Source organism: Capra hircus, chromosome 5 (assembly GCF_001704415.2).
Source record: "Capra hircus breed San Clemente chromosome 5, ASM170441v1, whole genome shotgun sequence".
Lineage (NCBI taxonomy): Eukaryota > Metazoa > Chordata > Mammalia > Artiodactyla > Bovidae > Capra > Capra hircus.
In genome coordinates, this window is record NC_030812.1 from 32,919,011 (window position 1) to 33,063,189 (window position 144,179).

General features: G+C 38.8%; 1 protein-coding gene, 1 long non-coding RNA gene and 1 pseudogene across 3 annotated transcripts; 1 reads left to right on the forward strand and 2 right to left on the reverse strand.

Moving 5' to 3' along the window:
* On the reverse strand, positions 11,522-29,305 carry LOC106502097. The gene is made up of 4 exons (XR_001295678.2): positions 29,202-29,305; positions 14,543-14,600; positions 12,846-12,929; positions 11,522-12,217 (listed from the first exon to the last, which is right to left on the reverse strand). It is a non-coding gene; the product is annotated as an uncharacterized LOC106502097 (long non-coding RNA).
* On the forward strand, positions 29,451-108,302 carry SLC38A4 (solute carrier family 38 member 4). Of its 2 annotated transcripts, none has more exons than XM_005680049.3 (16): positions 29,451-29,520; positions 74,411-74,640; positions 79,747-79,837; positions 80,339-80,454; positions 83,295-83,368; positions 84,030-84,122; positions 90,596-90,677; positions 90,764-90,846; positions 90,938-90,996; positions 91,839-92,114; positions 92,246-92,325; positions 93,416-93,516; positions 95,679-95,803; positions 102,018-102,162; positions 103,295-103,392; positions 106,035-106,754. In XM_005680049.3, exons 2-16 carry the CDS (start codon positions 74,522-74,524, stop codon positions 106,134-106,136), a joined length of 1,644 nt encoding a protein of 547 aa, XP_005680106.1. In that variant the 5' UTR covers positions 29,451-29,520; positions 74,411-74,521; the 3' UTR covers positions 106,137-106,754. The 2 variants fall into 2 exon arrangements, with proteins under 2 accessions (XP_005680106.1, XP_013819300.1); XM_013963846.2 differs by lacking the exon at positions 29,451-29,520 and adding an exon at positions 62,751-62,898 and having other exon boundaries at positions 106,035-108,302.
* LOC102178428 lies at positions 131,752-134,501 on the reverse strand (annotated as a pseudogene).

The following is a 144,179-nucleotide window of genomic DNA, read 5'->3' on the forward strand; positions in this document are numbered from 1 at the left end:
CTCTAGCTGTAATATTGTGTGGAAGGCATCTGACGGTCTGTGTCTTCCCATTCCGGAGTAGCTAATAGAATTAGCCTGCTTGAGCAGCACTCCTGAAACAAAACCTGCTCCGGGTGATTGTTGGCACTGCTCTCCACTTGTGTTCAACCTTCTCTTCCTACATCAGCTCAATCTTCCTTTCTATCCCAGGAAAACATTCTTGTCCATCATTTATCATATTTTTTCGATGACAATTTACTGAGGACTTTGATTTGTCAGGAATTCCAGAGGGTGCTTACTTTTGTTTATTTACTCATTCATTTATTTCGTTGGTCAGCAAATATTTACCGACTCTTACTATGGTGCAGGCACTGTGAATATATAATTTCTAGTTACTACAACTAACTAAGGAGACAGCATGTTGAAATTTTACAGATGATAAATCTGAGGCTGGGAACTGTTCATCTCAAAGCTCAAATAGGCAAACCAGACATCTGAATTCACAGCCCTTTTCATGTCATGAAAATATCTTTAAAAAACCTCTATCTTTCATTGCATATCTTATGCCAGGAGCTTTTCCCTCCTTTATTTTATTATACCAGTGGGACCACTAGCCTATGGTTTGATGTTATTTTTGAAACACGGGAGGGAGAAATTCATAGCCATGAAAATACAGAAATACAAGAATTTTGTTATCAACACCATTACACGTATTTCCACATGGTCCAGACGAGGCTACCTATAAATTATGCAGCTCTAGATTCACTTATTTATTCATTTTCTCATAGAGCTTACAATATACTAGCAGAGAATAGGGAGTTGGGGAGACAGAGTTTAATTGATTAAATGAATAAGAGAATATATTATTGTACCTGAAAAAAGTTCCTGGAAGGGAAAGGGTGCAGTTAAATATAAGCTAATAAAGAAAATTGATCCATAAGGTAGGTCAGAAAAACTTCCCTAAAGAAGTGGTATGTGAGTTGAGATTTGAGTGATGAATAGAAGTTAAGCCTGTAAATGGGTAAGTAGAACACTCCAGGATGAAGAAACAGCATTTGCAAAGTCTTGGGGAGAGGAGGAAGTATAAGGCTTTCAAAACCTAGAAAGCTGGGATGTATAGTGAGAGTCATGGGAAGAGGCCAAGAGGGGTAGCCTGGTTAGATTAGGCTGAAAATGCTTCATTCTTTTTAATCTTAAGGATAATAATGATGGGATCTTATCATCAAATCTGTGTTCAAATCTGTATTCTAGAAGTTCACTCTGGCTACAGTGTAGAGAATCTTGCTATAAGGGTCTGGTCTGGGGAGGATGCATAGAGAATAGCCAGGAAGCTACTGCTGTCATGTGAGTATGAGATGATGGCTATGGACTAGTGTTGTGGTCATGAAGGAAGAAATAAATAGTCAATTTGATACATATTTGAAGAGGTAGAATTGGTAGGACTTGCTGACAGAGTAAGTAAGAAGTGGAAAATGTGTCAAGGTTAGGTTTTAGGCATCTGAGATGCCCAATTGCATGAATGATGGTGGCATTTGCTGAGACAGAGAAAGGCAGAAGTCCATATTTGGAAGAAATCGTGGGTTTGGTGGGTTATGTGAAGATTGGAGAGTTTGTGGCACACTAAGATTGCTGCTGAATGTACAGATCTGGGACTCAAAGGAGACACCTATGCTCAAGATATAAACTTAGGAGACATCAGAGGAGTAGTTATCAAGCCATGGGCATGAATGAGACCAAGTAGGGAAGAAGTATAGAGTGAAGAGAAAAGAGGCCTAGGATTGAACCATACACAAAACTTTCATGTAAGGAACTCAATTCCCAGTCATTTAAAAGAAAAACATTTTCTGAAGAAATGTATGAACTTCTTAAAATAAATTTCTCTTAAATATATTTTAAAATATTAGTATTGATAAGAATTTGGAAAACACCTTGCACCTCTGTGGCCCCAAATAAATCTGTAATTTTTACTTATTAAAAAAATTTCAAATCATGTAAGATATTGGCATTTGTCTAAGTCTAAAGGTATATACATGGTATTTGTTATGTGTCTCTGTACTTTTTGAACAAGTGGAATATTTAATAATAAAATAACAAAAACTAACAACAATAAATTCCAGGAAATAAAGCCTAAGACAATAAAAATTAGGCCAAAAATTAAACAACAGAAGCAGTTAAGGGAAAAAATAAAGGATGATAGATATTGTCAAGGAATTTCTTAGCCTCAGATGGAAAGATTTTAGTCTCAAACTAATAAGACTGGACTGCAAGGAGATCAAACCAATCAATCCTAAAGGAAATCAGTCCCAAGTATTCATTGGAAGGACTGATGCTGAAGCTGAAACTTCAATACTTTGGCCACCTGATGTGAAGAACTGACTTATTGGAAAAGACTCTGATGCTGGGAAAGATTGAAGGCAGGAGAAGAACGGGATGACAGGGGATGAGATGGTTGGATGGCATCACTGACTCAATGGATATGAGTTTGAGCAAGCTCCGGGAGTTGGTGAATAGGTGGATAGGGAAGCCTGGAATGCTGCAGTCCATGGGGTCGCAAAGAGTCAGACATGACTGAGTGACTGAACTTAACTGAATAAGATATACCGTGGAAGATTTTGGTGATATTTTTGTAGGAATTTCCAACATGATAGAAACCATAGCAAATAAGATCTTGCCTCTGTTTATATTTCTGGATAATGGGAAATAAGAAATCGGCCAACATTATTTGCTTTGGCTGCACATAAAAGTCATTAGCCTGGCTTAATGAATGGATACTACTCTTGTGAGACTATATAAGCAGGGATATTATATAAAATTTGGAAACAAAGTATGTCTGAAAGAAGAGTAGTGATCCACAAGTGGTCTCTAATCAGAAGTGGCTTTGGTAGTATAACGGAATAATGAAGTATGGAATAATTCAACTTACTCCCTCCTCAGTACCACTAATTACTGCAACCACCAACACCCCTTCCTACCTACTATCCCAAAGAGAGGGTAAGGGATGATTTTATAAAGGTGCTTTCTCTAAAAAATTACCTGCCTCTATACTAAGGAATATATGGCTCAGTAATTGATCTGCTGAAACAATCTTGAGAAAAGAGAACAAAGCTGTGGTATCATACTCCATGATTTCACACTATATACAAAGCTATAGTAACCAAACAGTATTGTAGTGGCACAAAAATAGGCACATAGGTTAATGGACCCCATATTCTGTGCCAAATAAGGGGAGAACATACAGTGAAAAATGGACAGTCTTTTCAATGAAATAGGTTGGGGAAACTGGACAGTCATATGCAAAAGAATGAAACAAGGCCATTATCTTGCAAAAAATCAATTTTCACAAAAATTAATTCAAAATGGATTAAAGATGAGAATGTTAAGACTTGAAACCATAAAATTCCTAGAAGAAAATAGGCCATTACCTCATGGACATTAGTCTTAGTGATGTCTTCATGGCTCTACTCCAAAAATAAGAGAAACAAAAGCAAAAATAAACAAATGGGACTACATCAAACTATAAAACTTCTGAATAGAAAAGGAAACTATCATCAAACTGAAAAGGCAACCTATTGATTGGGAGAAGATAATTGCATATTATATATTCCATAAGGGCTTAATATCCAAAATGTATAAAGAACTCGTAACTCAACAATAAAAAATGAACAAGTTGATTTAAAAGTGGGCAGAAGACCTGAATAGACACTTTTCCAAAGAAGACATGCATGGCCAAGAGGCACAGGAAAAGATGTTCACCACTAATTATTATGGAAATGCAAATCAAAACTGCAAAGAGATATCATCTCATACCTGGAAGAATGGCTGTTTTCAAAAAGACAAGAAACACCAAGTGTTTCTGAAGAAAATGGGGAAAGATTTGTACACTGTTGGTGGGAATGGAAATTGGTGCAACCACTATGGAAAACAGTATGGAGATTCTTCAAAAAGTTAAGACTAGAACTACTGTGTGACCCAGCTGTTTCACTTCTTGTTATGTATCTGAAGAACATGAAAACACTAGCTTGAAAAGATATATGCACTCATATTCATTGCAGTATTATTTACAATAACCAAGCTATAGAAACAACCTAAGTGTTCATGGATGGAGAAGATGTGGTATACATACAATGAAATATTACTTATCCGTAAAAGAATGGAATCCTCCCACAGATGGATGGACCTTAAAGGTATCATGCTAAGTGAAACAAATCAGACACAAAAGGACAAACACCATATGATTTCACGCATATGTGGAATCTACAAAACAAAAAACAGTAACAAAACCCCCCAAACAATAAACAAACAGAAGAAATTCATAACAGATTACTGGTTACCAGAGGGGAAGGAGGTTGTGGGGTAGACAACCTTTCTGAAAGATGTCAAGTATATGGTGATGGACAGTAAGTAGACTTGTAGTGGTGAACACTCTGTAGTGCATAGAGATACTGAAATATAATGCTATACATCTGAAATTTATATGATAAAAAGTTTACAGTTAAATGGTTTTTTTAGTATATTCACACAATTGTGCATTAGTAATGACAATTAATTTTTTCTCAACTATTTATTAAAAAATAGCTGATGTTCTTCACTGTGTAAGGCATACAGCATGGTTTGATTTACATATATTGTGAAATGATTACTATAATAAATTCAGCTAACAACAGTTACTCATACAAATATAATAAAAAGAAAAAAAAGAAGAAAAAATTTTGCTTATAATGAGAACTCAGGATTTACTCTCTTAACCTTTATTCTAACTAAAATAACTTTCCTATATATTATATTATATACATAATCTATTACATACAGTCATTGCTATCCATTGAATTGGAGTACGTCAAGGCTGTATACTGTCACCCTGCTTATTTAACTTATATTCAGAGTATATCATGAGAAATGCTGGGCTGGATGAAGCACAAGCTGGAATCAAGATTGCTGGGAGAAATATCAATAACCTCAGATATGCAGATGACACCACCCTTATGGCAGAACGCAAAAAAGAACTAAAGAGCCTCCTGATGAAAGTGAAAGAGGAGAGTGAAAAGTTGCCTTAAAGTTCAACACTCAGAAAACTAAGATCATGGCATCTGGTCCCATCACTTCACAGCAAATAGATGGAGAAACAGTGGAAACTGCCTGACTTTATTTTTTGGCGCCCCAAAATCACTGCAGATGGTGACTGCAGCCATGAAATTAAAAGGTGCTTACTACTTGGAAGGAAAGTTATGACTGACCTAGACAGCATATCCAAAGGCAGAGACATTAGCTTGTCAAAAGAGGTCTGTCTAGTCAAGGCTATGATTTTTCCAGTGGCCATGTATGGATGTGAGAGTTGGATTATAAAGAGAACTGAGAGCCGAAGAATTGATGCTTTTGAACTGTGATGTTGGAGAAGACTCTTGAGAGTCCCTTGGACTGCAAGGAGATCCAACCAGTCCATCCTAAAGGAGATCAGTCCTGATTGTTCATTGGAAGGACTGATGCTAAAGCATGTTGATGTATGGCAAAACCAATACAATATTGCAAAGTAATTAGCCTCCAATTAAATAAATTTATTAAAAAAAAAAAGAATGGACTGGTTGGATCTCCTTGCAGTCCAAGGGACTCTCAAGAGTCTTCTCCAACACCACAGTTCAAAAGCATCAATTCTTCGGTGCTCAGCTTTCTTCACTCAGTCGGTAAAGAATCTGCCTGCAGTGCAGGAGACCCAGGTTCAGTTCCTGGGTTGGGAAGATCCCCTGGAGAAGGAAATGGCAACCTGCTCCAGTATTCTTGCCTAGAGAATTCCCAAGACAGAGGAACCTGGCAGGCTATATCCCACGTATACCTCACAACTTCTTTATCCATTCATCCACTGATGGATACTTAATGTGTTTCCATATCTGACTACTGTAAATAATGCTGCTATAAACTTAGGGCAAGGAGATCAAACCAGTCAATCCTAAAGGAAATCGGTCCTGCATATTCATTGGAAGAACTGATGCTGAAACAAACTCCAATACTTTGGCCGCCTGATGCAAAGAACTGACTTATTGGAAAAGATCCTGATGCTGGAAAAGATTGAAGGCAGGAGGAGAAGGGGACAATAGAGAATGAGATGGATGGATGGCATCACTGACTCGATGGATATGACTTTGAGTAAGCTCTGGGAGTTGATGATGGACAGAGAAGCCTGGTGTGTTGCAGTCTATGGGGTCAAAAAGAGTTGGACACGAGTGAGCAACTGAACTGAACTGAACTAAAACATAGGGGACATATATTCTTTTTGATTTAGTGTTGTTTATTTTGGATACATTCCTAGAAATGGAATTGCTGAATTATATGTTAGTTCTATTTTTAAATTTATGAGTATTCTAAACACTGTTTTCTATATATAGTATCTGTACCAATTTACAATCTCACTGATGGTGCACATTTCCCATTTTGTCCAAATCCATGCCAAGATTTGTTGTCTTTTTTCTTTTTGGTAATGGCTATATTAACAGTTGTGAGGTGATATCTCATTGTGTTTTTTATTTGTGTTCAATCAAATTTAGAACACTTTCATCACATCCCAAAAGAAATTCCATACTCATAAACAGTCACTCATTATTTCCCCTCACACCTAAGCATCCATCCCCACATAGACCTGGGAAACGACCGATCTATTTTCTCTCCACACATTTGTCTGTTTTGAATATTTCATATAAATAGAGTCATATAGTATATGTGTTTTTTATGGCAAACTTCTTTTTTTAATAACTTTTTATTTTGTATTGGGTTATAGCCAATTAACTACATTGTGATAGTTTCAGGCAAACAGGGAAGGGACTCAACCATACACATACATGTATCCATTCTCCCCCAAACTCCCTTCCCACCCAGGCTGTGTGATTAGCTTCTTCTTATTTTATTTATTTTTTGGCTAACTTCTTTTATTTGACATAATGTTTTCAATGTTCATCATGTTGTAGTATATATCAATAGTTTATTTTTTAACAAATAATATTCCATTGTATGGACAGACCACATTTTATTTATTCATGTATCAATCGATGAACATTTGGGTTGTTTCCACTTTTGCACTATTATGAATAATGATACTGTGAACTTCAGTGTAAAAGTTTTAGGTGGATGCATGTTTTTGCAGGAATGGAATCACTAGGTCATAAGGTAATACTTTGTTTAGCTTTTTTAGGAATTGCTGGACTGTTTTCCAAAATTGAAAAGTATTTATTTCTCTTGAGAAGTCTTTATTTCACCTTAAGTTTTGAAAAATGGTTTTGCTGAATATAAAATTCTTATTTAGCATTTTTATTCTTTGAGGACTTTGACTATGTCATCCCACTAACTTCTGGGCTCCAACTTTCCTGAACAATGAAGTTGGCTATTAATCTTACAGTTTTCTCATATATAATTAATAGCTTTTTTCTTGATCTTTTAAAAGTTTCTCAGTGTCCTTGGCTTTCAGGAATTTTACCATGATATGTCTAAGTGTGGATCTCTTGGTGTTTATCTTCCTAGGAGTTTGTTGAGCCTCTTAGATGTGTAGATCATGGTTAACGGATTTTCTTTCTTTTTAAAAATTAAACTGGTAAATGTTCAGCCATTATTTCTTTAAGCTTTTTCTTTTTTCTGCTTTTTTTTCTCTCTCCTCTCCCTCTGGTTCTTCCACTATATATACGTTGGTGCACTTTGGCAGGATCCCATGTTTCTCTACAGCTCTGTTTATTTTCTTTATTCTTTTTTTCTCTTTGTTCTTCATATTTCATAATCTTTATTGATCTATCTTCAAGTTCTCTGATTTCTTCTGCCAATGGAAATAAACTGATGAGCCTGTGTATTACATTCTTCATTTCAATTCCTTCACCTTTTGTTGCCAAAGTTTCCATTTTGTTCTTTTGGATAATTTATATCAATTTATTAATATTCTCTATGAGACATAGTGATCATACTTTTTTTCTTTAAACATAATTTTCTATATTTTTTGAATACATTTATAATAGCTGCAGTAGAGTCTTTGTTAAATCCAATAACTAGACCCAGTCACAGGTAACTTCTGTTGTCTGCTTTCTTTTCCTGTGTATGTTTTATATCTCATATTTTTTTGTGTTAAAAACTGGACACTTTAGGTGAAATTTATAGTAATTTTGGATACTGTTCTCCCCTTTTCCCTAGAGTTTATTTCCCTTATTGTTTGCTTTTTCATTTGTTTAGTGACCTCACTGAAATATTTTAAATGAAATCTATTTCCCATAAATGTAAAGTCTCTGATGTTATTCCTCAAAGGATGCAATCTTGGGTAAGTATACATTTACCCTGGGAATATAGTACTTTCATGCATTGGAGAAGGAAATGGCCACCCACTCCAGTGTTCTTGCCTGGAAAATCCCAGGGATGGGGAAGCCTGGTAGGCTGCCGTCTATGGGGTCGCACAGAGTCGGACACGACTGAAGCGACTGAGCATCAGCAGCAGCATAGTACTTTTAACAGAGTTCTCTTTGACTGACTTTCCCTGATTCCACTGTTAAGCTGTGTGCCTCTGCTGGTATCACATCCAGATGTTAGGCTTCACTAGACACTGTACGGTCGCTCTACAGTGTTGATGATCCCCTAGGGCATCCATTGTCCCACAGTATGATCCAGTTAAATTCAGGCTCCTTTGCAAGAGTAGTCTTTGAAGCCAGTCTTTGAGGTTTTTCTTGACTCTAAAGAGATCTCAGTTTTTCTTTCCCTGGTTCTCTCAGTAAACAGACTGGCCTACAATTTAACTTGTTACGTTCATAAAGCTATTAGCCTCCACTTAACTGCTTTCCACCAAAACCACCATTATTTTTTTAGAGTGCTTGAGCTTAAACTTCTCCCAAATCTGTTTCAAATAAAATCAGTTCCTCTAGGAAGAGCTTTGAGCTATTCTTACTGACTGCCTCTCTCTCTAGGCAAAACCTCTGAGCCCCTGCTCAGGAGCTGCAGATGGGGATAGCTGTCTACTCCCCTCTGATTGTCACCCCTCCTTTATAAGCCAAGTTCTGGGTGAAGGTGATAACCTCTGGTGTCAGCTTGCCTCTGTTGGTGTGGAACGTCTGCTCTCTGAGTGAGCTGGTATAATCAATTCCCAGTATTCTTGGTGTAATTCTCTCTCAGAAATGCAGGCTAGATGAAGGAAGGAACCCCTAATCTCTTGATTGTGCTCACCAGGAATTTAGACTCTGCAAGCAGGAGTGGTGAGAAATGCTGGCATTCTGCTCTACCAGTGAGAAATCGTATCCCTTCACTGAGATCTGAGGAAAGCTCCAATTTCTTAGGCACATCCCCCAATGTGGAGCTCCCATTACACCGAGCTGGGGAGTGAGAGAGAGGATCATGGTACAAGAGCCACAAGCTCTTGCTATTCTTACTGAGATTTAGTAGATTTTCTTGAATAAGTAAAATTTTCTTCACTTGCTATATGCTTTTTGGAACATTTTCCAGAGACTTTAAATTGTTGTTTCTTTCAGTGTGTGATTGACATAAAAACAGACACATAGATCAATGGCAGAGAATAAAGAGCCCAGAAATAAACTGACCCACGCACCTATGGTCACTTAATCTTTACCAAGGGAGTCAAGAATATACAATTGAGAAAAAGGCCATCTCTTCTACAAAGGGTGTTAGGAAAACTGGACAGTTAACATGTAAAAGAATGAAGTTAGAACATTTCCTCACACCTACACAAAAATAAACTCAAGATGGTTTAAAAACCTAAATGAAGACACAACACCATAAAACTCTTAGAAGAGAATGTAGGTGAAACATTCTTTTATAAATTTTAATTCATGTATCAGTTCAGTTCAGTTCACTCAGTCGTGTCCGACTCTTTGCGACCCCATGAATCGCAGCAGACCAGGCCTCCCTGTTCATCACCATCTCCCGGAGTTCACTCAGACTCACGTCCATTGAGTCCGTGATGCCATCCAGCCATCTCATTCTCGGTCGTCCCCTTCTCCTCCTGCCCCCAGTCCCTCCCAGCATCAGAGTCTTTTCCAATGAGTCAACTCTTCGCATGAGGTGGCCAAAGTATTGGAGTTTCAGCTTCAGCATCATTCCTTCCAAAGAAATCCCAGGGCTGATCTCCTTCAGAACGGACTGGTTGGATCTCCTTGCAGTCCAAGGGACTCTCAAGAGTCTTCTCCAACACCACAGTTCAAAAGCATCAATTCTTCGGCGCTCAGCCTTCTTCACAGTCCAACTCTCACATCCATACATGACCACAGGAAAAACCATAGCCTAACTAGACGGACCTTAGCCGGCAAAGTAATGTCTCTGCTTTTGAATATGCTATCTAGGTTGGTCATAACTTTTCTTCTAAGGAGTAAGCGTCTTTTAATTTCATGGCTGCAGTCACCATCTGCAGTGATTCTGGAGTCCCCCAAAATAAAGTCTGACACTGTTTCCACTGTTTCCCCATCTATTTCCCATGAAGTGATGGTACAGGATGCCATGATCTTTGTTTTCTGAATGTTGATAGTTGACCTATAATGTTGTGTTGAAACATTCTTTGACATGAATGATAGCAATTTTTTCTTAGGTCAGTCGGTCTCCCAAGGCAAAAGAAGTAAAACCAAAAATAAACAAATGATATCTAATTAAACTTAAAACCTTTTGCATAGCAAAAGAAACCATCAGCAAAATGACAAAATGAAAAGACAACCTGCAGAATGGGTAAAATATCTGCAAACGATGCAACTGACAAGGGGTTAAACTTCCAAAAGATACAAACAGTTCATACAACTCAATATAAACAAACAAACAAAAATGAGTAGAAGACTTGAATAGATATTTTTCCAGAGAAGACATGCAGATGGATAACAGGCACATGAAAAGATGTTCATAACTAATTATTAGGGAAACATAAATCAAAAGAACAAAGAGATATCACCTCACACCTGTTAGAATGGCTATCATCAAAAATGTTAGAGAGAATATGGAGGAAAGGGAACCCTTTGCACTGTTGGTGAGAATGTAAACTGGTTCAGTCACTATGGAAAACAGTATAGAAATTCCTTTAAAACTGAAAATAGTACTACCATATGATTCAGCGATTCCATTCCTAGGTATATATCTAGAAAAAACAAAAACACTAATGTGTGAAAGATACATGCACCCAGTGTTCATAGCAACACTATTTACAGTATCCAAAACATGAAAGCTGAGTGCCTATCAACAGATGAATAAATAAAGATGTAGTATATACATACAGTGGAATATCAGCCATAAAATAAAGAATGAAATACTGTCATTTGCAGTAATGTGGATGTACTTAGGTAATATTATGCTTAGTGAAATGACAGACAAATACTGTATAATGCCATTTACAAGTGGAATCGGAAAAATAATGCAAAAGAATCTATATACAAAACAGACTCACAGATTTAGAACACAAACTTACGATTACCAACAGAAGAGAGATTGGGGGAGCGGTAAATTTGCAGTATGAGAGTAACAGACACAAACTACTATATATGAAATAGATAAGCAACAGGGTTTACTGAAATATCCCAGGGAATTACACCCAATATCTTATAATAACCTTTAATGAAATATATTCTGCAGAAAATTAAATCACTATGCTGTAGATCTGAAATTAATGCAATATTGTAATTGATCATATTTCTTAATTGTTTTGACTCAATCCATTCTCATTGTGATAGATTAAACAAGGTCTCAAAGTTTTAACATTTTTTCATTGAGAGGATGAGGACGAGGTCAGGTTCTGTGACTGCTTGACGAATGGTATATGGTAGAGGTGCTACATTCCCTTTTCTAGGCCCTGACTTAAGCAGACAGCATTTCCAGTTTCCACACTTTGGAATATTCACTCCTGGAAATCAGTCACCATGGCAATGAGAGCACTCAAGCAGTTCCATGTGCAAGGCCCACGTGGAGAATAACTGAAGCTCTCAGATCATAGCTCCAGTTGAAACTAGATGACAGTCATCACCAACTTGTGAGCCATGTGAACGAGCTGTCTTGGAAGTGAATTCTCACAGCTGATGCTCTATAGAGCAGAGATTAGTCATTCTTACTGAGCAAATTCATATGCAAATTCAAGTGCCACCAGCCCCCAGTTCTCAGTGTTATAACCAAGGTCCTTCTGCTCATGATCTGCTTCTTTAATTTCCTAACTCAAGGCTTCTCTCCACCCTCCCTGTCCCACCCTCTAGAATTACCTGCTCAGCATCTCCACTTGCCTGGCCCTCTCACTTCTCCATGGAAGAAGCTGCAGCAGAGATAATACGGTGAGTTGTCACCAGACCCTGTAAGTACTGTATTTAGACTGCTGGACCTACCACCCTCCCAGCACATCCTCAAATTTGTCTCATCAGTGGGTACATCTTGTCTAGATAGTCTCTGTCTTGGTGGGAGTGAGAACCACTTGAGGAATGTGTTAAAAATATAGTTTTCCTCATATTCTAGAGATGCTGGTTCAGCATGCTGGGGGTGGAATGAGGGAATTTTTCACAAGTATTCTGGGGAATTCCCATTCAGGTGGCTATTTAGGGACTCTGCCTCACACAAAACTTTCATCTGGTTCCAGGCCCAGGAAAATGAGCCCCATCCAGGTAAAGTTTATGGACCTGGATTTCCAAAGCCAGTATGATCCATATAACAGATATGGACACTGAAATAGTAAGACTCCAATCTGTTTGCGACCTAAGTTATTCTCAGACATTAAGTTAGGACCCTGGGGAAGGGTGGGAGTTAACCTTACAAAAAGACAAGATCTGACCCAGTATAATTTCAAGTTTTCAAGAGAGAGCATTGTAGTTTTCAAACCTGGCCACACATTAGGATGATCCAAGGTATATCATTAAAAGGTAGATTCAAGGGACACAAATTGATGTTACCAAATCAACTTCTTCAGAATGGAGTTTGGGAGTTTCCACATACCCCATGCTTCAGACAGATCTGGTACAAATCTGTGTGTGGACCTGTCAGCAATTAGAAACAACAAGGATATAGCACATTTCTTCTGGTTCCCGAAATTCCACACTGAGAGATTCATTCCTTTGGCTTAAAGGTTGTTTGGTTATTCTATCAGTAGCAAACATTCCAAGGAAAGAGGGTCCCTTTAAGTGTTGGAGAATAGGAATAATTAACATTCAGCACTATCACATTGCTTTGGGTGAGGGTATCGGGATGTTTTCCAACCATGACCCAGCTGGAACCTTGAGGTTGCTTAGTTTCACATTCCTTCACATGTTCTTCTCAACACTGTCCTCCAGCCACCCTCAAAATTACTTTAGAATAATTATTTTTACCTGTGCACCCCTCTCCCTTAGACTGCTAATTCTTAAGAACAGGGTGGGTGGGCTAGGTGACTTCAGTTGTGTTCAACTCTTTGCAACCCTATGGACCAAAGCCCGCCAGGCTCCTCTGTCCACGCGATTCTCCAGGCAAGAATACTAGAGTGGATTGTCATGCCCTCCTCCAGGGGATCTTTTCAATCCAGGGATAGAACCTGCCTCTCTTGCGTCTTCTGCATTGGCAGGCGTGTTCCTTACCACTAGCACCACCTGGGAAGGCTTCTTAAGAACAGTGAATATCTAACTAGTATCTGCATCTTAGACATTATCCAGCATGTGAATAAATGTTGCTAAATAGACAGAAGATAAGACCTCAAATCCTCACACCTCAATGCCGATGATGACAGCTTAAGAGGTCCTAATATGGGGGAAGTATCACTTATTTGGGTTTCCCCAGTGGCTCAGTGGTAAAGAATCTGTCTGCAATGCAGCAGACACAGGAGACACGGGTTCAATCCCTGGGTTGAGAAGATCACCTGGAGGAGGGCATGGCCACCCACTCCAGTATTCTTGCCTGGAGAATCTCATGGACAGAGAAGCCTGGCAAGCTACAGTAATAGGGTCACAAAGAGTCAGACACAGCTGTAACTGAACACACATGCACATCATCTATTTAGGACTGACCTCAGCACAGAAGTTGACAACTTATGTCTGTCAACTGAGCAGATTTTGACATGGAGAAGGATAAGAATGTGAGGGTGTGGGGACTCCCCCCGCAACACATCCTATGGGGCAAGAGAAAGCTGAAGATGCATTAGATGTATGTCAAACTGTCAACTTTTGTGCTGAGGTCAGTCCTAAATGGGTGATGTGGGTGTGTATTCAGTTACAGCTGTCTCCGACTCTTTCTGACCCTATGGACTGTAACCTGTCAGGCTTCTCTATCCACGGGATTCTCCAGGCAAGAATACTAGATGGTTGCCATGCCCTCCTCCAGGGGATCTTCTCAACCCAGGGATCAAACCCGTGTCTCCTGTGTCTCCTGCATTGCAGGCAGATTCTTTACCACTGAGCCACTGGGGAAACCCAAATAGGTGATACCTCCCCCATATTAGAACATCTCTTAGGCTGTCATCAAACAGTTCTTTTCAAGGCCTGTTCACAGAGTGGGTGATTCTGAGGATTTTGGTGTATTGGATGCTTAAATGTCTGCTTGCCCTAAAGAAGAACAAGCTTCTGAATAAAATGAGAGAAAGAGCATTACATTTTTATGGGGTATCCAGAGATTAGGACATTACCTCAGGGAGCAAAGTAGGGAGTTTGCCTTCCTAAATGGGCAGAAGGCTCTTTCTTGTCCTGCAAAAGATAGAAAATAGGACATGTTCAGGCAGGGACCAGAGGATACTCAAAGGGGAAGGTAAAAGAGTATGTCAGTCACATTCCATCGCATTTACTCCTCTGGCTAAGGCCAGCCTAAAGAGTGGGGACCCTGTGTGGTGAGATGATTTTAAAGCAAGAGCAAGGGTAACAAAATACTAGGTCCATGAACAGAAGACTCAATTTGATGAGGATACTTGAAATTTACATTTGGAAACCAATTGTCATGATTACCTTGACACTTTTGTGTACTAGCTCATACCTTTGAACAAGGATGGACAAGTTTATCTGGAGGCATTTTCCCTGTAAGTTATAAGTGGAACTGCTAACATAAAAATGGGTTTTGTTAAAAAACAAAGAGCCCAGAAGCTGGGCTTGAGGTGTGACTTTGTCCTTTACACATTAAATATTGCAACAGGTCTTTCCTAACATACTACATGCTGCAATGTGTCAACATAGATTTAAGAAAAATTTATGCACTGACTGTAAATCTCAGTTTTAAATGGACTTTTCTTTTTTTCTTTTTTTTAAGTTTTAAAGGAAACTCTGTTTCATGCACCAGACCTTCCTCAAAACAATGGTGTTCAGTGTTCCTGAGTTTGAGGCTCATTCATTACTATCCCACTCAGATGCTCTCACCAGTTTACAGTCTGGCTTTATTATAAAAGCCAGAACCCTTTTTTTACCTTGAACTCGCTATGACAGATTAAACTAACAGCTTCCATCCTCTCCCATCTAGAGCATCAACAGAGGGTTCTTATCAAAAATATCCCATCAAGCTGGATCATTGCTTCCAGAAAGCAAAGGGATAACTGATAACTAGTGTTTCATGATGTTTAGTGTGATGTGCTTGGCTTAAGGAAGAACATAAAAAGAGCTGAAAGGATTTTGTTAGGGGTAGGATAGGATTCTCTCAGATTCCTAAGTATGAATATGTATGAAAGTCGCTCAGTCATGTCTAACTCTTTGCAACCCCATGGACAATACAGTCCCTGGAATGCTCTAGGCCAGAATACTGGAGTGGGTAGCCTCTCCCTTCTCCAGGGTATCTTCTCAATCCAGGGATCGGACCCAGGTCTTCCACATTGCAGATGGGTTCTTTACCAGCTGAGCCACAGGGAAGCCCAAGAAGACTGGAGTGGGTAGCCTATTCCCTTCTTCCAGCAGATCTTCCCCACTCAGAAATAGAACTGGGGTCTCCTGCATTGCAGGTGGACTCTTTACCACCTGAGCTATTGGGTTACTAAAGGATCAGACAAAAAGAGGAGTAACTCTGGTTGTCTCTAGATAAGTAAATCACATGTCTGTGAAATGTGTGGATTTGCAGAGGATCTAGGAACACAAACCAGCCAGCCCACAGCTCTCACTGATAGGGAGACAGAACTAGAATCAGGTTCTTGCATTTATCCCATTGTGGGGACAGGAGTTTGTCCACCTCCGGAGAGAATGAGTAAAGAAAACTGAGAGGGGGAATGTATCCCTCTTGCTACCAAAGGTGATCCCTCTACCTGAGGTGGATCCACATGTCCCACGATCTCAGGAGAACCAGGCTGCCTTGCCTCCCCAACAGGCACGGGCTTCCTATATGCATGGGAATACATTAAAGTTGTTCACTTTCATCTTCGTAACTCATTTCCTCAGGTAAGTCTGTCCCTATGGTCAGTGTATCCATCTTTCACTGCAGTCTTTGTCATTTTCTGTGTATTAGTGTCACATTTTGTTTTATCCTACCAGATCATAAACCCCACGAGAACAAAGATTGTGTCTGCTTTGACTCACTCTCGGGCTTCCCTGGTGGCTCAGATGGTAAAGAATCTGCAATGCAGGAGATCAGGGTTCAATCCCGGGGTTGGGAAGACCCCCTGGAGAAGGGAATGGCTACCCACTCCAGTATTCTTGGCCTGGAGAATTCCATGGACAGAGGAGCCTGGAGGGCTACAGTCCATGAGGTCCCAAAGAGTCGTCACAATTGAGTGACTGACACTTAACACTTTGATTAAAATGCTTTCTCCTACCAAATTATAAACTCCATGAGAATAAAGATTGTGTCTGTTTTGACTCACCATTTTGTCACTCATAGCTAGAACTTAGGAAATACCCAGCAACTGTTTTTTAAATCAGAGGATGAGCAAATGAAGACAGGACTGGATTTTCTGAGGAAGGACATGGGGTCATGAGCTTTAAACAGGGGACTACCTGTGGGCAGGCAAAGTTCAGAGAGGAGAGATGTCTCAAGTGAAAGCAACATACATGAGGCTTTGTGTCAGAGCCTTCCTTTGCGCAGTCAAATTAGTCAGAATTTCAACCCTGAATCATCCACCTTAGGATACCCTTCAGAGATGCGCTTCACTCCTCAGAACTTATCATATTTACAAAGTCCGGCACTTGTGAGCTATTGAAGCCTGTCCAAGCAGGATGACATGAAAGAGAAGGGTCTGGATATTCTGCTTTGCTGATAGCCTCATCAGAGAAGGATCTGGAAAAGCATTGAACCCCTATGTGACATAGAAGGAGGAATCCCCCTTGGTCAGCGACAGCTATATGGAGTGGCACAGAAAATCTCAAGAAGACTCAGTTCTTCCAATGTCCCACACAGGTTAGGAAGAATCTCCATCCAGGCTGGAGTAAAATAAGACCCCCAGTAAAGCCATTTGATGAAAAAATTAATAAATGAATCAATCAATTGATGCTTCTCTGTTTTACAAAAAGTTGAAGAGCTAACTGATAATTTTCTTCAAATAAGGATGGAATTTAATCAAACAAAACCATTTCAAATTCAAATACCACTATGAAGACACTTTTGGAACTCACTGGTTTAAAATTATAACCTGGAGGTGGTCCTAAGATGGCAGAGGAATAGGAAGGGGAGACTACTTTCTACCCAACAAATTCATCAAAAGAACATTTAAACGCTGAGTAAATTCCACAAAACAACTTCTGAATGCTGGCAGAGGACATCAGGCACCAAGAAAAGCAGCCCATTGTCTTCAAAAGGAGATGTTTTATCAATGGTGCTGTATAGATGGAGAAGTCTTGAGACTACTGTGAAAATAAGACTGAAAACCAGAAGTAAGAGGCTTAAGTCCAAATCCTGAGAACACCAGAGAACTCCTGACTCCAGGGAACATTAATCGACAGGAACTCATCAAATGCCTCCATACTTACACTGAAACCAAGCACCACACAAGGGCCAACAAGTTCCAGAGCAAGACATACCATGTAAGTTCTCTAGCAACACAGGAACACAGCCCTGAGCCTCAATATACAGGCTACTCAAAGTTACTCCAAACCCATTGTCATCTCATAACTCATTACTGTACACTTCATTGCACTCCAGAGAGAAGAAATCCAGATCCACCCACCAGAACACTGACACAAGCTTCTCTAACCAGGAAACATTGACAAGCCACCTGTACAACCCCACCCACAAAGAGGAAACTCCACAATAAAGAGAATGCCACAAACTGCCAGAATACAGAAAAGCCACCCCAAACACAGCAATATAAACAGACTTACATGAGGAAATGAGTCATGAAGAGATAGAGGAATACACAGCAGGTAAAGGAACAGGATAAATGCCCACCAAACAAAACAAAAGAGGAAGGGATTAGGGAATCTACCTGATAAGGAATTCCAAATAATGATAGTGAAAATGATCCAAAGTCTTAAAATCAAAATGGAATTACAGATAAATAGCTTGGAGACAAGGATTGAGAAGGTGCAAGAAAGGTTAAACAAGGACCTAGAAGAAATAAAAAAGAGTCAATATATAATGAACAATGCAATAAATGAGATAAAAAACACTCTGGAGGCAACAAATAGTAGAATAATGGAGGCAGAAGATAGGATTAGTGAAGTAGAAGAATGGTAGAAATAAATGAATCAGAGAGGAAAAAAGAAAAATGAATTAAGAGAAAGAGGACAATCTCAGAGACCTCTGGGACAATGTTAAATGCCCAGCATTCGAATCGTAGGAGTCCCAGAAGAAGAAGACAAAAAGAAAGACCATGAGAAAATACTTGAGGAGATAATAGTTGAAAAGTTCCCTAAAATGGGGAAGGAAATAATCACCCAAGTCCAAGAAACCCAGAGAGTCCCAAACAGGATAAACCCAAGGTGAAACACCCCAAGACACATATTAATCAAATTAACAAAGATCAAACACAAAGAATAAATATTAAAAGCAGCAAGGGAAAAACAACAAATAACACACAAGGGGATTCCCATAAGGGTATCAGCTGATCTTTCAATAGAAACTCTTCAGGCCAGGAGGGAATGGCAAGACATACTTAAAGTGATGAAAGAAAATAACCTACAGCCCAGATTACTGTACCCAGCAAGAATCTCAATCAAATATTAAGGAGAAATCAAAAGCTTTGCAGACAAGCAAAAGCTGAGAGAATTCAGCACCACCAAACCAGCTCTCCAACAAATGCTAAAGGATTTTCTCTAGACAGGAAACACAGAAAGGGTGTATAAACTCGAACTCAAAACAATAAAGTAAATGGCAATGGGATCATACTTATCAATAATTACCTTAAATGTAAATGGATTGAATACCCCAACCAAAAGACAAAGACTGGCTGAATGGATACAAAAACAAGACCCTTATATATGTTGTCTACAAGAGACCCACCTCAAAACAAGGGACACATACAGAATGAAAGTGAAGGGCTGGGAAAAGATATTCTATGCAAATAGAGACCAAAATAAAGCAGGAGCAGCAATACTCATATCAGATAAAATAGACTTTAAAACAAAGGCTGTGAAAAGAGACAAAGAAGGACAGTACCTAATGATCAAAGGATCAATCCAAGAAGAAGATATAACAATTATATATGCACCCAGCATAGGAGCACTGCAATATGTAAGACAAATGCTAACAAGTATGAAAGGGGAAATTAACAATAACACAATAATAGTGGGAGACTTTAATACCCCACTCACACCTATGGATAGATCAACTAAACAGAAAATTAACAAGGAAACACACACTTTAAATGATACACTAGACCAGTTAGACCTAATTGATATCTACAGGACATTTCACCCAAAAACAATGAATTTCACCTTTTTCTCAAGTGCACACGGAACCTTCTCCAGGATAGATCACATCCTGTGCCATAAATCTACCATTGGGAAATTCAAAAAAATTGAAATCATTCCAAGCATCTTTTCTGACCACATGCAGTAAGATTAGATCTCAATTACAGGAGAAAAACTATTAAAAATTCCAGCATATGGATGCTGAAAAACATGCTGCTGAATAACCAACAAATCACAGAATAAATCAAAAAAGAAATCAAAATATGCATAGAAAGGAATGAAAATGAAAACACAACAACCCAAAACCTGTGGGACACTATAAAAGCAGTGCTAAGGGGAAAGTTCATAGCAATACAGGCATACCTCAAGGAACAAGAAAAAAGTCAAATAAATAACCTAACTCTACACCTAAAGCAACTAGAAAAGGAAGAAATGAAGAACCCCAGGGTTAGTAGAAGGAAAGAAATCTGAGGTACCACTTCACACCAGTCAGAATGGCTGTGATCCAAAAGTCTGCAAGCAATAAATGCTGGAGAGGGTGTGGAGAAAAGGGAACCCTCCTACACTGTTGGTGGGAATGCAAACTAGTACAGCCACTATGGAGAACAGTATGGAGATTTCTTAAAAAATTGCAAATAGAACTGCCTTATGACCCAGCAATCCCACTGCTGGGCATACACACCGAGGAAATCAGAACTGAAAGAGACGTGTACCCCAATGTTCATCGTGCACTGTTTATAATACCCAAGACATGGAAACAACCTAGATGTCCATCAGCAGAGGAATGGATAAGAAAGCTGTGGTACATATACACAATGGAGTATTACTCAGCCATTAAAAAGAATACATTTGAATCAGTTCTAATGAGATGGATGAAACTGGAGCAGATTATACAGAGGGAAGTAAGCCAGAAAGAAAAACACCAATACAGTATACTAACACATATATATGGAATTTAGAAAGATGGCAATGATGATCCCGTATGCGAGACAGCGGACTTTCGGACTCTGAGGGAGAGGGAGAGGGTGGGATGATTTGGGAGAGTGGCATTGAAACATGTATACTATCATGTAAGAAACGAATCGCCAGTCTGTGTTCAATGCAGGATACAGGATGCTTGGGGCTGGTGCATGGGGATGATCCAGAGAGATGATATGGGGTGGGAGGTGGGAGGGGGGTTCATGTTTGGGAACTCATGTACACCTGTGGTAGATTCATGTCACTGTATGGCAAAACCAATACAGTATTGTAAAGTAAAATAAAGTAAAAATAAAAATAAAAATAAAATTAGGGCAGAAATAAATGCAAAAGAAACAAAAGAGACCATAGCAAAAATCAACAAAGCCAAAAGCTGGTTTTTTGAGAGGATAAATAAAGTTGACAAACCATTAGCCAGACTAATCAAGAAACAAAGGGAGAAAAATAAAATCAATAAAATTAGAAATGAAAATAGAGAGATCACAACAGACAACACAGAAATACAAAGGATCATAAGAGACTACTATCAGCAATTATATGCCACTAAAATGGACAACTTGGAAGAAATGGACAAATTCTTAGAAAATTACAACTTTTCAAAACTGAACCAGGAAGAAATAGAAAATCTTAACAGACCCATCCAAAGCATGGATATTGAAACGGTAATCAGAAATCTTCCAGCAAACAAAAGCCCAGGTCCAGACGGCTTCACAGCTGAATTCTACCAAAAATTTAGAGAAGAGCTAACACCTATCTTACTCAAACTCTTCCAGAAAATTGCAGAGGAAGGTAAACTTCCAAACTCATTCTATGAGGCCACCATCGCCCTAAAACTGAAACCTGACAAAGATGCCACAAAAAAAGGAAACTACAGGCCAATATCACTGATGAACATAGATGCAAAAATACTTAACAAAATTCTAGCAATCAGAATCCAACAACACATTAAAAAGATCATACACCATGACCAAGTGGGCTTTATCCCAGGGATGCAAGGATTCTTCAATATCCGCAAATCAATCAATGTAATTCACCACATTAACAAATTGAAAAATAAAAGCCATATGATTATCTCAATAGATGTAGAGAAAGCCTTTGACAAAATTCAACATCCATTTATGATAAAAACTCTCCAGAAAGCAGGCCTAGAAGGAACATATCTCAACATAATAAAAGCTATATATGACAAACCCACAGCAAACATTATCCTCAATGGTGAAAAATTGAAAGCATTTCCCCTAAAGTCAGGAACAAGACAAGGGTGCCCACTCTCACCACTACTATTCAACATAGTTTTGAAAGTTTTTCCACAGCACTCACAAAGGAAAAAGAAATAAAAGGAATCCAAATTGGAAAAGAAGAAGTAAAACTCTCACTGTTTGCAGATGACATGATCCTCTACATAGAAAACCCTAAAGACTCCACCAGAAAATTACTAGAGCTAATCAATGAATATAGTAAAGTTGCAGGATATAAAATCAACACACAGAAATCCCTTGCATTCCTATATACTAATTATGAGAAAATAGAGAAATTAAGGAAACAATTCCATTCACCATTGCAATGAAAAGAATAAAATACATAGGAATATATCTACCTAAAGAAACAAAAGACCTATATATAGAAAACTATAAAACACTGGTGAAAGAAATCAAAGAGGACACTAATAGATGGAGAAATATACCATGTTCATGGATCAGAAGAATCAATATAGCAAAAATGAGTATACTACCCAAGCAATCTATAGATTCAATGCAATCCCTATCAAGCTACCAAATTTCACAATTTGTATGGAAATATAAAAAACCTCAAACAACCAAAGCAATCTTGAGAAAGAAGAATGGAACTGGAGGAATCAACCTGCCTGACTTCAGGCTCTACTACAAAGCCACAGTCATCAAGACAGTACTGGCACAAAGACAGAAATATAGATCAATGGAACAAAATAGAAAGCCCAGAGATAAATCCACGCACCTATGGACACCTTATCTTTGACAAAGGAGGAAAGAATATACAATGGAGAAAAGACAATCTCTTTAACAAGTGGTGCTGGGAAAACTGGTCAACCACTTGTAAAAGAATGAAACTAGAACACTTTCTAACACCTTACACAAAAATAAACTCAAAATGGATTAAAGATCTAAATGTAAGACCAGAAACTATAAAACTAGAGGAGAACATAGGCAAAACACTCTCCAACATGAATCACAGCGGGATCCTCTATGACCCACCTCCCAGAATATTGGAAATAAAAGCAAAAATAAACAAATGGGACCTAATTAAACTTAAAAGCTTTTGCACAACAAAGGAAACTCTAAGCAAAATGAAAAGACAGCCTTCAGAATGGGAGAAAATAATAGCAAATGAAGCAACTGAAGAACTAATCTCAAAAATATACAAGCAACTCCTGCAGCTTAATTCCAGAAAAATATACAACCCAATCAAAAAATGGGCTAAAGAACTAAACAGACATTTCTCCAAAGAAGACATACAGATGGCTAACAAACGCATGAAAAGATGTTCAACATCACTCATTATCAGAGAATTGCAAATAAAAACCACAATGAGGTACCATTTCACGCCAGTCAGAATGGCGGCTATCCAAAAGTCTACAAGCAATAAATGCTGGAGAAGGTGTGGAAAAAAGCGAACCCTCTTGCGTTGTTGGTGGGAATGCAAACTAGTACGGCCACTATGGAGAACAGTGTGGAGATTCCTTAAAAAACTGGAAATAGAACTGCCATACGACCCAGCAATCCCACTGCTGGGCATACACACTGAGGAATCCAAAATTGAAAGAGACATATGTACCCCAGTGTTCATCGCAGCACTGTTTATAATAGCCAGGACATGGAAGCAACCTAGATGTCCATCAGCAGAGGAATGGATAAGAAAGCTGTGGTACATATACACAATGGAGTATTACTCAGCCATTAAAAAGAATACATCTGAATCAGTTCTAATGAGGTGGATGAACCTGGAGCCGATTATACAGAGTGAAGTAAGCCAGAAAGAAAAACACCAATACAGTATACTAACGCATATATATGGAATTTAGAAAGATGGTAATGATAACCCTGTATGCGAGACAGCAAAAGAGACACAGATGTATAGAACAGTCTTTTGGACTCTGTGGGAGAGGGAGAGGGTGGGATGATTTGGGAGAATGGCATTGAACCATGTATAATATCATATATGAAATGAAAAAAAAAATAAAAAAGAAGGGATATTACTTAAAAAAATAAAATAAAATTATAACCTGGCTTTGTGCTTAGTCACTCTGTCATGTCTGACTCTTTGTGACCCCATGGACTGTAAGGCTTCTCCATACATGGGGATCCTCCAGACAAGAATATTGGAGTGGGTTGCCATGCCCTCCTCCAGGGCTTCCCTGGTGGCTCAGACAGTAAAGAATCTGTCTGCAATGTGGGAGACCTGGGTTTGATCCCTGGGTTGGTAAGATCCCCTGGAGGAAGGTATGGCAACCCACTCCAGTATTCTTGCCTGGAGAATACCTATAAGTGGAGGAGCCTGGTAGGCTGAAGTCCTGGTAGGCTCTTTACCTCGCAAAGAGTCAGCCATGACTGAGTGACTAAGCACAACACACAAAGCCAGATTATAATTTTAAATGAGTGAGTTCCAAAAGTGTCTTCATAGTGGTATTTGAATTTGAAATGTTTTTGTTTGATTAAATTCCATCCTTATCTTGAAGAAAATTATCACTTAGCTTTTCAACTTTTTGTAAAACAGAGAAGCATCAATTGATTGACTCACTTATTTATTTATTCAGCAAACATGTTTTGATATCACATCTACAGAACTTACAGTCTCAAGAGGAACCATGTAAACAATTTATCATACAATGAGAAAGAATGAAACCTACTGCAGAATTGGAACAGGGCCATGGAAAAGTAAGCATACAATTTTGACCTCTTTCACAATATCTATTTCTTATATTTGAAGACTAGAAGTTAAATGCTTTCATGGTTTCAAAATTAAACTGCAAATTTTGTATTGCTTTACATTTCAAGCTTAAGAAATTTAAATAATAGGTTAATGATAGTTTCCTGTTCTCCATTACTTCAGAAGGCAAATTTTAGGGAACTAGGGTTTTATTGTGGTAACAAGGGAATAAAAGAAGTAAATACCCATAAGCTGTGCAATTGTAGAATGTTAAGATCACACAGGATGCAAGGATTAAATAGCCTGCTCTCTTGTCCTAAGAAGGAGGAAACAGGCCCAGGAGAATAGAATGAAGTTTTAGGGTAATTATAAGAAATTTTCAGTAACAGATGATACAACTATAATCAGTATTTTCCATGTGAAAAAGGATGATTTAAGTGCCTTACGAGATTTACTTGATTTTTTGAAACAACTCTAGAATAGGTAAAAATACATGCTCAGTCATTTCAGTTGTGTCCAACTCTTTGTGATGCTATGGACTGTAGCCCTCCAGGCTCCTCTGTCCATGGGGTTTCTCAGGCAAGAATACTGGAGTGGGTTACCATGCCATCCTCCAGGGGATCATCCCAACCCAAGGATTGAACCTGAGTCTCTAAAGCCTCCTGCATTAGTAGGTGGGTTCTTTCCCATTAGTAGGTGGTTCTTTAGCACCACCTGGGAAGTCCCAAATTACAGATGAGGAAACTGGGGCATAGAGAAGTTAATAATTTACCTAATTATTATGTAACTAATAACTAATTACCAGCTAGTAAATATCAAAGTTGGAATTCAAATCCAGGAAGGATTCTGGTTCCAGAAATCAGAAACCAAGTGTTTAACTTTACATGTTCTACATCTTATTCATTCACAAAACATACATGTATATATTAATACTTATTTTAAATGTGGTCATTCTCATTAAACATCTCTAGTTTTGGGAGATTAGTGATAAGTTCTTTCATTTTATTTTTCCAAATAAAGGAAATAGTAAGTTAAATTTGACATGACTATGTTTCTAGCTCTCAGAGGAATGTTGCAAAGGGGAAAATTTGCTTTGAGAGTAATTCGGTATTTTCTGAAAGCTGCCATGCTATTGTGTTCCCTGGCAATAGCAAATCAATGTCAGTCTCTGTTCAAACACCAGTTACACAAGCATGTCAGAGTAACTGGTAGCCTGGCATACTGAATCAGCAATTGTCTCTCTGGGCACCAAAATTCTAACTGAGCACCTAATTATGGTTTTTCTTAACTACAGAGAAAAAATTGAGAGAAGATGCAAAATATCACTAGGGATAAATCACAGATCACTTTATTTAACAAATAACTCAGGCACAGATAGTGCGTGACAGTATACAAATTGTAGGGGTGGTCTTCATTTCTTCATCCACTCATCCAATAAATAAGTACAGAGCTACCCTACAGCAAATGTCAGGAACACTGATGAGAATAAACAGAGAATGGTTGCTCAGGAGCTTGAAGTCTAGTGAGGCCTATACTCATGTATTATGATGTGCTTCTGGAGCCCAAATTAGGACAAGTCTAATGATGGGACAGAAGGCGGAGACCTTTGGAATCATATATAGCTGAATCCTTACTCTGATTCTGCCTCTGGCAAGCCCCTTAACTCATTCACTCTGTTTTCTCATCTGAAAAGTAAAGATAAAAACACCAACCTCACAAGTAGTAGTAGTAGTGTTAGTCGCTTAGTCAAGTCTGACTCTTTGTGATCCCATGGACTGTAGCCCACCAGGCTCCTCTGTCCATGGGATTCTCCAGGCAAGAATACTGGAGTGGATTGCCATTCCCTTCTCCAGGGATTGCCATTCCCTTCTCTTTCGAAGGCTGGTTTAAAACAAGCCCTTGAGGATTGTTAAGTAGATTCAGCATAGACATCAAAGGCTCAAGAGTTTGATTATATCACGGAAAGACAATGGCATGCCAGTTGTCTCATACCACCTAGACATTGCTCAGAGCTCTTCTAAATCTCTAAGAATGTAAAATAGCTACAAAAGATGACAAATTTGAATTTTGCTCATCACTTTGTGGCTTTATAGACAATGCAATTCATTTTATTTCAATACATGTATGATTAAAGTAAGTAGCACATATGTAAATGAACAACCTATAGTTCTCTAGAAAATTAGGCAAAGAACCACTATTTTTCTGTACTACCTAAGATATGGACACCAAGAACTGACTAAATAAGCAATTCATTAAAAAGTTGAGCAGCTGCATAGTGAACTAGTATCAGTCTTAGGACTGCATTGATCCCATCTTTATTTGTATTTTCTCTGAAAGGGCTTTTTGTTTTGGAACCTTGGATTTTGCTTTTACTAATTTAGGTAGAGAGAGATATGTATCTATTACGATCTCTCATTAATCCTCTTCCAATTTTACCAATTTTAACAATTTAGTACTTTTATAAAAGATGCTTATATTTATTAAACAAGAATCGATGGAAAAGTGTAATAATGTGAAGATAATCTAGTTTCAACAAGTTTAAAGAGACATCAAAACTATTCTGATGTATTCTAATTTCTTGGTCTGGTCATGAAGATCTTTTCTGTAAAGTTCTTCTGTGTATTCTTGCCACCTCTTCTTAATATCTTAGGACCATACCATCTCTGTCCTTTACCAAGCCCATCTTTGCATGAAATGTTCCCTTGGTATCTCTAATTTTCTTGAAGAGATCTCTAGTCTTTCCCATTCTGTTGCTTTCCTCTATTTTTTTGCATTGATTGCTGAGGAAGGCTTTCTTATCTCTTCTTGCTATTCTTTGGAGCTCTGCATTCAGACGCTTATATCTTTCCTTTTCTCCTTTGCTTTTAGCTTCCCTTCTTTTCACAGCTTAACTTATATGCAGAGTACATCGTGAGAAACGCTGGGATGGAAGAAGCACAAGCTGGAATCAAGATTGCCGGGAGAAATATCAATAACCTCAGATATGCAGATGACACCACCCTTATGGCAGAAAGTGAAGAGGAACTAAAAAGCCTCTTGATGAAAGTGAAAGAGGAGAGTGAAAGAGTTGGCTTAAAGTTCAACATTCAGAAAACGAAGATCATGGCATCTGGTCCCATCACTTCATGGCAAATAGATGGGGAAACAGTAGAAACTGTGTCAGACTTAATTTTGGGGGGCTCCAAAATCACTGTGGATGGTGACTGCAGCCATGAAATTAAAAGACGTTTACTCCTTGGAAGGAAAGTTATGACCAACCTAAATAGCATATTCAAAAGCAGAGACATTACTTTGCCAGTGAAGGTCCATCTAGTCAAATTTATGAGTTTTCCAGTAGTCATGTATGGATGTGAGAGTTGGACTATGAAGAAAGCTGAGTGCCGAAGAATTGATGCTTTTGAACTGTGGTGTTGGAGAAGACTCTTGAGAGCCTTCTCTTGCAAGGAGATCCAACCAGTCCATTCTAAAGGAGATCAGTCCTGGGTGTTCTTTGGAAGGAATGATGCTAAAGCTGAAACTGCAGTACTTTGGCCACCTCATGCGAAGAGTTGAGTCATTGGAAAAGACTTTGATGCTGGGAAGGATTGGGGGCAGGAGGAGAAGGGGATGACAGAGGATGAGATGGCTGGATGGTATCGCTGACTCAATGGACATGAGTCTGAGTGAACTCCGGAAGCTGGTGATGGACAGGGAGGCCTGGCGTGCCGCGATTCATGGGGTCGCAGAGTTGGATACAACTGAGCGACTGAAACGAAATGAACTGAACTGAACTTATGTGTGTGTATGTGTGTTAATGGAGAGTTTTTAATCCTCCTGATTATTATATATTTGCATTGTCTAGATGGATTTTTGTTTTTGTTGTTATCCTTTTTTTTTAATTGCTGAGATGCTGCTAATGCATTAGTTAATGGGAACTGTAAAATAAGACAGTTCTATATATTCACAGTCTGAACAGTGAACCTTACCATTCTGAATAAAGTTAAATTGGGTATGTGAGAATTTAGAAAGTAATTTGTGTTGCCTGATAAGTTTGTTAAACTGTGGGGCTCAGATCTCTATAGGAGAACACTTTCTCCCTTAAAGAGTGACAAATGAGCATTAAATAAACAGGAGGTTGTGAACATATTTGTTACTTGTATAGGCTTTTTGGAAACAGGAATTTTGGTTAACCTCAGAAAAGTTTCAATGTAAACAGCTTTCCTTAAAATGGTAAGTGGTGCCTTTAACAAGCAGAACTGAAACTGTAGTGCTATTTATTAAATCCCAATTCCTTCTTCATATATACTGAGGATTATGCTTACAGTGCAATCCTGGAATGGGTGGGAAATGACCGCAAAAGACCCCTAGCCATGGTTGAGGGCTGGCAAACTATCTTCTACACTGCTTTTGCATTAAGTGATTTTTACTGTGAATGAAAGGTTTTTCATTTACAACCCTTCCTCAATTTTTTTTCCTTTATGTCAGATTCAGTTTGACATCATCAAACCTACAGGAAGTTTAGGGCCACCGACTGAAAGAAAAACTCTTTTACAGACTTCAAAATGAGCATGGACATGTATTTCCACATATAGGACAGATCCAATAAATGCAACCTTGACTAATGAAGGAACTTAATCGTTTAAAAAAAAAAACCCACAGAAAAGCTCAACTCACACCACGATATCCTCTGCTGTCGTGGGTCCAGGAAAGCTGGAGCAGGGGCTGGCAGGTCCCAGGCTTCACTCTTGGGGGACAGCTGGACAGCTCAGCCCCACCTGGGAGGATGCTTTCGTTGACATCTCAGGTTGCCGCCTGACGATTGGCGGCTGGGGCTGGAAGGGAGGGTCCACAGGAAACGCGACACTGGGGATGCTGCCCCCTATCACATGATGGAAATTTCCACTCTTTAGAAAGGCGAAAAGAAAAGAAAGAAGGGTCTCTCAATCCACCCTTTTCCCCTGGATCCCAATCGGGAGAGGGAAGAAAAAGGCGGGTGAGTGAAGCTGTTTATATTTTCCGTTGACTTAAAGACTTGTCAGTGTGCAAACCTGTGGCTGGATCCCAACTGGGATATGTGTGTGTGTGTGTGTGTGCGCGCGCGCGCTCGAGTGCGCATGGGGACACGCACACGTCTGCAGCGTGGTCTCTCAACCTTCTGGGGCTTAGGTTAGACGCTGTGGCTCCTCGTGTCTTGTTGATGGTCCTAAATCCTTATCGTTTTCCAAAGGATCCCACTGCGTGTAGGTTACTGCAGGCTAATGACCGGACTGACTAGAAATTAAGTAAACCAGGGCAAACCGAGGTAAAGGGCACAGGCTGGGAAAGCTCCTGTGAGTCTCTATGCCAGGAGAAGTGACTGTGCCAAGGCGGCCTAGTCCTGGGGGGCGGGCAGTGGGTGGCTTGCGCTGGAACGCCCCGCCCGCGAGCCCGGGTTCCCTGGGTGCTCGAATTTCGAGATGCTTGTTTTGAGACCGCCATCCACAGCCGTGGCGCCGCCGCCTGCCTGGCCAGGGGATCCGAGACCCTCTGGAGGAACTGGGTCCACCTTAGCTCAGGATCGTGCTGGAGAGGTGTTACCCGAGTCGCGGGACCAGTGCCCGCGTCCTCGGGGTGGGGACACTGGATGCAGGACCTAAAATAGACCCATCTTCCCTGACAGCTGGGCCTCCCGGGAGGCCAGCGCGGTTCCCTGGGTCGGGAGCTAGGGCTTGACCCAGGAAACTCCGGGGAGGCTCCTTTAGGGGAGGAAGAAGGCGAGATCAGCGCTGGATTTGGGGACCGTGGCTGCGGGCGGTGAGCGCGTTCCTTGCCGTCGGGCTGAGAAGCCTGGGGCGCACAGAAAACAGGGAAAGAGCGGCGCAGAAAAGCGAGCAGAAAAGACAAGTGGAACCAAGGGAACGGAGAGGGGCCGTCGGGGAAGAGGGCTGAGGTCCAAAGAGGAGGGGAGAAGGAGAGACAGACAAGGGTCCAGACCCTGAGAGGGGTAGGAGTAGGAAGGAAAATGGAGAAAACGGAGAGAAAGAATGGAAGGAAGAGAGGATGGAAACGGGAGCGGGGACGCTGGGAGCACCTCGGAGTCCGGGAGAGGAGAAGGGTGAGCGCGGGGACCAGCTCCAGAGCCGCGCGAGGTGCAGGGAGGGGCTCTTCGCACAGTTGGGCGTGCGCCCTAGAGAGCGCTGGCTGGAAGTGGAGAAACCGCGCATCCCCTAGTTTCCCCTTAGTGATCCAGCAGGAAAAGGTTGCGAGTGTCCCTTCAACGTGCACCGGAATCAACCCAGAAGTGGGCACCAGGTTGCCGACTTGGTTAGAGGAACTGGGTAAACTAAACCAGGGATGATCCAGAAATCCCCACCTGCCGTCCTCCGCAGAGCCTTTAAATACCCGGGCCTGATTTCACCGGAGGACGCCAGGTTGGCTGTTGATGTGTATCTCTTAGTGCAAAAGGTGTATTTCTACCTGTCTCAGAGGGATCTTAGACCCTGAGAAGAGAGGAGAAGCGAAGGGTAACCTCTGCGCTGGAGGTGTAAGAAGACCTGGTCTTGCGCTTACCTCCACCGCCTCCTGGTCAGGTGCCCCATCCCCCAAGGCTGCTGGACCTGCTTTCTTTGTTATTGGTTGGGTAGTGGTGCACTTTGACACCCTTAAGGAAAGGAGGGAGTGGCCAGCCTTTCAACATGAATGGTCTGTTTCCCAAATTCCTGATTTCCTATATTCATCTTTATTCGCTCCCTAGGCAGTGCAAACATAATCATTATGACATCATTATGACTAAACTGTCTTATGCTGTAAACAGAAGATCCTACACCCAGATCACAATTTCCAGGGCCTGGGTTTGTTTCAGCTTTGGTTAAAACTTTTCCTTGACCTTAACTTTTGCTGGGAGGAGGTGTAAATTCGCCTGTGGGTTTTTTTTTTTTTTTGTCCCCATACTGCAAATAAGTCTCTGAGGAGTGGGTGAGATTGGTGGACTGTCTTATATGGAACACAAGAAACATTTGTGTGTGTGTGTGTGCACATGTGATATAGTCTCAAATTCTAACAAATGAATCTACAGAAAAATCTGTAGATTTTTAGGTAGAAGATTATAAGCACAGAGACACTGAAGAGAGTATCTGATCTAGACACTGAAGAGAGTATCTGATCTCCCCAAGTTACAGAATACCCTGGGGTGGCAAAGAGACATGACTTAGCGACTAAACAACAACAAATATGTGTTCAGAGACAGAAAGCTTTTAATGGGCTGATTTTATCACAAAACCTCCAAAAACAGGAAGACTTGGGTAAAGGGATAAATAACTTTCCAGTCTGTGGGCATAGGATCTCAGCTCTTCTGCCAGAGGATGGAGTGCTAGGTGCCCCAAAGAGGCTAGTTTCTTTTAGATTCATCATAATAATGGCTCACGCATACATATCAATTATTATATTCCCTATATGTTTCTAAGTGCTTCTTTTAACATTTGACCCTCATTTAACCCTAGCCTATTGAGCTAGATTATATTATTCTAGCTATATTATCAGAGAAGGCAATGGCACCCCACTCCAGTACTCTTGCCTGGAAAATCCCATGGACAGAGGAGCCTGGAAGGCTGCAGTCCATGGGGTCGCTAAGAGTTGGGCACAACTGAGCGACTTCACATTCACTTTTCATTTTCATGCATTGGAGAAGGAAATGGCAGCCCACTCCAGTGTTCTTGCCTGGAGAATCCCAGGGACGGGGGAGCCTGGTGGGCTGCCGTCTATGGGGTCGCACAGAGTTGGACACGACTGAAGTGACTTAGCAGCTATATTATAGATCAAGAAATGGAGATACACAGTGTGGGAGACATAGAACATTTTTGGAAGTTCTGTTTGGGCATTAATTATTCTTAAGGGTACAGAACAATCTTCTTTCGCTTTACATTTAATCATACTCAGAACTAGACAGGTTCTGGAGACCCAAGACTGACTTCTTAGTCTATTAGAGACTAATTCTATCCTAAGAAAGCCAAAAGCATGACCATGAAGCTTAAGAATTAATCTTTGTCAGACCCAGGACTGGATTTTTTTTACAAGTGGCATTTGAGAAATGCATAACTATGGTTCATTTCAGTTCAGTTCAGTTGCTCATTCATGTCTGACTCTTTGCGATTCCATGGACTGCAGCATGCCAAGCCTCCCTGGCGATCACCAACTAGCTAGCTCAAACTTATGTCCATTGTGCCAGTGATGCCATCCAACCATCTCATCCTCTGTTGTCCCCTTATCCTCCTGCCTTCAGTCTTTCCCAGCATCAGGCTCTTTTCCAGTGAGTCAGTTCTTCACATCAGGTAGCCAAAGTATTGGAGTTTCACCTTCAGCATCAGTCCTTCCAATGAATATTCAGGACTGATTTCCCTTAGGATGGACTGGTTGGACCTCCTGCAGTCCAAGAGACTCTCAAGAGTCTTCTCCAACACCACAGTTCAAAAGCATCAATTCTTCAGTGCTCAGCTTTCTTTATAGTCCAGCTCTCACATCCATACATGACTACTGGAAAAACCGTAGCTTTGACTAGATGGACCTTGCTGGCAAAGTAATGTCTCTCCTTTTTAATATGTTGTCTAGGTTGGTCATAACTTTTCTTCCAAGGAGAAAGCATCTTTTAAAAGCGTGGCTGTAGTCACCATCTGCAGTGATTTTGGAGCCCAAGAAAATAAAGTCACTGTTTCCATTATTCTCCCATCTATTTGTCATGAAGTGATGGGACTGGATGCCTTGATCTTAGTTTTTTGAATGTTGAGTTTTAAGCCAACTTTTTCACTCTCCTCTTTCATTTTTAAGAGGCTTCTCAGTTTATCAAGCTCTCAGGACAAGCATAATAAATATAGCAGCTTGTGAACTTCTGAGCTAAAGGTTTTTCTTCTTTTATATTCTCATTTTTGTTAATTTCTGCAGTGGTTTTTAGGCATATCCCCCCCGCCCCCTGCCCGCCATCCTTTGTACTGACAGTATTTTTTCTAACTATTTTTTTTGGTTTTATTTTTTTTCTTCTCATTTTTAAGTTTAATTTTTATTTTATTTTGGAGTATATGTCTCTCCATTCTTTTTCAGATTCTTTTCCTGTTTTTAAAAAACAAATCTCTGTTTTATATTTTTATTTTTTGCAAATCCAAAGCAATAATTTCTATAGAAAACAAAAGTTGAATGAAGTTTAATGATCATATATTTTAATATGTATAAGTAATATTACTATTCTAAAAATGTATAATATATAAGTAATATTAATATTCTAGAAAATTCCATGTATCACATGAAACCATCTCGCATACTACTACTACCCTGATGATGTCTTGTAGGAAGATGAGGGATAGAAGAAGGGGAGAGCCAAAAGAAAGGAAAGGAAGACTCTTCAAAGTCAGACTAAGAGTCAAGCCCTTTTTATGTGTGAATCACATTTAATATTCACACAGTACTCCACTGTATAGGTATTTGTAATTTCCATCTTACAGAGGAGGAGATTCCAGCTCAGAGAAATTAAGCAAAGAGCCAGGAATCACAGAGATAGTAAGCGACAGGGCTGGCATCAGAACTGTGGTCCCTCCTATGCCAAAGTTCCTGCTTCCTATAAAGACAGCAATAAGACGAAGACTACGAGGAGAGCAAAAACTGAAATCAAGAAGCTTAGAGAGGTGTTATACAACAGAGTGGGCTGTGAGAAATGGCAGAATGGAAAAAACAAATCACTTTCATGTGCCTGCTAATCTTCTGATCTTCTTTCCACTGTTTGTAATGACCTAATTTCATTCATTCATTCTGCAAACAATCATTGAATATCATTATCCCCCAGGGAGTGTATTAGGGAGTTTCTTTTCTCCTTGTCTCCCTAACAGCTACCAGAGTCCCAGGCAAATACTAGGTGCTCAAGAAATGTTTGTGGAGTAAAAGGATGAGTCTAGTGAAGGAAAGAATAAATAAGCAAACAGTTGTGTTAACAGCATGTGAAGGGCCAGGGAAAAAAAATCAGACTTGAGCACTCTGCCACCAAACTTGGCTTAGGAAAGGGGTCAGAGAACATTTCTAGACCAAATGATACCTCAGCTGGGTTTTGAAGCAGAAATAAAAGTCAGCCAGACAAGGAAGTGAAGGAAGTAGGGGAGGATTCTCAACAGAAACACTGGCCTAAGCAGAGAAAGGAGTTAGAGACCACTCAGGAATTTAAGAGTTCAGTGGAGATTGCTGGGAGGAGGTGAGGGTGGGGGTGGGGATGTGTGGGGAGGTGGAGGGTGGGGGAGTATATGGTCTGGGTCCTCGCATGATTTCTCTGCAAATGTCCCATAGCTCAGCCTCTCTCTTGAATGTCAGAAGTGAAATGTGCTAACAGGGAACGAAATGACCGACTATAATAAGAATTAGTGATACATTTTATTATTTTATCATTTTATTATGGCCCTATAATAGAGGACTATAACTCTTTATAATGTTAGTGTTTTAAAACCCAAGATCAGATAAGAAGACCAGACTTTGTTGTCCTGTGTATGGGAAAACCAAATTATTCTTCTTGTTCTCGGATGTTTTATTAAACTATAGGGACAATCTATATAATCAGGAAAAAGACTTCCAAGCTAATGCTTTATTATGCTTTTCTTAAAAGGTAGCTCGGAGGGCTGTGGGCTTCTCTTCTTATTTTAGTTTTTGTTGATTATTGCATTTTAACATGCTAAAGAAGAATCAGAAAATAAAAATTTTTTTTAAAAAAATGAAATGAGAAGACAGTAATACATTTCACTCTCCTGTCTCCAAAATAGATGTTTAAGCTGAGTAAAATTCTAGCTTTTGATAGTAGACTTTGAAAACTCAACTCTCAGCATCTCTTTTTTCTTTAGGGATCTTTTATACTAGTTTTTCATTGCAGATTCAGAGGTCTGCATGCCGCTTCACCATTTCCAGACTTGTAAAACACTCACTCACACTGTCATGAGGAAGGGAATTCAAAGAGTGACTGAAACCTATAAGCAATCCCAAACCTAATTTCCATTAAAAGATTAAAACCTCCACATTTTAGCATTAGATCCTTGGGTAAGTTTCTTAATCTTTCTGAGTTTCAATCTCTTTGTCTATAAAGTTTGGATCATAATAGAATCGATCTCATGATCTATTAAATGAGTTAACATGTAAAATTCTTAGACTAATGCCTAATACATAAGAAGTGTTTAATATGTGATAGCTCTTATCATTAATGTTACTCCTGCTGTCACCCAAAGCACTGTTTGAAGTGTTAACAAATGTCTATACTAAGTGTTATTTGATAACGTGTTCTCCTCGAAGTGCTGTAACTACAATGAAGAAAACAGAAGGGAGGAAATGAAAAGAGGGCTAAATAATACTCATGTGGGACAGTCCAGCCCAGAATAATGTCATTCCCTGTATGGCACTGGCGACCCTCTCCAGTACTCTTGCCTGGAAAATCCCATGGATGGAGGAGCCTGGTGGGCTGCAGTTCATGGGGTCGCTAAGAGTCAGACATGACTGAGCAACTTCCCTTTCACTTTTCACTTTCATGCGTTGGAGAAGGAAATGGCAACCCACTCCAGTGTTCTTGCCTGGAGAATCCCAGGGACGGTGGAGCCTGCTGGGCTGCCTTCTATGGGGTCGCACAGAGTCGAACACGACTGAAGAGACTTAGCAGCAGCAGCTGTATAATAGGACTGAAATGTTCCTTTATTCCCTGTTGGCTATTTGTCCCTAGCGCTCCTGATAAGTCTAGTGTGTATTCATCATTAAAATGAACATCATGTCCACTTCCCTTGTTTTCTGTCATTTTTGTCTCGTTTGGGCACTGCTGTCACCATGGTACCTCACATAGTGTCTGGTGTAAACAGACACTCATGCATGTTTATTGAATGAAGGAAGGAAGGAAGGAGGAAAACATGTTCCCTTTTTTAAAAAAAACAATATTTATTCTTCAAATAAATGCTTTTTCATCACAATATTAAAGGCCTTTACAAAATAAATCTGCATTGTGAACAGTCAATATAAATATTTTAAAATTAAAGTATTTTTTCATTGTGCTTCATTGCACATAATGAAACACACAGGTTTGAGAGTCAGGGCCTGTGGATATGAATCCTGGAGCCATCAGAACTGGCTTCCTGGATTTGGATCTTGGCTCCATCCTTCTGACTTCTCAGGTTCAAATTCTGGCTTGCTCACTTTCTACCTGAGCCACATTGAGCAAGTCACTTAACCTGACTGCTTCATTCTCTTCATCTGTAAAGTGAGTGAAACAGTTCCTATTTCAGAAGGATTTTATGAGAATTAAATGAGTTAATTTATTCAGAAGCATATTTGGCACTTTGTAAGCATTAGAGGTGTTTGTTAACAGTTAAACCCTTCATTTCCAGGTAGGTATAATAAAAGTACCTGCATTACAGAATTAATTCGATGATACTGCACAATACATATTAATAACAATAAACACCCCCAAATGTTACTGTTGCTACTGCTACTATAATTCTGTTTTATGGGGAGGAGTTGGAGCCCTGCTGGTAGCCTTTCCATTCGCGGTCCATTGAAAGTTTCATTGATTCTACCTTACATTTCCTCCCCGCTCTGTGTGTTTGTGCCGTTTTTTTTCCTTGCATCATTCGCGCCTTTTACACCGCATACTTCTCAGGACAAGGACTTTATTCTTTGTTTTGGCATAATTTTATAACACTGGGGACACTCACAGTACTATAAAAATGTTAAATGAGAAAAAGAAAAAAAGATGTAACTCACCAGGAGGCACTTTGGCCGACAGCTGATCAGGCTGCTGTTGTGTTCGCAGTGTTGGTACTTGGTGAGGGCCGCCCAGAAGCGTCTCCAGGGGCAACTGGTGGTTCTCGGGTAACGCGCAGGTCCTGCAGGCTCATGGGGAGCATGAGCTGGGTCGCTGTGCACAGGGAGGACCACAGGAGACCCCCGCCTGGGTTGCCACATCGCTCACAGTTTTGCCTGCTTTGCCATGAATACAACTTCACTAGAAAGATCAGGCTAATGAGTCAGGCAATCTTGGAGGGAGACGTAGCAAAGAACTGAAAAAGGTGAGGAGAGAGAGGCATTCTTTAAAGAGAGAGGCTACTGTGATCCTTTCTGTCTGAAGAAATGTTTCCTGCATGCTACATGGGGCTACGTGCTATGGTCTTATTTTCTGGAATTTTTCCAAAGGGGACAGAGGAATATGGTACCTGGATGCAGAATGTTCTTATAGACTAAATGACCAAACTGACATTGATTGTTGATGGGATCCAACTAAAGGGGTTTGTGCTTTCACCCCACTTTGTGCATTCCTGGAAAACAGTCAGATGGTTCACAGCTCTGCAGAAATGGAGGATGCTGTGAGAGCCCCGAGAACACAGTTCAGCACGGTTTTATTCCTTCTTGCCTTTGAAGCAGCTCTTTAGTGACAGCACACCTTTAAAACAGATCTGATACTTTTTTGGCATCGTTAGCTATGCTGTATTTATACTTGCTGTGCAGAGGAGTCCACACTGTTGGTTGATTTGTATAGTTTATTATTTTAAAACAATTATAGTTTCACAGGAAGTTGCAAAGGTAACACAGAGATTCCATGTACCTTTCAAAGCTAGTTTCCTCCAGTGGTTACCTGGGACATAATTTTTTTACAATATCAAGGCCAGGAAAGTGACATTGGTGCAATATGTGTATATAGTTTCTGTGTCATTTTATCACATGCACAGATTTGTGCAACCACCATCACAACCAAGAGACAGAGCTTCCATGCTACAGAGATGAAGAACCTTTGTAGTCACACCCTCCTCTTTCTCTCTACCCTTGGCAAACAGCTATTGCCCATCTCTTTATTTATTTATTTGTTATCATTTTGAGGATGTTACATAAATGAAATCATACTATATGGAATCTTTTGTGGGATCAATTTTTTTTCACTTGGTATAATGCTCTTGAGAGTCATTCAAGTTGTGATATCCATGTATGTATGTGTGCTAAGTCACTTCAGTTGTGTCCAACTCTTTGCAGCCCTATGGACCATATCCCAACAGCCTCCTCTGTCCATGGGATTCTCCAGGCAAGAATACTGGAGTGGGCTGCCATGTCCTCCTTCAGGGGATCTTCCTGACCCAGAGATCAAAATTGCATCTCTTTTGTTTCCTACGTTGGCTGGTGTGTTCTTTACCACTAGCGCCACCTGGGAAATGGGTTGTCGTAGTCATAGTTGGGGCCTTTCTATTGGCAAGTAGTATTCCAGTTGTTTGACTGTATTTACTGGTATATTTTTATATTTTTTCCTCTCACTTGATATACTTATTTAGAACTTTAGTTGGATTAAAGAGGTGCTGAAGGAACTTGGTGACATGAAGTGTGAAGGTAAAATTTGAATGTTTTTCTTTTAAAAATGACATTTGTATGGTAGGGCAAAAAGGTCTATGAACTACATCTCCATTTAAGATGGAGGTCATTGGAGGGATGGAAAGGAGAAAAGGAATAGGGCAGAGAAAGTATGTCTTTAGACAATAAGTTATAAAATCTAGAATCTGTCAAAATTTCCACGCCCATTTAATAATCTATTCTGTGATTTTACGTTTAGTTTAGATAACTCCAATTTCTTGAAACTAACGAAAACAAAGCCTCTGTAGTAGGAAATCCCCTGCCAGTTTATGCTCAGTCACATAGCTGATAACTCAGGGACAGACACATGACTGGAAATGCCAGCAAATGGCACTTTAGTTTGACAGGGTCACTGAGAGTCAAAATAGCATCTTTGGCCCCAGGGCAACTATCAAGGGTCCAGAGACAGTCAGTGTTACCTTACTCTGGCTTTTCATCCCACCGGCCAACATCCCCTAGAGGTCACTTAAGTGTTAAGAGAGGATGTTACCTCTCACCTGAATGCCCACAAACCTGGACGCTGGTGGCTGTAATGACTAAGGGAGCGCATCACTTCTATAGGACTGGAAGAGGTAAGCTTGGCCCCCCCATCAGTCAACACCTAATTAGGCAACTTCCCACCCCAATACTACCATGCCTCCAAGCAGAGGAAAGAATGAAATATCCACTACTATCTGAAAGTGTATACTCCTTTAAGTAAATTTTTAGAATTTCACATTTTGGGCTTTCTGAGTCAGAACAATTCACAAAATAATACTATCAGTCAGGAACCCTGACTAGAACCAAGTTTAACTGAAGGCATTGTCCACTAAATCTCCATTTTAATGCTTTATGTTACCAGAAAAATATTTCTTATCCCACATCCTCTGCTTGAGGATGGAAGGTAGATATAGGATGCTGGTTCCAAAACCTAAAACATAGAAAGGACCAGGAATGTCATAGCTAAAATCACTTGTAACTTCTTTGATAGGCAAATCTGGTTTTTTGAATCTTTAAAAATGAAATATGATTGTTTTACTGTCTTTATGACTTATTTTATTTTGTATAAATGTTACATATCCCATATTGATTTACAGGCTGTTCTTCTGGGTCACATCTCCTGTGTTTGGACCACATGGTCACACAGTATGTGGTAGGGCAGTTAACTCAACCCTGTAATCTTGAAGGAGCCAACACTTGGCTGTCAATGGGAAGACTGAACAAAAGGCCCACTGAATTTAGTTTACCTTTCTTATATTAATGCTGTTTACTTATATGACTAATGATGACAGTCATTGGTGGAGCAGACACAAAAATATAAGCACATACGTAAACTGTGGTTCCCAGCACTGTAGTGATTTTTTTAAGGGGTGATGGGGAGGTTGTTTTTGAATTTTTGTTCTTTAAAGAAAAGAAGTAGAGCTTTTCTGAAAGAAAAATAAAATATAAATACTGCACGTATTATATTAATGTACATAGAAATCAAGTACTAGCTGTACAGTTACTTTCAAACAATGTTGTAACACTATAGCAGTATCCACACTTTGAAAAATGAAACAGAATCCAGTGCTTTACATTATTTTTTGTACCAGGATTACAGAATGTTCAAACTCCTTAACTGGTGGTCAAGGCCAACCTCAGACAGAACACGAACACGAACATGTTCGAACTCTGCATGAACATTCCATTTGAGATAAAATAGACTGTAGTCGTTTTGGTATTTCTGGGCCCAAACTTCTGAAACCATTACTCCTGCCTGGAACCCCTCTCACCTCGGAAGCCACACCATTTTTCCTCCATGACACCTGCTCTATTTGCCCCAACTCTCTTGCTGAGCCCTTCAGTTTAGTTCCATTAGTTGGTGACAGGGACCCTATAGTGTCCAACGTGGAGTAGGTACTCCATGGACACTGAACTGGATTCTGCAGTCAGACGTGGGGATATGCGTGTCCTGCTCAGCCAGTCCTTCACCAGCTTTGGTCTTTGGATAAGCTACTCCATCTTTTTGATCATCAGTTGCCCCACTTGAAAAATGGGGAGATAATATGGCATCATCAACTCAGTGAACATAAATGGGAGGAAACTCCAGGAGAGAGCGAAGGACAGGGAAGCCTGGCGTGGTGCAATCCACAGGGTCACAAAGAGTCGGGAATGACTTAACGACTGAACAAGAACAAAGGTTAGGGTATTACTGACTTGATACAAGTGCCTGGCATAATATTGGGCTGTCATGAATATGTTTATTACTAGTGAGAACTTAAATAAAAGAGATTTCAGACTTTACAGAATTAACAGGTGATAATGATGTGAGTGGAGAATGAAGAAAACTTGATTGTTTAGACTTCTCTGAATCTTTCAACCTTAATTGATATCACAAGGAGGAACAGAGTCAGCAAAGAAGAGAGAGTCTCCAGCTGCCCACCCACTGAGACTGGATACAAACAAATGGAAACAGAATGATTCTTCCCTCCTTAAATCTATGGAAATATGTGCGGCTTGGCACAGATTTTAGTTTTAGTAAGAGATAATCAAGTGATGGATGAATTTTTATAAAGAAGGGAATAAATCCTAGATATTAGCTACAAAGAGTAATTAAAATAGTCTCATGATGAATCATCTATCTTGAAGCTATTCACAAACACAACCTGTAGCCTCAGACAAGTGAAAATTTCCATGAATTAACTGGTTATTCGAGCTACATAATACCAAATTATTAGAGTTCTAATGATTCCCTACAAATTGGTTGAGATTTTACTGAAGCATGGCTTCAATCAAATCAAGGGCATAACTATTAGCTCTTTTTCTGGTTACACTTATGTCTAAACAAACTCCTTCTGTGTTTTGAATTACAGACCTAAAAAGGCTGTGTTTAGACCATAGCATTCAATTACAGACAGAACAGCCATACTTTAAATAAATAGCAAAATATACTGAGTCTGGAATAAAGGGTCCCAGACAAATTCTGACTTTTTCCTATTTGGGGCCACACCTTAAATAATTACTCTTTTATTAAGTGGTTGGAACTCTATTGGAACAACTCTAGAGTTGTTTCAGAATAACAACCTCTTCTAAAGGAGTTCTCAATATTAGGTGAAGTGCACACATGCACATGGATCTGTACGAATTTCACAGTCACAGAGGAAGAACATTTGCTCAAAAGTCTCCTTTGTCTAACTAAGGATACGGAAAAGCTCTGTTAAATGACTGAGGAATACAGTGTTCTTATTAAGGGGAAATTGTACCTGCTACGGATTGCTGATTTTCAAAGAATTAGAACATAGCAAGATTCATTTTAAAATCACAGTCTTATCAAATGCAATTTAATCTTTCAATGTTTCAGAGTTCCCTGGGCTCACCATCATGAAATTCATCTGTAATGGCCAAATTCAAAGGTGCCAGTTAATAGAAATTTCTGGTTGGTTGAAGAACTTAATAGTGTCTTCTTTCTGCTTTTAAACTTCTGGGAGAAATATCAAGGAAAATACATATAGTAGTTCTGAACTAGGAAACTTAACCATGTTTAATATGGAAATCACTAACATTTTTCAAAGGAAAGAATGATATTTTGTAACTCTGTCTTCATCTAACTTCAACAATTGTTAATACTTGTCTGTTGCATTTCACCTTTACCCAAACCTTTCCTCCCTGCTACCCCTACCATAATCATTATCAGATTATTTCTAAGCAGATCCCAGTCATCATACCATTTGGTCCATACATGATTCAGGATGTATCTCAAAAAGATAAGAAGTCTTTAAAAATAAAATGTCATCACACCTTAAGTAAACCAATGTTTCCTTAATATTATCAAATATTCAGGCAGTGTTCAAATACCTGATTCTCTTTTTTGTTTTACCCTTACTGTGTTTGAATCAGAATGAAACAGGTGAACACACTCATTGGTTGATATTTCTCCTAAGTCTGTTTTAACCCAGAGGTTCAACCACACTTTATCTCTCTCTCTTTTTTTAACCTCATATAATTTATTTGATGATAAACCCCAATCATATGTCTGATAGAATTTTCAATATTCTGAATTTTGTTAATGTATACAACCTTAAAAACGTCACCCTAAAACTCTAATCTTCTGCCTTCTTCAATCTAACTCTTGTAAATCGCCTCTATTTTAAAGAAAAATTGCACTTTGTTGTCATTTCTTTGCCTGTTTCCTTGAGGGTCCTGTCCTGCCACCTACATTTTGTGCTGCCGCTGCTGCTAAGTCACTTCAGTCGTGTCCGACTCTGTGTGACCCCATAGATGGCAGCCCAGCAGGCTCCCCCGTCCCTGGGATACTACAGGCAAGAACACTGGAGCGGGTTGCCATTTCCTTCTCCAATGTATGAAAGTGAAAAGTGAAAGTGAAGTCACTCACTTGTGTCCGACCCTCAGCGACCCCATGGATTGCTGCCTTCCGGGCTCCTCCGTCCATGGGGTTTTCCAGGCAAGAGTACTGGAGTGGGGTGCCATCGCCTTCTCCAACATTTTGTGCAGTTTTGCACAAATATCCTTCCCCACAGTATCCGTAATTTACTGAACATTTCTTCCAGATAGAATCTGGCCAACCTGGAGTGCCCTTTCAGTATGGTTTCAAAATGTGTATTGATCTACTAACCCAGGTGCTTACTCAACTTTCTCTAAGATTGCAAGACATCACCAGTAACTAGTAGGGGTTGTTTTGATTTTAAAAGCTCTGCTATGTGACTACATTTTTAGAAGTGTACTTTTCTATTACTGATATACAAAGATATATTTACTTGGAAGTCAACATATTTGGGATTTGCCTTAAAATAATGGAGTGGTTGTTTACACGTAATGAGATTAACCATGGCTGATAATTGTTGAAGCCGATAGTGCATATGTAAGGTTTCTGCATATTATTCCACCAACATTTGTATAACTTTGAAATATTCCCAAATAAGAAATAAAAATGAAATACAGTATATAAGCTAAGTTATGTAATGAAACATTCTATTTTGGTAAACTTTATTGCCAAGGACACTTAAAAAATCGTCTAGACCTACAGGGGTAGGACGGGGGTATAGGTTCAAAAGGGGGAATATATAAATATACTTATGGCTGATTCACATAAATATACTTATGACTGATTCACATTGTCACACAGAAGGAAACAGCACAGCATTGTAAAGCAGTTATCCTCCAATTTAAAAACATCATGTCTAAGGAACAATGCACTTTGGTTTGTCTAAAAACAAGTTAGCTTTCAAGTGAAAAAATCAATATTAAATAATATTTAAATAAAATGGAGAAATGGGGTTGGAGCGATTGAAAATGTGACTCGTGCAGAGGTGATTCATTGGTTTTGCGATTTGACTAAACTGCTTTCTTTAACACTCTAGTGTGGCAGAACCCATCAACATGCCCCTATAGTCTACCAATAGTTGACAAAAGACTCCCCGAAGAGGAATGACCCAAACCCTTTGATTATCCCTTAAGAGAAGATGCTCAGATGGATTATGACAGTCATACTTATAAGCTTTCCCTGCTATTATGCCAGACGAGAATTCAGGTTTTATTTTCCAAGGTGAAGGTCAAAAGCAAAACTTTCCCAAAACCTATCAACGTTTAACTTTAGTTTGATTTCCCTTTGTTCTATTTGTTGAAAAGGTAAGAGAATTAACGCCTTATGCTTACATTAGCCATATATACTAGAAAATACTTTTCAAAGGACATTTAGCTTCTATTCATAGGAAGTTTCCATTATCTCATTAAGTAATTTTGTTGTTTAGTCGCTAAGTCATGTCTGACTCTTTTTGACCCCATGGGCTATAACCCTCTAGGCTCCTCAGTCCATTGGATTTCTCAGGCAAGAAAACTGTAGTGATTGCCATTTCCCACTCCAGGGGATTTTCCAGACTCAGGGATCAAACCTGCATCTCCTGCACTGGCAGACAGATTCTTTACTACTGAGCCACCAGGGTAAATTTAATTTTTGTTAAAATCTGCTATGCAACAGCAAAATTTACAATTCTAGGGACATTTTCATGGGCAAAAGGTGAGAAGTTGGAATTTAACTGTATTTATCATCATCAATTTAAAATATGTAATAATATCATTGGTGATATTTTTACTTATATGAGTATAAAAGTATTTTGTGGATTCACTCAGGCTTGGCCCTAATCCTGTAAAACATATCTCCCCTTAAGATATTGAATTATGCAACCTGGAATTCTCCTCTCATGGACGTTTCAGAAGTTTAATGCTCTCAGCTGGTGAGAGGTTATTCTATAACCAGATTCCTCAATCCCTCTGAGCTATTGCTTTCTACCTACTTAATTTTTAAGAATTTTGATCAGAATTGAAATAAAAAGCTAACTTGTGTCTCTTTGTAATTATTTCAATAAAACTAATATAGGTTTATGTCCTCAGTTTCTAGATTTATTGTTTTATTAAAAAATTAGAAAAATGATTCAATAACCTATGTAAATACATTTTTTTAAATTCCTTTTTTCTCTACCAAAATTAAGTGAGAAAAATAGATGGAGGCAACCCACTTTTGAATAGGGAAAACATGGAAATAGTCAAATGTGTTGGGCTTCAAATTTCATGGGATTTAAGCCAACAAATATACCAAATATTGAGGCCAAAGAAAGACCCAGTCACCTGCTCACCTGACAATAAAGCACAAATCACTTTTTCAGCATAAAAAGAGAAGGAATGTTTTTTACTTTTTCTTTAAAAAGATATAGAGTGGGTTTTTTCAGGTTCTACAATGTTCACTTTTAACAAATAAACTTGAAAACAAAATGTCAAATGTCATGGAAAATAAAAATAAGGCATTATATTTACAAATCATGTATTTTTTGTAAAATGATGGCCATTAACTCAAATTCTTGCACTGCTGTGTCTGTCTTCTTTGCCAGATTCACTGTTATATATCCAAATACACCACAACTTTCAGATTTCTTTAAAAAAAATAATAGTGGTAGCAATAATAGGTACTTAGAAATAGTCTAAGTATTTAAAAATATTCTTAAGGTTCCATATAAAAATGTTATTTCTACACACATTTCCATTTTGCAGGATATCTAATCTGTACTTGGACAACTAGCATATTTTTGTATGTTTCTTTAAGAAAAAAAAAAAGGTTCTCCTTATCTTAGAAACACATATAGGCTTTGTGTTGCAATGGTTGCTATGGCAAATTTGTATATTTTAATAAATACCAGACCAGAGTAAACAGACATCACAGCAGGCAGAGGTAGCTGGAAGCATCGAGAGCATGTCAGTATTTCTGTTATGAATATATATGTTTTCAGGTTTTCCTATGTTTGAAATGTTAACTCCAAGGCAAGTTAACACAAGGCAATGAATGCTAATGCTTAAAAGGCTGACTGTTATTTTTAATTAATTAATTTAATTGGAGGCTAATTACTTTACAGTATTGTGGTAGTTTTTGCCATATATTGACATGAATCAGCCATGGGTGTACATGAGTCCCCCATCCTGTACCCCCCTCCCACCTCCATCCCCATCCCATCCCTCAGAGTCATCCCAGTGCACCAGCCCTGAGTGCCCTGTCTCATGCGTCGAACCTGGACTGGTGATCTGTTTCACATATGGTAATATACATGTTTCAATGCTATTCTGTTAGAGAAGCCCACAAAAGGAAGTTATTTCTCCTGGGGATCTGTGAATATTGCAAATAACAAAAGTTTGGAGGCTATTCCTGGAATGTTTGCTAGTAGGCCGAGGAATTAAATTTGCCACCTGGTTTTCAGCCAAGAATACAGAATGAAATGTTTATGGAGGAGCCTGGTGGGCTACAGTCTGTGGGGTCGCAAAGAGTCGGACACGACTGAGCGACTTTACTTAGTACATGATAATCGCTCTTCTGAGTCAAAAATAATCTACTGTTTAAGAGGGTTCTCATAAAAACATTAAATTCCTAGGCTACTTCATATGGTTCATGTATTTAAAAATATACAACCAACAGCAACAACTAATATTTGTTTACTTCTATACAGGTGGCACTAGTGGTAAAGAATCTGCCTCCAAATGCAGGACATATAAGAGGCTGAGGGTTCAGTCTCTGGGTTGGGAAGATCCCCTGGAGGAGGGCGTGGCAACCCACTCCAATATTCTTGCCTGGAAAATCCAATGGGCAGAGGAACCTGGCAGGCTATGGTCCATAGGGTCGCAAAAAGTCAACATGACTGAAGTGACTTAGCACAGCACAGTACATATCTGTATCTATATTGCTACATCCTAAGCTCTGTTCTAAATTCTGTACGTGAATGATCCCACTTGTGGAAAAGTAAATAACAAATGCCTATGCCTTCTTTAATAAGTTACTGTGTTCAGTTCAGTTCAGTTGCTCAGTTGTGTCCGATTCTTTGCGAACCACATGAACCACAGCACACCAGGCCTCCCTGTCCATCACCAACCCCCAGAGTCCACCCAAACCCATGTCCATCAAGTAGGTGATGCCATCCAACCATCTCATCCTCTGTGGTCCCCTTCTCCTCCTGCCCTCAATCTTTCCCAGCATCAGGGTCTTTTCAAATGAGTCAGCTCTTCGCATCAGGTGACCAAAATATTGGAGTTTCAGCTTCAACATCAGTTCTTCAGAAGAACACCCAAAGTTACTGTGTTCCATGCAAAAATAAGAACAAAAAAAAAGGAAAAAGCAATATAATAGAAAACAAAATGTCTTAATTTACCAGTCTATTCAAGATACAAAACAAAGACCATTTCCATTTGATCCATAGAGCTATACATAGAGATCGAGATAGGTGCTTTTTAACTTTTTATAAATAGAATCTCTGAAAAGTTATTCCACCCCCTCATCCCTGCCCCCCCCCCCCAAATCTGCTTTGAAAGAAAATAGTTTCTTAAGCATTTGTGGTGGAAACTCAGGAGGCCATATGACCACACCTGTTTCTACACTTTGAAAATGACTTGTATATACGCCTAGACATTCCTCATGGGTAGGTCTAAACTTGGTGACAATGCATATGGAAACTGAACACTTTTATTTGCTAAAATCCTAGAAAAAAAATAAACAGAGTCTCACATTTTTCATTCTAGCTGGAGTGAGACGACATCTAAACATGTGTTTCATCTCTTTGCCTCATACTTCTAAATCCTAATATTAGTGCGGTAAACACTATCTATACCAGATATAAAAGAAATATGTAAGCTGTATTTCCTATGACAAAAACATGACCAAAAACACTGAGAAAAGTCTTTGGGGGATATTTTCAACAACTCACTGAAGTCTCATTTTTTCCTGTTTCATATTGTAGTTCTTGCTCCTGTTGATGCTTTTCATAATCGGGCATGGGAGTGATAAAAATCTTGTTTGCTTAACAATTGCCCCAGGAAAACCAGTCTACGTGGTGACACATTGGACAATGAGCCATACAACAGACTACTTATTGTTATCCTACCACCAAATGGGCAGATTTAAAAAACAACTAAATTTATCTTCTGAAAATTAAACAGCATTGTTGAGACCATGAGTCTTAGTAGTCTAGATAAGTATTAAGTCTCGAGACATTATTGATATAATAAATATACTGCAACATTATTCTGTTTAGGAGAAAGACAGGGCTTGATGTCAGTACGAGTACACTCATGTGACAACAGCTCATTATGTCAGCAACTGGAAGATCAACTGTTTGAAAGAGGAAAAGATGGAAAGAAAGTAAAATATCAGGATGAATAACACCAACTTTTACCAGCATTGTGTTTATTCCCATTTCTACCCGTACCACCTAGGAAAAAATGGCCTGTTTCCCAAAAAGCATAAGAATGTTTGATAAGAATACTAAAGATTTTTAATGTTGTTTTTTGTTTCTATAAAGCTTTCTGTTTGAAAACACCTGCATATATGTTTCCTTATCTCTAAATTTCTGAGAATAAATTGACCTGGAGGTAATAAAAAATAAAAAATTTGACGTGCTAGTCATTTAAACTTCAACTCAAATTCTAAGCAGTCTTATACAAGTTAACTGGAAATTAGTGAGAAGTAGCATATGTGCATGCTTATAAGACTTCCCTGCATTTAAGAGATAAGGAAATGGAAGTTGTGGGGTCCTTCTTTGATCAAGAAGCTGCCTCAAAGAGAGCCAGGCATCCATTCATGTTGCCAGCTTATCCAGACACTGATTCATAATGATTAAAAAGGTCTTACCTTTGAATCAACTGGTTCTGATTAGACAAACCTATGTGGGTGGACAATTTGAGAATTAGTACAAGAAGGCCAGCAATCTCTAATCCCATAGTGTAAGCAAAAGGTCAGTCATTTATTGTGGCATCTGAAACATGTGTCTTGGTACATTTTGGGGTCTTTGTGTTTTGTCAATCTTATAGGAAAAAAAAATCCAAAGCAAGCCAAATCAAATCTCCCTAGATCTACCAGCACATTTGCGTGTTTAAACACTGTGTCTTGAGGACACATTCAGAGGTAAATATGTACCGTGTACTGTTCAGCTTCACAGGTTGGTTAATGTTAAACAAAAACATGTATTGCAAATGGTATCTTATTATGAGGTTGCTTTCTGAGATTCCACGGGTCAGGGTCAAAACCTGCCGTTTTCTAGCTTTTCAACAGCACTAATCAATAGTTTAACAGATGAAATAATACTCTAATGAACAGTGACAATACACTTCCAAACCAAAAGGTGCTGAAACCAATTTAATTCTACGAATGATTTTGCTAATGTCACATTGCCCTTATAATCAAACAGCCACAAAAATACTTTTTATCTCTATAATGCTTAAATATCCATTATCTCATTTCATCCTCACAGTCATAATGGTTCTTATTAGGCACAATTTTAAAGTCTGAGTTCTAGAATATCTAAATTCATTTATCTACTTTTCAACAAAGAAAATAAGTACCACATTAGCTTTCGAAGTTAGAGACAATTCCTTAAGCATACACATATAACATATACATAATATTTATTATGTGTCAGAAACCCTTCTAAATGTTCTACAAATAGGGACTTAGTTAATCTCCACAACAGCAGGGGGAGGGAGGCATTATTATCTCCTTTTTACAAAAGAGGAAACTGAGACATGGAGATAAAAAAACAGCTTGCCCAAAGTCAGACGATCATGAAGTGACAAGAGGCAGATTTAAGTTTAGGCAGTCAAAGTCCAGGACCTGTACTAGATTCAACTACACTAAATGAGACGCAGTGTCTGCTCCTAAGGACTTCAAAGTCTAGAAGCTACTGTAGACAAATATACTAAGAGAGCATGTTGGCATGGTAGCAACGCTTTTAGAAAGCAGAGACAGCACAGCGAGGGAGGGATTAACTCTGCTTTGTAAAGTCCTTCAACTAGTAGGCAGCAGGATAGGGTTTAGATCTGAATCCTTGAATTTGGACTCCAGAGTCAGTGTGCTCTCCATTTCATAGGGCAACTCCATGTTTGGTAGAAGACTTGGGAATTACAGTGAGAAAACAACAACGCACTTATAGTGCCCTAGCATATGAACCAAAGGACAAAAGCTAAGTTTGTTTAAAAAGGGGAAAAATGCACTGTGAATCCTAATAGATATAAATGTAAATGTAGATACAGATCTTTTGTATATATAATGTAGAATATATAATTTAAAAGATATATATAGATAAACAATTTAAAAGATATATACAGATAGCCACAGAACTCTTGTATATCTCAACCCAACTGTAAAGCTCTCCAGTCATTTTTGTGACTTGGGGTTTGTCAGAAAAAACAGCCAGATGTTTAGAAGTAGAAGGAGAGACTAAAGACAGGGAAACACTTATGGGTTCAGTGTTTACACCCTAATTGAGTGATTGCTAATTGACTGATAGAAAACAGGAAAAAGAAAGAAAAAAAAAAGATTAAAGACAATTCATTCTGTTATTCACCTTTTAGCTTGCTAAAATTTTGATGAGTTATTTAAATCTAAATATTTAAGATAGGAAGTTTATGTCAACGATCAGAACTTTACGTCCAAAGAGTCTCTAGTGGAAAACCACTTTGCTATTTCTTTGACAGTTATATAAATATAGTTACCAACTATTTACATTTCTAAGTTTTGTGGTTCAAACAGTGGCAAAAGGGACTCTATGGGAAGAAAAAAATAACTGTTTTGCCAATATGAACTATAGTCATGTTTATAAGTGTTTTTCCATCGCACAGTAGATCCTCAATAGATGAATGGGTGAATTTCATTTACTTCTTCCGGTGGTGTTGTCACCTCAGGAATTATATACTCTTTGTAAATGAGAAAACGAAGGCCCACAGAGTTTACTGAGTTGATAGTTCCACAGCTAGTAAATGATGGACTTAGACCTGGACCCCAGATCTTTAGAATCAAGTGCAATGGAAAGTGTTAGCATAACGAAAGAGAGAGACCTTGTTTAGCCATTCAAATTCTTTGGGTGTCAAAGATTAGAAGGGATGAATAGAGACAGTTTCAAGACAGAAAATGTGAACTCCTCTGAGGCTTCCTCTGAAAAAGCTGTTAAAAGTCATAAGTTTCAAAGGAAATGTCATCAGTCTTTTAAAACTGGAAAAAGGCCACAAGCAAAATTATTTGCCTTACCATGATTGTCTTATGTGCATGTAAAAATCAGATCACCCATCATTAAAAAGCAAGTATCAGTCTTCCAATTGTTATTTATTACACTATACTAGATAATATAAAAATAGAATTAGAGACTGTAGACACTTGAAAGTTAGGACATTAATATTACTAAGTATATTACTCATATATAATTTACTTGGTTATCAATCCTCACTTAGATGTATTTTTAAAATAATTAAGGAAAGTTTACTAGGACAGTACACAAACACATTAATAATACTTTCCTGCTGTTTTAATATTTAAAAAATGGTAGGAATTCTTTTTGACCAATACAATTTGCTGTAATTTTATCCATATTAAAAAGTTTATGTCTACTTTCTAGCCATCTTTGATACAAAATTCTCTCTGTTTTGATAGCTTTAGAAAATGTACCATCTTTACCATGACTGACCTACATTTTTTGCAATTAAATTAATAAAAACTTTGAAAAAGGAAAAAAGAGAGAAGTTTAAATACGTTGAACCTTAGATACAACTTAAAATATAATCTTCAAATATCTAGGAATAACTAAAGAAAGGGTCAAGATTTCTATAGTTAAAAATTCAGTTCCTGTAAGTCTTATAATTACGATAGTTATGTGAGAGGTGGGCCATAAAGAAGGCAGAGCACTGAAGAATTGATGCTTTTGTACTGTGGTGTTGGAGAAGATCCTTGAGAGTCTCTTGAACTGCAAGGAGGTCAAACCAGTCAATCTTAAAGGAAATCAACCCTGAATATTCATTGGAAGGACTGATGCTGAAGCAGAATCTCCAGTTATTTGGCCACCTGATGAGAAGAAATGACTCATTTGAAAAGACCCTGAAGCTGGGAAAGATTGAAGGCAGGAGGAGAAGGGGACAACAGAGGATGAGATGGTTGGATAGCATCACTGATTCAGTGGACATGAACTTGGACAAACTCCAGGAGATGGTGAGGGACAGAGAAGCCCCGGATACAACTTGGTAACTCAACAACAAATCATATATTTACATCATTTTAAGCAAAATACCTCATGAACGTGAATTTTTCTGTTCTTAGGAAAATTATAATACAACAACCCTGATGGTGCAAACACAAAGCAGTGACCCCAGCTCACCTAAACACAATGCAGGAAAGTCTTTGACTGTGTGGCTCACAATAAACTGTGGAAAACTCTGAAAGAGATGGAAACACCAGACCACCTAACCTGCCTCCTGAGAAATCTGTATGCAGGCCAGGAAGCAACAGTTAGAACTGGACATGGACCAACAGACTGGTTCCAGATAGGAAAAGGAGTACGTCAAGGTTGTATATTGTCACCCTACTTATTTAACTTATATGCAGAGTACATCATGAGAAACGCTGGACTGGAAGAAGCACAAGCTGGAATCAAGATTGCCAAGAGAAATATCAATAACCTCAGATATGCAGATGACACCACCCTTATGGCAGAAAGTGAAGAGGAACCAAAAAGCCTCTTGATAAAAGTAAAAGAGGAGAGTGAAAAAGTTGGCTTAAGCCCAACATTCAGAAAACAAAGATCATGGCATCTGGTCTCATCACTCCATGGGAAATAGATGGAGAAACAGTGGAAACAGTGTCAGACTTTATTTTTTGGGGCTCCCAAATCACTGCAGATGGTGATTGCAGCCATGAAATTAAAAGACGCTTACTCCTTGGAAGAAAAGTTATGACCAACCTAGATAGCATATTGAAAAGCAGAGACATTACTTTGCCGACTAAGGTCCGTCTAGTTAAGGCTATGGTTTTTCCAGTAGTCATGTATGGATGTGAGAGTTGGATTGTGAAGAAGGCTGAGCGCTGAAGAATTGATGCTTTTGAAGTGTGGTGTTGGAGAAGACTCTTGAGAGTCCCTTGGACTGCAAGGAGATCCAACCAGTCCATTCTAAAGGAGATCAGCCCTGGGATTTCTTTGGAAGGAATGATGCTAAAGCTGAAACTCCAGTACTTTGGCCACCTCATGCAAAGAGTTGACTCACTGGAAAAGACTTTGATCCTGGGAAGGATTGGGGCCAGGAGGAAAAGGGGACGACAGAGGATGAGATGGCTGGATGGCATCACTGACTCAATGGACGTGAGTCTGAGTGAACTCCGGGAGGTGGTGATGGACAGGGAGGCCTGGTGTGCTGCGATTCATGGGGTCGCAAAGAGTCGGACATGACTGAGCGACTGAACTGAACCCTGTTGGTTATTACTGTTTGCAGTAGCCTTAAACTATCACCATTCCTGAAAAAGCACATTTTCTTCACATATCTGAAATTGTGAACTCTATGTGGCATTGCTGGACCAGTCTGTTTAAATGAACTCATCTGAACTGAACAGAATAGAGAAAAAACAAGGAGCCCTAAACCCTTGTGATCCCACCAGTGACTTTGCCAGTCAAGTTTTTTTTAACATTCCAGGAACACCAGACAGCGGGGAGCTGCTTCCTGCCTTCTTGCTTTTTCCTGTGCTGCCTCTCTACCTGCAGTCTGCTCCCCACGCCATTGATCCTAGCCAGCTCCTGTTTATTCTTTCAGTCTAAGCCCAGCTTCACCTCTCCGATAAGTCTTCTCTGTCCTTTTCAAGCTGAGTTGGGTGCTGCACTTCTCTGACCCCCGCTCCTCATTCCCCTGAGCATTTCACATACCTCATTATAGCATCCTGACCTACATAGCAGATTCCCTGGAGGGACCAGGGCTTCTTGAGAACAGAGACTGGGTCTGCTATTTTTGTCTATCTTGCCTTAGCCCCTACCTTAAAGCCTGGCACATAGGTGTTCAATAATACTTATTGAATGAATAAATGAAGAAGACTGCTTACTGGGCTGTAACAGAAACTGACTATCTCAGTTTCTGAGATAGTCAGTTCTCAATGAGAAAACATTGAGACTCCAAATATATTTAAATATCTCTATTTTTCTCAATAATACTTTGAGAGTTATTACAGTACCTCTTGCTGATTGGGAAGAAAAACAATCCAACCCTCCAGAATAAACTGGACATGGATAAAATTATCTATACCTTAAATAACTCAAATGCCCATTCAGAACTGAAGTTTGTTTTTTTTTTTTTTTAAGAGAGTTGATTGTTTCTGGTCAAGCATCCAAAATATCCTCACTAAAAATAGAGATTTAGTTTGTGGCTAATGTCTGGGATTGATTAACAATTTTTACAAAACCTAGTATTTTAATAGTATTTATTGTTTTTCTCATAGTAAAAGTAATCCATACTCTTTATGGGAAAATATAGATGAGAAAAGAAAGATTATTGACATTTTCACAATGTGGAAATAAACACTCTTTATATTCTGATATGTGCAACACTGGGAACATATTATTGTTAGATTTTGCATCTTGCTTTTCAAAATTTATTATAATTTTCTCATGCCCTTATTATTATTTGAGTATTCTTTGAACACATGATTGGTGATTACTGCTTAATATTCCAGGAATCCAGCTCTCTATAAAAGGGCTAATGACTCCTTGCATGTAGTATGGACATTCACCATACCATCTCACAACTGTTTTTGAGCACAAGAAGGAACTACTCCATTTTAATATGTGGCATGATGCTCAATTAGAATAATTATAATGTTTCTTGTTGCACTCCTTAAATAAGTTCTAAAGAATTGTTCTGGGTGTACACATTGAGACAGCACCTTTAATAAAGACTTTCACTCATTCAACATTCATGCAATACCTAGGCATAGCCTGTTCATAGGTAAAGAAACCTGTTAAGGTAAACAAACAAAAGAAATTGTTTACAACTAATCTAACTTGGCTGTCTAGACATACTTGAATTTATCCCCAAACCTCCTAAGTATACCATCTGCCCAAATGTCCCTCTCAACTGCTGTCCTGCTGAATGAGGTCAAGACATTTACTTTTTCTGAGTCAGCTTTCCTATATTTAAAGAAAGTCTGGTGTTAACCAGCCCTCCAGGAAGTATAATTCCTAACTCATAAAACCCATAAAGTACAAGTAGTTCAGTGAATCTTGCCATGCTGGCTCCTGCTAACCCGTGTAGCAGAGGACAGTACATCTGTCAACATGCTGCGAAGAGCTCTGACCTCACCATGACCTGGCCTTGGGGGTTGCTTACAGCTCAGCAGAGAGAGAGAGCTGCCCCCTCGCTTACTGAGATCTGACTCAGGAAATCATCTGCATTCCCAGAAAAGTCCATTAAGAAATGTCAACATCACCAGTATAAGTCTCACTAAGCTCAAATTCCTTTGAAGAACACCTTAGGGTAGACTTGCTTGCCCAGTTTCAAAATTCTGGAGAGGCCAGCTTAAGCATATCTTTTGTTATTAGGGACGCTGATTCTCGTACAGGATGGATTTGTGTCATCCCCTTTTTGGAGAGCCCCTTCCCTTTAAAAATCTGCTGGGTGATTTTTTTGGTCTCCTTTGCTATCTATCTCCTCCCAGTCTAGCCTGGCAGCCTATTGGGTCCCAGCTTAAGAAACTGTTGGTTGTCCAATCCAGGCAAGATGACACCAGGATTACAAAGTCCAATCACTGATGAAATTACAAAATCCAAATGCACAGAAATTGTTTTGGAAGAGAATTTGCTTTGACAGGAAAGGGAAGTGAGAGAGCAATGAAAATTAATGTGCTGTGCCTGAATAGTATATAGTTTTTGAAACATTAATTGCTATTTGTTAGAAAGGCAGTCAACTCAGCTTAGCACAATGTTAATACTGTATTCTATGTGAAAAACATAAATTATCACGGTGATTTATTTAGGAAGTGCTGTTATAATTTAATCATTATCTCCTAGTAGTGCGGTTTTCTCAAGCAGGCATTTTACATGATAGGAATCGTATAAAGCAAGAGAGGACTGGTGCTGAAGCTGAAGCTCCAATACTTTGGCCACCTGATGTGAAGAGCCAACTCATCGGAAAAGACCCTGATGCAAAGGAAAGATTGAGGGCAAGAGGAGAAGGGGGCAACAGAGGATGAGATGGTTGGATGGCATCACTGACTCAATGGACATGAACTTGGACAAACTCTAGGAAAAAATGGTGATGGACATGGAAACCTGGCATGCTGCAGTTCATGTTCACAACTTTGTAACTAAACAACAACAATTAACATTTAGAATTTCAGTACATTATTTAAATTATAATTATCCACAAGCCCCACAGATCTTGTTATCTTTCTTCACCTTGGTGTAGCCGTGCAGGCAGAAGCTTAGAATGAACTTGAGATACCCTTTTCTTTGCATCGTTTCAATGTGGGATCGAGAAATGAAATGGACCAGAAGGATCTTAGTTGCTTCAAAGGCAAAACGCAGAAAACAAAACATGAACAACATGAGCTGTCTTCTAACTAGTCTTTTTTTTTTTTTAATCTTAATCAGCTGAGGCTAAAGGAATTTTCTATTTAGGTCTGTGGCCAAGTCAGTAAATTTGTCAACCTGCCCCAACCTTGTTTGCTAATTTTGCAACACGGTGACTATTCAAACATTTCCAGAATGCTCCATTGTATAACTGTAAAGGTGGTTGAGGCTGGATTGAAGACAGGGGGACGCCATCCATCAAGCAATTTCCTCAGCACATGTGGGTTATCGCCCTTCTCTTGGTCAGGGAGTTTTTTATTTTTTATTTTTTCTGAACAGAAAAGCAGAGCCTCTCCTTGGGGCCAGGCTGGGAAGCCTTTTGAGAACTCATATTTGAGAGGGTCCCAAAGTTAGACTTTTAGAAGGTATCATCAAATAAAGCTCTTCATAAAGTCACTTGTATTATATGTGTGTTGAGGTGTTATTTTGTGAAATAGGAACATTGAAAAATGTTCAGAAATCCCCTTTTGGATTTTTAAGAAATTTTAAAAGTATTTTTCAATCCTCTGCCGAAGAGGAATTAGAAAATTATTCATTTGTATTTCTATGTTTACAGTTAATTTGGTATGTGGTTTTTGAGGGTCATATTTATATTTTTTCTTCTAGTAGTCCTTATTTTCTTCTGTAAGTTGAGATTAATAATTTCATAACTATGAAGAGAGAGACCTATAGCACATCTATGCTTCCCTCTCTCTACAGATGAATCAAAGGACCTACATGCTCAGATCACCTCCAGGATAACACGAACTCTGTGATTTGAATGATTTAGGAAGAATTCTGCAACATTTCTATATGGTTTTTCTTCTCTTTTAAAAAATGTATTCATACTAAGACAGATAAGATGAAGAATTTGGAGGGCCAAAGAATGACATCAGTAAAGATCACAAATGCTCTTTGTCCCTGGAAGCTGGAAACCCAAAAGCCAGAGAATAAATCCTAAGTTAAAAAGAAGTAATCAAAGTCTTGTTTCTAATTGCAGTTATGATAGTGTCTTCCATTTCTAGGAATGGCTTGGTCATTGTAGATGATTACCTACAATACTATAAAAAAACAATTGGATTAATTCACATATTGTCTGTATTTGGAAGCACTAATATTGTAGGATAAGGACAGATCTATAATCTTGGCAACTGATCAACTGTATTCAATTTTGGATTCACAAATCTAAAACCTAGAAATTGTAAAAGATAACTTACTGAAGAATAAGGCCTAGTAAAGACAGTATAGCAATTGAGAGCATAACTTTGAAACATATATTCAGTTCAGTTCAGTCGCTCAGTCGTGTCTGACTCTTTGTGACCCCATGAATCGCAGCACGCCAGGCCTCCCTGTCCATCACCAACTCCCGGAGTTCACTCAGACTCACGTCCATTGAGTCCGTGATGCCATCCAGCCATTTCATCCTCTGTCGTCCCCTTCTCCTCCTGCCTCCAATCCCTCCCAGCATCAGAGTCTTTTCCAATGAGTCAACTCTTCTCATGAGGTGGCCAAAGTACTGGAGTTTCAGCTTTAGCATCATTCCTTCCAAAGAAATCCCAGGGCTGATCTTCAGAATGGACTGGTTGGATCTCCTTGCAGTCCAAGGGACTCTCAAGAGTCTTCTCCAACACCACACTTCAAAAGCATCAATTCTTTGGTGCTCAGCCTTCTTCACAGTCCAACTCTCACATCCATACATGAGCACAGGAAAAACCATAGCCTTGACTAGGCGGACCTTAGTCGGCAAAGTAATGTCTCTTCTTTTGAATATGCCATCTAGGTTGGTCATAACTTTTCTTCCAAGGAGTAAATAATAGTTGGTGGGAACTTGCTCAATCCAGAGAGCTCAACCCTGTGCTCTGTAAGAACCTAGAGGTGTGGGATAGAGGGGGTGGAAGGGAGGTTTAAGAGGGAAGGATATATGTATGCTTATGGCTGATTCACATTGTCGCAAGATAGAAATGAACACAACACTGTAAAGCAATTATCTTCCAATTAAAAATAGATTAGAAAAAGACCATGTAGCACAGAAGAGTTAAAAAGAAACAGAAGCAAGGAAAAAGGTAGGTGACCTAAAGGGAAATTAAAGTAGGAGCAAAGAAAAGCACTTGAATACAGATACAAAGGCAATACAAAATTATTAAAAATTAGGTGATTTTGTTTCTTAGTCATTACTGTTTCTACCCATATTCTTCCAATTTGGCTATAACCACATTGTATTTCCAAGCATTATTTTGTCCCATGACTAAAATTAGAAATTTGGGTACAATCATGAGAACAAGATGTTATCTTCCCTATGTCATTGCAAAATGCCATGGTAGTCTGGCTAAAGGATATATATATAGACCAATTTTTAACTTTATCCAGCTGGAACTTTTCCTTCGAAGATGTTGATGAAGGTAGAAATTTGAAACAAGATGAGTAGTGCTTTTAAATACAGGCAAGGAAAAAAAATCTGATTTAATGATGGGTAAGATCTGAATCAGTTTGAGTCGGAAAGTTTGTACTTTTACTAGATAACGTATTGGGACATACATTCTAGGATCTTCTCTGTACTGTTTGAAAATAAGAACCATAGATTGATGGGGTGCTGAAGTAGATGAGTTACCACTATATATTCTCTTTCTCTATATAAAGAAATATAAAGGTTTCATTACATGTTTCTTATTTCTGATAGAAGTATCACATAAAATTCACACCATGCGTTGTGAGCTGCTGCTGCTGCTGCTGCTGCGTCTAAGTCGCTTCAGTCGTGTCCGACTCTGTGCGACCCAATGGACGGCAGCCCACCAGGCTCCCCCATCCCTGGGATTCTCCAGGCAAGAACACTGGAGTGGGTTGCCATTTCCTTCTCCAATGCATGAAAGTGAAAAGTGAAAGGGAAGTTGCTCAGTCATATAGGACTCTTAATGACCCCATGGACCGCAGCCTACCAGGCTCCTCCATCCATGGGATTTTCCAGGCAAGAGTACTGGAGTGGGGTGCCATTGCCTTCTCCGGTTGTGAGCTAGTGAAAGTAATAAATAGAAACAATAATACAAGAAAGAGTCAAACTACCATTGACCCCACTTCAAATCCTTTTCATTTGCCTTCTCTTCCGTCATTATTCTCAGACAGGTAGATATCACCAAAGCCAAGCCATCAGTCGGCCTCTTCAGCATCCTTCTTGAACTGTTCTCCATGTCTACCCTGTCATCTCACCTGTATCCTTCCCTGCTGATTCTATGATTTTCTTCAGAAGCTTTCAAGAGATCTTGATCACAGAAATCTGAGTTCTCTAGATTTAATGCCTTTTATAGCCTAAAGTATTCCATTCCAATGTGTTTTTCTCTGAAAAGTCTCTGCTGCACCCAGACTAGTTTTCACTGTTGCCAGAATATGCTTCTAGCATTTCTACATTTTGCATCCAAAATGCCTCTCCCTTTCATCTCTACCCATTGGAATCTCACCCAGACTTTAAGGCCCTGTTCAAGATTAGTAGGTTCCCTCAAGTCATCTTGGATGATCTTAGCCCCTGGGGACTTTTCATCTTCTAGAGTCTGGGAGTATATGACATAATTCTGCTAATATTAATCATATTGTAATCTGAAAGCTGGGTATCTCTTTAAGTGGACATATACCTTGCAAACCAACTTCCCACTTCAACCAAGTCTCACCAACTTTCCACCTCAACCACCTCTGTTCTTGGTGGCACTTCTGTGAATTCCTTACCAAAAGGATAATAGTGTCTGTCATTTCATTGTTTAGACTTGCTTCATTATTCAGTATCCACATATTTTTCATTTTATTCATTTTGTAAAAGTTTGTACATATTCTGGTTCATTACCTCTTTGTACACTGATGCTTGTACCAAATTAGATCCTATCAGATTATGTGGCATTTTCATGTTTTAAAAATCAAAAGACTATAGACCTACTGTCAAATATATATGAAATTACATTATGATATGATTTAAGAAATATTCAGAACATAAAACTATAATGCTTAAGTCTGTATTTTCCTTGTAAAAAGAAAGTTACTATGAGTTTTGTCAAGACCAAACCATACATTTCTTCATTAATCTTTGCATATCCAAACATGTCAGATATCTAGGGAGAAAATAATTGCACAATAAAAAAGTTCCTAAGTCATTTTAATTTAGCCAACTTTTGTCAAGTTAGTTTTTACCTATGTATATTTGAGTTTTGAGTCAATGTCAGGAAAGTTTTCTGATAAGAATTTTGCATTTAGAGTAGGTTCTAAAAAAATATAAAACTCTTCATAGAAGTCTCTTATGTGTACTTTTCATTTTAATCCAGCATGCTAATTTGCTATAATTACTTAGTGAGCTTGAAGAACATAAGAATTATATGGATGTGAGCTAGTGAAAGTAATAAAATTGAGAGGTAAAACTGTAGGTATTTATTCATTTATTTCCACCCTATTTTGCATGAAGAAATACTATGAAATGAAATTGTACTATTACATGAAATTTTGCTAGAACACAAATATTTCATTTTCTAACAATTAGCTCAGGTTTTTGCTTTCTTAATTTTATACTCATCTGATAACTTTGCAAACAGAAGAAAATCTGAAGTTGGAAAGATAATAGTTAAATGATGAAAATAACTTGAAAAGAAATATTCTTTAAATTTAATCTGAAATTTAAATTAGTGTTGTTGTTGTTGGTCAGTTGCTCAGTCATGTCCGACTCTTTGCAACCCCATGGACTGTAGCTCATCGGGCTTCTACATCCTTCACCGTCTCCCGGAGTTTGCTCAAACTCGTGTCCATTGAGTCGGTGATGTCATCCAACCATCTCATCCTCTGTTGTCCCCTTCTCCTTCTGCCTTATATCTTTCCCAATCTCAGGGCCTTTCCCAATGAGTCAGCTCTTTGCATCAGGTGGCCAAAGTATTGGAGCTTCAGTTGACGACAAATTAGTGTATTTGTTATCATTTTTCCCCTAGACCATAATAATTTTCATCCGATCATGGATAAAGTTACAAGGTAACTGAAAAATAAAGAAGCTGAACTAAAAGACAAATGAAAGTAAACATACCATGTTAAAGTTAATAGACCAAATGAGCCTATTTGCAAAGGAAAAGAGAAACGGATAATTGGACACTTTGCTTAATGTTTAATTTCTTGCATCAACATAAGATTTTCTCAAAGAACAATGTTTAGTTGGTTGTTTTTTTTTTTTTTTCCAGAAATAGGAAATTGACACAACTGTTGCAATCTAGCATCTAGCATTTCTTTTGATTGGCTACTGGAGAGCTCATCGATGTTATAAATATTAAAAAGGCAAAGAACTCTTAATTCTGGACTGATTTTTTAATCTGTTTTCTCACTTAACTTTCAGAATGTTGTCTGCTTTATACATTTTCATAACAGAATGAATTATTTGCCAACACATTTTAACTCTTCTTATGATATATGGAAAATCAAGTAGATTTTTTTGAAAGGGAGAAAATGTCTGTTTAGAAATTCTCTAAAAACTCCAAATAATGTTTTACTTAGTCAGCACACTACCTTTGAAATGGTAGCAGAATCTGAAAGGGCTTATGTTTTCTAGCCTCACGTCACCTTCTGTAACTTGGTGCTGTTGTAAGTGTCTGTTATTCTAATGTAACATTTCCTCTGAATAAAATTGACGATTCCAACGAAAATAACTCTTCTGCTATTTAATACTTTCTACACTTTCTGATTGTAATAATTCATTAAGTAGTCTGATTCCATTATTATGGTATTACTTTAATTTGACTTCAGTTCATAAACCTCTAGAAAAATTAACATTTCAGATTTATCAGTCAACCAAGCTGTAGAATCTTGATACAGAAAGATACCGGTCAAGGTAAAGCTTTCAGTAAGTGACTACTTTGTTGTATAAAAGCCAAAATTCTAAAAGCAAACAGAAATTGGTGTAACTGGTGTTCAATCCGAGTGTACAACAGTAAACTGATTTAGCTTCTCTATTTTTTTAAGAGTGACGCAAGTTGGACAGAGGGAGGTGTTGGGGTGAGGGGTTGGTGGTGATTGGCTTGTCTAGCTCACTCCCACTGGTCTTTAAATCATTGTCTAGGTCCCCAAAATTTCACATAAGTCAACTCTGCCACAGGGGTCTGCTATGCCACAGAATTCTGGAAAGATTGCACAGGACTGGATAAATAATTAAGGTAAAGCTGATTTTACATGAAAACTTACAATGTTGAAATAATGCTTCATTTCTTATTTTTATGGTATTGATTATTTATTACTTTTCTTATAAAAAATCTATTCAATATAATGTCAAATACTGAAATTATTTACCCAGATCCTGGGAGGAGACTCTGGAATGAAGAGTTGACACAGTTTGTCTTAGGAAAAAGTATACCAGTTGAGATGTACACTCTTAGTGTTATTAAGGATTTTCTTTATCTTAAAGACGAAAACACCCACCAGAACTTAGTTTACTCAAAGAAGGAGCATCATACCACTACAGCAGATGTGAAAGGCTAAGTGTTTGGGTGGCGTCGTTTTCAAAAGAAAAAAAAAATGTTGTGTCTTAGCTTATGTTTTTATGTAACCGTTTTAGTGAAGGAGTATTTTTACAGCAAATTTACTGGGAGAAACTGACAGATCAGTAGAATATAAGCAAAGCTTTAGATATAGAAAGGCTGGAATCAGATATCTAAAAATTAGATCTGTACTCCTCAAATGTATTTACCAGACAGCAGGAGAATTCTCAATGTATTTTGAGCTTCTTATAGAGCATATGGTGATTATTTTAATTAAATGTCTAGGTGATAACGAAACTGTTTTATAACTCCGTGAAAAAATATTTTAAATGATGATATACATCATATTCATACACAATTCACTGACTAAGTTTTATTCTTGACAAACTAAAAAACAATTTAGGTATGTTTCCTAGAAAAGATAGCCATTTGTTTTACAAGACAACATCTGCCATTTTTTCAGATTTATATTTAGATAGTGTTTTGGGATTTTCTGGAAAGTCTTTCTACTTCTAAGAATTATATCAGTAACATTTAAGTAACATTTAGTTTTGAGAGCTCAACTCTTGACTTTTCTTAAACTATGTTATACAGTGTGCTTTAGGGGTTATTGAAGCTATTATTTTTAATATATGAGTTAATTTTTTAAAAGTTAAATAGTTTATTTCAGAAGGAAAAAAGTACCTCCGCAGGTGGTCCAGTATGTATTATATAGAATATAGACATTTAGAACTTAATATATCCATAATTTATGACAGATTATTAAATATTATGCATTAACATGGATAGCATAAGTTCACTGTGTAATATTAAATATGCTACATATTGAGGTACACTTCTGGAAACAAACTACTGTTTGGAAAAATAGGAAATAAAATTTATGCAGGAATTTAAGGTATTTCTTAACATTAAGATGACTAGAGAATCTATGTCTTTTTCTAAGAGCAGACCTAGAAAATTTATAAGTGAAATAATGTATATGGATTTTATGAATAGTCCTTTATACTTCATTAAAAGGCTGCTTTAATTCTTATATTAACAAGCATGTAATATTCTTACCAAAGGGACAAGACCTCAACATACAGTAAATTCTTTTAACTTTCCAGTTCTCCCTTGATATTATTTCTAAGCTATGTCTAAGTAGAGGAAGGGAATGAAAAGGCTAAAATATTAGTACCAGCAATACGAAGTTGTCAAGTGAATGTGTACACGCTTAGTCACTCAGTCATGTCTGACTCTGAGACGCCAGTGACTATAGCCCAGCAGGCTCCTCTGTCCATGGCATTCTCCAAGCAAGCATATTGGATTGGATAGCCATTATCTTCTCCAGCGGATCTTCCTAACCCAGGGATCAAACATGGTCTCCTGCCTTGCAGGGAGATTCTTTACCATCTGAGCCACCAGTGAAGCCCAAGTCAGGTGAATACAGTTTTGCTATTATTGGCAGTTTCTTTTGTAAGATGTCCTTCAGACTGACAGTGAATGCTTTTATGAAAGCTGATTTCTGTGAGAAATCATGCCAGAGACTAATGAGTCATCTGAGTTTCAAATGTGATTAGAATGACATTGTTGGGGAAATTGTTTAAGAGAATTTTACATAAAAGTAATATTAGATTCATTTCATTGTCAAATCTATATTCATTTATCCAAGATATATTTTGGATGTGGATTTAAATCAGCTCCTTGGATGCAAGATAATTTGGCTTTTAGAAGTTGTGGTTGGTGGTGGTTTAGTCACTAAGTCGGGTCCAACTCTTGTGACCCCATGAACTGAAACCTGCCAGGCTCCTTTGTCCACGGGATTTCCCAGGCAAGAATACTGGAGTGAGTTGCTGTAGGATCAGCAACTTCCTGCTCACCCAACCGAAGGGTAAAATCTGCTACCTGAACCCAGACTTCAGAGTAGATTCATCAGAACTGGACTGGCATGAAAAACAAATAGCAATGGTGGGAAATTTAGCTCCTTTTGTGCTTTCATTTATCAAGTAAAATAAATGTTTATAAATAATACTACAAAGAAATGTTATATATAATGTTTAATAACTAAAAGTTGAATGTAAGGAATCAGCTATTTAGGACATTCAGATAAGTATGATGAAACAAAGACTTCTAAATGGTGATAGTGTTCCAAATACTTCTGTTTCAAAGTTTGATTTTGCACCTTCATGAATGAATAAAATAAAATGGCAATGCAGAAGATCACCGGACTCAAATATCCAGTCTGTTTCGGCAAAATCTCTATTGCAGAGAAACCTAACTTCATTAGCAAGACAGGCTAGACTATAGAAAGTTCTGTCAAACCAAATCTGGTTTTTCTTTTGAAGAATTTTGAACATTCTTTGTATAGCAAAGCTGCTCTTCTTCTTGGGAACCAGAAGGGAACATTTCTATTTCACTTTGAAATGTTAACCTATAAAGCTATAATAAGAATTGTACTTGCATTTATAAAGGAGGTCATATAAAATCACCTTGGTCTTCGAAGAACGTGTCACCAGGCACTGTGCTAGATAATGGAAAATGTGTGTAGTCTACAAACCTGGCCTTGTCCCGCCTTCATGAAATTGTTTTTGCCTAGCAGAGGAGACAGTTATTAATATTTATCAAACAGTCATACAATTCAAAATGTAAGTTCAAAGTGGATGAGTTTGTAAGGAAAAGGAGGCCATGTTCCATGGGGGAATCTAATTTAGACATGTGGCATTTAAAGATTTTCAGGTTCTTTTAGTTAACTGTGGGAGACACTTTGTTAAGAATGTGGGGAAGGGAATTCCAGGCAGAGGGAACAGCAGGTTAAAAAGGTCTCGAGGTGGCAATGAAGAAATGAGAGAAGCCCAGTGAATCTAGTGAGTAAAGGGGCATGTGATTCAATGCAGGACTCAAGAGCTCTGTCTGGGTTAAACTATATAGAGCCTTATAGCATGTTAGGAAATGTGACTTTATTCTGAAAGGTAATGAGAAAAATAATTTTGGGTCCTTCAACATGTAGTCATTTGGATTAACATAATGGGCATGGAGAGAAAAATAAATTAATTTTAAATAAATGTTGCAAGAAAGATTGATATGGTGATAGATTGAACATGGGAGAGGGGGCACAGTATAGAGAGGGGGAAGTATCTATAATGATAACCAAATTCCTCTTTTTCTTTTAATATTTATTTTATTTATTTGGCTGCACTGGGTCTTAGTTGCGACACACAGGATTGCAGCATGTGGGATTCAGTTCTCTGACCAGGGATTGAACCCAGGCCCCCCTGCATTGGGAGCACAGAGTCTTAGCCACTGGACCACCTGGGAAGTTCAGCCAGATTCCTCCTATTGTTACTGAAAGGTGTATGGCCTCCGGCTGCTTGACCCCCAAAAGCCAATGAATAGACAGGTTGGGGGAAAGGAAAGTTTGCTTTATTTCAGATGCTGGCAACTGGGATGGGGTGGGGGAGGGCGGACATCTGTCCAAAGGCCAACTCCCTGCCCCTGCCCCTACCATCCCTGAAGAGCAGGGGATTAGAGCTTTTATAGACAGAGAGAGGGAGCTATGCTCAAAAACAGCACAGTCAGCTCTGACAGTCATCTTCAGATTGATCCTTGGTGGTCTAGTCAGTCTCATCTTGGTTGTTTTAGGTACAGTTAATCTTCAGTTCCAGGGTCCATTTGTTCCCATTTCTTTGTGGCCAATTCTCAGAATTGCGGCAGCTCATGTCTTGGGTACAGTCTAGTCATCATTTAGTTAATTCTTCCACCTGATGTTTGAGTATCTGTAAGACAGCTCTCTTGCCTGGAAAATCCCATGGACGGAGGAGCCTGGTAGGCTGCAGTCCACAGGGTCACAATGAGTCAGACACTTACTGAGTGCACTTTCACTTTTCACTTTCATGCATTGGAGAAGGAAATGGCAGCCCACTCCAGTGTTGTTGCTTGGAGAATCCCAGGGACGGTGGAGCCTGGTGGGTGGCCATCTGTGGGGTCGCACAGAGTCAGACGCGACTGAAGGGACTTAGCAGCAGCAGCAGCAGCAGCAGCACCAAGACAGCTCACAAGATATGGCTCAGAATATTATTTATAGCCCTTGAGAAAGAACTGAAGGTCCTTGACTATGCTTAATGACTACATTATTATTATTATTTGGTCTCCTTTGACTATTTTCCTTTGTTTCTGCATTTTTCACTTCTCTGATTAAACTTACTCTTTAACTAAAGTCTTCCACAGGCAGAAGGCAGGCAGAGGACAAGGGGAGGAGGGCAAGAACTATTGGGTCTTGCTCTGTTTCACTGTGAGCACTTCTTATGAAGTGCCATGTACTGAGATAGGGAGCAGCAGAAGAATCTATGGCTATGAAAACTAATATATTATATATTATATTATGAAAAGGGCTCCCCTGGTGGTTCAGACAGTAAAGAAGCTGCCTGCAATGCAGGAGACCCAGGTTTGATCCCTGGGTCAGGAAGATCCCCTGGAAGAAGGGAATAGCAACTCACTCCAATATTCTTGCCTGAAGTTTCCCATGGACAGAGGAGCCTGCCGGGCTGCAGTCCATGAGGTCGTGGAGAGTCAGACACGACTGAGCAACTGAGCACACACACACATATTATGTTACTATATTTTTCAATCATAGCATTGTTCTTTTCTAGTCTCCCCAGGGAGTGATTCATTGATTAGTTTAATAAGTATTTATTCAGAGAAAAAAGTAAAGATTATAATATAGGAGCTTGTTCAAAAATCTGTTTTCTCTACTAAACAAAATTCATCAGGTATAGGGATTCTGCCTTATTCATGCTTTATCTTTCATAGTTTCTGGCTTATAGTTCATTCTCAGTATTTGTTGAATAAATAAATAAATACCATCTTTATACACTTTCATGTTGATTAATCATGTGTTAAGGTTTAGCAATTATGCTGTAGTCTAAATGCTTCAAAGGGCCTACTTTGTGCATCAGGCAAATGACTCAGTGTATCTAGTTTCTCGTAATGTCCTAATTCATTTAAAATTGTGCTTTTAGCTGTTGTTCCCTTAAAATAGATCATAATAGAATCTTCAGAGCTAAAGATATGAGCTGTGAAACTGTGTTCTAAATTAGGTGAGAAGATGCCCTTTGAGCAGGACCAAAATTAGGATTAGGGGCCATTCTTCATGCAATCTGTCTTATCAGACAAATGGCCTGAGGTGGTAGAGAACTCAGGGGGACCCAGAAACTGAAAGGAGGCCAAAGTACCTAGAACAGTGAGGTGGGAAGAGTGTGGAAGGAGTGAAATTAGGGGTAGAGGGACCATGTGGAACTTGTGGGCATGTGGAGAATTTTATATTTTATCCTAAGAGTAAAGGGGAGACAATAGAGGATTTTATGCAAATAAGCGACATGATCTAAGTTTCGTTTTTAAAAGATCAATATGCCTGTTTGTAGAAAATGAATGAGAAGGGGGAGGGTAGGCAAGAAAGGATGAAGGTATCGATTATGATTGTTGGAATTGACAATGTAAGAAAGTTTGGACAAAGCTGATGGTGGAAGCAATAGAAGGAAGTGGACTAATTTAAGAAATATTTTAATTGTTGCAAAATCAACTAGACTTTAGAAAGGAATAAATGTTAAGGATGAAAAATTAGAAGCCTGATATTTCTGATGTGAAGATCTGGATAAATGGTGACAACATTCTTTGGATTGGAAATATTGGAAGAAGGAGGAACTGTCACAAGTTAGATTTTAGGCACAATGAATTTGAACTGCCTTTGAGATACACAAATGTATATACATCACTGGACACATGTAACTGGAGGTCAGAATGAAGCCCTGGGCCAGAACTGTGACTTAGAGAGTCCATGGTTTATGAAGCCTTGAGTAGATTGGAACAAGGGGAGTTTAGGACCTATCCTTGAGGAATTCAAGCAAAGAAACTTCAAATGAAATGATCCTTCTTAAAGGAACAAAATCACAAGAGATCTGTAAAATAATAAAACTCAGCATTTAAAAAACTCAGATCATTGCATCCAGTCCCAACACTTAATGGCAAGTAGATGGGAAATTAATGGAAACAGTGAGAGACTTTATTTGGGGGGGGGGAGGGGCTCCAAAATCACTGCAGATGGTGACTACAGCCATGAAATTAAAAGAAGTTTGTTCCTTGGAAGAAAAGCTATGACCAACCTAGACAGCATATTAAAAAGCAGAGACATTACTTTGCCAACAAAGGTTTGTCTAGTCAAAGCTATGGTTTTTCCAGTAGTCATGTATGGATGTGAAAGTTGGACTATAAAGAAAGCTGAGTGCCGAAGAATTGATGTTTTTGAACTGTGGTGTTGGAGAAGACTCTTGAGAGTCCCTTGGACTGCAAGGAGATCAAGCCAGTTAATCCTGAAGGAAATCAGTCCTGAATATTCATTGGAAGGGCTGATGCTGAAACTGAAACTCCAACACTTTGGCCACCTAATGCAAAGAACTGACTCATTTGAAAAGACCCTAGTGCTGAGAAAGATTGAAGGCAGGAGGAGAAGGGAATGACAGAGGATGAGATGGTTAGATGGCATCACCAACTCGATGGACATGAGTTTGAGCAAGCCCCGGGAGTTGGTGATGGACAGGGAAGCCTGGCGTGATGCAGTTCATGGGGTTGCAAAGAGTCAGACATGACTGACTGAACTGTACTGATCAGCAACAAATGGAAGTTTTAAGAATCCCTACAAGCCAGGAAGCAGATAGGGGTGGAAAACCTGTGAAAGAGAAAAGGAACCAGGGTAAACCAGGTAATTGGGCTTTTTCCAGAGGCAGTCTAATAGGAGTTCCAAGTTAAGTCAATATACACAAAGAGGAGGCATGATTCAGGAGCAACCAATGACCACATGTTCACCAAGGAACTTTGGTTTGGACTCTTCATCTGTTTGGGCTGCCTTTTTTGGTAAAAAAATAAGGCTGCAATCTAGTCTGTAAAGAGAACCTAAGAATGGACTCTATAATAGATAGTAAGACCCCCACAGCAGGCAAAGAGAGACAACAAGCAAAAATGGAAGCTCCACCAAGAGGAAAATACATCATTGCATTTTACTCCCTGAGGAGCCTTGTCTACAGTGCCAGCTATGTCTGGGAGTGGAGTCCTGCAGTTGCTCTGCAGACAGATTGACTACATAGATGCCACTTACCCCAGACCTGTTGTTTGCTGTTTAGTCACTAAGCTGTGTCCAACTCTTGCAACCCTGTGGAATGCAGCCTGCCAGGCTCCTCTGTCCATGAGATTTCCCAGGCATTCCTTTCTCCAGGGGATCTTCTCCACCCAGACATCAAATCTGCAACTCCTGCATTTGCAGGCAGATTCTTACAGAGGACCTACAAGGGAGCAATCTCTCAGTGGAATGAGCCTGTAAGATTTCAGAGAAACCCCAAGTACTAGCTTTCTAAGTTAACCAATATACTCTTCATTCATAAATATGAACAGATAACCTAGGATCATTAAGAATTTCAGGAAAGCCAGGCAAATGGAAGAGAAGAGCCAAGATGAACAAATAGAACAACTCCAGGAAAAAATACATAATTTAGGGAAACTTAAAGAACTTAATGTTCAGGAACTTTCTCTGAACATTGAGTAACAAAATGGGAAATAAAGAGAAAATCTTGGCAATAGAGATAAAGAGGGCCAGTACATGACTAATACAAGTTTCAAAGGAAGGGGAAAAATTTTAAAATGGTAGAACATTTTTATCAGAAGAAAGATACAAGTCTCTTAAATGAATGGGCTCTCCATGTGTGGATTAAGATGAATTTTTAAAACTACTCATATCTAGTTACATCCTGGAGAAATTTCAGATTTTGTTAAAGAAGAAAATTCTAAAACCTTTCAGAAGAAAATAAAAATTAAACAAAGAGATGAAAATCTGATTTATCAGAGGAAGCTGAAAGTCAAGAGACAAAGGTTTTCAAGCTTGTAAAGGAAAATGATTTTGAATCTAGAATTCAAACAATCAAAAAAGTTTGAGAATAAAGTAAAGACATTTTCCAATATGAAACAACTCAGGAATTCTATTTCTGGACTTATTGTATGAAAAAGTTATTCAAGGGAGTATTTTAGCACAATGCAAAATGAATTGAAGAAAGGAGATAGCTTGGCATTCAAGAAACATGGGCAGCTGAATAAGACCCAGAAGAGGGAGGAGGAAGCCCTTCAGAAAGTAAAGGTGTGGATAATTTGCTTCCAAAATTCTAGTGCATGCCTGCTAAGTCATTTTAGTCATGTCTGACTCTTTGTGACCCCATGGATTGTAGGCCACCAGGCTCCTCTGTCCATGGGATTCTCCAGGTAAGAATACTAGAGTGGGTTGCCACACTCTTCTCCAGGGGATCTTCCCAATCCAGGGATTGAACCTAAGTCTCTTATGTCTCCTGCACTGACAGGCAGGTTCTTCACCACTAGCGCCACCCTGGGAAGCAAAAGTTTTAGTAGTAAAAGATTATATTGCCTTCATTATGTAGTCAAATATGCCACTTGGTTCTTTGGGCATACTATTTACACAATTGTAATGTTGTAAATTCTTTGGCATTGCCTTTCTTTGGGATTGGAATGAAAACTGACCTTTTCCAGTCCTGTGGCCACTGTTGAGTGTTGCCAACAAAGGTCCATCTAGTCAAGGCTATGGTTTTTCCAGTGGTCATGTATGGATGTGAGAGTTGGACTGTGAAGAAGGCTGAGCACCGAAGAATTGATGCTTTTGAACTGTGGTGTCGGAGAAGACTCTTGTGAGTCCCTTGGACTGCAAGGAGATCCAACCAATCCATTCTAAAGGAGATCAGCCCTGGGTGTTCTTTGGAAGGAATGATGCTAAAGCTGAAACTCCAGTACTTTGGCCACCTCATGTGAAGAATTGACTCGCTGGAAAAGACTCTGATGCTGGGAGGGATTGGGGGCAGGAGGAGAAGGGGACAACCCAGGATGAGATGGCTGGATGGCATCACCGACTCGATATGTGAGTCTGAGTGAACTCTCGGAGTTGGTGATGGACAGGGAGGCCTGGCGTGCTGTGATTCACGGGGTCGCAAAGAGTCAGACACGACTGAGCAACTGAACTGAACTGAACTGAATGTTGTAAATTACAGCATGGCTATGTTGTAAATGCTGATTTTTTAGGTAAATTATGAGAGTTTTATTTTACAGAATAGATGACATTATCATGAATCTTAACATTGTAGAAGTATTTCATGAGCTGAAACAATTAGGAGTGTGGAGAAAGCAATTAGGACTATAGAAAGAAGTATGTTAATTTCCTTATATTTCCTAAGTGTCAGTTTAGAGTTGATAAAACCAAGTCAGAGAGGTTTTAGTGAATAGTTTAAATTTAGAATGACTTACTTTAAATGAAGAAGTAAAAACAGTAACTGTCATTAGTGATTGCTATTGGGAAGTGAAACTGATACTGCGTGATACTGTGGGATGTTGAGACAAGTTTTGTACTCATTTAATACAAGTTTCCACTTTTTCTTTTAATTGTATGCTTCTCTCTGGTGCTTCAAAGATTTCTCTCTTTATCTTTGATGTTATATACTTACACTACTTTTTATTAATGAAAATATTCATTTTTCTTCCTCCTGCTGGAAGTACTGTGTGGTTTTTTTGAATCCTGAGAACTACTCTCTTTCTTTAGTTCTCAACAATTCTTTGTCCTTTTTGTCTCTCATCTCACAATTCTTTCATATTAGAATAACTATTCAGACATGTTTAACTTTTTACTTCTGTTTTTCTTCCACATGTCTCTTAACTTCATATTTTTCTTTCTTTCTTTGTGATATAATTTGAGTGATTTCCATCAATCTATCTTCCAGTTTCATTACTCTCCCTCCAGCTGAGTTTTTTTTAATATGATTATATATTTTATTTTTAGAATTCTTTTTGTCTTTTTCTCGAACCAGTCTGATCTTCTATTGTGTTCATAATCTGTTGATGTTATTTCTTATTTCAAATCTTTTATTACTTTTTATTATATGAATGTTATAGTCCATTTTATTTTTTCTTTTATCATAAAGTCCGTTTTCAATTACTTTGCAGTTTGTAGTCACTCAGGTGTGAATTATTATTACTTCTTGTGCCCTCTGACTCTCCTAGTGAGTTTCAGTTTCCATACGTGATTTGCAACTTTTGAAATCATCTTAATCAAGGGTTGTCCTCCACAGATGGGCTGCTGCAGCACTGGATTTATGGAGTCGTTCTTATTTGCCAGGGAATTTATGGATTCCATGCATACTGGAGCAATTTTTATGTTAGTTTTTCTGCTCAGGATTTCCTTATGAAATGGTAGTGTATGTTTCAGAACCAAACCTTCCAAGAGTGATAGTATTTTTCCCAATATATTGATTCAATAAGAATTGAATGAAACTGATGGTAAACATTTCAGAATATTAACATTAATGGATTCATAGCAATTTTTTTTGCACAGTAGTAGTCTACCCCTTTTCACTTAACTGAGGAAAATGAGGTTAAAAAAAGTTAAATGTGCTGAGATCCAGTGAATTAAAGGCAGAGCAAAGTCTAAAAGCTCGATCGCTTTCTTGTTAAAATGCATTTCAACTTTGCATAGAGGCTGACTGAGGCTGATTCAAAAATAAACTTGTACTTACTTTTGTTACTGTTCTTAACTTTGGTTTCATGATCCAAGTGCCTGAAAAGTGGCGTCCTGAGCCTGACGCTACCTTGTGTTGCATGTTATTAAGTATTTTGATGGTGTTAATTCTTTCATGCCCGATTAACAGATTAAAGCAAAATTAACACAGTCATTTTCTGTGTTACTGTTGGTGGAGACACTGTCAGATTCTACCTTGGCAGATCTTTCTTTATCAACAGTTTACCATTGTCACCCATTTAAGTAATACAATTTGCTAACAAATACCTAAAGTTTCTTGAAGACTGCTACCATGTCTTAAGATTTATTTTTTTCTTCCTACAGTGACTATTAAAGCCCCTGCCATTGAAAAAACATTCTATAAATACCAGCTAATTTGGCAATTTATTAAGAATTTTTCTTTTTCTCTTTCATTTTCTTTCTTTCTTTCTTTTTTTTTTTTTTTTGGTATTGGGTAATGGAAACTTTGGAGACATACTTTGTGAATTTTTCAGGAATTTATTTACTTTTCATGTTTTTACAGAGAACATACACGAGTAGGTGGTTTGGATTTATTTATCTAATTTAAAGAAATTTATAATGACTTATCTTGCGTTCTGTTTGCAGAACAGAGTGTTCTGAACATAACACCAAGTAGAAGAGCCTCAAGCTGAAGGTACAGTATCTTGTTTACACTGAAGGAGCTTGTGTGTGGACAAGAAAGCGCTGACAGCTCAAATGGACCCCATGGAACTGAGCAATGTCAACATCGAGCCTGATGATGAGAGCATCAGTGGAGAGAGTATTCAAGACAGCTACACCGGGATGGGGAATTTAGAAAAGGCAGCAATGAGCAGGTATGGGGTTAAAATGATGGGGCTCCATGGAAAAACGAGAGGCTTATGGACATGGAAAACAAAACTTTTGTTGGGGAGAACTGAGTTTATCACCTATTTGAGAGATAACAATGATGTTGATGTTAACACATCAACTCTCTGATCCTGAAGTACACATTGTTATATCATATTGTATGTCAGTCCTTTGTATCATCGCTTCTCGGGCTTTTGGCTAAGATCAAGTGTAGTCCTTTGTATGATTACTTTAAAATTGCAGTTACAGTGTTCTTGTTCCTATTAATAATATATAATAATTTAAATTATAATTAACATACCACTTCTCTTACCTGTTGGGTTATTCTCTCAGGTTCCTTTTCTGACTGCTCTGTTAAGTGTTTCTACATCTCCAGAGTTCTGCTGAGATTCTTCTCTGGCTAAAAATGTCCTTTGAGCAAGTTTATTCACAATCATCATGGCTTCACCCACTGAACATATGCCATATTTCAGCCTGTTAAACTTCTCAACTGAATTTCAGATCATCATATCCAACTGTTTACTATACATCTCTACTGGATGACTCATGCGTCTGAATTGCCTCCTTGATTAAGTTACACTTGTGATGTCTAATATTGAACTCTTGTCATCCTCTTCAAAATTTTCCCTTCTTCTAGCAATTTCATCTTGGTGAAAGCCATCAGCATCATTCAGCAACTCAATCAAAGGGCCTTTGGTATCAACTTTGACTCATCCCTTCTGCCGAACTGCATGTACAATGTTTAACTATATCCAGTTGTTTCTACCTCATTAATGTTTCAGATCCACCCACTTGTCTATATCCAGTCTATTGCCATCTTGCTTTTGTCCCTCATCATCTGTCACTCATCCACTAGAACAGCCGTGATTAGTCCCCATCTTACTGTTTACTCACTTCCAACTAGCCCTCCGTATTCCTTGCAAAAGTAATCTTTTACAATTTCAAATTGACTCATGTCCTATCCTAAGGTAAACCCTTTGAGTGCTTCCTCAGTAGCTATGAGAGAAAGATTATACTACACATTGCTTGGCATATGAAGCCTTTCATGATCCAGCCCTCACCTAGCTCTCCTCTTCATCCCTTGCCCTGTTTATGTGCTGTTTTCTAGCCTTGCTGAGCCACTCAAAACTCGTGTTCCTGCATTCACTCTGCTCTGTCTGCCTGGAATGCCCTGATTTAAGTATTACCCACTCACCTTCCCCCTTTTTCTCTACTGGCTGCACTCTCTCTTCAAGACTCAGCTCAATATCAGGTCTCCCATGAAGCCATCCTCCAGTTAGAAGTGATCACCTACTTTGTGCACCTTCTCCCTACCCAGATGTTTGTGATGCCAGTACACCAGGTTAATGGCACTGCCTGGAACAGAGTAGCTGCACAACTGTTACTGATAAGTTTAGTAACTTCTTACAAAATACTATATAACACAAATTATTCATGATTTAAGATATTCAGAAGTGAATTTTTTATTAAATCTAGGTCTGGAGTAGAGAATATTATCCTCAAATCAGGATATCTTATTGCATTCACAACACCCAGGAAGGGTGTCAGGAGGAAGTGCTCTTCTTCCTCCAGGAAGCCAGCCCAGTAAACATTAGTGTTGTTGGATAAGAGAGGCCATGGAGATGTCAACATGACTCTTTGTGGGTTGGGTGACTCTTTTTTTTTTTAGCATAATATATTTTAAAATTTTTAATTAGAGGGTATTTTACAAGATCATGGTTGTTTCTGCCATACATCAATATGAATCAGCCCTGGGTATACATATGTCCCCTTCCTCTTGAAATCCTTCCCACCTTCCTCCCCGTCCCATCCCTCTGGGTTGTCACAGAACACCCGCTTGGGTTCCCTGTGTCACACAGCAAATCCCCACTGGCCATCTGTTTCATATATGGTAACATATAGGTTTCAGTGATACTCTCTCCATTCATCTCACACTCTCTTTCCTGCACTGTGTCCAAAACTCTGCTCTTTATGTCCGTGTCTCCTTTGCTGTCTAACAAGTAGGCTCATCAGTATTATCTTTCTAAATCCCATATGTGCATGCATACTAAGTCACTTCAGTCGTGTCTGCCTCTTTGTGACCCTATGGACTATAACCTACCAGGCTCCTCTGTTCGTGGGATTCTCCAGGCAGGAATACTGGAGTGGGTTGCTGTGCCCTCCTCCAGGGGATCCTCTTGACCCAGAGATCAAACCCAGGTCTCCTGTGTCTCCTGCATTGGGAGGCGGGTTCTTTACCACTAGTACCACATGGGAAGCCCAGATTCCATATATATGTATGTTCATGTACAATATTTGTCTTTCTCTTTCTGACTTACTCTTGAGGAGGCACAACATGGTAGAACCAGGGCTTTGGAATCAGCAGAGGAGTCATCTGACTTTGGAGAAGATATTTATCTTCTTTGAGCTTCAGTGGAAAATGCAAAATGGCAAACCAACACCTACTTTGCTGAGGATTAAATGAGTGCCTTTGAGATAGATGATACTCAGTCAACTCTTGTTTTTTTCCACTCCATTTCATTACTCAGGAAATTGATCAAATCCAAGGGCTCTTTTGTTTCTGAGAAAGGTGCATACAGATATGAGCCTTGTGGAAGTGGCAGAGCTGAAGGGGACAGGGTCCTAAGAAGAGTCCTACAGAATCATTAGATTTGGTCCTTTGAAAGCCAGCATGAAAAGAGCAAGAATGCTTTTGTCAGCTTCAGGCAGTGTGTTCTGGAACACTTACAAGGACTTAGCTTGTAAGTCCTGACTCTAGTGGGTCATTATTTTGCAATTTTATGATCATTTTTAAAAGATGGGTTTGTTTATATTTGGTTTGATCTCTTAAATATAAATTTTGGGAAAATTCAACATAATGCATTTATTTGGAATCATTATACTTATGTTTTCAATATATGCTAGGCTTGATATTAAATCACTGAAGATGCTGGGGACATTTCTCATATATTTTATACAATCTTGACGTGTTTTATGACTACAATTCATCTCATACCAAAATAAGAACATGCAAATGCCTCAAAAGAGAAAGTCTATTTACTTTTACATTTAAAACTTTAAAATTACTCATAGGCTAAAGGATTCTAGCTTATTGATTAAGGTTAAAAAGAAAATGTTGTATATTCCAGAGTTTAAATCTAGATGACACCTTTATTTTTATTATCATTAGGCCCATTTGGGGCTCTGTTTCATCTTATCTTTTCTGTTTTCAACTATGAACATTATGTACCAGTCTCCACATAGCAAGTATATTAACTACAGACTATTAAAATAAAGCACAAAAGGGAGGAAGGAGTACAGAGATGGAGGAAGACAGCCTCTGAGGGCATTATTCTTCCTTCAAGAGATAGGAGAAAAATGACAGGAAATATTCCTAACTTGTACACCACGTGGTTCAAGAAAAGCCACTTCCCGGGTTTTAGAAAAGTGCATGAAACTTTGTGATTTTGTCTTCGTGATCTATCTAGTTCTATCTGCACTTTATATTGTTCTCTGTTCTCAAAAAGTAGCCTCTTTGTCCCTCTTTCTCATAAGATATTTTCAGGCTTAACTTCTAAGAAATAATTTGCACAGATCTATAATAATTATTTTACCTTTTTTATTTCTAAGGGTTACTTTAAAAAAACTCCAATTATTTTATCTTACTCTCTCATGCAAGAAATGCCTTAAAGTTGCAATTCATCTAATAATGAAGCACTTTTAAAAAAGCATGCATATTTGAGCATTTCCTATCATCGAAGGCCTATGTGACATTTTCCAGTTTCAAAATGCAGTGGTGGCAGCTGAACTCATTAGTCAAACGTTCAGAAACGTGACTGGTACTAGCTTCGTATCCTCAAATCTTCCTGTCCTCACATCCTTCATATCTCTGGCATACAGCTTCAGCTGCCAGCCAGTGCTGCCATGGGATGTGCAGCCTCCAGCCTGCACCAAGTAGCCCACTACCGCAGTGCTTAGTGGATTTGCGCCGCTGGGTCTCTTCAGTCGTGCCTGACTCTTTGCGGCCCTATAGACTATAGCCCGCCAGTCTCCTCAGTCCTTGGGATTCTCCCGACAAGAATAGTGAAGTCGCCATGCCCTTTTCCAGGGGATCTTCCCGACCCACACCTCCTGCGTTGCAGGCAGATTCTTTACTGACGGAGCCGCCAGGGAAGCCCTGATCTCTGTGGATAGTGATGTCTCAAAGTCCTGCTCTTTAATCCTGCATCTTACAGCCCTCTCAACTCTTCTGCTGACTCATTGGGTTTCTTTAAAAGGTCTTCTTAGTTTCATTCATTAATTGTCAAACACAACCAAGTACACTTTCAGAGTAATTAAAATACACATTCTTGCACACAACTAAACATAGCACAGAGCTAAACATAGCCCCAAATGGGCCTAATGATAATAAAAATAAAGGTGTCATCTAGATTTAAACTCTGGAATATACATTGAACTCCTTTTCAGCAAGAGATATGCATATTAAATGTGGAATCAAAAAAGAGGAAAATGCCAGCTAAGGGATCTGTCTAGGGTTGCATGGAGCTGTAGGAGACCCTAGACTTAGGGTCTGGTGGGGCTGGACATGTTGTCTTACTCTTCTGAGCCATAGTTGCTTCATATCAGACATGGAAGTTTCCCTTATGAGGACATTTGAGCACCAAGAGAGATGAGATCACAGTACCAAATCACTTAATAAATACTTTTTGAATTAATAAGATCCTGTGGTCATGGTGTATGAACAGTTGAGAAAACGCAGTCACTGCTCTGTTCCCTTTCTTTGGGAGAGCTTGAAATGGCAAAAATTAGCTCTAATTCTTCTATTTTTTGCATAGTCAATGTGGGAGAAAAAACGTGGCTTTAAAAAGATTTCAACCAAAAAATATTTTCTTCCTTCAGACCTTTCTCCCTCCCTCCCAAAGTATGCTCATAAATAAGGCTCAGTCCTTTCGTCTGGAAAGAACACTAGTATGAAGAGGAGAAGAGGAAAATAAAAGCTTTCGGTGTCTTGTTTTCCCCCCCCCGATTCAGTGCTTAGATCACCTGACACATAAACATAAATCAGAGCATTCACTAGCTGTTTGTACTGTCTTTTCCTTTGTGTGTATGTTCAGTCAGTTTACTAATGAAGATGCTGAGAGTCAGAAATTCCTGACAAATGGATTTTTGGGGAAAAAGAAGTTGGCAGATTATGACGATGAACATGTAAGTGATTCTCTGCTTTCTGGCAGTAAACAGGACTTGAGGATGTCTGATCTACCTGGGTCTCTGCAGGAAAGCAATGTGACTGAAATTTTCCAAGCCTTGATCAGCACATTCTCTGTTTATTCAGGCCCTTACTGGAATAAGGGCTTGTTTTTCCTGTTCGCCATATGGCTGCATAAATCATTTATGAAATTTATTTGTTTTTTGGAGAAATCATTCTAACTCAAATGTGATCTGCAGTCGTACATGCTTTCCTTTCTATTACTCAACCTGCACTTTTTATTTTTCCTGAGACCTCTGCTGAAATCAAGTACCACATTCCACTGAGAATTACATGCTTTTACTGAAGTTGAGTCATGGTTTTATTTGCTGTGATTTTACTTTAATCTTCAATTTTTGGTGGTAGTCTCTTCCAAAAAAGATGATATAGGATAAGAATAATCCAAAAAAGGCTCATCCTTTGGTAGGTGTTTGCTTATCATGCATCCCGTTTTCTTCAAGCATCCTGGGACCACCTCCTTTGGAATGTCTTCATTCAACCTGAGTAATGCCATCATGGGCAGTGGAATCCTGGGCCTGTCCTACGCCATGGCCAACACAGGGATCATACTTTTCATGTAAGTGCCTGGACGTATCTATTTGATTACTAGGTCTTGGGGATACAGACATGAGGTGAAAAAATGATTACTCAGTTTAAAGCCTGGGCATACCTTGTGCTCTTTCAATTAACAAAATTTGATCTTTGTGAATAAGAATCATCTGAGAAAGTATTAGCATATTCTCTCTCTTTTTGAAACAAAACAGCAATGAGAAATAATCAGAGCAGTCTAATCTTGGTACTTGTTCAACCAGCCATCTCTATTCAAATGGCAGAAAGTTTATATGTTTGAGCCCCCTTCCCCCAAAGTGCTAGAACAGCCCTATCAGTCCAAAGTTATTCATCATAAAGTAATTTGGTGTTTAATAGTTTAAAAGATCTTTTCCAGTAGCAAATCTGACTTTATCACACTCAGGGAAAACATGCCTTCCCAAACCGGACCTGCAGGGTCCTGTGTGCCTCGAGCCCATCTCAAGTCCCATCATCTGTTGCTCTATATGCCAGATACAATGGGCACAGTGTCTGCTCCCCATCCCTTGAAGGTGCCATTCCCTCTTATCACAGGGCCTTTGCACATGATCTTGGAACCTTCTTCCCTTTCCTCCACATCTAGTTAACTCCCCATAACTCAGCTCAGCCACACCTCAGTTATGCCTTCCACAGTGTTAGTATTTTAGCGCAGTTGTTTGATTCATTTGTTTAATGGCTCTCTCCCTGGCTAGACTATCATCTCCAAAGTGTTAATTAAGCCTTTGGAGATGGCTCAGTCCTGTTTTTTTTCACCTCATGTCTGTATCCCCAAGACCTAGTAACAATGCTTGGCTTGGGGAATTTTTGCAGAGTGGCCAAAGTTTCTTCCTAAACCAATGCGCTTTATCCTAACTTGGTCAAATGCTGCCTGGTGGCAGCAGCATCACAGAGCCGACCTGGAGGGTGAGACCACTTTGTGACAGACAGCCGCAGACATTTGTGCATTACGTGCAGCCTGATATTTTCAAAGACACAGTTGGCAGCAGTGAAATACTTCACAAGAATAAAGTTAGTCAGGCATCAGTGTGAATGTAGATCACAATCCCTAGTGCAATGTTGGAGTCTTAAATAACTGTCTAAGAATGTAACATTTATATTATAAATACATGCTATTTATGTTCCAAACATCACATATGATTAGGTAACCACATAGCTATTTGAGGGCTAAGGATCAGGCTGGACTATAAATACTGATATTGTGTCAGTGCTTTGATTGAACTGTTAGATTATAGTTTTTAGCTGAATGGGTTTTTATGTCAACTTTACCTTTCTAAGCCGTGTTTGAAATAAAGTAGTTCAAAAAAATTCTCAGATTCTTAAGGGCTAGAGGTTTAGTCATATATGTAGTTGTATACTTTTGTAAAATACTCTGTCTTTGAAACAAACAGACTGCCTTCTCTGTACTAATTACACATACCATTAAAATTAATAAGGAAATTTTCATAGATCACTGATGAATAGAAGTAAGAGATACTTTCTCTAATTCTAGAGCCACAAATCATCTTCATGAGAGGAGAATATTCCACTTTTAAAACTGAAAGCCTCATTTTAGGCCTGTAAACATTTAACAGATTAATTTGGCCAAAGCAATTAAATCATTAGAGATCATGAGATGTGTTTTGTGTATCCAAGTAGCCCAAAATGGATTCAGCAATCTCCCTTAATTCCCAACAAGTGACACAGGATTTCATTGGTGTTTACTTTTAGCATTTTCTGCCAAAGCAAGTATATGTTTAGAATATAGAGTATTATCATTATTTTTCCAGGGAATAGAATTATATAATCTGAATTGCATAATTCTTAAAGACAGCTCAATTCATAAGCTGTATGGAACAACATATGAATAAGACATTGATTAGACAGTTCTGGTGAACATATTTTGTGATAAATAAGAGCACAATAGAGCTAGAATTGTTAGGACATTTGTACCTCATTGTCTAAATCTATGTTTGCAAACTTAACTTCCCCAGGAATTACCAAAGAATTAGATCAGTTGTGGGGAGAATGTTTAGCGTGCTCTCATCATAGGAAACAGACAAAGAATAAGATTTTTTTTTCAGTTTCAGATGACTATTATTCCTTAATTTATTATATAATTGCTTCTATCTACACTCTCTTTTTGCTGTTCAGTTCTTATTTTTGGAAAGCACTGATCACTGAATACATAAAGAAACCATATATGCCTGTGGACACGTGGAGGGCCCTGAATCAGAAACGATTCTTTTCTGAGTACAACAAAGATTTCCCTGCAGCCTAGACGTATCTTTTTCTGTTTCTTCTATTATACCGACGTTTGCCAGACCTCTGGTTCACACCTCTGATCACTCTCCTATAATGCGCAGACAGTAGTAATGGAACTCAGAGTTTGCTTTGGCGTCTCTGTTTCTAGATTTTAGATGGATGTTTAGTCAGGTCATTGAATAGCCCTCCAAGTATAAATATTCATGAGAATATCATGCAAATATGATATACATATACCTATGCCCCTTATACTGAGTAAGTAGATATAGTATTTGCTAATTTTGCTGTACCTTTAGCATCTAAATTTTAAACTAGATTCTACGACTGGTAGTAGTAACACACTAAAAAAGGTGTGTTAGGGACTTCCAGTAGTACGTTTTGGCCCATAAAATAAAGCCAATCCAGTTCTGAAGCATTAAAGAGTATTTGTGACATTCTGAAAAAGAATGTTTCAGCTTCCCCAAATCCACATACTCTTGGAAAGTTAATGATTGAAAAGACCAGTGTAATAACATATTGTAACATCATGTATTATTATGTCTCATTTTTTACAGAAATCTTATTGTCTCCTTTCTATTCCCTTCACAGAATCATGCTGCTTGCCGTGGCAGTCCTCTCTCTTTATTCAGTTCATCTTTTATTAAAGACTGCCAAAGAAGGAGGTATGCTACACCTTAGACACCAGACATGCCATTTTGATTCTGGTTAAAGGCATTTCAGTCTCTAGCTCCATACCTATAAGATGGTGTTAGTCAATTTTACATTTAATTTTCTTCTAATCCCAATCACATGGCCTCTCCATGTTTTTAGTTATCTAGGCAAGTGAAAAATCAAGTCAAAGTGAAAGTCAGCCTGCTCAGGTTCAAGCCAAATAGAGAAAAAGACTTTTTGTGGATGATGGAAATCACAGTTCTGACTTGCTGCATGGGGCCAAGGTGAATGAAGCCATCACTCCTTGTTTGGAGAACATTCACCATATTTTGTAATGGCTTTTGAGACTGCGTATTTGGGCTTTATGATTTCTATAGGTGGTCACTTAGGTCATTTAGGGGCTCGCGCTCAGTCATGTCTGACTCTTTGTGACCCCATGAACTATAGCCCCCTAGGCTTCTCTGTCCATGGAATTTTCCAGGCAAAAATACTGGAGCAGTTTACTATTTCCTTCTCCAGGGATCTTCCTAACCCAGGGACTGAACCTGAGATCTGTGATTTCTATATGCTGTTTATTTGCATGTTTGAGGCTCCAGTGCAGAATTATATTGTAGAAATTTCTTCATCACTAAAGCAGTGTCTTAACAAGGTTCTTTTCATTTCCGATTATAGGGTCTTTAATTTATGAAAAACTAGGTGAAAAGGCATTTGGATGGCCTGGGAAAATCGGAGCTTTCATTTCCATTACAATGCAGAACATTGGAGGTAAGAGGTTCTAGCTTTCAACAAACCATTTAAACTTTCTAAAGGAGGTTCAAGAAATAAGAAAATTTAATGGCAATGAACAAGAATTTAAATAGAAATGCCTGCTTTATCATTTTTAAATTTAATAAGTAAAGTTTTCTAAACAGATTTGCTATCTCTCTGTAACCCAAAACAGCGATATCTATATTGAAGTGAAATACTATATAAACCCTATGAAATAAATTCTATAACAAATATAAAGAATAAAATTTTTCTTTATTTCAAATATATATAAATATATATGATTGAGCATATTTCACAAAAGGAAAAATTCAGTATCTGAGGCACGTGGTAAATTTGGGGGTCATTGAGACACATCTTATGCAGCCAGCCCACTGGGCAGTGTTCATAGAAGCTGTGCTAAGGTAAAAATCTGGTGAGGCATTGAAAGCATTGTAAAACAGATTCTTATAATTCCTACTGAATGATCGTTTCCAGAGAGAGCTTAGAAGCATATATTTTAAATCATGTTCCAGGTTATACTTGCCCACCAACTTCACTGGTCCTCTCATGTCTTTGACCTTCTAAAGACATTTTAATCCATGTTTCTGATGTGCTGTGGCTAAGTCCTCTTGCATAATCCAGACTATATCATCACATAGTGGCACTTGCTTCCCCACCTCCTACCCAGTCCCCAAACTGGTTATTCCATCCTTCTGTTCTTTCATCTTAGTGAACAAACAATACCAGCAGCATCCAGTTTCTTAAGCCAGAAATCTGGGGATCAGCCTGAACATTTCCCTCTCTCCCCAACCCTGACCATTCAATTAAATACCAGCTCTTAAGAAAAGAAGTGAAAGGAAAGGCAAAGGAGAAAAGGAAAAATATACCCATTTGAATGCAGAGTTCCAAAGAATAGCACGGCCAGATAAGAAAGGCTTCCTCAGTAATCAATACAAAGAAATAGAGGAAAACAATAAAATGGGAAAGACTAAAGTTCTCTTCAAGAAAATTAGAGATTTCAAGGGAACATTTCATGCAAAGATGGGCACAATAAAGGTCATAAATGGTATGGACCTAACAGAAGCAGAAGATGTTAAGAAGAGGTGGCAAGAATACACAGAAGAACTGTACAAAAAAAGATCTTCACGACCCAGATAATCACGATGGTACGATCATTCACCCTGAGCCAAGCAAACAAAGTTAGTGGAGGTAATGGAATTCCAGTGGAGCTATTTCAAATCCTAAAAGAAGATAATGAGAAAGTGCTGCACTCAGTATGCCAGCAAATATGGAAAACTCAGCAGTGGCCACAAGACTGGAGAAGGTCAGTTTTCATTACAATCCCAAAGAAAGGCAATGCCAAAGAATGCTCAAACTACCACACAACTGCACTCATCTCACATGCTAGCAAAGTCATGCTCAAAATTCTCCAAGCCAGGCTTCAAAAGTATGTGAACCATGAACTTCCAGATGTACAAATTGGATTTAGAAAAGGCAGAGGAACCAGAGATCAAATTGCCAACATCCATTGGCTCATTGAAAAAGCAAGAGAGTTCCAGAGAAATATCTTCTTCTGCTTTATTAACTATGCCAAAGCCTTTGACTGTATGGATCACAACAAACTGTGGAAAATTCTGAAAGAGATGGGAATACTAGACCACCTTACCTGCCTCCTGAGAAATCTGTACGCAGGTCAAGAAGCAACATTTAGAACTGGACCTGGAACAACAGACTGGTTCCAAATCAAGAAAGGAGTACATCAAAGCTCTATATTGTCACCCTGCTTATTTAACTTATATACAGAGCACATCATGTGAAATGCTGGGCTGGATGAAGCACAAGCTGGAATCAAGATTGCCAGGAGGAATATCAATAACCTCAGATATCCAGATGACACCACCCTTATGGCAGAAAGCGAAGAACTAAAGAGCCTCTTGATGAAAGCGAAAGAGGAAAGTGAAAAAGTTGACTTAAAATTCAACATCCAGAAAACTAAGATCATGGCATCCGGTCCCATCACTTCATGGCAAATAGATGAGAAAACAATGGAAACAGTGAGGGACTTTTTTGGGGGGCTCCAAAATCACTGCAGATGGTGACTGCAGCCATGAAATTAAAAGATGCTTGCTTCTTGGAAGAAAAGCTATGACCAACCTAGACAGCATATTAAAAAGCAGAGACATTACTTTGCCAACAAAGGTCTGTCTAGTCAAAGCTATGTTTTTTTCAGTAGTTCTGTATGGATGTGAGTGTTGGACTATAAAGAAATCTGAGCACTGAAGAACTGATGCTTTTGAAGTATGGTGTTGGAGAAGACTCTTGAGAATCCCTTGTACTGCCAGGGGATCAAGCCAGTCAGTCCTGAAGGAAATCAGTCCTGAATATTCACTGGAAGGACTGATGCTAAAGCTGAAACTCCAATACTTTGGCCACCTGATACGAAGAGCTGACTCATTAGAAAAGACCATTATGTTGGAAAAGATTGAAGGCAGGAGGAGAAGGGGATAACAGAGGATGAGATGGTTGGATGGCATCACTGACTCGATGGACATGAGTTTGAGTAAGCTCTGGGAGTTGGTGTTGGACAGAGAAGCTTGGCGTGCTGCTCTCCATGGGGTCACAAAAAGTCGGATACAACTGAGCGACTGAACTGTACTGAACTGAACTGAACCATTCTTTCCCTTGTTTATCTCTTGAATCTTTCTCCTTCTAGTCTTACCACCACACTTCAGATTGTTGCAGTAGCCATCTAACTGATCTTTCTGTCTTGAGCTTCCCCTCTTCCATTTGTAATTCATCCTCCAAATTAACTTTCTCAAATCCAGATCTACCCCGGCTTCTCACATGCATAAAATTCTTCAGCATGCCCTCATTAAGATAAAATTTAAACTCTTTATTCTGACATATAAAGGTCTTAACCGTCTTTCCTTTGCCTGCCTTTCCTGAAAAACCCCCTACCGATCTGTCTCTCTCTCTCCCTACCCATCTATCATCTATTCCTTATGTGTTCTGTGTCATAACTAAGTACATTCAGCTCCCCTACTTTTCCATCCTCCAGCCTTACCACACATGCATTCTCTGGTTCTCACTGTTTGATTGTTCCCATAATCCATCATTCTCTAAGCTATTAGGTACTAGCACCTCTGGGCTCCTCTAACCTTGTTTGTATAGAACTGGTATGTTGTTGCTGTTCAATCACTCAGTTGTGTCCAACTCTTTTTGATCCCATAGACTGTAGCATGCCAGGCTTTCCTGTCCTTCATTATCTCCCAGAGTTTGCTAAAACTCATGTCCATTGAGTCGATGATGCTATCTAACAATCTCAAGAGGTTTTTAAATCTTTGAGTAGAGAATAGACTTTTGGATCCTGATGCACCTGAATTTGAGTTTGTTTCTTTGACTATCGATGACCTTGGGAAAGTCACTTTACAAATCTGCGTTCATTTTTTCCATCTATGTAAATGAGAGTAGTAGTTCATTCCCACAAGGTCATAATAATATGGGTTCAGTGCATAATTCCTCCCCAGTTTTCTGGTTGTTCTTAAATGGGATTTTTATAATTATAAGACAAATACATGCTAATTGTGAAAAACTGAAACATTACATGAATATACAGATTACAAAGAAATGTTTGTGTAAATCATCCTTAGAAAAAACCACTTCAGGTTTTCCTCTCTGTCAAATTTAACAAATATAGTGTTATTGTTAAAATAAGATCATCTTATAACACTGATTTACAGCTTGCTTTTTATTTAATAATATGCCTTGACTGTTTTTGATGTTACTCTTTATAATGGTTTTTGAATTTTCCATTGTACAAATGCACAGTAATTGATTTACTGAATCACTTCATGAACAGTTTTGGAATGTTTCCAGTTTTTTACTGTTGCAAACAATGCTGCTATAGATGAACTTGTATAGAGACCTTGCAAGGAGGCCATTCTTTCTGATTAATAAAATCACTGGAATTATCTGGGATTTCTAAAATGCAGCTATTTCTTTAAAAACCTTTATCTAACTATAACTGCTCCTACTAATGGATAGTTAGTAAGAAGATAAATAAAATCCAGTTGTATCATAATGATTTTTATTTATGTCTGTCATATTTTTATATAGTATGAGTACAATCCCAGGTAGAATTTGGCAGTAATTGTTTCATTCTTTTTACTGGCATTGAGCCCCAAGCATATAAGTCCCCCAGCCTCCACCAAATAAATTGCTTTACATTTGGTTCAAATTTTCAGCCTTATTGAGATTTAATCAATCTATTCTAAAGGAAATCAATATTCATTGGAAGGACTGATGCTAAAGCTGAAGCTCCAATACTTTGGCCACCTGATGTGACTCATTGGTAAACATCCTGATGCTGGGAAAGATTGAGGGCAGGAGAAGAAGGGGGCAACAGAGGATGAGATGATTGGATGGCATCACTGACTCAATGGACATGAGTATGAGCAAGCTCCAGTAGATCGTGAAGGACAGGGAAGCTTGGTGTGCTGCAGTCCACTGGGTCACAAAAGGTTGGGCATGGCTTAGCGACTGAATAGGTCCAATTTAAATATCAAGCATTTCATAGTAGGAGATTTAAATTTAAGGATTTCATAGGAGTCCTTTGCAGGTAATCTAATATACTTATTTGGCCCATAGAACTAACTGGACATACACATACTTAGCCCTGATCCCAATAGGCTGAGTGGCAAGAGCATTGTCTATTGTTCCCAGTATAGCTACTATTATGCTTCTAAACAATGCAATAAACTATAGCATGGTCTCTCAATGAGGCCCCACCACACACACACACACACACACACACACACACACACACAATATGGCTTTAAAGGAGTAAGATGAAATTTCATACAGCATTCCTGAAAATCTCTCACTTTGGTTACCCTATGTGATTAATGGTTATTGCGGCCTAAAAGAAATCACTTGTATTTCTGTATTTAGCAATTCCACACTTAGAATGTTTAATTCTCTCAATCCCCTGAAAAATTAACACTGACCATGGATGTTTCAACATTAGGAGAATAATGTTGACATTATCCAGACAGGTCTGGATCATTCTGAATTTTTGAAGACCAAACACATTAACAGTGGTGACATCACTGAAAGTCAGCAATTAACAGCTCTAAAATTGATGGTACCTCACTGAACTATTTAATCAGAAATATCTCCTCTGTTTACCCTCTGTAAGATTTAGCTTTAGCCAAGGTCTTTGTAAAGATTAACCAAGTCATGTTTACAGAAGACACATCAGATAATGTAAAAATCATTTCATTTCACAATAGAGAAGAAACACTGGCCTGAAATTAGGGAGCTTATATTTTGGATGTGGTCTGTCATTTTTCAAGCTGTGTGATACTGGACATGTCATTTAAGCTCTCATAATCATTATATCCTCAGCTGTGGAATGAAGACAATAAAATGCATCTTCCTCTTTCACATGGCTTTTCAGCTGGCCACGTGCAAAGCTAAACCATATGGGGAACTGTATCACTATTATTGCTTTTATTTGAGGTTAAGGAAATATTTTAAACTATTAATAGTTCAATTTGCAACTTGGATCGCTGCTTGAAATGTCTGTTAGCAAAAATTCACTAGAAGGATGTAGCACACACTTAAACCTTGCAATGTGAAACTTGTCAGTGTTATTTTCAGTTGAGCCTTTTGACCATGTGTGAAATAACAAATTAGTATTATTCTTCACTGAGTGGATGGACTTTGGAAAGGGGTGTTGCATAAATCCCCCAAACTGTATCTTATTGTGCATGTCTATATAAATGTTTTTCCAGAGAGAGGGTTTGCACGTTTTCATAGGTCAAATTTTGAGAAGAGTACATGATCACACATGCATCACTTACAGAGATGCTCAAGAAATTTTGCCACTTTGTTACGATTTCTTGTTTGGACAAAGGATACAGAAAAACACTTCATTGATCAAGGTTAGAGAAGCTATCCTCCCTTGTACTTTTCTTCTTTATCAATCTAGTATGACTCCAATGTGGAGAATCAGCAGTCTGAGATTGTGTGCCCCTCTTGGAGGACTAAACTGGTGTCCACCTACTAAGGGCAGACTGACACGTACTCTACCCAACTCCACCTTGCAATTCCACCCTCCCCTCTTGTGGTTGACACCTTTGGTTGTCAAACCTCTGCCTGAGTTTTGGATACAAACAGGCACGTATGTAAGGCCATGATGACTACTAGCAGGAAAGCTTCAAAACTGCAGCCTCACTGAAAATCTGAGCTGGATTTAACACAGCATCAGCATTGACACTGTCGGCAAATGTCCATCGGGAAGAGCCAAAGGGCCCAGTATCCATTTATAAGAAGAGCTTGGAAGGCATACAGAATACACAGTGGGTGGCTTCTCTTTCAGTCTGGGAATTACTGAGAAGCTGGGATGTCCCCAATGCCTGGGCTTCTCACAACTTGCCTGTGACGTTGGTGCCATGAACACTACTAAGCTGTCACGTTTTCCATTTTAGCCATGTCAAGCTACCTCTTTATCATTAAATATGAACTACCGGAAGTAATCAGAGCATTCATGGGACTTGAAGAAAATACTGGGTATGTCTTCTATTTTCTCTGTAACATCAACAGACTCATCCTGCTTGGTCTTTTCTGATCCTAATATTCTGGTCTTTCTTTTCTAGCGAATGGTATCTCAACGGCAACTACCTCATCATATTTGTGTCTGTTGGAATAATTCTTCCACTTTCTCTTCTTAAAAATTTAGGTAAAGTCATTTTCCATTTTGATTTTCATTTCATATTCTAAGAGGTAAGCTGATTGCAGATGCCATATTCACCTTCTTTCCTAACTCCTAGGTTACCTTGGTTATACCAGCGGATTTTCTCTTACTTGCATGGTGTTTTTTGTCAGTGTGGTAAGTGATTTTTGACATGATCCTTGTAACTTGGTAGGCATGTGATGCTTTCAGCGCCTAAAATGGTGTCCTAATTTTTGTTCAAGCACATCATTAGCATGAAATAGTTCTTGCATCACAAGCAATTTTCTTGTATTCTCATTTGGAATGAGAGAAGAATAGTCATGAGTTTAAATATAGTTGAGTTAGAATGTCAAGACCATTGCTAATAGTATGTTCTAGGCAAACTAGATGTTATAGTTGGACAAAAGGAACACTTCAGCAGGAATGTGACAATAACTCAGTGTTTAAAAAGGTGGAGGAAGAAGAAGTGAAGAGACCCAGAAAATAAATGAATAGACTCTAGAATCAGCCATTTTCTCTTACTCATTCTACCCATGAATAGAAGGTGACCACAGGGGAATTAAAGAAAGAAATCCTTTCCCACCCTATCCCATTCTCCTCTAAAAGGAGGAATTTCAGCTAATATCATGAATGCCAACATTTATGTAGCATTTCTCCCAAGAGGCAAAGGAGAAAGGAAGACTTTCTGATGACTACTTTCATTAGTTTGAAGAAATGAAAAAGATGAAATGCAGCAAGAAAATGATCATCTTTCTCATGGAAGAGTATGCATGAAGCTTAGGATAGATTCACACAAAATACTGTCTTGTTGCCAACCATAGCTCCGACTCCTTCCTTTGAACAGAAGCTACAGGGAGTCTCCATCATCCATTAGTCTAAGAGGAATCTTCAGCGGAGTTCCCTCATATCTACCCCATAAACCAACCATATGGATTTTTGTTTCATTGTTTTCCTCAAAGGGCTAACTCTTTGTTGTTGTTGTTAATGATCTGGTCTAGGTGATTTACAAGAAATTCCAAATACCCTGTCCTCTGCCTATTCTGGATCACAGTGTTGGGAATCTGACATTCAACAATACAGTTCCAGTGCATGTGGTGATGTTACTCAACAACTCTGAGGGTAGTGGTGTGAACTTCATGATGGATTACACCCACCAGAATGCTGCAGGACTCGATGAGAACCAGGCCAAAGGCTCTCTTCATGGCAGTGGAGTGGAGTTTGAAGCACACAGTGATGACAAGTGTCAGCCCAAATACTTTGTCTTCAACTCCAGGGTATGTGAGAGCCAGAGGCCTCTAAGGGTCTAGCAATGGAGTCTCTGAGTTTTTATTTCAGAAGCTGAGATGGCCTGAGGTAGCCCTCTGTGTTGGAATGCTAAATATGAGGTGTTATCTTTGTTTTTCAGACGGCCTATGCAATTCCCATCCTAGCATTTGCTTTTGTATGCCACCCTGAGGTCCTTCCTATCTACAGTGAACTTAAAGAGTAAGGCAGCCATCATTTTAACATTTAAACTTGCTTTGAAAATGTGCTCATATGTTGAAAGGTGCTTTATACAGAAGCATAGTTTAGAGCTTTGTCTTTACAGAAATTTTATGCTGTAACCACTCATCAGTAATGTGCTTTAACCACAAAGGTATGAATCAGCCCCTTCACTACTTTCTTTTCTCCTACTTCTTCATCCTAATGATCCAGGTGAGGGGTCCAGGGGGAGGAGGAGCCCATGTCTGCAAGGATTTTGGCAGGCATGTGGAATTTGAATTTGAAATTGGTGGGAAGAAAATGTCACCTGAGCTGGAAATGACCCACACCCGTGCAGACCAAAAATTATGGTTACGGTGGCCTGGCTAAGCAGCTTCTTCTTTTACCTTGAGGGGAGGGTGTCATATAATAATTCTCATCTTCTTTACCCAGACTTCAATACTCAGTTCTCACTAAACAACAATAACTTGCCCCATATATTCAGATATACTTCTTGAAAAACTTTTAGATCACTTCCATTTGATTTACTTGGAAAGTCCTATGTAGCAGTTCATCTACATTTGATCTTAGCTGAAAGAGAAGTGATAGCAATTTCCCTAGAGGCCTGATGATGGTTTAAGCAGCCAGGTGCCTCCAGAATGGTTTCCAGAAGCTGTTCAGGTAAAAATATCAAGCTTTCAGGTAGTCTGGACTCCTAGAAGGAGTATTTTGTTGATTCTTGTGGATTCTTGCCCTCAAATCTATCTCACTGTGAAGTATGAAGGTTTTCTGCATTAGAAACCAGTTTGACCCTTGTGTCAATTACACTCTCAAACATGCAATAGACAAGCATACTTATCAACATAAAATAAGCTGATCTGTTTTTAGGAAAATAGTTATTTCTAAAACTGAAGAGGTAGCATTTAAGAAAAATGGAAGCAAATCCTCCATAATTCTTGAAGGAAAATTTAAATAAGTGACGTTTCTGCACTAAAAATGTGGTTTTATAATGAACAACACAGACATATATTATTTTCTTAGCTTTTAAATTGCAAAAAAGTAGTATTTTCATCAGTTCAGAAAATCAAAGGTCAATGTCCTTTATCTTTTTTAGTCGGTCCCGGAGGAAGATGCAAACAGTGTCGAATGTCTCCATCACAGGGATGCTCGTCATGTATCTGCTTGCTGCCCTCTTTGGTTATCTAACCTTTTATGGTAGGTCACTCTGTCAAAGTCATTCTCTTTGTGCAAATCCTAGTTGGACAGATCATTAACCTGGCAGGTATAATTCTTTTAATTACTCTCAATAAACAGCATGATCTATAGATGCACATACTCAATTGGCATGCTATTTTAGCCTCCTCATTTGACCTAAGAAAATGACTTAAGAAAAATTGAATTAGATTGCCTGTTTACAATAATTTGTGAATTCCCTCATATTTAAAAAAAAACAACTTCCCAATCATAATTCCTTTTCTTAAGGGATAAAGGATATTTCAGCTATATGTTGTAAAGCTCTTTTGGTAGAATAACCAATTAACAAGCAAATGGCAGAAAAAGTACAAAGTCCTTGAGTTAGAACCTGCTTCTTGTTTACCAGTCAAGTCAGATCTGGAGGCCTGGAGCATTAGACAAATTTTCTGGCTAATTTCATTCTTTTCTATTATAGTGATTGGTTTCTAAGTGAACAGGACATGACAGTATTCCTTTCAATCTGGGACATACTATCAAAAAAACAAAGTGATTCTGGTCACATTAGATTATGCTGAAAATATTTCCTCTGTGGACACAAAAGGAGCAGGATTGTTCTTCTCTTCCCTGAAGCATGGCCCTAGAGATGAATCTCAGGGAATCAAACATTAATATTAATCAATGTTATCAACTTACACATATTTTAAAAATAAAACTCTCTATAGTTTTGTATTTTTTTCTGACTGACTCAGTAAATTAAATTGATTGCAAGACAAGTTGGGGAAGAAGAGGCTGGAGAGGGCACCATTTACTTGGGTTTTTTTCTTTTTGACTAATATTTGGTTTTTAATCAAGCTTTGGTTTAGATTGGGCATAAACTCTGCTGAAATTAATGAAAGTCAGGACAATGTCATTGATAATATTTTTATCCTCCTTTGATTTCGAGGTAAGGAGTGGGAAAATCAGAGTGCATCTGATTCTATAAGTATTTCCTTATCATGTGTGCCTGGAATCCTGAATGAACTGTGTTTTCCAGAAGGGCAGCATCTTAATCTTACGGCATTACTTCATCTTTGCATTGTTACTTAGTCTCAGTTCAGTTTAGTTGCTCAGTGGTGTCGACTCTTTGTGACTCCATGGACTGCAGCACACCAGGCTTCCCTGTCTATCACCAACTACCAGAGCTTGCTCAAATTCATGTCCATCGAGTTGGTGATGCCATCCAGCCACCTCATCCTCTGTCATCCCCTTCTCCTCCTGCCTTCATTCATTCCCAGCATCAGGGTCTTTTCCGATGAGTCAGTTCTTTGCATCAGGTGGCCAAAGTATTGGAGTTTCAGCTTCAGCATCAGTCTTTCCAATGACTATTCAGGACTGATTTCCTTTAGGATTGACTGGTTTGATTTCCTTGCAGTTACTTAGTCTAATGAGTCTCAACTCAGTGAGACAAACATAAACTTGACAAAGTCCAAGAATATGTCTATCAGAGTCATGATGGGGTCATAACTGTTGAGCTTGAAAAAGTGTTAGAGATCATTTGTCCTAGGGTTTCCATACTGGGTTTGGAGAAGCTGCGTCAGGTCTCACTAGGCAGGCGGGAGTGGAAGGAGATGGCAAGATGTGAGTGACAGTCTGATAAAGCTTAGTCCTTTCATCCCTTTCAACCAGAGGACCTCAGCCTGTCCTGTTTTGTGATGCTTCTGTAAAGCAGAGTTATCACAATGTCAATGACCCAGAGAAGAGCCTTAACAATTTTATATTAAATCTGCAACTTTACAAGCTTCAGGACCCTTTGTTCATTTGAACAAAGATCACACAAGGTGGCTCAGCAGTAAAGAATTTGCCTGCAGTGCTGGAGACGCAGCAGAGGCAGGTTCGATCCTTGGGCTGGGAAGATCCCCTGAAGAAGGGCATGGCAACCCACTCCAGTATTCTTGCCTGGAGAATCCCAAGGACAGAGGAGCCTGGTGGGCTACAGTCCATAGGAACACAGAGTTGGACACGACTGAAGTGACTTAGCACACACACACAACTAATAAGGTGAGACAGGATAAAAGCAGAGGTGTCTGGATTCTCAGATCTGGGTTCTTCCTACTATACTGTGTTCTTCCTATAAAACGTTGTCATAGGTGAGCAGTGCCAATCTGACTACACCAGTGGACTCATTCTCCACTTCCTCTTTGCAGGAGAAGTTGAAGATGAATTGCTTCATGCTTACAGCAAAGTGTACACATTTGACACCCCTCTCCTCATGGTGCGCCTGGCTGTCCTTGTGGCAGTAACACTAACTGTGCCCATAGTGCTATTCCCTGTAAGTACCTGGGTTTGGTAAAAGAATCCTGCTTGACTATATAGATTAGTACATATACTCTGACTTGATGTGGATTCAATTAAAATGCAATGCCTGAGAACATTATATTTTATATAGCCTTTTGAACCTACTGACTATGTACTATGTAGATACAGCAAGTATTTTTAGTTTTTATTATTTATTTGCTTATTAAAAGTTAAAAAATATTTTGGCCAAGCCACCCAGCTTGGCAGATTTTAGTTCATCGACCAGGAATCAAGCCCATATCCCTGGCAGTGAAAGCACAGAGACCCAATCATTGGACTGCCAGGGAATTCCATAGAACAAGTATTTTTAAATGCTAAGCTGAAACTCCAATACTTTGGCCACCTCCTGCGAAGAGGTGACTCATTGAAAAAGACTCTGATGCTGGGAGGGGTTGGGGGCAGGAGGAGAAGGGGACGACAGAGGATGAGATGGCTAGATAGCATCACCGACTCGATGAACGTGAGTTTGGGTGAACTCCGGGAGTTGGTGATGGACAGGGAGGCCTGGAGTGCTGCAATTCATGGGGTCGCAAAGAGTCGGACACGAATGAGTGACTGAACTGAACTGAACTGAAGTACTTTTCAAATGTAGGGAAAAAAAATCACCAAATTTATTTCTATGTATTTATTTGTTTTATGGTTTTGTTGAGATTGAAATTTATTTTTAAACTAAAATTTAAAAAAGCAGATCTTGAGCTTCTCTCTTATAGATTAGTAGAAATGAGTAGTAATTCATACAACTTTTGAAGTTTGAAAGCCAAAACCACATTCACTTTCAGATTATATTGCATTTTTACCATAGTTTTGTAGATATTTCATTTTTTTTGCCTCCTAGTGCTATTATGCTACCTTAACATTCAAAAGTCACCCTATTTAATCTGATTCTTAAAGGTGAATGAGAAGGAGATTCATGTTAAGTAAATGACACACTACAACCACATTTCCTTTAAAAAAGTAGTCATGTTATCCATCATATATCTCTTTAACGCTTCTAAGACTGATACATACCCTCTTGCCGAACTGATATTGGGACAGTCCCTTCGTGGCATTTATCATTGGGGTCAGTTGTTACAGGATCATAGAGCAGGGCTGGTTGTGGAGACTTGAATTACAAGTTAAAACCACTACCTATGGAGAAACACAAGTCTGCACTTTCCTGCCAACTCTCCCTCCTTTCATAAACACTGAATTTACCATTCATTTTAGGGGGAAAATTAGCAGCACAGTAGTCAGCACTGTCCTGTACAGAATGTCCCATACAGGGCCAAACAGATGAGGGCTAGTCATATAATGATACTGCGGTCACTTTAAATGCAGCTTGTGCGCTGAAATATTTGTTGGCACATTCCTTCTTCATGAGTGCATGAAATCAGATCTTTATTACAACGGCAGCTAAGAGTTTACTTTTAAATAATGTCTTGCCTCTCATTTATCTGAAAGTATTTCAAATGTCATGCACACAGCTTTAGCCTAAAATCAGCCCCATTGTAGGTATAAGGGAGAAGACAGCTGTACACAGAAGCTGTACCATAGGGTAAAATTTTCAAGCAAACAACATCCGCCAAGAAAAGAATATCTGGAACCCTTCTTTTTGTGTGTAAAGATATTCCCGATTAAATTTTGGCACACAGTGGGCACTCATATCATTGTTGAATCAAAGCATTTTATAAAAGAAATCTGTTACATGCCTCTGCATTATTTTTTATTTATAAGACCTAAATGTGGTGCTTTCAAGCCGAGGTCTCAGAAGATTAATGGACTTGGTTGGGTTACCCAGCTAGCTGGTAACAGTTGAGCTAATACATGACTCACAGATGACACTGATGGCTGCAGTCATAATCATGGGAAGTAGAAGTTAGCCTTTCATTTGGTGATGATAATTTCACTTTGACATTAACAATCCAGATTGACCATAGAAATTCTTCCCCTGTATAACAGATAAGGCGCTGGCACAAATCTGTCCATCAAGAATGGCAACACATTTCCCATTAGATGTATCTCCTGTTGTGGTCTGGAAGCATTTCCCATCCATTAAAACCAAAATTGATCATTAGAACCAAATTTCAGAAAGCATAACTAACTGCTATCCTTCAGTACGCATTTTCATTCAACATTAGCAGTTATGAAACGTTTTGTTTGTAAATCTGCCTCACCCTTACAGTGTTACACTGAGATGGTCTATATAATTGTCCACATTTTCCCCTAGAGGTTAGGGGTATGTACAGTGAATGGCATAGGATGAGCTCAACCATGTTTGCTAAGGAAGACCATCTCCAAATGAAGCTTGCCTTTTCTTAAGTTGTATGAACTGCCTTTTCTAGCAAAAAAGACATAGACTCTTCCCTTGCCAACATCTGCCATGAACTACAGTTTGAGTGAGGATCTTGGCTACCTGAACCAAGCCTCCATGTTTTGATGGATGACATAAAAGTGAGTTTGGCCTCCTTGCCCCAGTCAAATACATTCAGGCTGCATTTTAGTCACTTCTCTCCCAAAATGATAGAAATTGATTGTCCTGCATTTCTTTGTTTCTTGCAATTTCAAACCAAAATTTTCCACGTGACACATGCTGAGTCAAATAGCATGGTTCTCCTGATGAGTTTCTTTGAATTAAGAAAATCTTGACCAATATGTTTATTTACTTTGTTTTGACATCCCCACGCATAAATAATAAAACAAGCAAAACCTAAAATGGATTAGATTTAATCTGGATTAAAATCTATCAGTTTTAGGTATTTTTGGTATTCTCCATTTTTCAACAAATATGTTGATCATTTTTCTTGGGAGCCCAAGAAGAGATAACAAGGGTTTTGTTGTCAGTTGTGGTTGGGTTTTCCTTTTATCTCTCCATTTATTATCTTTCTTTTTTCCAGATAGCATTTTCCTTCTTAGAAAAGGCACAAAGTGTTTATTGAACAAATAAAGAGAATTAAGGTTAGTTTTTCCACAAGCTGCTCAACATTTTTTCTTTCTTAGCTGAAGAAGGTGATATGGGGCTGGGTTGTCTATTATGGAATTGACATTTTCAGCTTGTGCTTCTCTTTATGCATAAAATGCACACATTTTCATGAAAAACAGAAAAAACACAGAGACTCAAATTCTACTCTCTGCACCTTTTTCTCTTTAAGGAAAAAGAGAGATCATGTCTCAGATCCTCTAGCTACTTCTATTTCATTTTATTTTAGTAAAACCATTCTTTTCACTTATATTGCCTTCAGATTTCCTGTTTTGAAGTGAATATGAATGTAGGCATAGAAATATTGCAGATGTTTCTGTGTCTGGAATAGCACAGTGACCATCGGTATTTCCTACACTCTTTGTCCTACACAATCCTGCAAAGTGAAGTGTGGTTCACTTCTAAGCGATAGAATGGATTTTTTTTTTTTAGAGTTGAGAACGAAGTCTCCCGCTTTCCAGTTGGCCGCCGCATTTATGACTTTCCCATTGAGCCCCCATATTAAAACACAGTACCTCCTAATAGGCTCTTGTTCAGAACATTAAATTTGGAAATGTTTTCTCTAGAGCTGCATGGAACTTGTCTGGAATCACTCGGGGGGCCTTTCGTCCCCACAGTATCTGACCCACATTTCCAGGTTCTTATCAGTTTGTGTCAGTACAGAAAAGGACACTGAGATAAGTCAGTAATAAGCCAGAGTCACCTCTGTCCTGACATAGGTAAATAGAGCTGCTGGGGACCTCAAGACTCCTGCAAGGCAGTGTTCTTATGTGGAATGACTGCTGCTGCTGCTGCTAAGTCGCTTCAGTCATGGCCGACTCTGTGCGACCCCAGAGACGGCAGCCCACCAGGCTCCCCCGTCCCTGGGATTCTCCAGGCAAGAACACTGGAGTGGGTTGCCATTTCCTTCTCCAATGTGGAATGACTAGCAAGTTTCATTCTATTTTTTCCACCATCTACCACCACCAGCAATCTCCCGTCTCCCTCTTTGCCCTGTCGCCCATTTTAGGAATGCATGGGCAACTCTGTACGCCTTCAGTTCTTTTTAGGATTTTGTTATTCCTGCTCATTCTGAAGCACAAGCTTTCACCATTTATTTCAACCATTATTCTTGTAAACTTTCTGTACTCTTACATCATTAAGCCAAATTGTAATGTTTCTGAGAGCCATGAGATCTTAGGAAACTGTATTTATTTACATTCAGACACCCAGTACATATAGGCTTGCTAACTTAGCTTAAACAATTAAAGGCATTATTACAACAAAGGACTAAAAAGCACAAACATGTGACCCCCTGCCTGAAAATAACCTGTATTCTACTTGTTTATGCTGTAACTTTATCGCTTTCAGACAAATAAATCCTTAAAACCACAGAAAGCTTATTTTAAGCGTGTTAAGTTTGGACAGCATTGAATAAGTACTAATTGTCAGACATAATGTAGAATTATAAACTATTGGGAAAAACAAAGTCAAACCTTTTGCTTTCCTCAGTCTACTTTTCAGAGTTGTGTAATTTTCACTCATCCAATTTTTAAAATCCATTACAAACTCACTCTTAAACTGTTTCCAGAGACTATGCAGATTTGCCATTCTGGAAATGAAACTGCCTTTTAAACCTAAACAGATGGCTTTAATTTTTTGTGGACTGGCATGAAAAGAATGCTGCATTAGACACTGAGGCAACTGAACTCAAAGTTTTTGTTATTTGTATGTGTGCTTCAAAATATATTTTACTTTTCTCTCTTTTCAGTGAATTCCAATCTTCGCACTATTAAGAGACTTCAGAAGCAAAAGTTTAAAGTGAAAATCAATTCCACATTTCTAAAAATAAGAAGTCCTAGCTTAACTGAAGTGCTCATTTATTGCAAAGCCAATAAACTAATTCCACTAAGTCCAAAAGTGTCTTCCAAAAGATTCCAAAGATAAGAATATTTTCAACTTTGTTAAGCTGTACAAACATAAAAGGCTCTCCCGCCCTCTACCCACAAGGATCTTTTCATCCAGTTACATCAGGGTAACTTGAGCTCATGCTACAATTGGAGCCTCCCTGACCCTTTACCTACTTATTTCAGCTGCTGCAATAGGACTGAAATCTCAGAAGAATCCTGAAGGGAGGGGAAAGATTTGTTCTGTTCAATTCATCAACATTTATTGGTGCCTTCTGCATGTGAGACACTAAGATAGAAACTCTGAGGAATGTTGAGATTGTTAGGTCTTTTCCTCTGCCTTTTGTGCACTTATAATCTATACTGGGAGAGGGGGAGGTGATGGGGTGGGGCGGGGGAAGAAAGAAGTAAACACAAAAAGTATCATGTTTCTTAAAATACCAGGTGGTAAAAATGTTAAATAAAGTGTGAATTGAAGAGATGCCAGGTTGATAAAAGTTCTGCTCACAATCATATGCAAATAAATTCAGTGCTTGCCCTTCATACTTAATCTGGGCTGATGAGACATAATTAGAAATCAACAGGGGTTTTTCTGTGTCTCTGAATTATATATCTTATCTGTTCTTTTGTCTCTTTCTGACTGAGATTGTTTTCAAGAAAAAAATTCTGAAAACTGAGAAAGTGAGCACAAGATAGATTGCCAAGGAAAAGTGATTCCCTCCCAAACATCAAAAATCAGCATCAAACTTACACAACAATATGAATGCACCTAATACCACTGAACTAGAGTCTTTAAAATGGTTAAGATGATACATTTTATGTTATCTGTACTTTACCACAATTTTTTATATTTTTGGAAAAAATATCAGCATCAAGATCTTTTCTGGGGGTAAAGAAAAACAAAGAAAATGCTTTAGAGGGATAGGAATATTTGAAAAAGTAGATGAAAACAAAGCAGAGACCCAAAGGTGGCAGTGGGAGTGGGAGGGAAAATACATTAGGTGTTTGGGATCAACATATATACACTACTGCGTATAAAATAGATAACTAACAAGGACCTACTGTGTATCAGAGGAAACTGCAGTCCATATCTTGTAATAATCTATAATGGAAAAGAATCTGAAAGAGAATATATATAGTCATACATAAATATGTATAATTATATGTATAATTGAATATGTATAATATATGTATAAATATATGTAATATACATGTACATGTATAAATATGTAAAATATATATGTATAATTGAATCAATTTGCGTGTACTTGAAACTAACGTAACATTGCAACTGAACTTTCAATAAAAAACAACACTGACCTTGCCTTTGAACTTTCCTGTTGCAGATTCGCACATCAGTGACCACACTGTTATTTCCCAAAAGACCATTCAGCTGGATAAGGCATTTCCTGATTGCAGCCATAATTATTGCTCTTAATAATGTTTTGGTCATCCTTGTGCCAACTATAAAATACATCTTTGGATTCATAGGTAAGTTTCCAAAAGGCTTTTATTTAGTCAACTTGAGCTGTCCTTAAATGGAGAGCAGGGAACCAGTGATGGGAGGTCAAGGATCTCAGTCCATCTCAGGCTCCTAGAATTCCTAGTAGCCCAACTGGGCTCCGGTTGGTCACCATCCCTTCCTCCCAGGTGACACTGGACTTGATGGACAGGACCAGAAAATGTTGGTGCTAAAACCTACCTTATAGGTCATCTAATCTAGCTGCCTTTTCTGACAAACAATGCAACTTAGCCCTATAGAAGTCAAATCATATGTCGGAGTGAACCCAGGGTTTGGACTGAGGTCTTAACTCTGCATCAAAAAAAAAAAAAAAAAAGAGGAAAGAAGGTAGATTCTACTTAAGTGGTCTGTAAGTATCAGCTGAGCATTAAAGGATATCTTTGGAGAAAGAGGAGATTGACTTTGTAAACATATTATTTCTATTAACTGGGTGACCCATTAATATATTTAATTTTCCATTCTGCTGATTTGAGGGTTTACTCACATTTTAAGTACAATATAAAATTTTATAAAACAATATAAAAACACAGGTGTAAGCAACATGAAAAGTTAGAAGTGGATCAGAAGGGTGTGTGAGGAATTCAGCTTCCTTAGTATGTGTTTATATAACTAATTTCCTATAAATCTATAACACTCAGCCTTTTTGTTGTTTATTGTGTATGATGTATATCTACTAGGCAGCTATGATGTTAGGTGCATTTTAATTTTATTCATAAATATATTTTGTTTTGAAAAAACATCCACGGGCTAATGCTTTGGCCATCTGATGCGAAGAGCCAACTCATTGGAAAAGACCCTGATGTTGGGAAAGATTGAGGGCAGGAGAAGAGGGTGACAGAGGATGATGGTTGGATGGCATCATTAATTCAATGGACATGAGTTTGAGTAAACTCCTGGAGATAGTGGAGGACAGGGAAGCCTGGCATGCTGCAGTCCCTGGGGTCACAAAGAGTTGGACATGACTGAGTGAACAATAAACCGTGAGCTTATAGTGCTTTTTGTGCTTTGCTAATGGTAGTTTTAGACTTGGTTTCTTTTGAGTGTATGCCTTTCCATCTCTGCCTGTTGAGTAAGACTGACTTGTCCCATGTCTCTCCTCAGGGGCTTCTTCTGCCACTATGCTGATCTTCATCCTTCCAGCAGTTTTCTATCTTAAACTTGTCAAGAAAGAACCTCTTAGGTCACCCCAAAAGGTCGGGGTAAGTAAGGTTTACAATTTCTCCCTTTAAGTTTCCACTACTTAGAGTAAACCAGGAAATGCATGCACATGTTCCAAAAACTGAATCGATGCACAACAACCGAAAATCAAAGAGGGCTGGAACTCTCTGGTGGAAAAGAAGGAGGTGTAGACTTTAGCACTGAGATGATTCTGGGATTTCTTCTCTTCACATTAAATAGCTTGTGCTAAATCCTTCCTACCTGTCAAATGCTAGTGGAGTTTGCTCACAGGCATACATTTATAACAGTTTCTACCACCAAGCTATTGTTGCACTATCTACAGAAAAACGTGCAGGAAGGAATTAGGCTCCTTAGCAGCGTTATGAAAAAATATAAACATTTTGGTCACAGTCATTAGGTTTGTGAGGCAAAAAATGTTGCTTTTGTTTTCCCCTCCTCAGTACCTTGCTGTCCCCTGTGGACCAAGAACAGAACCATCTGTTGTCCAGTTAGTCTCTTTCCATATAATTTATAGTCCTATTAACCTGGAGAGTATGTATTTCTTTCCCACAATAGTACTACAAAAAATGTATACTAGAAATAATTGTTCTTCAATATTAAATATTATCTAAGACTGCTTAATGTCAAGGCTATGGTTTTTCCTGTGGTCATGTATGGATGTGAGAGTTGGACTGTGAAGAAGGCTGAGCGCCGAAGAATTGATGCTTTTGAACTGTGGTGTTGGAGAAGACTCTTGGGAGTCCCTTGGACTGCAAGGAGATCCAACCAGTCCATTCTGAAGGAGATCAGTCCTGGGTGTTCTTTGGAGGGAATGATGCTGAAGCTGAAACTCTAGTACTTTGGCCACCTCATGCGAAGAGTTGACTCATTGGTAAAGACTCTGATGCTGGGAGGGATTGGGGGCAGGAGGAGAAGGGGACGACAGAGGATGAGATGGCTGGATGGCATCACGGACTCAATGGGCGTGAGTCTGAGTGAACTCTGGGAGTTGGTGATGGACAGGGAGGCCTGGCGTGCTGCGATTCATGGGGTCTCAAAGAGTCGGACACGACTGAGCAACTGAACTGAACTGAAGACTGCTTAATAAAGTCTTGTATTAAGGCTTGAAAAGTGCCTCTGACTGACTGACCCTGAATTTTGCCTGTGAGTCGTTCTCCTCTCAGGATGGTTTGGGGACTTTAGGAAAGGTTGGTATCAAAAGCTCCTCCCATCATCTTGCCCCCAGATTTCCACTCTATGTAGTCCATTCTGTTTCGGCTTTTATAGCACTGGGACCTTGGTAAATCACTTTTTCAGTTTGACCAGATATAAAAGTGAATAGAATTATATCCCAAATCCTTCTTAGTGAAAAAAGATTTCAGTCGCTGTTTGTTTTTATGTAAAATTAGGAAGTCTATCTATGTGGTAGTCTATAAGGTCCCTTTTAGTGCTAAAATTGTGAAATATTTATATGTTTATGTAATTACAGGTATATTACAAGTATAGGCATATACGTTTATGTTCACTTCAGTTCAGTTCAGTTCAGTCTCTCAGTCGTGTCCAACTCTTTGCGACCCCATGAGCTGCAGCGCGCCAAGCCTCCCTGTCCAACACCAACTCCCAGAGCCTACCCAAACTCATGTCCATTGAGTCGGTGATGCCATCCAACCATCTCATCCTCTGTCGTCCCCTTCTCCTACCTTCAGCCTTTCCCAGCATCAGGGTCTTTTCAAATGAGTCAGCTCTTCGCATCAGGTGGCTAAAGTATTGGAGTTTCAGCTTCAACATCAGACTCCCCAGTGAACACCCAGGACTGATTTCCTTTAGGATGGACTGGTTGGATCTCCTTGCAGTCCAAGGGCCTCTCAAGAGTCTTCTCCAACACCACAGTTTCAAAAGCATCAATTCTTCTATGCTCAGCCCTCTTTATATTCCAACTCTCACATCCATACATGACTAGAAAAACTAGTATATGTATATGAAATTACATATTAATACACACATATATACCTTGAGGCTTTTTTTTTTTCAAGAAATATGCAATATACATTATATTGTGTGCATGCTCAGGCCTCTTCAGTCATGTCTGACTCTTTGTGATCTCATAGACTGTAGTCTGCCGTGCTCCTCTGTCCTCTGGGGATTCTCTAGGCAAGAACACTGCAGTGGGTTGCCATGCCCTCTTCCAGGGGATCACCTCGACCCAGGGATCAGGCCTGCATTTCATATTATGTCTCCTGCATTGGCAGGGGTTCTTTACCACTAGTGCCATTAGGCTTTGTTTTTGTTTGTTTTTAAAAAAATGTAATCCTATCATACATGCTACTCTTTTATAACCTGCCCCTATTCACCTAAAAGATTGTGAGCACTCCGTAAGTCATCTAATCTTTTTCTGTTACTTGGTTTGTAAGGATTACAGGATATTCCATTATTTTATGTACCAAATCAATCAACCATTTTTCTATATTGAACATTTGGGTTAAATCTCTCTACTATTGTATTCTTACCCTCTTTCCCGAGGTAGGGTTCTAAATTGATTAACTGCTAGGCATGAGCAGCTATAAGAATAATACAATTCAATATGCAAATCAAATGGCTGTCTTAAGTAAACAACTTATAAAAGCAAACTGTACTAAGGAAGTATAATTTCTGTGTTCCCTAACAAGTTCTTTCTGACTTACAGGCTTGTATTTTCTTCGTGGTTGGCATCATCTTCATGATGGGAAGCATGGCACTCATTATAATTGACTGGATTTACAATCCCCCATATTCCAAGCATCACTAACCCAAGGAAAAATACTATCTTTTCCTGTTGGAGATGGTTACCAATTATGCTCCCAAAGACATTTTAGTTATCTTGTTTGCAATGTTATTCATAGGAAGTAACAGGAAGATTCCGAAGATGTTTACCAGCAATATTACCAAGCACCTACAGAAGAGAAAATCATCATTTTTGTCACAAATGGCTGTTTATATGTTTAAAATCTGCGGTGCACATTTCCACCCAGGTTTTACTAGAGCAGTGTGCGATGATATATTTTTGCTTCTGCGTATGCAGAACAAAGGTAGCTGCATGTAATGATCATCAGATAATACCCTTTTCCCTCTCCCCGCAAAAGTACCAAATTTCTGTATTCTCAGAACATCAAGCAAAAATGCCCTGATGGCAAAGCTATCGCCACTTAATGCCTTCCCTCAATCTTGCACCAAATACTCCAGGTCTGTTTAATGACAGAGGCAAAAGACATATATTATGAACTGTCTCTACAAGTCACATGAATGATCAGACACCAGGCTGGAGCATTTTATGCTCAACACTAACAGAAAATTTTGCCCATCCCACTTGTGACATTAAATTAGTGACTTCTTCATTCAATCATTCTTCTGTAAATATTAAATCATCCTATGAAACATAGAGAGGGGCTTTATTGAAATTATAGAGCACCAGCAAAACAATGCTTATCGCTCTACTGAATGTTCTGGAAGCATTTGTTTATTAATGTTATTCGCAGTCCTCTTGTCACACTTTTGTCATTGAACAATGCCCTCCCTCTCGTCTTCCATTTTCATTCAGAATTTTTAGAATACCACTATTCATGTGGAGCTACACTACCCAGTATTGTTTAATACATTTTTATGCGATAAACATTCAGTGCAGGAAACTGTGATTGCTTTATGTTTATGTATATAATCTTATTCTGTAGTTATCAGAATTTTAATGTATGGTACATTTGATTTTTATTTTTTACACGTGTAGTTTTCTCTTCACAGTCAAACGTTTATGTTATTGGGGGTGGGGGTAGGGAATTGAGTTGATAGGCTCAAAAATCCACGTTTGTATTTGTCTATTGAGCATATTTTAAATTTGAAACCTGAGTGATACATTGAATAGTTTGGTAATGCTCTTCTTCAGTGTTTACATATTACCATAATCATCTACAAGAAAATGAGTTCCCTATTTGCATTATCGATACTAAGGTAGTTCTTTTAATTTAGCAGGTCTAAAATAGGATTTAGTTCATTTTAGCTTGAATAGTTGTTTGCTAACATTGATTTGCTATTCAATACAGTGTTGAGCTATTCTCTATAAAAACAAAAGTGCTAACACTACAAAGAGATGCAAATTACTATTCTTGCTCACTTTTACAACATAGTTACATGAAATGGATTTAAAAATTAGTACTCATTGCCTAGAATTTCTAGAGTTTGCTCCTTTTTTTTTCTCAATCAGTAGCAAGCACATTTGTTGTATATTTTAGTATAGCCTAGTATGAAATACAGGTGTTATGTAAGTATGATAATATTAAATCGTATTTCAATAGTTTTTGCTGGAATGTGCCTTACTTAAATATATATTTGTTTTATGTATTATTCTCTAGAGGCATAATGTTGTAAAATGGTGCACTTTGTTAGGGAAATTGAGCATTACTAGAAACTATCATGACTTCTGACTTACTATTATTTACCAAATAGCATTTTAAAGATATATTTCTATTTTCAATCCATCTAAACAGAGTATCAAAATAGAAAATGGAAAAAAGGTGCCTTCTGAGTGTTAAAAATGTTTGATCTGAATGTATTTAAATGTACATACAATGAATTGATCCAAAAATCTGAAAAGCTATAAAATCTGTATATATTTTGAATGCTTTAAGTTTGAAATGACTCACTTGAAAGTATCAACATGTAAAATTATATTCAAGAGCAATACTACAGTGCCAAATAATAAAGTGTCGTTTTTTTCTCATGGCCATTTTCAGGATTAGAGTTCACATAGACTGCAGGACAGGCATACATATGGTATATTGTACTGGTTAATTTAGCCCCATTTATAAACAGATGAAAATTTTATTTTCTTATTTCATTTATAAGATGGTTCAATATATTGGGAAGCTTTTTTTTATTACAGAAAGTGTATATTGGTATATAATAAATGAATTTTTCAAATGACTATGATATAATTTTCTTTCTATTGTTGAAGGCATGAAAAATACTATTCATAAGTGAAAACGTATTTTAAATCTTAATATTGTCTCTTTTATATTGGTATATATTCCATTTTTATTGTTACTCTGACATAAAACTAATATTTATAGCTTTCAGAAAATAGTTGCCATCTTATTCTGGCAAAATATACAGCTAATTTGAAATCATGCTTGTTTTGTATCATCCTAGAATGAATGTGGAAGAAATTACTCTCTTAATGGTGAATTAATGAAGAATTCATCTGGGATGGAAAAAGAAGGAATAGAAGAATGATGAAAACAGTTAAAGAAAAATCTGAAATATTTGGGAGAAGGGAAAGTAACATGGGAGTGCTGAGGACTGGGTAGAAATGGAACTGACAGGTCATACATTAAGCTTATGCTTAACTTTCTAAGAAACTTCCAAGTCATTCTCCAAAGTGGTTCTACCATTTTCATTTTCACCAGGAATATACACAAATTCTAGTTGCTCTACATCCCCGCCAGCAGTTGACATTGTCTTTTGTAGTTTGGTGCCCTTCAAGTAGGTGTGGAAAATTATCTCACCGTGATTTTCATTTCCATTTCCCTGATGACTAGTGTGGGAAACTCTTCATGCATATAACGCATGTTTTCTTTTGTCAAGTGTCTGTTCAAATCCCTCACTCATTTTAAAAATTAGGTTGCCTTTTTGTTGTGTATTTGTCAGAATTCTTTATATATTCTGGATACATGTCCTTTGTCAGATTGCAAATGTATTTTCCCAGCCTATGGCATGCTTACACATTTTCCTAAATGTGTTTTACAATTCCTGTCTTAATGAGGATGAGATTAATTGGAATGGTCAATTAATTGTCATAATTGTTTAGATATTCAAATTTGGAGAGTACAAGATTCTTTCTCTTTTTTGTTATTATATCATTTTGCCTTGTAGCTAGCTTCATTTAATGTATGCTAATCTAGTTCCCCACATCCAAGGTAAGAGAAACCCAAGTAAGACGGTAGGTGTTGCGAGAGGGCATCAGAGGGCAAACACACTGAAACCATAATCACAGAAAACTAGTCAGTCTGATCACACGGACCATAGCCTTATCTAATTCAATGAAACTAAGCCATGCTGCGTGGGGCCACCCAAGACAGGTGGGTCATGGTGGAGAGGTCCGAGAGGGCATCAGAGGGCAAACACACTGAAACCATAATCACAGAAAACTAGTCAATCTGATTACATGGACCACAGCCTTATCTAACTCAATGAAACTAAGCCATGCTGCGTGGGGCCACCCAAGACAGGTGGGTCATGGTGGAGAGGTCTGACAGAATGTGGTCCACTGGAGAAGGGAATGGCAAACCACTTCAGTGTTCTTGCCTTGAGAACCCCATGAATAGTATGAAAAGGTAAAATGATAGGATACTGAAAGAGGAACTCCCCAGGTCAGTAGGTGCCCAATATGCTACTGGAGATCAGTGGAGAAATAACTCCAGAAAGAATGAAGGGATGGAGCCAAAGCAAAAACAACACCCAGTTGTGGATGCGACTGGTGATAGAAGCAAGGTCCGATGCTGAAAGAGCAATATTGCATAGGAACCTGGAATGTCAGGTCCATGAATCAAGGCAAATTGGAAATGGTCAAACGAGATGGCAAGAGTGAACATCGACATTCTAGGAATCAGCGAACTAAAATGGACTGGAATGGGTGAATTTGATTCAGATGACCATTATATCTACTACTGTGGGCAGGAATCCCTTAGAAGAAATGGAGTAGCCATCATGGTCAACAAAAGATTCTGAAATGCAATACTTGGATGCAATCTCAAAAACGACAGAATGATCTCTGTTCGTTTCCAAGGCAAAGCATTTAATATCACAGTAATCCAAGCCATCATGCAAAGTTGGGTTCGATAAAGGACAGAAATGGTAAGGACCTATCAGAAGCAGAAGATATTAAGAAGAGGTGGCAAGAATACACAGAAGAACTGTACAAAAAAGATCTTCACGACCCAGATAATCATGATGGTGTGCTCACTCACCTAGAGCCAGACATCCTGGAATGTGAAGTCAAGTGGACCTTAGAAAGCATCACTACGAACAAAGCTAGTGGAGGTGATGGAATCCCAGTTGAGCTATTTCAAATCCTGAAAGATGATGCTGTGAAAGTGCCTCACTCAATATACCAGCAAATTTGGAAAACTCAGCAGTGGCCACAGGACTGGAAAAGGTCAGTTTTCATTCCAATCCCAAAGAAAAGCAATGCCAAAGAATGCTCAAACTACCACACAATTGCACTCATCTCATACACTAGTAAAGTATTGCTCAAAATTCTCCAAGCCAGGCTTTAGCAATACGTGAACCGTGAAATTCCAGACGTTCAAGCTGGTTTTAGAAAAGGCAGAGGAACCAGAGATCAAATTTCCAACATCTGCTGGATCATGGAAAAAGCAAGAGAGTTCCAGAAAAACATCTATTTCTGCTTTATTAACTATGCCAAAGCCTTTGACTGTGTGGATCACAGTAAACTGTGGAAAATTCTGAAAGAGATGGGAATACCAGACCACCTGACCTGCCTCTTGAGAAACCTGTATGCAGATCAGGAAGCAACAGTTAGAACTGGACATGGAACAACAGATTGGTTCCAAATATGAAAAGGAGTACGTCAAGGCTGTATATTGTCACTCTGCTATTGAACTTCTATGCAGAGTACCTCATGAGAAACCCTGGGCTGGAAGAAGCACAAGCTGGAATCAAGATTGCCAGGAGAAATATCAATAACCTCAGATATGCAGATGATACCACCCTTATGGCAGAAAGCAAAGAGGAACTAAAGAGCCTCTTGATGAAAGTGAAAGAGGAGAGTGAAAAAGTTGGCTTAAAGCTCAACATTCAGAAAATGAAGACCATGGCATCTGGTCCCATCACTTCATGGGAAATAGATGGGGAAACAGTGGAAACAGTGTCACACTTTATGTTTTTGGGCTCCAAAATCACTGCAGATGGTGACTGCAGCCATGAAATTAAAGGACACTTACTCCTTGGAAGGAAAGTTATGACCAACCTAGATAGCATATTGAAAAGCAGAGACATTACTTTGCCAACAAAGGTCCGTCTAGTCAAGGCTATGGTTTTTCCTGTGGTCATGTATGGATGTGAGAGTTGGACTGTGAAGAAGGCTGAGCGCCGAAAAATTGATGCTTTTGAACTGTGGTGTTGGAGAAGACTCTTGAGAGTCCCTTGGACTGCAAGGAGATCCAACCAGTCCATTCTGAAGGAGATCAGCCTTGGGATTTCTTTGGAAGGACTGATGCTAAAGCTGAAACTCCAGTACTTCGGCCACCTCATGCGAAGAGTTGACTCATTTGAAAAGACCCTGATGCTGGGAGGGATTTGGGGCAGGAGGAGAAGGGGACAACAGAGGACGAGATGGCTGGATGGTATCACTGACTCAATGGACTTGAGTCTGAGTGAACTCCGGGAGTTGGTGATGGACAGGGAGGACTGGCGTGCTGCGATTCATGGGGTCACAAATAGTTGGACACGACTGAGTGACTGAACTGAACTGAATCTAGTTTTGTTTTATACAGATCTTTGATAAAAATAATTTTTTCTAAGTCACTTTATATCTTAGTTTGGAAACCTATTACTGCCTATATAGGCCCAGGACATCCAAAATCCTTTTCAGCTACTTGTAGTCAACTTTATTAGATCCCTCAGCCTTTGCTATAGGTACTTATAGAGGAAACAAGAGAAATTAGTTTATTTGATTCTCATTTACCAGCTTGGAAGGCCTGGCATTTTCTCTTGACTCTGTATTTTCCTTCATGTACAGAAGAAGTTTGCATAGTTTTGCTTCTGTACCATGCATCCTCATGACTGTCTTTTGTCAATAAAAAATGTTGCACAAGTTATTAGTTTAGTAAAATCAGTTTAGAGCTTTTCTTCGCACCAAATACCAAAATGAAAAAAAATCATTATGAAAGCCAAAACGTGATGAGGAGACATTTAAGGAAAAACTGTTTGATTGCTGCATATGAGCATAAGTATTAGCCAGTCAGTTGTGTCCAGCTCTTCGTGACGCAACTGTGGACTGTAGCCCACCAGGCTCCTCTGTCCTTGGAATTCTTTAGGCAAGGCAGGTGAGAATAATAGAGTGAATAGCCATGCCCTTCTCTAGGAGATCTTTCAGACCCAGGGACTGAACCCTGGTCTCCTGCATTGCAGGTGGATTCTTTACCATCTGAGCCATCAGGGAAAGTCAAACACAATGGCAAAAAGCACAAAGGCAGTCAATGATGATGAGACATAACTATGTAGCAGGAAAATATAATTCTGTCCATTAAGGAATAAACAATTAAAGATAATAGCTACTACAAAATGCAGACCAATATATCCTCAATGTTTGAAGAGATAATACAGATCTATCAAGAATCTAACAGAAGAATGGACAACAGACGTGAAATCACATACAGAAATGAATGGTGAACGCATATTTACGAATAATTAGATCTCACTATGAATCAACTACAGGCAAGTAAAAACATGACTAAAACAATTGCTTTGTCAGAGTACTAAAATAAAAAAAAGATAACGTTCTGTTTTAATGACTGTGAGGAGTTCATCACTCTCATTTTGGTGACAGAAATCAATCTCTTGCTAGCCTTATGTGGAGCTCATTCTGGCCATGCTTATACAGATCCTCATAAATGCTTATAGTAGTCTCCCCAGAGATGTTCACTCTCTAATCCCTGGCACACGAAAATATGTCGGGAAGTTGAATTTGGCAGATAGAATTGAAGTACAGATCTTAAAATAGGAAGATTGTGCTGAATAATCTAGTCACATAAGCCCTTAAAATCAGATAACTTTCTTCAGCTAAAGTCAAAAATATTTAAATCAGAAGAAGGGCTCAACTTGCCATTGTTGAGTTGAAAATGGAGGACACCATGTGTAAACCCGTGTGAAGGAAATGAATTCTTTCAACAACTTAAATAAGACAATAAGATGATTCTTCTCCTAAGCTTCCAAGTAGGAGTCTAGGGCACCAATACCTTGATTTGAGCCTAGAGAGCCTAAGCAGAATACTCTGTTGGGCCAGCCAGACTTGTGACCTAAAGATCTGTGAGATAATAAATGAGTGCCTTTTTAAGCTGCTAACTTTGTGATAGTTTGTTATGACAGCAATATGAAACTATAAAATACAATATTCATGTCTGTTGATTAATTAATTTCTGTTCTCAGGAAATAATTAGAAAAATGAATTGACTGTTACATACTCTGTCCTCTTTCAACATATAGTATCTTACAGTTCTGAAATATTCCAAATGTACAAAATTGTGGAATAATTTAATAAATTCTAGTACCTTCATAGGCTGGACTATGATGCAGTCATCAAAAGTATTTTAATAAAATATATTTTCATTAATAAAATGAAAAACTATGGTATAATATTAAGTGAAGAAAAAAGAATAAAAGCTTTCTTATCCCAATTTTATATATTATAAAAGCATGAAATAGAAAAAAAATGAAAATGACCTAATGTTAAAAGTAGATATTTGTAACATTTGATAATGTTAAAAGTAGAAAAATGATTGGCAATTAGTTTTCATCTTCATATGCTCCTCTTATTTTCTAAATTTTCTATGAAGATTATTCCTTTTATCATTAGGAAAAAACTTTTCAGAAATAGAAAAGGCTTTCTGCCAAATTCTATTCTGGAAAATAATTAAACCATGTTACCTATTTCTATACATTTTTATATTTTAAGCTGAGTCTAAAGGCATAATTAAATGAATGTGCAATTCATAATTAGGGAAGAGTCATTAATGACTGAAGCAGACCCTCAAAGGATGGGACAGACCCTGACCAGAGGTGGGGCTGGAATGAGAAAAGGATGACTTGAAGAAAACAGTGTAGCCTAGCCAGGAGACCAAGTTTTCAGTCCTATATCCATGTTCTGGATAAGTCATTTAATTTTATTGAGCTTTAGTTTCCTCATATTTGTTGGAATAATTTCTGTATAATGTAATTCCCAAGATCATTTAGCTTGTAATCACTGGAAATGTCAAGATTCTTTCTTATAACATAATCATATCTTTAATGTAAAGATTTGGCAGTAGTCACAAATGAGTGCTGGAAGAACTCTCTCCAGTGGGAAAGTTACAAAGCATACACTGCAACAATGATTTGAGCAGTTTGTCCTGGAAGTGAGCAGATACATCAGACGCTTCTGAGGGAAACTCGGCCTTGCTGCTCAGGTTGAGTAATTTACTGGATAAACATTTACTCAGTGAAGAACATGCCAGATTCCACACTAGGTACAAGAATACAGAATAGTCCTCATCTTCAAGGAGTTTTAAGGACTCTAGAGGAGGGTAAACATGTACATAGATAGTTACAACACAAAATGGAAAATGCTTTAGTATATACCCAGGATTCCCTGGAACCACCAAAGGGAGTGCTCAAGTCAGCCTTGGTAAAGAGGAGTAGTCATGGGTTTCTGGCAACAGATACCCCATAAATTGAATCCTAAAGAACAAATTGGAGTTATCAGGTAAAGAGATGGAATGGAACAGCAAGTATTATGCACAAGAACATGATTCATCTCATTGACCTCCCCATTCCCCACATAAACATGTATGCACATGCCTTCCACAAACCATGTATTAGATTCCTTTTCCTGCTATAACAAATTGCCACACACTCAGTGACTAAAAATATCTTTTATTATCTTACCACAGCAACAGCAGGAATCAGTAGAAGCCCCAGCAGAATCATACAAATCAAGCAGAGCAAATAAAACAACAAAGATTCTTAAAATTAAACTGTGCCTGGTACTACAGCCACAAAGTAGACCAGGATCAATGTGTCAGATCGAAAGAGAGTGACAGCCCGCTACAGTAAAAGATTTAAATAGGATGTCTGACACACAACTGAAGATCATTAGTCATATCAAGAACCAAGAAAAGTACAAGTTGATTGAAAAAGATAATTAACTGATGCTAACACTGAGATGAATCAGATGTTGGAACTATTTGACGAGGATTTTAAAGCATCCGTCATAAAAATGCTTCAATGGTCAATTACAAACTCTCTTGAAACCAGAGGAAAACAATGGAACATCTTAACAAAGAAACTGAAGTTCAAGAAAGAATCAACTGCAAATTATAAACTGAAAAATACAATAACAGAAATTCAAAGAAAATTTCATTGATGTTCTCAGTAATAGAATGGAGATGATGAAGGATATAATCAGTGAACTTGAGCAAATAGCAATGGAATTCACCTAATCTGAGGGCTTCCCGGGCGGCTCATACAATAAAGAATCTTCTTGCAAATGCAGGAGACCCAGATTCAATCTCTGAGTTTGGAAGATTCCCTGAAGAAAGGAGTGGCTACCCACTCCAGTATTCTTGCCTGGAGAATTCCATGGACAGAGGAGTCTGGAGGGTTACAGTCCATGGGGTTGCAAACAGTCAGACAGAACTGAGCGACTAACACTTTCACTTTCATTTCACTTTCACCTAATCTGAACAAAAGAAAGGAGGGAAAGAGGCACTAGGGAAAGAAAGAAAGAGAGAGGAGGCAGGGGAAGAGACGAGAGTGAGAAAGAAAGAGAGAAGGAAATAAGAGAACTGGGCTGTGAACATATGTGACCAAAAAAAAGTCAACATTTGCTGATTTCCTTTAGGATTGACTGGCTTGATCTCCTTGCAGTCCAAGGGACTCTCAAGAGTCTTCTCCAACACCACAGAGCCTCAAAATACATGAAGTAAAAACTGATGGAGCTGAAGGAGAAATATGAACCCACAGTTACAGTGGCAGACCTGCATATTCATCTCTCAGAGACTGACAGAACTACTAGACAGACAATCAGTAAAGATAGAGATCTGAACAGCATAGTCAACCAAGAGGTTCTGATTGGCACATATGAAACTCTTCATCACCAGCAGCAGAGTACGTAGACTTTATTCAAGCACTTACAGAACCCTAACCAACGTAAACCATGCCATGGACCATAAAACAAGCCTCAACAAATTTAAGAGGGTTAAAGTCACGCAAACTGTATTTTCTGACCATAATGGAATCAATTAAAAGTCGGTAACAGAAAGATATGGAAATTAAACAACACACTTCTATTTACTCCTTGGATCAAAGAAAAAGTATCAAAGAAAAATTTAAATACATAGAACTGACTAAAATTTTTAAAAACGACATATCAAAAGATGTGGGGTGCATCTAAAGCAGTGCTGAGAGAAAATTTTGCAGCACTAAATTGTTTACATTAGAAATGAGGAAAGGTCTCAAGTCGATAAGTTAAATTCCTAAGTTAAGAAACACGAGAAAAAAAGAACAAAATAAACCAGAAGAAATCAGAAGGAAGAAAAATAACAGAGGTAAGAGCATGTATCAATGAAACAGAAAATAAGAAAACAACAGAGAAAATTGATAAAACAAAAGCTGATTCTTGGGCAAATTGAAAATTGATAAGCCTCTACCAAGACTGACAAAATAAAAAGAGAAAATATATAAAGCATTGTGTTTTAGTTTGACAGAAATTTTCCTTTTCTAGTGGTTCATAAAATAATGGTGTATCTTAAAATTTTAAAACATCTTAACTTTAATAAAATATATCTTTTGTAAAAAACATTGTTAACATTCTTTGACGAAAAGGGCATGGGCTCTATTTTTTTAGAGTTCCTATGCATGGTAGTACAAAATGGTCTGATTACTGCCAGCATGTACCACTCTAATTCTATGATGGTGGTGGTGGTGATGTGTGTGTGTGTGTGTGTGTGTGTGTATGTGTGTGTGTGTGTGTGTGTGCTTTGGAGGTAGGATGGAGGGTGCCAGGCCAGCCAAAGAAAGGTTACAGAAGGTAACCATATGAAACATGAACTCACTGCAATATGAATTTTTTCCAAATCAGACTTATTTTGATCTAACTCGTTAGTTAGTAGACCCATGAGAAGAAAATATTATAAAAGGAAATTGAGGGCCCAGGAATGAAGGGGTAATAGTGAAAAGATCTCCACACTGCACTTGGCCTTCCTGGTCTTTGTAAATTCTCAATCCTGGCTCACACAAGATTCCTAGACAACAATGTTTACTCTTAGTTTGACATTAAGTGAAACTGTCACTAAGCTGGAGTGTTTCCACCAGCCCTGGGGGTGCAGGGAGAAAGCCAGAACCCCAATTCTTTGCTGTTCATAGCTCAGCTTCCCTGGCACAGGATTGTGGTTAATTTAATCAGGGTTGTTTGTGAATAAGCTACATGAGACTGATTCTTCTATGATCTTGTTCCTGGTACCATCATCTCAAAGGAAAACTTGATTTCTCTCCATAAAGTGATGGGCATATTTTTTCCACTATTGCCAGTTTTTTACCTTAAAACTTTGGAAAATCACCAAGTTTCACTCTGTGAGTAAAAGATTGTCTAAACCTGGTCTACAGACCAAACCTCTGTCCTCAGATGAATAATCGGAATTTCAGCCTATACTAACTCAGCAACTTAAAGAGAATTAAAAATAGTTGCCATTTTAGATCTCTCTCTTTTCCTAAAGGTACAAATCTTGGCCAGGATGGGTTGTTGAATGGATATAGCTGCTGTTTAAATGACAGTAGTCTATATCTTGCTGTGCAAGAAAATGAAAAGAAGATAGACTATTTCATCAAATAATTATTTACTTATAAAGGATGCTAGCACATAGATCATTTTCTATTACTGTTATGAAATGAAGTATTATTTAGTAGAGCTTTGTATAATTATTTTCACTTCTTGTTTAGAATAAGAGTTAACTAAATTATATTGTTTTATTTTCAACTCCAACTCCAACTCTGCTGATGGGAGAGTAGAAAAATTGAGAAGTAAGGCTTCGGGGGTTTGAGTGGTAGCTACCAGCCCTTGCTAGGGGATCCTGGGAAAGACCCCCCAGGCAACAAAGCCCTTCATCTGGTGGACTGATTAAACCAAATGATCTGAACCAGAGACCCACTGAGTCTACAAAGGAGATTTCAGCTAAAGGAAAACTTAGAGGAAAATTTGCTGAGTAAAAGTCTCAAAATTGCAGAATTCCCACGATACTTTGAAAATCTCCCTGAAAGACAGATTGCCCAAAAGTTTGGGCAGAATCTCACATTAAAGTAGAGGACCAGGATATAGCTTCCTGGTTTATATAATTCTTCACATCCCAGCCCCATGTAGCTCTCTCTCATCAGTAACACACACACACACACTGTGATGGAATGAATATTTTTACCCCTACCAAAGTCATACATTGATGCTCTAGCTCCAAATCTGATATTTATTTGGACATAAAACTGTTGGGAGGTAATTGAGTTTAGATGAGGTCCTGAGGGTGAGACTCTCATGATGGGATTGGTGCCCTTATACAAAGAAGAAGAGATCCAAGTGTGTGCTTTCTTTCTCTTTCCGCCATGAAGAGGCAAAGCCACTTTCAAACCAGAAAGAGGGCTCTCACTAGATGATAAATCTGCAAATACTTTGATATTGATTACTTGGGAGAATACATTTATAAGCAAATATTCATAATAATGAGAAGATAGGAGGACAAAAAAATCACTTAAGCAAGACCCTCCTGAAATAAAAAGTGGCTTTTGGACTAGTTTGCCCTTTCAGATAAGCAGATGACACCACCCTTATGGCAAAAAGTGAAGAAGAAATAAAGAGAGCCTCCTGATGAAAGTGAAAGAGGAGAGTGAAAAAGTTGGCTTAAAACTCAACATTCAGAAAGCTAAGATCATGGCATTTGGTCCCATCACTTCATGGTAAATAGTCAGGGAAATAATGGAAACACTGAGAGACTTTATTTTGGGGGGCTCCAAAATCACTACAGATGGTGACTGCGGCTATGAAATTAAAAGATGCTTGCACCTTGGAAGAGAAGCTATGGCCAACCTAGGCAGCATATTCAAAAGCAGAGACAATACTTTGCAACAAGGTTTGTCTAGTCAAAGCTATGGTTTTTCTAATAGTCATGTATGGATGTGAGAGTTGGACTATAAAGAAAGTTGAGCATCAAAGAATTGATGCTTTTGAACTGTGGTGCTGGAGAAGACTCTTGAGAGTCCCTTGGACTGCAAGAAGATCCAGCCAGTCCATCCTAAAGGAAATCAGTCCTGAATAGTCACTGGAAGGACTGATGCTGAAGCTGAAACTCCAATACTTTGGCCACCTGATGCAAAGAACTGACTCAATGGAAAAGACCCTGATGCTGGGAAAGACTGAAGGCAGGAGAAGGGGACGACAGAGGGTGAGATGGTTGGATGGCATCACCGACTCAATGGACATGAGTTTGAGTAGGTTCTGGGAGTTGGTGATGGACAGTGAAGCCTCATGTGCTGCAGTCCATGGGGTCTCAAAGAGTCAGACATGACTGAGTGACTGAACTGAACTGAACTTGGTGTTTAAAATCATTAACTTCACATAACAAAAATTCTCCTGCTCCAAATAAGGCTCCAGCTTAGAAATTTGAGTGTTCTGTTTTTGCTTTCATGATCTTTCATCAAAAGATAGCATTAGTACTTCTTAATTTTCATATATTAGTTGGGTCATTTGGAATTTTGATATTTCATAACTTCCCCTTGATACTCAGTGTGGTGTCAGTGCTATGAAATTGGAAACATGCTATTAGAACAGCAGTGCGAAGAGTTGCCCTGTAACACAGAGGCTTTTTAAATTTAGCTTTTAGCAAGTTAAAAGGGGCTTTTAACAAGCCCCTTTCATCTTAGCAAGATGAAAGGGGCTTAAAAAGGAAAAGCAGGTCAAAACCATTTCATATTGCTGATTTTGTTTCCATGAATCTTTACCTTGTATATTTTTAACTTTTCAGAGCACATTCATATACACAACATAATCTTCAAAAGAAGCTCGTAACTTCCTGAACGACGTACAATATTCCATAGGATTTGTTTTCCAAACATCCTTTGACTCCTTGAAGGAATTTTGCAAAAATGTCATCTATCACCTCAACATGTATTGCTCAATCCCTAAGTGTCAGCATCAGAACAACCGTTGACTTTCCAGGGTAACAGTCAGCATTTGTCTAACCCTTTGGCAAAACATTATGCCTACCTTGTCCCTTCAGAAGCCCCACAGCGTCAAGCTATCAGCCATCTTTTGTTGTTGTTGTTTTAGCTGCTAAGTAGTGTCTACCTCTTTCGCAATCCCATGGACTCTAGCCTGCCAGACTCCTCCATCTATAGGATTTCCCAGACAAGAACACTGGAGTGGGTTGCCGTTTCCTTCTCCAGGACATTTTCCTGACCCCGGGATTAAACCCGAGTCTCTTGCATTGGCAGGTGGGTTCTTTACTACTGAGCCACTAGGGAAGCCCTTCCTGCTCTGCAAACCTGCTATTAGAACAGGGCCTGACACTGGTCTCTTACACCTATGGTTAAATTTAAGCCAATTGTTCCCCTCTTACTGGATTATTTACATTTAAAGTTTCTCTCAAACTGAGATTTAAAGCTCTGATTTTTGTGTGTGTGGTTAACAAGCATGTAAAATGTTCCATCTTAGCAATTTTTCATCTTGCAAAATTAAAACTCAGTATCCATTGCACAACTTTTTCTCCCTCCTCACAGCCCCTGGCAACCACTCTCTGAGTCTGTCTGCTTTAGACACCTCATATAAGTGGAATCATGCAATATTTGTCTTTTTGTGACTGGCTCAACTTAGCAATAATGTCTTTATAATAGAGTGGAAGCATACTGTATGATTTTTTTCAACATGAATGAGTCAGAAATTGGGAAAAAAATGCAAAATTGGAGCCATAATTAGAAAGCAGTAAATAGAAGCACATAATAAGAGGTGTTTTATGCTTAGCTTTATCAACCATACAATCCATGTGGCTTAGATTGGGCAAATCTTTGGGATGAGAATAGTTGGAGAATTGTTGTGCCTTAAAGCTAAAAATGGGTGGACTACTTATTTACTTGCTTTCTCCTCAATACCATAGAAGTTTTAAAAACCAAATCCTTAGAAGCACTAGTAAACCAAAAAGCTGATGTTAGCAGACCAGAATATGAGGTAATTTCTGTATGGTATAAAGCAGATAGACTAGACTTGGATGTCCGCAAAACCTAACAGGGTATGGGAATCTGCTTTTGAGATCACTGCCTGTAGCATTCACCCCAGTCTAAAGTCCTAAAAATACCTCTCTAGACAATAGATTTACTTGTAGGAAGTGCCCAGCATGAGCCAAGGGGCTAGAGGGAGAAGTGGTATAATGTCCCAGGTCATTTCTGGCTTCTCTGAGGACATGCAGCCTCACACTTAAAGATAAGCTTCTCTGGACTTCAGAAAAAGCCCACTCATCACATCAACCCACTTACTATAGAATCAGACACCATTTGAGAAAACAGAAAAAAGGGCAATAAATGGGAGAAGTAAAAAAGATCATCAGGGGAAGCAAAATTAATGCAAGAAAACACAAAGTAATTCTTGGGAGTTAAAAATCTGGTTGCTAACCAATAGAAGAACTGAATACAGAAACAGAGAGGACTACAGGTACACTTAGCAACCTGGAAGTTTAGGCTAAGGACTCTTTTTAAGAATTCAAAAACATAAAAATGACAACTATGAGAAATTAATAAACTTGGAGCTGTGTCCAGATAAATATACATTCAGATATTTACCCAATAAAATGAGAGAACCGAGAGCATGGAGGGAAAAATAAAATCAAAGAAACAGTTGGAGAAATTTCCATATGCTAAAGAAAGACATACATTCAGATCAAAAGGGCTTAGCATGTTTTACACAAGTATTAAGGAAACACACATTCCAATGATTTTCATGAATTCCAAGGATAAAAAAAATTCTACAAACTTTTAAAAATGAGAAGGTGTGTACAGGATACAGGATGCTTGGGGCTGCTGCCCTGGGACGACCCAGAGAGATGATATGGGAGGGAGGTGGGAGGGGGGTTCAGAAAAAAAAAGAAAAAAAGAAAAAAGAGAAGGTGGAAGGAATTTTTTAAAAAGAGAAGGTAGAAGGGAAGGAGTCTCACAAAGGCGTTATAACGAATCTGGCACCAGACTTCTGGTTGGCAAGTGAAGAAGTCAGAAAACCATGGAGAAATAACCAAAATATTCTGAGGGAAAAGGATTTGTAAATTTTTTCCAGCTGAATTGCCATTCAAGTATGAAAACAAAAGAAGATAATTTTGAACACGCAAGCAATTTAGACATTTTGCCACCCACAGACCCCTCTGAAAAATGTTACCCCAAATAAAAATGTAATCCAAGAAGAATGACAGATATACAAGAAATGCAAGAATAGGAGAAATAGAAAAAGTAACCAGGAGAACATGTAATCAAGACAAATAATTTCTTATATTGCAGCTGTAATATGTATTATAATTGCTGAGCAAAGATTCCTAAAATGGAAAATGCAATTTTAAAATAATCTGGAACAATAGGAGAAAAAGAAGGAGGAGGAGAAGAAGAAGAAAAAAAAGAGGGAGAAAGAGAAAGAGGACGGTGAGGGGGAGTGGAGGGGAGGTAAGAGGAGGGGGAGGGGAGGGAGAGAAGGAGAAAAGGAATAGCAGCAGAAAGGGAATAAAGGATAGGAGTGAGGAGATGGGAAGAGAGAAAAATGATGCCAGTGGTCTTCTCTTGTACAGTTTTAACGGAAGGCCGGAGGGAGAGTACAGGTGAGTGGGGAGCACTTTCCCCACACCTGTCACTGAAGATTCCATTAAGTTCCCGATTCAGAACTCCAGGAACCCTGTAGGACAAGAGCAGATAATGCACACCCATGTGTAACTTGTTCCTGACCACTTGCTTGTTTTTTAAAGAAGTTGTCCATACAGTTTATCATCCAAATCTGTACACACATGAGAGTGAATGGGGCTATTAACTGGATGAATGCAGGGACCATATGCCTAAACCAGGATTCTCCTGGAAAATGGGGCTAAATGATCATCCCTAATGATCGTACGGTAGCCATCTGTCAGTCACACTGACTATGCTGGAGAGAGCCCTGTCACGTGGGAGAAAACAGCTGGACCCTTGCTTGGCCACAAGTCATCGATGGAGTTTCATCACCATTGTTGAAGAACTCACATTCTGGTGAATTTATGTAATTTCATGTAAGAGGTGATTTGCATACATCAAGATCTGTTCGTTCTTGAATCAGGCTCTGTTAATGACTGTTTTTGTCGAGAACCTTCTCCTCTGCCATTCTTTTTATTCCCAAAGTGGTTAAATCTAACAAAGAAGGTGCCAAACATGAGGTCTATTGCAACCCTGTTTAAAATGATCATTTCCCCACCTTAAAGAAAATGAGACAGGGGTTGTAAAATGCTCCTTTGAAGTGACTTAAAAGATAAAATTGCCATCTCAGAGGCTGAAAGCTGGGCACCCAGTGTCCATCTGGGTGGGTCACGGCTGAGGAAAACATAAGGAAAGATGTGTAGATGAAAAGACCGCACAACAACTACATTAACTTCAACTGTGCCTGAAATACACAAAAACAAATCAGCTAATTGCTGTAAGGGCTCAAGTGAGCCAGACTCAGGGTTTCCCACTCACAATCACTCTCTCTGTCTCCCACAGATCTGAAGGACATCTTTACAGGCAAAGTTTGCCCCGATATGAGCCTACCAGGATGTGGGCCCTTCAGTTTCTGCTACATCCTCTCAGGCTCAAAAGTGTTTATTCACTATCACTGTACTTCTATTTTCTTGATGTTCTCAGAGTCCTTTAAAAAAAACATTAGGTTATTATTAAAATTGTCCAATATATGAATATGTCTGTGATGAATAGGCATGTAGTTTCCTTTCAATTTATCTTGGGTTTTTCTGGAAAGTCAGTATCCAATCTTGTTAAGCAGTCATGCAAATAAGTGCGAAACAAGGTGTTAAACAAATGCAAAATTGAGCACCTAAAGCAACTGAGTTATCTTTATTCATAAAATGTGGTTTAAATTGATTAAATTAGACCAAATGTTCAGCATCATTTTATTCTCCCTACAATGTATTAGCTAGAGGTTTAGAAACTTTGTCCTGGCAACCCTGAAGTCACCGTCTTATGTTTTTCACTTGAGAGCAAGATTTAGTATAAAATAATTACAACGGCATAGGTGGAGCTTGAGGACATTACACTAAATGAAATAAGTTAGTCAGAGAAAGACAAATACTGTATAATGTCACTTACATGTGGGATCTGAAAAAGAACTCAAAGATATGGAGAAGAGACTGGCAATTGCTGATGCTGTGGGTGGGAGATGGGGAAAAATGAGTAAAGGTGGTCAAAGGATACAAACTTCCAGTTATAGGATAAGTCCTGGAGATATGATGCATAGTATGGTGACTACAGTTAAAAATATTGCATTATGTATCTGGAAGTTGCAAAGAGAATGAATCTTAAATGCTCTCATCACAAGAGAAGAAATTGTAACTATGTGAGGTGATGGATAAATTAATTAAGGTGATCATTTTGTAATGCATACATATATCTAATCATTATGTTGTACACAAACTAATACAATGTTCTGTTCAGTTCAGTTCAGTTCAGTTCAGCCGCTCAGTCGTGTCCGACTCTTTGCGACCCCATGAATCGCAGCACGCCAGGCCTCCCTGTCCATCACCAACTCCCAGAGTTCACACAGACTCACATCCATCGAGTCCATGATGCCATCCAGCCATCTCATCCTCTGTTGTCCCCTTCTCCTCCTGCCCCCAATCCCTCCCAGCATCAGGGACTTTCCAATGAGTCAACTCTTCGCATGAGGTGGCCAAAGTACTGGAGTTTCAGCTTCAGCATCATTCCTTCCAAAGAAATCCCAGGACTGATCTCCTTTAGAATGGACTGGTTGGATCTCCTTGCAGTCCAAGGGACTCTCAAGAGTCTTCTCCAACACCACAGTTCAAAAGCATCAATTCTTCGGCGCTCAGCTTTCTTCACAGTTCAACTCTCACATCCATACATGACCACAGGAAAAACCACAGCCTTGACTAGACGGACCTTAGTCGGCAAAGTAATGTCTCTGCTTTTGAATATGCTATCTAGGTTGGTCATAACTTTTCTTCCAAAGAGTAAGCATCTTTTAATTTCATGCCTGCAGTCACCATCTGCAGTGATTTTGGAGCCCAAAAACATAAAGTCTGACACTGTTTCCACTGTTTCCTCGTCTACTTCCCATGAAGTGATGGGACCGGATGCCATGATCTTCGTTTTCTGAATGCTGAGCTTTAAGCCAACTTTTTCACTCTCCTCTTTCACTTTCATCAAGAGGCTTTTTAGTTCCTCTTCACTTTCTGCCATAAGGGTGGTGTCATCTGCATATCTGAGGTTATTGATATTTCTCCTGGCAATCTTGATTCCAGCTTGTGTTTCTTCCAGCCCAGCATTTCTCATGATGTACTCTGCATAGAAGTTAAATAAGCCGGGTGACAATATATAGCCTTGACATACTCCTTAATATAATGTTAGGCTTTGATTATATCTACAGTTATTATTTATAGCTGTAAAAAGGTAGGATCCTATCCAAAATGGTTTAAATCCTGAAGATTTAAAAGAAAAAACCTTACAGTGAAAGATGGACCCCAGAGTATGCCTGGTCTTCTTTTAAGCCAGTAAATAAATAAAAGTGAACATTCAGACAATGCTTACTATGTGTCTCGAACTATTTTAAATGCTTTACAAATATTAATTCATTTTAGTGAAATCCAAAAGGCTTTACTGAAGAAAAACAATAAAATGTTTCTAATAACATAAAAACTTTATTTTTAAGTCATGAAAGAGAGAGAAAGAGGGAGGAAAAGGGCAAGAAAGAGTTGGAGGGAGAGCTGGAAACCAAGAAACAGAAATGGGAAAACAAGGAAAGGAGAGACAGAAAGTGAAATTTTTTTTCAATAGGGAAGTTAATTTATGAAGGAAGTTCATGATGAGAGAGAAACAGTATGAAACTGTCCCCTTTCAGCATTACTATTTTGGGAATGCCTTTTATCAGAGCATGACGCTCATAACAAAAGAATTCCCTGGGGTACAGTGGTTATGACTCTGCATTTTCAATACAAAGGCTATGGGTTCAATCCCTGGTCGGGAAACTAAAATCTCACAGGCCATGCAGCACAGCCAAAAATTATAAATAAAATAAATAAAAGAGTAAGAATTAAATTTAAAAAATTTTAAAAAGAGAAACAACATAAAGGTTTGTTGTTACTCTGCCCTGAAGAAGCTTCAGGCTTCCTTGCTCTGTAGTCTGTTCATTCCTGTGATGAGCAATGCCAGGCCAATAACAGTACCAGTTAACATGAATTGAGCATCATCCATATCCCTGGCCCTTGTGTCAGGTTCTACAATGGGCTTGCTTATCTCTGTTCCCTCACAAATGTTGCTGATGCCATAGGGCTACAGATACACGTTGTGCAGTCAGAAGATAGGGGCTGAATGTCCCTGGTTCCTTGGAGTTCAGCTAGTCACAGAGCTTAGGCCAACAAATATATTTGCACGAGATTTGGAAGATTCAAATTCTAGGGTATCTAGAAAGGGAAAAGTTTCTCTGCTAGTTCTGCAAAACAGTGTCATGGGAATATTTCTTTGTCAGATAGAGAAGATGCTGGTCTTTTAAGACCATCTCTGGTTTTATGAGTACTGAGAGTAAGTGGATCCATTTACCTGCCCATGTCATGGAAGAGGGCAGGGGTGGGAGTCATTCTAGAACCAGTAGTTGTGATGGCAGCTTTTTCTTTTCTGAGCTTCCTGCTTGTAGTCAACGTAGAAGCTCACTTAGAGATCAGTTCTTCAAGACCATTTAAGGAGTCATTCCTAGAAGCTCAGCCTAAGCCTTCAGAGTTTTAAAAAGCATCTAATTTCCTACACTGACAGTCTTCCTGCTTAAACTGGCTTGAATGGATTCAGTTGACTGTACTGAATTTTCACTGGAGGTACCTCAATTGATAGGGACTGGTTCTCTGATTTGGTGGTTGGAAGGTAGTGAAGATTCAACTGCCATTAAGGAATGAAATACTTTTCATTCACAACATGCAATGTCAAAAAGCTACTTAAATCATTGTTAAAGCTATATGCAGTAAGTGTTAGCACTTTTGGCAGATAGGGGCTGCTTCCATAGCACAGTGTGAAAGGCACAGGAAATACAAGAGAGGTACTGAGGGTTGGATGCTTCTAATATATTTTAAGCTTAAAGAAAGGAAATTCAGTGCTCAATGTTATAAGTTTTTACATCAAGGCATGATCAGAGAACCAGGAAGTTTCTCAGATTATCATAAGAGAATTTCTTTGTCTCAAGAAAAATGTACCAAAACTCAAGTGTGGAGTGTCATTGTGTTGTTTGGAAAACTGTCTTACAACTTCATGTGGAAGCAGAGCATAGACTGAGAAAGAGTGGAACCATGGAAATTAGAATGGTGAAGGAGATGATTCGGAATCCCCCCAACTCTACTGACCATTCCTTGACAATACAATCATCTTCTCATGCTCTGTCTGAAATAGCTGTTGCTCAAAGTCTCCTCATGTTCCATCTATACCACCTCTCATTGCTTTCAGATGTTTAACTACATTCCAACATGCCCCAGGAGACCAATTAGAAAGTCAAACGCAGGAAGGAAATACTGACATGGCCCCTACATTACAAAACTTTGCTAATTAACTTTACCTATTGTTTCATACCCTGGAGAAGGGAAAGGTTACCCACTCCAGTATTCTGGCCTGGAGAATTCCGTGGACTGTATAGTCCACGGGGCCACAAAGAGTCACGACTGAGAGACTTTCACTTTCATTGCTTCATAACAGCAACCAAAAACTTAGTGGCTTAAAGCAACAAAATATTTACCTAGCTCATGAGTCTGCAGTTACCAATTTAGACTGAGAACAACTGGGTGGTCATTCTAGTATGGACCAGGATCATCTGTTTATGCCTGGGTTCACTTACATGTCTCAGTCCTTAGCTGGAATGACTGGGATGACAGCGAAATACTCACTCTCCAGTAGGATACTCTGAGTCTGTTCATGTGGTGGTAGAAATAAAACTTAAAATAATTCCTTTTAATCAAAGGATAAATAGATAAATCTATAAACATAACAAAAAATATTAGCTGGAATCTCTAAGTAATTGATTAAAAATCAGAAAGGACATAAAGATTTGAACAAACAGAGATTAACAAACTTTTCCTTATATGTACATACATATATATATGTATATATGACCCAGGGGTTGAACCCAGGTCTCCCTCATTGCAGGTAGATTCTTTACCAACTGAGCCATCAAGGCCTCAAAAACTTTTCAAATATAAAAAATATACAAAGTATGATTCATATGTTATGTTCATAACACAGTGGAATTAAGCTCAAAATTAACCACAAAAGATAAGTTAAAAATCTCAAAATGCTTAGAAATTAAATATGGATCAAGAATGTATCACAGTAGAAACTGGAAAACATTTTAAACTAAAGGTTAGTAAAGATATTGCTGCTGCTACTGCTGCTCTTTAAGGAAATTTATTGTTAAATGCACATATTCAAATAGGCAAAAGGTTTAAATTAATAGTATCCATAAAGAGAAGTTAAAAATATAGCAAATTAGAGGAAAAAGAAAAAAGAAATAATAAAGAGAAAAAAATTAATAAAGTAACAATGCTCTACAACTGGTATACTATAGAAATAGTCAATAAATCCAAAGGAGGTTTTTTGGAAACTAATGAAAAGAATAAAGTCCTAAGAAGACTGGTCAAGAAAAAGGAGAAAAAAGCACAAATTACAATATCAGGAATGGAAAAGGACCACATTATGGATATTACTGATAATTAAAATCATAAAAAGACATTATATATAATTTATGTCAATATACAATTTCCCCCAAATGACACCAAAAGTAAAAAAATTATATTTATTGAAGATATTAAATCTGCAATTTAAAAACATCCCATAAGAGAATTCTGGATCCAGCTGGATTCACGCATGAATTCTTCCAAACATTTTAGGAAACAAAAATAATTAATCTTACAATTTTTTTCCAGAGAAGAGAAAAGAAGAGAATATTTACTGGCATCTTGTATGAGGACATTAATCCTGGGCAAAGACACCAAAAGAAAAGAAAATTATGGATCAGTCTTTCTCAGTAGATGCAAAAACTTTAAGCAAAATACTAGCAAATGAAATTCTGGAGTGTAAAGAAAAGGACAAGTTGAGTTTGTTTCCAGAGCTTGAAATTGGTTTACCATTTCAAATGCAATCAGTATAAATATCCACCCACTTTAACAGAATAAAGGAGAAAAAGCATATGTTCAACTTGAAAGATGCAAGTCACTTAATAAAATGTAATGCTCTTTCATGATAAACTTTTAGCAGATGAGGACTGAAAAAGAAAATTTGTTTTTTATAGAGTATTTAAAATTAAAATATATATCACATATTTAATAGTAATTTTCAAGTGGGAGAATATATTTGAAATACATGTATATGACAAAGGGCTCATATCCAAAATCTACAGAGAACTACATATCTATAAGAAAAAGGTAGGCAACATAATTTTGCTAAATGGTGTTTCACAAAAGGGAATCTCCAAATGTGAAACACGCTTAAGTTCAGATACCAAGAAATGCAAATTAAATCCACGATATGTTACCAGTAGACATCCACCAGACAGAAAGGGTAAAAAAGAAGGAAGAAGACGAGGAGGAGTGCTAGGGTGAGTGATAGGAGAGGGAGAAGAGAAAGAGAAGGAGAAAGAGAAGAGAGGGGGAAGGGGAAAGGAAGAGAAAGAAGGAAGAGGGGATAGAAGCAGGAGAAGGAGGGGGAGAAGACAGAGAAGACTCTTATTCTGACAGAGAACAGGAAGAAGTAGAAGAAAGGCAAATGTTAATAAGGATCAACTCAGCATCTGGGGCTCTCTTGATGCAGCACCTGGACATAAAGGTACCAGTGCTTTGCAAAGTGTTTGGCAGCATCTTCTACAGCTGAATATATGTATACTGTGCGTGCATGCTAAGTTGCTTCAGTCCTTTCCAACTCTGTGTGACCTGATGGACTGCAGCCTGTCAGGCTCCTCTGTCCATGGGATTCTCCAGGCAAGAGTATTGGAGTGGGTTGCCATGCCCTCCTCCAGGGGATCTTTCCAATCCAGGGGTTGAACCCACATCTCTTAGGTGTCCTGCATTGGCAGGCAGGTTCTTTATCACAGTGCCACCTGGGAAGCCCATATGTATACTACATGATCCAGTAATTCCACTCATACGAATAGACCCAACATAGACGTGTACATATATTTATCAAAGACACACAAGAATGTATTCACTTACAGCACTCCTCATACAAGTCCCCCTGCTGAAAACATCACAACATCCATCAGTAGCAGAGTGGATAAAAAGTCATAGTATAATTATGTAATAGAGGAACAAAGCAACAAGAATACACAGAATGTAACTACACACAAAATCACTGCTGAATCTCACAAATACAATATTAAGCATAAGAAGACAGACACAAAAGAATAGAACAGGCAAAACTAATCTATGGTGATAGAAGCTAGGAGAATGGGTACTCTGAGAGGGGTAGATGGGAACTTCAGGGAGGCTTCTGGGGTCCTGGGAGTGCCTGTTTTTCCAGCTGGCTGCTGGTTTCAGTTTATGTAACTCTAAATGTAACATCACATTTACAATTTTGCTCATGTCTATATTTATGTTACTCACAAGCAAAATTTGAAATTAAATCTGTTCCTTGCAAAGACATGTAAAAATTATTCATTTTTGATTTATTCATGAGCTTTGATTCCTTTCTTAGCATTATTATCTTTAGTTATCATGCCTTGTTATCATTTGACACATTTATCTTTTTGAATAGAGTGTTTATGAAATGTTATGCCCAAAATATTTCTCAGATTTGCATTTTACGGTTAATAGGTTTGAAATGATTAATACTTTCAAATAATCCTGTTCTGTAAACTTTATCTACCTGAGAAAAACTCTCTGCAGGCACTAATGTATACAGGAAGCTCAGGGCAAATGCTAAATTGAAACCATTCTTAATTCAGATCTTAATTCAATAGTTTTATATTGAAGTGAGCAAAATTTAAAAGCCCAGATATTTTCTCAGATAGCATCTTTTTTTTTTTTTTTCTAAGAAGAAAGATTTTATTTGAACAGGTTCTATGGAGTGTGTGCTACAGCAACGTCTGGTTGTAGCAAGCAGTTTACTTTCAGACCTTCACTGTATAAATTGGACATAGAAATGATTAATTTCTGGTAAAATGTAGATTCAATCCAACATTATGCCAACTTTTACATTTATTGTAGACCCTGTCTCAGTACTAGAGGTTAAATTTTCATCACTCAAAAATGAGAATAACCTTGCAGCTACTACTAAGGTAATGAACTGTGAAGTTAATTGCCTTCTATTGCTTTGAAAATATACCTCTAGGTTGTTAAGAGAAATTCTGACTTCATCCATATCTGTTATTTAATTCTTCAGTCATCATCTATTGTCAGCTTGATTGTCACCCCTCTTCTTATTTAACCCCAAGCAATTAAATGCAAGCAATTAATGCCAACTCTTTGACTAAGGGTGATTTTTTTTCCTTCTACTTCCATGCACACAGAATTAGTTAAAACAATTTTGCCCAAATCAGCCTTGAGCGCACTAACTCTTCCTCCTGTCGACAGGGATCCTGTGTTCACCATAAGCACTTCATTCTTTGATAGCTTTGGCACTTTGGCTGCTTTCTTGTCTCCTTCCGTGTGTTCACCTCGGAGCCATCTAAATAGTAAATAGGAAATTCCCAATTCAGTGAAGATCTCAGGTAAAGTTTCAATCACACCAAGTAACTGCCACACCATTCTGTCAGCCTGGCACAAGGTAGGGTCAATTTTAGTTCAAACTCCAATAAGACCTCCTAGAGCAGCATATTAGGGTTTCCCAGGTAGCACTAGTGGTAAAGAACCTGCCTGAGGATACAGGAAATATAAGAGATACGGGTTCAATTCCTGGGTCGAGAAGATCCCCTGGCGGAGGGCATGGCAACACACTCCAGCATTCTTTCTTGGAAAATCCCATGGAGAGAGGAGCCTGGTGGGCTACAGTCATAGGGCTGCAGTGAGTCAGGCACAACTGAAGCGGCTTAGCACACGCACAGAGCAGCATACTGAGGATCACTATGCTCTGCAAAAAGTGATAAACACATGAATTTTCCTTCAGTGTCTTTGGAAACAACACTGGGTCTGACTTCTATCTCCCGACCCACATTTAATACTCCTTTTATAACTCTACCACCAGCTACATTCTCCTTAAGGTCATCAACTTCACATCCAGATTTGCTGACATCAAAGGATCTAATAACAGTAAGTTGGGGTTCCGAAGTAAAGTCTCTTGGGGGCACTGGAAATTTCTTTACTATGTATTCACAGACAACTTCAATATTGTATTTTAGCTGAGAAGAAATTGGAATAATAGGAGCTCTGTCTATGCTATTGCACCTTGTAGAAATGCAAGGACCTGTTCATACCATTCTTTAGTCTGGCTTTAAAAAAATCAATTTTACTTTGTAGAATCAAAATATGCTTCAGTTTCATAATTTCCATAGCAGTCAAGTGTTCAGAGGTCTGAGGCTGAGAACAAGACTCATTCAGTTCAGTTCAGTCACTCAGTTGTGTCTGACTCTTTGCGACCTCATGGACTGCAGCATGTCCTGTCCATTACCAACTCCTGGAGCTTGCTCAAACTCATGTCCATTGAGTTGGTGATGCCATCCAACCATCTCATCCTCTGTCATCACCTTCTCCTGCCTTAAACCTTTCCCACCATCATGGTCTCTTCCAATGAGTCAATTCTTCGCATCAGGTGGCCAAAGCGTTGGAGTAAACTGATCGCGTGGACCAGAGCCTTGTCTAACTCAATGAAACTATCAGCCATGCCATGTAGAGCCACCCAAGACAGACGAGTCATGGTGGAGAGTTCTGTCAAAATGTGGTTCACTGGAGAAGGGAATGTCAAACCACTTCAGTATTCCTGCTTTGAGACGACCATGAACAGTGTGAAAAGGCAAGACTCATTACCAGCTATCAACAGAGAAGCGGCATCCATCACTGTGGCATTGTTCAGCATGGAGCCATCACAATATCATAATATTCCAGGGCAGTCAACAAAGGCAACATGCACGTGTGCATCCTCAGTCACGTCAGACACTTTGCGACCTCATAGACTGTAGCCCACCAGGCCCCTCTGTCCATGGGATTTCCCAGGCAAGAATACTCCAGTGCGTTGCCATTTCCTACTCCAGGGAATCTTCCTGACCCAGGGATCAAACTCTCATCTGCTGTTCTCCTGCGTTGGTAGCCAGATTCTTTACCACTGTGCCACCCGGGAAGCCCTAACGAAGGAAATATGGTGGAGAACAATGTAGGTCATCGAGTTCATAAATCTCAGCATAGTCACGTTTTATTGCAATATTTCTTTCCAGTTCATTTTGAACTGGACATTGTGAATTACTGAAACAGCTTTTACAACCATAGATTTCTCATGAACTACATGATGAACCATACCTATATTAATTATCGTGCACCTGCCCCAAATTCATACCAGCCTTGTCCCCCTGACCCCCCTCACCCCACCATCTTGCCCAGAGAGATAGTACCTTTTTGCCTTCATTCAGGATATTTTTCCTTGATAAATATTTTTATAGAAGAGAACTCATTAATTCAATTTATGATTCAATTCTTTTGAATTTCTGCCATATTTAGATGCTGAAAAATAATAAAAAATATGATTAGTCAGTTCTAGATACATGTAGTCATCCCAGTGTCAGTCACTGGGGATTGTCCTCTGCCCTCCTTTTCCTGAGGTGCCATCTATGTTGGGGCTCAGGTACCATCACAGCATCAGGGGAGGCATCTACTTAGACACCTGTCCACACTGACATTCATTACCATGGCCATTGTCTCACCTGGTTATGGCATCAACACTTTATGCCAGCATCTTCTAAGAGGTTACATTCTCCATGAGAGAGAGATCCTCTGAGACTTTTGATGACATCCCCTTGGAACTGATATAACAACTTCTGGTTCGCCAGTTTGTATTTAGCTGGTTCCTGTGCTTTTCTTGGAGTATGGAAAAATTCTGCTTTCCTCTCAACTTCTTCTGACTCCTTCTCATTGCTAAATGGGTTGGGGGAAAGCTTCTGTGACCACCAGAGACTCTCCAGCCCTGCTCCCCATGCAGCCATCTCAATTCACTTTTAATTTGTTTTCTTGAAGTATAGTTGATTTACAATGCTCTGCTAGTTTCTATTGTGCAACAAAGTGATTCAGTTTGTATGTCTCCTATATACACATACACAAATAGATTGAAGGGATTAGATCTGATAGACAGAGTGCCTGAAGAACTATGGACAGAGGTTTGTGACATTGTAGAGGAAGCACTGATCAAGACCATTCCCTCCCCCTCTCCCCTCCACCCTGCAAAATGCAAAAGTGCAAAATGGTTGTCTGAGGAGGCCTTACAAATAGCTGAGGAAAGAAAAGAAGCAAAAGGCAAGGGAGAAAAGGAAAGATATACCCCATTTGAATGAAGAGTTCCAAAGAACAGAAAGGGGAGATAAGAAAGACTTCCTCAGTGATCAATGCAAAGAAATAGAGGAAAACAATAGAATGGGAAAGACTAGAGATCTCTTCAGAAAATTAGAGATATCAAGGGAACATTTCATGCAAAGATGGGCTCAATAAAGGACAGAAATGGTATGGACCTAACAGAAGCAGAAGATATTAAGAAGAGGTGGCAAGAATATACAGAAGAACTATATAAAAAGATCTTAATGACCCAGATAGCCACGATGGTGTGATCACTCACTTTAGAGTCTGACATCCTGGAATGCTAAGTCAAGTGGGCCTTATGAAGTATCACTACAAACAAAGCTAGTGGGGGTGATGGAATTCCAGTTGAGCTATTTCAACTGCAGTTGAATCCTGAAAGATGATGCTGTGAAAGTGCTGCACTCAATATGCCAGCAAATTTGGAAAACTCAGCAGTGGCCACAGGACTGGAAAAGGTCAGTTTTCATTCCAATCCCAAAGAAAGGCAATGCCAAAGAAAGTTCAAATTACTGCACACTTTCACTCATCTCACAAGCTAGGAACGTAATGCTCAAAATTATCCAAGCCAGGCTTCAACAGTACATGAACTGTGAACTTCCAGATGTTCAAATTGGATTTATAAAAGGCAGAGGAACCAGAGATCAAATTGCCAACATCCACTGGATCATCAAAAAAGCAAGAGAGTTCCAGAAAAACATCTACTTCTGGTTTATTGACTATGTCAAAGCCTTTTATTGTGTGGATCACAACAAACTGTGGAAAATTCTTCTAGAGACAAGAATACCAGACCACCTGACCTGCCTCCTGACAAATCTGTATGCAGGTCAAGAAGCAACAGTTAGAACTGGACATAGAACAACAGACTGGTTATAAATCAGGAAAGGAGTACATCAAGGCTGTATATTGTCACCCTGCTTATTTAACTGATATTCAGAGTACATAATGTGGAATGCCAGGCTGGATGAATCACAAGCTGGAATCAAGATTGCCAGGAGAAATATCAATAACCTCAGATATGCAAATGACACCATCCTTATGGCAGAAAGTGAAGAGGAACTAAAAAGCCTCTTGATGAAAGTGAAAGGGGAGAGTGAAAAAGGTGGCTTAAAGCTCAACATTCAGAAAACTGAGATCATGGCATCTGGTCCCATCACTTCATGACAAATTGATGGGAAACAGTGGAAAGTGGAAGAGTTTATTTTGAGGGGCTCCAAAATCACTGCAGATGGTGACTACAGCCATGCTGTTAAAAGATGCTTGCTCCTTGGAAGAAAGATTATGACCAACCTAGACAGCATATTAAAAAGAGACATTATTTTGCCAACAAAGGTCCTTCTAGTCAAAGCTATGATTTTTCCAGTAGTCATGTATGTATGTGAGAATTGAACTATAAAGAAAGCTGAGCGCTGAAGAATTGATGCTTTTGAAGTGTGGTGTTGGAGAAGATGCTTGAGAGTCCCTTGGACTGCAAGGAGATCCAATGAGTTAATCCTAAAGGAAATCAGTCCCAAATATTCTTTGGAAGCACTGATGCTGAAGCTGAAGCTCTAATACTTTGGACACTTGATGCAAAGAACTGACTTATTGGAGAAGACTCTGATGCTGGGAAAGATTGAAGATGGGTACAGAAGGAAATGACAGAGGATGAGATGGCTGCATGGCATAACCAACTCGATGGACATGAGTTTGAGTAAGCTCTGGGAGTTGGTGATGGACAGTGAGGCCTGTCGTGCTGCAGTCTATGGGGTTACAAAGAGTTGGACATGACTAAGTGACTGAACTGATTGAACTGATAGACACATACATATATACATTCTTCTTCATATTTTTTCCCATTATATCTTACCACAGGACATCGAATATAGTTCCTGCACTATACAGTAGGAACTTGTTGTTTATCTATTCTACGTAAGAGTTTGCATCTGTTAACCCCAACTCCCAATCCATCCTTCCCCACATCCCAGCCTCTTGGCAATCACAGCTCTGTTGCCTAACTCAGATTGTCATGGGATGCTGCTGCTGAATGAGCACTTTCCAGGGTTCTGGAGAGAAAACAGAGGCCCTGGCTCCTCTGCTCTGGGCTTCTCACAGTTGGGAAAATTATTCTATTAGCCATCCACTCCCCAGTGTTGGAACTAACCACAAAACAGGGAAGCAGGGCACAGCAAACCTGTTCAGAGCACCTCACCAGCATCTTGCTCTCTGATTGTCCTCTAACTTTACTTCAGCTGTGTCCAAGATCCCCCCTTGCAGGGAGCAAAAGGGCTGATGAACTTGCTCAGTGTTTCAGTTGAGGCTTTTACAACATTTAAAAGGCAAAGACTTAATATACTTCTTTGGTTCTTTTCTATTTTTTATTTGGGGAACAATAAAATCTCTTATTGCTTCCCAGGTGGTGCAGAATCCACTTACCAACGTTGGAGCCTCAAGACATGCTCGTCCCCCATCCCTGGGTTGGGAAGATCCCCTGAAGGAGGAAATGGCAACCCACTCCAGTGCTCTTGCCTGGAAAATTCCATGGACAGAGGAGCCTGGTGTGCTACAGTAAATGGGGTCACAAAGAGTTAGACATGACTGAGCACACACACACACACACACACACACACACACACAATCCTCTAGCTCCAAGAGGAGAAGGTCACAGCGTAAACAACTAGCATAATTAACAGAAACCAACGTGGATGAATGTGATCCTGCCCTATAGCTGGTATCTATTCCTTTATAGCACTTGTTACAGGACAGCTGAGTCTTCTTAGCTCAACACTTAGAGTAGACTTTGCATGTGTAGCTGCAAAGCCTCAAATCTCTGTGAGCAATAGTAAGGACCTTGTTAAAAGTACACTTTGGCCCTGGGACAAGACAGCAGAGGACACAGAAGAAAGGACGATGGAATCGGATGATAAATGAACAGGTCACCAGACAGTATCAGAATTTGTAAACCTTTATTCTTTTCATATGAAATAATGTTTCTCAACTAGGGGGCTTAGACTAATCGGGGTCTTTAAGGTCTCTTTCTTTTTTCATTTAATAATTTATGGTCAAAAATATAGTTTTTGAACAGTACATATGCTTTCTCCCAGTTTCTGGTTACAGAAAACTCCTGATATTGGCTACTACAGAACAATAGAACTGAGTTTTACATATTAGCATTTTTACTGTCATCTACTGTTTCAATTTCATGTGTTCCCTACAAATTCTTTGTCTATATTTTCTTTTAGATGATGATCTTAAAAATTACTATAAACATATCAGTTATCATCTAGACAACCACTTTATCCTCAAACAGCATCATGCAGTTTTAATTCCTGCTTCTCCATTTGTCTTTATAGAAGCCACAAGGAGTCATTTTAAGTGGCCACATTTAAGTTTTCATGCATTGGAAGCATGTTTGCCTGATATTAGATCAGCAGCCCGAGGCTTACCTGGTGGCTCTGTGGTAAAGAATCCACCTGCCTATGCAGGAGACACGAGTTCAATTCCTGATCTGGGAAGATCCCACATGCAGCAGAGCAACTAAGCCCAGTGTGCCACAACCGTTGAGCCTGTGCTGCAGAGCTCAGGAGCCACACCTACTGAAGCCGACATGCCCTAGAGCCTGTGCTGTGCAACAAGAGAAGCCACTGCAACGAGAAGTCACGCACTGACTAGAGAGTAACCCCTGCTCACCCAACTAGACAAAACCTCGAGCAACTTCAAAGACCTCGCACAGCCAAAAATATATAAAATAAAATAAATAAAATTTAAGGTCCATAGCCAGACCTTAAGTGTTCTAATATGCAAACAGAAATGCTTGTCTCTTATTCTCAGTTACACTCAAGTTAAACTATTTTGCCACTTAGAAACATGCAAGTTTTCTTTGGAATGATTGTTTTCAATTAAAAATTTTTCCATAGCATGCAATTTGTCTCTTTTATTAACTAATAAATGAGATCGATTTGACAATGTGAAACAAATTCCTGCCAGCAAGTAATGTAATGAACTAGTCTCCTGATTACAGGCTAGTGTAAAAACAAAGAACAGTTGAGGATTTAATGTAGAGGTGAGGCATTTCAGATAAATGAAGACCAGGTGATGTCACTGTGTACCTTATGAGAGAAGTTTCTCATATTTAAATGAAGAAAAGGAATGGGACGCTAGAGTCATCCCTTGGCACAAGACAGCTTCTGGATGGCAAACTTGGAAGCCCAAACAACATGCGTTTATATTTCAAATCACAACATAGCCAAGGAAAACAATTACCCACTATACTGAAATAATATGACTAATTTTTATTGATTGATTTTTTAATTGGAAGATAACTGCTTTACAGAATTTTGTTGGTTTCTGCCAAACATCTACATGAATTCATGAATCAGTCATAGGTATACATATCTCCCCTCCTTCTGGAACCTCCCTCCCATCTCCCTCCTCATACCACCCCTCCAGTTTGCTACAGAGACACTGTGTTCCCTGAGTCATACAGCAAATTCCCATTGACTATTTTGTATATAGTAATGTAAGTTTCCACGTCACAATTTCCATACATCTCATCCTCTCTTTCCTTCCCCGCCCACCCCCACCACTGTGTCCATAAGTCTGTTCTCTATGTCTTTTTTTCTATTGCTGCTGCTACTGCTAAGTTGCTTCAGTCATGTCAGACTCTGTGCAACCCCATAGACAGCAGCCCACCATGTTACCCGTCCCTGGGATTCTCCAGGCAAGAACACTGGAGTAGGTTGCCATTTCCTTCTCCAATGCATGAAAGTGAAAAGTGAAAGTGAAGTCGCTTAGTCATGTCTGACTCTTAGCTACCCTGCAAAAAATTTCATTAGTACCATCTTTCTGGATTCCATATATATATATGTCAGTGTATATTTATCTTTCTCTTTCTGACTTACTTCACTCTATATAATAGGCTCTAGGTTTATTCACCTCATTAGAACTGACTCAGATGTGTTCCTTTTTATGGCTGAGTAATATTCCATCGTATAAATGTACCATAGCTTCTTTATCCATTGATCTGTCAATGGACATCTAGGTTGCTTCCATTTCTAGTGATTGTAAATAGTGCTGCAGTGAACATTGGGGTACATGTGTGTTTTTCAATTTTGATTTCCTCAGCGTATGTGCTTAGTAATGGGATTGCTGGATCATATGGTAGTTTCAGTCCTAGTTTTTTAAGGAATATTCATACTATCTTCTATAGTGACTGTATCAATTTACGTTCCCACCAATAGTGCAAGAGGGTTCTCTTTCCTCAACACCCTCTCCAGCATTTATTGCTTATAGATTTTTGATGATGGGCATTCTTTCCAGTGTGAGTTGATATCTCATTGTAGCTTTGATTTGCATTTCTCTAAAAATGAATGCCTGAGGTCAAGGGCGGCAGCCAAGAGGAGCGGCCCCATGTCAAAGGAGCGGTGGCTGTGCAGGCGCAGGAGGGCCAAAAGGAGGTACTCCATGTTCAAGGTCAGGAGGGGTGACCTCGTCCAAGGTAAGGAGTAGTGGCTGTGCCTTGCTGGAGCAGCCCTGAAGAGATACCCCACGTCCAAGGTAAGAGAAACCCAAGTAAGATGGTAGGTGTTGTGAGAGGGCATCAGAGGGCAGACACACTGAAACCATAATCACAGAAGACTAGTCAATCTGATCACACAGACTACAGCCTTGTCTAACTCAATGAAACTAAGCCATGCCCTGTGGGGCCATCCAAGATGGGCGGGTCATGGTGGAGAGGTCTGACAGAATGTGGTCCACTGGAGAAGGGAATGGCAAACCACTTCAGTATTCTTGCCTTGAGAACCCCATGAACAATATGGAAAGGCAAAATGATAGGATACTGAAAGAGGAACTCCCCAGGTCGGTAGGTGCCCAATATGCTACTGGAGATCAGTGGAGAAATAACTCCAGAAAGAATCAAGGGATGGAGCCAAAGTAAAAACAACATCCAGCTGTGGATGTGACTGGTGATAGAAGCAAGGTCCAATGCTGTAAAGAGCAATATTGCATAGGAACCTGGAATGTCAGGTCCATGAATCAAGGCAAATTGGAGGTGGTCAAACAGGAGATGGCAAGAGTGAATGTCGACATTCTAGGAATCAGCGAACTAAAATGGACTGGAATGGGTGAATTTAACTCAGATGACCATTATATCTATTACTGTGGGCAGGAATCCCTTAGAAGAAATGGAGTAGCCATCATGGTCAACAAAAGATTCTGAAATGCAATACTTGGATGCAATCTCAAAAACGACAGAATGATCTCTGTTCATTTCCAAGGCAAGCCATTCAATATCATGGTAATTCAAGCCTATGCCTCAACCAGTAATGCTGAAGAAGCTGAGGTTGAATGGTTCTATGAAGACCTAAGAGACCTTTTAGAACTAACACCCAAAAAAGATGTCCTTCTCATTATAGGGGACTGGAATGCAAAAGTAGGAAGTCAAGAAACACTTGGGGCAACAGGCAAATTTGGGCTTGGAATGAATGTGGAATGAAGCAGGGCAAAGGCTAATAGACTTTTGCCAAGAGAATGCAAACACCCTCTTCCAACAACACAAGAGAAGGCTCTGCACATGGACATCACCAGATGGTCAACACCGAAATCAGATTGGTTATATTCTTTGCAGCCAAAGATGGAGAAGCTCTATACAGTCAGCAAAAACAAGACAGGGAGATGACAGTGGCTCAGATTATGAACTCCTTATTGCCAAATTCAGATTTAAATTGAAGAAAATAGGGAAAACTGCTAGACCACTCAGGTATGACCTAAATCAAATCCCTTATGATTATACAGTGGAAGTGAGAAATACATTTAAGGGACTAGATCTGATAGATAGAGTGCCTGATGAACTATGGACAGAAGTTTGTGACATTGTAGAGGAGACAGGGATCAAGACCATCCCTATGGAAAAGAAATGCAAAAAAGCAAAATGGCTGTCTGGGGAGGCCTTACAAATAGCTGTGAAAAGAAGAGAGGTGAAAAGCAAAGGAGAAAAGGAAAGATATAAGCATCTGAATGCAGAGTTCCAAAGAATAGCAAGAAGAGATACGAAAGCCTTCCTCAGCGATCAATGCAAAGAAATAGAGGAAAACAACAGAATGGGAAAGACTAGAGATCTCTTCAAAAAAATTAGAGATACCAAGGGAACATTTCATGCAAAGATGGGCTTGAAAAAGGACAGAAATGGTATGGAACTAACAGAAGCAGAAGATATTAAGAAGAAGTTGCAAGAATACACAGAAGAACTGTACAAAAAAGATCTTCACAACCCAGATAAACATGATGGTGTACTCACTCACCTAGAGCCAGACATCCTGGAATGTGAAGTCAAGTGGGCCTTAGAAAACATCACTACGAACAAAGCTAGTGGAGGTGATGGAATTCCAATAGAGCTATTTCAAATCTTGAAAGATGATGCTGTGAAAGTGCCTCTCTCAATATGTCAGCAAATTTGGAAAACTCAGCAGTGGCCACAGGACTGGAAAAGGTCAGTTTACATTTCAGTCCCAAAGAAAGGCAATGCCAAAGAATGCTCAAACTACTGCACAATTGCACTTATCTCACATGCTAGTAAAGTTATGCACAAAATTCTCCAAGCCAGGCTTCAGCAATACATGAACCATGAACTTCCAGATGTTCAAGCTGGTTTTAGAGAAGACAGAGGAACCAGAGATCAAATTGCCAACATCCGCTGGATTATCGAAAAGCAAGAGAGCTCCAGAAAAACATCTATTTCTGCTTTATTGACTAAGCCAAAGCCTTTGACTGTGTGGATCACAGTAAACTGTGGAAAATTCTGAAAGAGATGGGAATACCAGGCCACCTGACCTGCCTCTTGAGAAGTCTGTATGCAGGTCAGGAAGCAACAGTTAGAACTGGACATGAAACAATGACTAGTTCCAAATAGGAAAAGGAGTACGTCAAAGCTATATATTGTCACCCTGCTTATTGAACTTCTATGCAGAGTACATCATGAGAAATGCTGGGCTGGAAGCACAAGCTGGAATCAAGATTGCCAGGAGAAATATCAATAACCTCAGATATACAGATGACACCACTCTTACGGTAGAAAGTGAAGAGGAACTAAAAAGCCTCTTGATGAAAGTGAAAGAGGAGAGTGAAAAAGTTGGCTTAAAGCTCAACACTCAGAAAACTAAGATCATGGAATCTGTCCCATCACTTCATTGGAAATAGATGGGGAAACAGTGGAAACAGTGGAAACAGTTCTGTCTAGTCAAAGCTATGGTTCTTCCAGTGGTCACGTATGGATGTGAGAGTTGGACTGTGAAGAAAGCTGAACGCTGAAGAATTGATGCTTTTGACCTGTGGTGTTGGAGAAGACTCTTGAGAGTCCCTTGGACTGCAAGGATATCCAACCAGTCCATCCTAAAGGAGATCAGTCCTATCTCTAATTTTTTTGAAGAGATCTCTAGTCTTTCTCATTCTGTTGTTTTGCTCTATTTCTTTGCATTGATCACTGAGGAAGGTTTTCTTATCTCTCCTTGCTATTCTTTGGAACTCTGCATTCAGATGCTTCCACCTTGCTTATAGTTTCCTTTGCTGTGCAAAAACTTTCAAGTTTAATTAGGTCCCACTTGTTTATTTTTGTTTTTATTTCCATCACTCTAGGAGGTGGGTAATAGAGGGTCTTGCTCTGTTTTATGCCATCAAGTGTTCTGCCTATGTTTTCCTCTAAGAGTTTTATAGCTTCTTTATCCATTTATTTTTGGGGGCTCCAAAATTACTGCAGATGGTGACTGCAGCCATGAAATTAAAAGACACTTACTCCTTGGAAAGAAAGTTATGACCAACCTAGATAGCATATTCAAAAGCAGAGACATTACTTTGCCGACTAAGGTCCATCTAGCCAAGGCTATGGTTTTTCCAGTAGTCATGTATGGATGTGAGAGTTGGACTGTGAAGAAAGCTGAACGCTGAAGAATTGATGCTTTTGAGCTGTGGTGTTGGAGAAGACTCTTGAGAGTCCCTTGGACTGCAAGGAGATCCAACCAGTCCATCCTAAAGGAGATCACTCCTGGGTGTTCATTGGAAGGACTGATGCTAAAGCTGAAACTCCAATACTTTGGCCACCTTCTATTAAGAGTTGACTCATTGGAAAAGACTTTGATGCTGGGAGGGTTTGGGGGCAAGAGGAGAAGGGGACGACAGAGGATGAGATGACTGGATGGCATTACCGACTCCATGGACATGAGTTTGAGTGAACTCTGGAAGTTGGTAATGGACAGGGAGGCCTGGCGTGCAGCGATTAATGGGGTCACAAAGAGTCGGACATGACTGAGCGACTGAACTGAACTGAATAATGCACTATGTTG

What these genes read in the sequence shown, in the direction of transcription:
- SLC38A4 (XM_005680049.3), top strand. Translation starts at nt 74,522, where the DNA reads ATGGACCCCATGGAACTGAGCAATGTCAACATCGAGCCTGATGATGAG. An exon ending in CAGATTATGACGATGAACAT is followed by an intron (nt 79,838 to 80,338) that starts GTAAGTGATTCT and finishes GTTTTCTTCAAG; the next exon opens with CATCCTGGGACCACCTCCTT. An exon ending in ACTTTGTCTTCAACTCCAGG is followed by an intron (nt 92,115 to 92,245) that starts GTATGTGAGAGC and finishes TTTGTTTTTCAG; the next exon opens with ACGGCCTATGCAATTCCCAT.